Source organism: Vigna unguiculata, chromosome 10 (assembly GCF_037176805.1).
Source record: "Vigna unguiculata cultivar grain cowpea cultivar isolate G323 ecotype 2 chromosome 10, ASM3717680v1, whole genome shotgun sequence".
Taxonomy (NCBI): domain Eukaryota; kingdom Viridiplantae; phylum Streptophyta; class Magnoliopsida; order Fabales; family Fabaceae; genus Vigna; species Vigna unguiculata.
In genome coordinates, this window is record NC_140801.1 from 35,230,183 (window position 1) to 35,374,361 (window position 144,179).

At 33.3% G+C, this 144,179-nt stretch overlaps 9 protein-coding genes, 1 long non-coding RNA gene and 4 pseudogenes across 17 annotated transcripts; 6 read left to right on the plus strand and 8 right to left on the minus strand.

Moving 5' to 3' along the window:
* Positions 1–39,895: 39,895 nt before the first annotated feature.
* On the plus strand, positions 39,896–41,384 carry LOC146882437 (MAG2-interacting protein 2 pseudogene; annotated as a pseudogene). The gene is made up of 3 exons (XR_014984939.1): positions 39,896–39,925; positions 40,269–40,832; positions 40,908–41,384. The product of XR_014984939.1 is annotated as an MAG2-interacting protein 2 pseudogene (transcript).
* A 6,485-nt stretch (positions 41,385–47,869) lies between these two features.
* On the minus strand, positions 47,870–48,641 carry LOC146882438 (uncharacterized). The gene has a single exon (XM_085668005.1). It carries the CDS (start codon positions 48,504–48,506, stop codon positions 48,036–48,038), a length of 471 nt encoding a protein of 156 aa, XP_085524131.1. The 5' UTR covers positions 48,507–48,641; the 3' UTR covers positions 47,870–48,035.
* Positions 48,642–49,978: 1,337 nt separating this feature from the next.
* LOC146882439 (uncharacterized) lies at positions 49,979–55,818 on the minus strand. The gene is made up of 2 exons (XR_014985028.1): positions 55,627–55,818; positions 49,979–50,020 (listed from the first exon to the last, which is right to left on the minus strand). It is a non-coding gene; the product is annotated as an uncharacterized LOC146882439 (long non-coding RNA).
* On the minus strand, positions 50,930–55,591 carry LOC146882440 (uncharacterized). Its single transcript, XM_085667798.1, has 2 exons — positions 54,700–55,591; positions 50,930–53,306 (listed from the first exon to the last, which is right to left on the minus strand). The coding sequence occupies exon 2, from the start codon at positions 52,412–52,414 to the stop codon at positions 51,122–51,124; it is 1,293 nt and encodes a 430-aa protein (XP_085523924.1). The 5' UTR covers positions 52,415–53,306; positions 54,700–55,591; the 3' UTR covers positions 50,930–51,121.
* Positions 55,819–56,113: 295 nt separating the features above from the next.
* On the plus strand, positions 56,114–57,911 carry LOC146882441 (uncharacterized). The gene is made up of 4 exons (XM_085667639.1): positions 56,114–56,312; positions 56,698–56,773; positions 57,305–57,431; positions 57,607–57,911. Exons 1-4 carry the CDS (start codon positions 56,193–56,195, stop codon positions 57,788–57,790), a joined length of 507 nt encoding a protein of 168 aa, XP_085523765.1. The 5' UTR covers positions 56,114–56,192; the 3' UTR covers positions 57,791–57,911.
* An 897-nt stretch (positions 57,912–58,808) lies between these two features.
* Positions 58,809–76,283, minus strand: LOC146882442 (uncharacterized; annotated as a pseudogene).
* Positions 76,284–78,133: 1,850 nt separating this feature from the next.
* Positions 78,134–80,943, plus strand: LOC146882443 (uncharacterized; annotated as a pseudogene). The gene is made up of 2 exons (XR_014985017.1): positions 78,134–78,285; positions 79,262–80,943. The product of XR_014985017.1 is annotated as an uncharacterized LOC146882443 (transcript).
* Positions 80,944–95,532: 14,589 nt separating this feature from the next.
* LOC146882444 (uncharacterized) lies at positions 95,533–99,904 on the plus strand (annotated as a pseudogene). The gene is made up of 3 exons (XR_014985042.1): positions 95,533–95,907; positions 96,570–96,758; positions 96,946–99,904. The product of XR_014985042.1 is annotated as an uncharacterized LOC146882444 (transcript).
* Positions 99,905–100,841: 937 nt separating this feature from the next.
* Positions 100,842–103,158, minus strand: LOC146882445 (uncharacterized). Of its 2 annotated transcripts, none has more exons than XM_085667878.1 (5): positions 103,008–103,158; positions 102,499–102,901; positions 102,038–102,113; positions 101,380–101,506; positions 100,842–101,204 (listed from the first exon to the last, which is right to left on the minus strand). In XM_085667878.1, the coding sequence occupies exons 2-5, from the start codon at positions 102,616–102,618 to the stop codon at positions 101,021–101,023; spliced, it is 507 nt and encodes a 168-aa protein (XP_085524004.1). In that variant the 5' UTR covers positions 102,619–102,901; positions 103,008–103,158; the 3' UTR covers positions 100,842–101,020. The 2 variants fall into 2 exon arrangements, with proteins under 2 accessions (XP_085524004.1, XP_085524003.1); XM_085667877.1 differs by having other exon boundaries at positions 103,004–103,158.
* Positions 103,159–110,247: 7,089 nt separating this feature from the next.
* On the plus strand, positions 110,248–112,004 carry LOC146882446 (uncharacterized). Its single transcript, XM_085668310.1, has 4 exons — positions 110,248–110,405; positions 110,791–110,866; positions 111,398–111,524; positions 111,700–112,004. The coding sequence occupies exons 1-4, from the start codon at positions 110,286–110,288 to the stop codon at positions 111,881–111,883; spliced, it is 507 nt and encodes a 168-aa protein (XP_085524436.1). The 5' UTR covers positions 110,248–110,285; the 3' UTR covers positions 111,884–112,004.
* A 1,229-nt stretch (positions 112,005–113,233) lies between these two features.
* On the minus strand, positions 113,234–115,003 carry LOC146882447 (uncharacterized). The gene has a single exon (XM_085667407.1). The coding sequence runs from the start codon at positions 114,803–114,805 to the stop codon at positions 113,234–113,236; it is 1,572 nt and encodes a 523-aa protein (XP_085523533.1). The 5' UTR covers positions 114,806–115,003.
* Positions 115,004–116,326: 1,323 nt separating this feature from the next.
* Positions 116,327–118,123, minus strand: LOC146882448 (uncharacterized). The gene is made up of 4 exons (XM_085668309.1): positions 117,926–118,123; positions 117,465–117,540; positions 116,807–116,933; positions 116,327–116,631 (listed from the first exon to the last, which is right to left on the minus strand). Exons 1-4 carry the CDS (start codon positions 118,043–118,045, stop codon positions 116,448–116,450), a joined length of 507 nt encoding a protein of 168 aa, XP_085524435.1. The 5' UTR covers positions 118,046–118,123; the 3' UTR covers positions 116,327–116,447.
* Positions 118,124–123,891: 5,768 nt separating this feature from the next.
* On the minus strand, positions 123,892–126,102 carry LOC146882449 (uncharacterized). The gene has a single exon (XM_085668110.1). It carries the CDS (start codon positions 126,100–126,102, stop codon positions 123,892–123,894), a length of 2,211 nt encoding a protein of 736 aa, XP_085524236.1.
* A 2,016-nt stretch (positions 126,103–128,118) lies between these two features.
* Positions 128,119–135,603, plus strand: LOC114165423 (G-type lectin S-receptor-like serine/threonine-protein kinase SD1-1). Of its 4 annotated transcripts, none has more exons than XM_085668306.1 (8): positions 128,119–128,188; positions 131,157–132,368; positions 132,504–132,611; positions 133,631–133,770; positions 133,873–134,083; positions 134,415–134,652; positions 134,740–134,890; positions 134,971–135,600. In XM_085668306.1, exons 2-8 carry the CDS (start codon positions 131,576–131,578, stop codon positions 135,274–135,276), a joined length of 1,947 nt encoding a protein of 648 aa, XP_085524432.1. In that variant the 5' UTR covers positions 128,119–128,188; positions 131,157–131,575; the 3' UTR covers positions 135,277–135,600. The 4 variants fall into 4 exon arrangements, with proteins under 4 accessions (XP_085524432.1, XP_085524434.1, XP_085524433.1 ...); XM_085668308.1 differs by having other exon boundaries at positions 128,120–128,188; positions 131,169–132,368; XM_085668307.1 differs by having other exon boundaries at positions 128,136–128,188; positions 131,172–132,368.
* The last annotated feature ends 8,576 nt before the right edge of the window (positions 135,604–144,179 follow it).

A 144,179-nucleotide genomic window follows, 5' to 3' on the forward strand; every position in this document is an offset into this window, starting at 1 on the left:
TTAAAATAATTCAATTTGTATTTAGTTTTTGGCAATTGTCACGTGTTTTTATTGAAATAAAAAAACTTAAATAATGATTTGGTCGTAGTATTCTTTCAGTTTTTTCGATTTAGTCATTTTTTTTCTGTTCAATTTAGTTCTAATATTCGTCAATTTTATTTAATTTGGTCATTTTCGCTAACACCGTTAGAATAGTTAACGAATTGTGGATAGTAACTGCTACGTGTCATTTTGTGATTTTTTTAATTTTTTTAAATTTTTAATTCTTTTAAAAAAAATTAAATTTTTATTTAAGAAAAATGTCAATGTGTCAAGCTTATAACATGGTCATTTTGTGATTTTTTTTCTAATTTTTTTATTACTTAATTTTTTTTTTAAAATTTAAAATTTTTTTATTTAAAAAAATGTCCACGTGTCAAGCCAATATCATGTCACGTGTCAGGGTCAATTTTTTTATATTTAACTAATATACTAACCCGTGCGTACGCACGATGCGTATTTGTTTTATTTTGTATATTAAAATAATAAAATAGTTAAAATATTATGTAATGAAATATTATGAAAATTAAGTTATATTGTTGTAAATGTTGTTATTAAAGTAATAAAATAGTAAATCCAAGTGATGCAATAATAATTTCAATTTTAAATATAATAAATAGAATTTATATCACAATATAATAAAGTTAATTGATTTTACGAAATGATTATAATAGCCTATGATCCGTGCGAACATTTTTTTTTGTTTTTTTTTTTTATTTTAAATTTTTTTAGAATAATAATATAATTATTATTATATTTATTTAACAATTAAAAATACTAATAATAATATTAATATAAATTATAAATTATACAAATTTTAAAAGATTAAAACTCTATTTAGAAAAATTATTTAGTATAACAACGTTTTCTATAATTAAAAAAAAAAAAGCACACTTATAATAATAACACCACTATGAATAGTAATAATAATAATAATAAAAATAATAATGATACATGTAACACCCCATTTAATTAATAGTGTAATTAAAGAAGTGTCACACTAGGATAATATCGTAGCGCAGTCCTGGAGTTTAAACCCATTCCTTACAACGTAAGGCATACCACGGTGCCACAAGAAAAACCAGATATAAAGTTAAAAGGAATCTAAGAGATCACAAGTCAAACAGAATACATGGGTCGTGGCCCTAAGAAAAGCCCAACAAAAAAAGAAATAAAACATCAGTTCCAGCCCAAATGGACTATGCAGCGGAGTCACCGGTGGTGCTGGTGAGGAGCCTGAACTAGAGGGCGTGTTGCTGCCCTAGCAAGGATGGGACAATCCTTCTCAAAGTGGCCTTCCTTGCCATAATTGTTGCATCTGCGGTAGCCCTCCATGCGTGGGCAAGCGCTCCTCAGGTGAGGACCTCCACATATATAGCACTGGACTCGACCCTGCTGGGGAGGAAGAACCCTAGACCCTTGAGATTGGTGGTGAGGTCTGTCATACGGTCTCCTCCACTCCTCATGTCTGGGTTTGGACCCAGATGGTCCTCCAATCCTCAGAGACTGTTGAGGCCTCTGACTCTGCACTTCGTTCTTCATCTTCTCCATTACCCTGGCCTTCTCCACCAGAGCGGCAAAATCCTTGATGGACAAGGGTGCTACCATCAAGCGAATGTCGCCGTAGAGTCCATTTTCAAACTTGCGACATCTCCACTCCTCGTCGAGTGGCAAGGTGTAGAAACGACTGAGATGCTTGAACTTCTCAGCATATTCAGCTACTGACTTCCCTCCCTGTGTGAGCTGGAGGAATTCCACCTCCTTGGCGTATCTGACGTTGTCGGGGAAATACTCTGAGAGGAACTTTCCCTGGAAGGCCTCCCAAGTCGCAGGCTCTCCTCTCTCCTCCATGATGGACTTCATGCTCATCCACCAATGTTCAACTTCCCCCGTCAGCATGTAGACGGAAAAGGCCAACCTGTTATATGCTGGGCACATCTTCGCATCGAAGATTCTCTCCAGATCCTTCAGCCACTAATCGGCTGCATATGGACTAGTTTTCCCGTTGAACTTCATAGGATGGTGTTTTAGGAAGTCTTCCAGACTCCACAACCTGACTAGCAGTCGTGGCTCTAGGCAAAACATAGGGGCAGTCGCCCTGTTCTCCTCCAACTGGTAGAGTGCCTCCATGTGCTGCCGATGGGCATCCTCAGCAGCTGCCCTAGCAGCCTCCATCTTCTGCATCACAAGTTGTTGCTGCTCAAGCGACGCTGCCTGTCGCTGCATGGATGCTTCGTGCTGTTGCATCATCACAGTGCTTTGTTGCGTCATGGCAGCCACCATCGCCTCTATTGCCCTGGCGATATTGGCCACGTCACCCTGAGATGATTGCGAAGTCCTACGAGGAGGTGCCATAGTTCACTGGCACACAGAAAATCACTTGGTTAGGCTCGAATAAGGCAAGAATTTAACTAAGAACACTCAGAAGACACAGAGATAGCTAAGCGGACATCCAAGTCCACAGACTTAAGGAATGACCGCTCTGATACCATAAAAGTAACACCCCATTTAATTAATAGCGTAATTAAAGAAGCATCACACTGGGATAATATCATAGTGCAGTCCTGGAGTTTAAACCCACTCCTTACAACGTAAGGCACACCACGGTGCCATAACAAAAACCAGATATAAAGTTAAAAGGAATCTAAGAGATCACAAGTCTAACAAAATACATGCACCGTGGCCCTAAGAAAAGCCCAACAAAAAAAGAAATAAAACATCAGCTCCAGCCCAGATGGACTATGCAGCGGAGTCACTGTTCCCCTGTTGACCGCGAGAACCTCTCGCTTCTGCCTACATCAATAATTTGATGATCATCGCAAAAGAGAAGAACCACACACAAATCAATCAAACAAGCAAAGGGTAAGCTAGAGCCAAAATCGTTTCATCAATGAAATCAGATACATATTCACAGTCCATTATACATACATCACACAAGCATGTTACGACCTCCCAAGCAATACACTACGACTCGACTCGACTCATCCGGATACATATAACCTGGTCGGATTCAGCGGATGCTTCCACTTGTGGTGGATACCTCTGTTCACCCCCGAGCTGCTCACCCCCGAGCTATGTGTTACAAGTGTTATAATGAATCAATTTTCCCTCACCACAAGGTTAGTCCCTAATGAATTTCGGGCCTCCTGCTACTCTCACCATAGGAGTTAGTCCGCTCTAGGGGAGACTAACTGACTCCTTAGAGTGTCAGGATGCAACCTTACCTTGAATCCTTATCTAGTTATACAGATGAGGCACCACCATGGACACCCACTAACAAGGGCCATGGGATTACGTCCCGACCACTGAAGCACGACCCTGGGAATCCCACCTAGAGATCCCAAGGACCTACGCACTGACACAGACCAAACTTTCTTAATCAATCAAACAGATTCGGCATACATACACATAATATATGTACATATACGTCTCATACAATTTCTCATAATTCACCTCTTTCGTACTCCCAACCAAACCATGCCAACTCATTATTCTCTAACCCAGAATATGGAACTTTGTCTCATATCATTACCATGCCATATCGATACCAACTTCTTTCATGTTTCATGTCGAACTCATGTCAAACTCATCATCTCAATTTCATGAACCATCTCATACATATATCATACTCACATCATATTAAAACGTATAAATCATAACTCTCACACCATCCCATTCATAAAAGTCATTCAGTTCATATTCTTAAAGGTAATAACCATCCAAGCACATAATCGACACTTTAAATCAAGGAAAACTTCAAGGCCAGCCACCTTCTTGCCCATCTTCTCGCTCAGGCAGCAGGATCTCGCCCAGGCGAGGAGGACCCTCGCTCAGGCGAGCTTCCCTCTCCTAGGCGAGAGCTTGACTTTCTGTACAGGGACTTTGCGCGCGTTCTCGCTCAGGCGAGACTCTCCTCGCCTAAGCGAGACGTCGCTTGCTCAAAAACTACACTGGGTCACCTGGGCGACCATTCGAGGAAAAGACTTAGGCGAGCCTCTGTTAATCTCGCCTAGGCGAGACTAGCTTGCTCGAGCGAGTTTATCAGTGGCCGCCACTGTTTTCACCTGTTACAGACTCGAATGCACATCCAAACAACAATCCCATCATATCACACATTCATAGCAACAGGCAAACGCGAACAATCACCAACCGCATAAAATGACAGACTCGCACCAAACAAATAGAAGGGTTCTAGCTTCCCTTACCTGGAAAACAAGCTAGCAACTGGATCCTTGGGTACCAACAGTGGACGTAACAGCTCCTAAAATGGATTAGCGAGCTGGAAAACAATGGAAGCAGATTAAAACGAGCTCCCTGACTGACTCTAGTTGTAACCACGAAGAAGGAACTAAAGTACAGGTTAGAACAGACTTACGTAAAGCGGAAGTCTCGTTGGAGTTCACTTGGAGGGGTTGACAGCTAACCCTAGCAGACTCTGCAATGGAAAGGTGGCAGTGTTTAGGTTTAGCTGGCAAAATGAGGCTGAAAGAGAACCCTAACAGCTTTAGGGCTTTTGCACCCTATGGGCCAGCCCTTAGGCCCAAAAGATTAAGACCAACCCTTACACATTATGGTAGAAAAGAGAAACTGATTTTAATGGGCCTTACAATACCAATAATAATAATAATATTTATGCTATAAATATTAATATTAATGCTAACATTAAGCCAAATGTCAAATATAATAATCTATAATTATATATAAAGATATACATTAACAACAAAACAAATAAAAATGACAAGTAATTGAAATACGATCCCGTAGTAATTTAATTTAAGATGTGTGTCTAACTATAGTAATAATAATAATAACAATAATACCATTATAATAATATCTCGTAGTGATAAAAAATAATAATAATACAATAACTACATATATGAAGAGATATACATTTGTTGTGTCCTCTTTTGTTTATACAATTTTATTCTCTTAATTTTTAGTTGTTAAATTAAAATAAATAATAAAAAATATTTTTCCATTTTATCATTTTAATAATTTTAGTAACTATTTTTTTTAATTCAAATAATTACACATATTTAAAAATAAAATGAACAACAAAATAAATAAAAAATACAAGTAATTGAGATATAATCATGTAGTAAATAAATATAAAATGTGTGCTTAACTATAATAATAATAATAATAATAATAATAATAATAATAATAATAATAATAATAATAATAACAACAACAACAACAACAATAATAATAGATAATAATAATAACATGATAATAATATCGCGTAGTGATAATAATAAAAATAATAATAATACAACAACTACAAATATAAAGAGATAAACATCTTTGGTGTCCTTTTTTGTTTTTTCAATTTTATCCTCTTAATTGTTATATTTTAAACTTAAATAATTATTTAAAATAAAAAATTATTTTTCAGTTTTATTATTTTACTAATTTTAGTAACTATTTTTTTGAATTGAAATAAGGATTAAATATGTTTTTGGTCCCTTAACTTTTAGTGAATTTTGAAATTAGTCTATTTCGAAACTTTGGACCAATTTAGTCCTTCATCTTTCGAAATACGTGGGTTTAGTCCTTTTAATCAAATTTTTGTAGGTTTATTTGATGTTTCGTACACATTTAAGGATTGTATTTGAATTGTTTATACTATTTGACACATTTTTCCTTTAATGTTAGGTTAAATACTATTATGAAACGTGTTTGAAATGTCAAATAAACTTAATTAAATTTGATTAAAAGGACTAAATTCATGTATTTCGAGAGATGAAGGACTAAATTGGCCAAAAGTTTCGAAATAGTGTAACACCCCGTTTAATTAAGTACGTGAAATTATAGGAATGTCACAGTAAAGATAACATAAAAACGCAGTCTGGGATCAACTCCATACAACCCATGGCATACCACGATGCCTAAAAGAAACTAGAGGAAAAGTTAACCAGAGTGCATAAACTAAGGACGAACAGATACATAGGTCGCAACCCTAAAAGAACTCATACAGGAATAACAACCAGTCCACACACGGACTATGTAGCAGAATCTCCACTTCCTTGCTGACTCCTGGAACCTCGCCCATCTGCTCCCATCAATTAAATTGATGATCATCGCAAGAAAGAAATACCACATAAAGGACAACCATACAACAAACAGGGTAAGCTAGAGCCAACACATTTTCATCATACAGTCAAATACAGTATCATCATCCCATATCCATATAACAACCAAGCATGTCATGACTCTTCATTCAATACACTACGACTCAACTCGACTCATCCGGATACGTATAACTTGGTCGGATTCAGCGGATGCTTGTACTTGTGATGGATACCCCTGCTTGACCCTGAGCTGCTCATCTCCGAGCTATGTGTTACAAGTGTTACGATGAATCAGATCTCCCTCACCACAAGGTTAGCCCTTAATGAATTTCAGGCCTCCTGCTACTCTCACCACAGGAGTCAGTCCACTCTAAGTGAGACTAACTGGCCCCTTAGAGTGTCAGGATGCAGTCCTTACCTTAAATCCTTACCTAGTTATACAGATGGGGCACCACCATGGACACCCACTAACAGGGGCCATGGAATTACGTCCCGACCACTGAAGCGCGACCCAGAGGTCTCACCTAGAGACCCCAAGGAATTTATACGCTGACACGGACCAACATTCATCGCTCAGCAATAAAAGAACATAAAATCATATTTACATTTCCATACCAATCCCTGAGATTAATTCCTCATACGCATCATATTTCGAATCCATACCTCTGATCATCACCACCCCATGAATCTAGGGCCTCATCTCATATCAACCACGTGTTCCTTTAGTTCCAAACCACTCATTCATTTCACATGCCAATATCATACCCAACCCGTCATACGCAATTCATGAATCATGCCAAACATACCTCATGCTCCATTATATACATATCACTCATCATACAATCATACTCAACCAAAACAGATCATTCAGGAACAATTAGACATCCAATCACAGCACTGTCTCGCCCAGCACCTCGCTCAGGCTGAGGGGTCTCGCTCGAAAGAGACAGTCTCGCTCAGGCGAGCCCCCCCTCTACTTAGGCGAGGACACAAGAACAGGAGCATGAGCAATGCGGGATCTCGCTTAGGCGAGATCCCTCTCGCCTGGGCGAGTTGCCTGCTCGCTCAAAAGCCACAATGGGTTGCCTGGGCGACCATTCGTGGAGAAAAAGGCTTAGGCCAGCCTCTGTTAATCTCGCCTAGGCGAGACTAGCTCGCTTGGGCGAGTTTATCAGTGCCCGCCACTGTTTTCACCTGCAACAGACGCAAATACGTACCACAAGCAACAATCCCACCGTATCATACATCCATATTAACAGGCAAACACAAGGAGATCACCAACCACATAAAATAGCAGACTCGTACCAAACAAACTGAAGGGTCCTAGCTTCCCTTACCGGGAAATGGGTTTGCACGGGACCTCTACACTGAAACAAGGAGCGCAGCAGCTCTAGAACCCGACTCGCAAACTGGAACAGCAAGTTAAACGAGTCATTATAGAGTTTCCCACTGTGACTACAAAACTACACTAGACAGAGGCGATAAGTGAAAGAGTACTTACGTGAGCAGAATAATGGCCAAGATGGAACGTGAATCGGAAGAACGTCGGAACCCTAGCAGAGGTAGAAGACGGCTGCGGCTCTAATGCAAGGATAACGATTTTTCTGAAATGCCAAGAAGTGAAGGGTTTAGGGCAGACCCTAAGACTTTATCTGTTGGGCCGGCCTTAGGCCCACTTACAAAGGCAGCCCACTAACTTTTAGGGCAGAAAAAAATAAAAAGGGGGCTTTACATTCTCCCCAACAAGAAAATTTTCGACCTCGAAAATAAAGACTCACCAGGTAAATAGATGTGGATGTGATTTTCTCATGTCCTCCTCTAACTCCTAAGTCGAGTCACCCGTCCTCCGTTCCCAGATGACTTTAACAAGACTGACGGTCTTTCCACGACGTTCCTCAACCTTGCTATCCTCAAGAGCGATGGGTGGTACTTCCACTGTGAGATCCTCCCTGATATGTATATCCTCAGCTTCCAACACGTGGGCCGGATCGAATACATACTTCCTCAGCTGCGACACATGAAACACTGGATGAAGGTTTGCCAACTACGGGGGCAAAGCTATCTCATAGGTCACTGACCCAATTCTCCTCGTGATCTGATATGGGCCAAGAAACTTGGGCGAAAGCTTCCTTGAGCGGAGAGCCCTTCCCACGCCCGTGGTTCTGGTCACCCTCAAGAATACATGATCTCCTGCTGCAAACTCCAAAGGTCTCCTCCTACGATCTGCATAGGCCTTCTGCCTACTCTGAGAAGCCAGCATCCTATCTCTCACCATCCTCACCTTCTCGGTGGTCTGCTCTAACAACTCTGGTCCAACCAATACTGCCTCTCCATCCTGATACTAGCAAAGAGGAGTCCTACACCTCCTGCCATAAAGAGCCTCGTATGGCGCCATGCCAATGCTCGCGTGAAAGCTATTGTTGTAGGTAAACTCGATCAAGGGTAATACCTCATCCCACGCTCCCAGGTGGTCCAGTATGCATGTCCTTAACAAATCCTCTAATGACTGGATCGTCCTCTCAGACTGACCATCGGTCTGAGGGTGATAAGCTGAACTCATGGTAAGCTTGCTACCCATAGCACCCTGCAACGTCTGCCAAAACCGGGATGTGAACCGTGGGTCTCTGTCGAAAACTATGCTTGAGGGCACCCCATGAAGTCTTACTATCTCCCTAATGTAAAACTGGGCCAACTTGGCCATAGACATTCTCAAGTTCATCGCCAAGAAGTGTGCGCTCTTGGTTAGTCGATCTACTTTCACCCAAATGGTGTCATGTCCCCTAAAAGTCCGTGGAAGATGAGTCACAAAGTCCATGGAGATGCTGTCCCATTTCCACACTGGTATCTCTAAAGGCTGCAGAATTCTCCCGGGTCTCTGGTGCTGCACCTTCGCCTTCTGACAAGTCAGACAGGCGAATACAAACTGTGCCACATCCTTCTTCATCCCCTGTCATCAGAAAGTTTCCTTGAGGTCCTGCTACATCTTAGTCATGCCAGGATGCAAGCTAAGATGACTCTTGTGTCCTTCCTCAAGGATTAACTTTCTCACCTCCGCATCATCAGGTACGCATACCCTACCCTGAAACCGCAGTATACCATCATCACCCAGAGAAAAATCTCTAGCCTCATCTGACCCAACCTGTTCTCTAACTCTGTTCAGACCAGCATCCAACAACTGCCTCTCTTTAATCGAGTCCAAGAAGTCACTAGATATAATGAGGGTACTACTCCTAATGGACTCGGACCCCAACTCCACCTGTAGTCTCATGTCTCTGAACTTCTCTAGTAGTTCCACCTCTTTAATCATGAGATGTGCCGTGTGTACCGTCTTCCTACTCAGAGCATCTGCCACCACATTTGCCTTCCCCGGATGATATAGGAGCTCAAAGTCATAGTCCTTTAGGAATTCCATCCATCTCCTCTGCCTCATGTTCAGCTCCTTCTGATCAAACAAGTACTTTAAACTCTTGTGGTCGTTGAACACCCGAAACTGAGCACCATAAAGATAGTGTCTCCAGATCTTCAAGGCAAAAACTATAGCCGCCAACTCCAGGTCATGAGTGGGATAGTTACGCTCATGTATCTTAAGCTGCCTCGAAGCATATGCCACAATCTTCTTCTCCTACATCAAAACAAATCCAAGTCCAAGATGAGAGGCGTCACAAAAGATCTCAAAAGGCTTCGCCACGTTTGGGATCACTAGTATCGGGGCACTGGTCAGTCTCCCCTTTAGTTCCTGGAAACTCTCCTCACACTTATCCGTCCAGGTGAAGGGTTGGTCCTTCCGAGTAAGCAAGGTCAAAGGTGCCACTATCTTGGAGAATCCCTCTATGAACCTCCTGTAGTATCCTGCTAATCCCACAAAGCTCCTGATCTCTGTGGCTGATTTAGGACTTTCCCATTTTACCACTGCCTCGACCTTCGTTGGATCCACTGCAATCCCCTGGACTGATATCACATGCCCTAAGAATTGTACTTCATCCATCCAGAACTCACACTTGGACAACTTGGCATACAGCTGCTTCTCTCTCAAAACACCAAGCACCAACCTCAGGTGTTCTGCATGTTCCTCCTGAGTCCTGGAGTAGATAAGGATGTCGTCTATGAAGACCACGACAAACTTATCTAGGAAAGCCCGGAAGATCCTGTTCATATAGTCCATGAACACCGCTGGCGCGTTGGTCACGCCAAACGGCATAACCACGTACTCATAGTGGCCATACCTCGACCTGAAGGCTGTCTTCTGTACATCATCAGCCTTTACCAAAATCTGATGATAACCCGATCGCAGATCTATCTTCGAGAACACTGATGACCCATGCAACTGATCCATCAAGTCATCAATTCTCGGCAGCGGATACTTATTCTTGATCGTCATCTTGTTCAGTTGCCTGTAGTCCACACATAGACGCGAACTCCCGTCCTTCTTCTTCACCAACAACACTGGTGCTCCCCAAGGCGAAGTGCTGGGTCGGATGAACTATTTCTCCATCAGATCTTCTATCTGTTTCTTAAGCTCTACCAATTCTACCGGAGCCATGCGATATGGGGCCATCGAGATCGGGCCTGTTCCTGGGACTAGATCAATCGAGAACTCCACCTCTCTACTAGGAGGCAACCCTGGTACCTCCTCCGGAAACACATCCACAAAATCTTGGACGATTGGTATCACATACGTCGTCTCTCCTCTCTCCACCTCCATATGTGTGAAGATCATGTAGCACTGCGCACCGTCCTGTAGTTCCCTCATAACACCCTGGGAAGACATCAACTCAGGCTCCGCTGAGTCGGGAAACAACAATTTCTTCTCCCGACAATCTATCAGAATGCGATTGGCAAAGAGCCAATCCATTCTTAGGATCACCTCCAACTCCTGTAGAGGTAGGCAGATTAAGTTCACTCTATACCTGCGCCCCTCTACCTATACTGGAAGCCTAGCACACAAGGACGACGTCCTGACCAAACCCGACGCCGGAGTAGACATCGCAAGCTCACACTGCAGCTCGCGCACCGGCAGACCCAACCGTTCCACACATGCATTTGACACAAAAGAGTGTGTCGCTTCAGAATCATATAGCACACAACATCTCATCCCATAAATTACACAATAACCCATAACAAGGTTACCTGAACCTGCAGCCTCAGCTCCGGTCATGGCATAGACTCTGCCCGTCGCCTGAGGCCTGTTGCCTCTATCTCTCCCCTGATGCTGATGGGGTGTCTAAACTGGAGGGCGTGTCGCCGCCCTGGCAAGGTTGGGACAATCCCTCCCAAAGTGGCCTTCCTTGCCACAGTTGTTGCACCTACGGTAACCCTCCCTACGTGGACACGCATACCTCGGGTGGGGTCCTCCACATGTGTAACACCGAACTCGGCCCTGCTGAGGAGAAAAGCTCCTAGACTCTTGAGGCTGATGGTATGGTCTATCATACGGTCTCCTCCGCTTCTCATGTCTGGACCTGGACCCAGATGGTCCACCGACCCTCTGTGGCAGCTATGGCTGCTGTGGGCGCTGGCCTTCCACCTCGTGCTTCATCTTCTCCATCACCCTGGCCTTCTCTACCAGAGCGGCAAAATCCTTGATGGACAAGGGAGCCACCATCAAGCGGATATCACCGCGAAGACCGTTCTCAAACTTACGGCATCGCCACTCCTCATCGAGTGGCAGGGTGTAGAAACAGTTGAGGTGTTTGAACCTCTCAGCATACTCCGTCACTGTCTTCCTCCCTGGGTCAACTGGAGGAACTCCACCTCCTTGGCGTACCGGATGCTGTCAGGAAAGTACTCGGATAGGAATCTCTCCCTGAAAGTCTCCCATGACATTGGCTCATCCCTCTCCTCCAGGATGGATCTAGTGTTGCTCCACCAATGCTCCGCCTCTCCCGTGAGCATATAAACCGAGAACGCCAACCTGTTCTCTGCAGGGCACATCTTGGCGTCGTAGATGCGCTCTAGGTCCTTCAGCCACTGGTCTGCGGCATCAGGACTGGTCTTCCCATCAAACTTCTCCGGGTGGTGTTTCAGAAAGTCCTCCAGGCTCCACTCCCTGACCGTAGGTCGTGGTTCCGGCCAAACACAAGGGCAGCCGCCCTGTTCTCCTCCAGCTAGCGGAGGGCCTCCATATGTTGCCGATGAGCATCCTCAGCAGCTACCCTTGCAGCCTCCATCTGCTGCATCACTGCCTGCTGCTGCTCCAGCGACGCCGCCTGTCGCTGCATGGATGCCTCATGCTGCTGCATCATCGCAGCACTCTGCTGCGCCATAGCTGCTACCATCGCCTCTATGGCCCTGGCGATATCGGGTGCGTCCCCCTGGGATGATTGTGAAGTCCTACGAGGAGGTGCCATAGTCCACTGGCACACAGAAAATCACTTGGTTAGGCTCGATAAAGACAAGAATTTTAACTGAACACTCAGAGACACACAGAGAAAGCTAAGCGGACAACCCAATTCCACAGACCTAAGGAATGACCGCTCTGATACCATAAATGTAACACCCCGTTTAATTAAGTACGTGAAATTAAAGGAATGTCACAGTAAAGATAACATAAAAACGCGGTTTGGGATCAACTCCATACAACCCATGGCATACCACGATGCCTAAAAGAAACTAGAGGAAAAGTTAACCAGAGTGCATAAACTAAGGACGAACAGATACATGGGTCGCAACCCTAAAAGAACTCATACAGGAATAACAACCAGTCCACACATGGACTATGCAGCAAAATCTCCACTTCCTTGCTGACTCCTGGAACCTCGCCCATCTGCTCCCATCAATTAAATTGATGATCATCGCAAGAAAGAAGTACCACATACAAGACAATCATACAACAAACAGGGTAAGCTAGAGCCAACACATTTTCATCATACAGTCAAATACAGTATCATCATCCCATATCCATATAACAACCAAGCATGTCATGACTCTTCATTCAATACACTACAACTCGACTCGACTCATCCGGATACGTATAACTTGGTCAGATTCAGCGGATGCTTGTACTTGTGGTGGATACCCCTGCTCGACCCTGAGCTGCTCATCTCCGAGCGATGTGTTACAAGTGTTACGATGAATCAGATCTCCCTCACCACAAGGTTAGCCCTTAATGAATTTCAGGCCTCCTGCTACTCTCACCACAGGAGTCAGTCCACTCTAAGTGAGACTAACTGGCCCCTTAGAGTGTCAGGATGCAGTCCTTACCTTGACTCCTTACCTAGTTATACAGATGGGGCACCACCATGGACACCCACTAACAGGGTCCATGGAATTATGTCCCGACCACTGAAGCGCGACCCCAGATGTCTCACCTAGAGACCCCAAGGAATTTATACGCTGACACGGACCAACATTCATCGCTCAACAATAAAAGAACATAAAATCATATTTACATTTCCATACCAACCCCTGAGATTAATTCCTCATACGCATCATATTTCGAATCCATACCTCTGATCATCACCACCCCATGAATCTAGGGCCTCATCTCATATCAACCACGTGTTCCTTTAGTTCCAAACCACTCATTCATTTCACATGCCAATATCATACCCAATCCGTCATACGCAATTCATGAATTATGCCAAACATACCTCATGCTCCATTATATACATATCACTCATCATACAATCATACTCAACCAAAACAGATCATTTAGGAACAAACAGACATCCAATCACAGCACTGTCACGCCCAGCACCTCGCTCAGGCTGAGGGGTCTCGCTCGAGCGAGACAGTCTCGCTCGAGCGAGACAGTCTCGCTCGAGCGAGACAGTCTCGCTCAGGCGAGCCCCCCCTCTGCTTAGGCGAGGACACAAGAACAGGAGCATGAGCAACGCGGGATCTCGCTTAGGCGAGATCCCTCTCGCCTGGGCGAGTTGCCTGCTCGCTCAAAAGCCACAGTGGGTCCCCTGGGCGACCATTCATGGAGAAAAAGGCTTAGGCGAGCCTCTATTAATCTCGCCTAGGCGAGACTAGCTCGCTTGGGCGAGTTTATCAGTGCCCGCCACTGTTTTCACCTGCAACAGACACAAATACGTACCACAAGCAACAATCCCACCGTATCATACATCCATATTAACAGGCAAACACAAGGAGATCACCAACCACATAAAATAGCAGACTCGTACCAAACAAACTGAAGGGTCCTAGCTTCCCTTACCGGGAAATGGGTTTGCACGGGACCTCTACATTGAAACAAGGAGCGCAGCAGCTCTAGAACCCGACTCGCAAACTGGAACAACAAGTTAAACGAGTCATTATAGAGTTTCCCACTGTGACTACGAAACTACACTAGACAGAGGCGATAAGTGAAAGAGTACTTACGTGAGCAGAATAATGGCCAAGATGGAACGTGAATCGGAAGAACGTCGGAACCCTAGCAGAGGTAGAAGACGGTTGCGGCTCTAATGCAAGGATAACGATTTTTCTGAAATGCCAAGAAGTGAAGGGTTTAAGGCAAACCCTAAGACTTTATCTGTTGGGCCGGCCTTAGGCCCACTTACAAGGGCAACCCACTAACTTTTAGGGCAGAAAAAAATAAAAAGGGGGCCTTACAAATAGACTAATTCCAAAAGTCACTAGAAGTTAAGGGACCAAAAACATATTTAACCCTTGATATAATTATTCAAATGTAAAGATAAATAAACAACAAAACAAATAAAAGGATCAAGTAATTGAAACATGATTCATAGATAGTAAGTAAAAGTAAAATGTGTATGTAACCATAATAATAAAAAAAAACAACAACAATAATGATAACTATTATAATAATTATAGTTCTAATTAATAATAATAGTAGTAATAATAATAATAATTATTATAATAATAATAGTAATATAATAATAGAAATAAATATAGTTAATAATGAAAATAATAATACTTATAGTTGGTAGTAATACTCATCATAATAATTATAGTTGATAACAACAATTATAGTTAATAATAAAAATTAAAATTAGAGCTGATAATAATAATAATAATAATAATAATAATAATAATAATAATTAGAGTTATAATTGATAATAATACAATAATATAAAAATTGTTATGAATTAATGATTGTCCATTGATTTGATACATTTACTCATATGATTCATTACTCTTTATGTAAATATTTGTATTAACTAAGTTGATTTGTTTCCTTTATGGATTACATGTTGTATTTATATACAGATGATGTGCTCCTTTATTCTCTATTCTCTATTGTTTCTTCTCTTCTCTATTATTTATTATTCTCTATGTTATTCGCTTTATTTCATAACACGTTATCAGCACGATGCTCCAACCAATTGAGGACTAGTGGAAGTTGTTTCTCTCTAACGATAGTGCTCTGCGTGTCTCAATCCAGGATCTTTCTAATCCTTTCTCAATTTATAATTTTACCTTATATTCTTCCTCTTGTGATAAGAATTGTTTGACTTTATCAATTTCCATCTCCGTCTTATTATTTATTTTTATTATGACGGTGATTATTATTAATATTATTATTATTATTATTATTAATATTATTATTAATATTATTATTTTATGTGTTAGTTCTAAACACGCAAAATGTTGCAAAATTTGGATTTGTGACCTTTGATATTGCAAGGAAGAATTCCTTATATTGGATTTTAAATGTTGAAATACATTTAGATGCAATGGATATTGGGATACCATTAAATAAAGAAATAAAGCATCTAAGCAACTAATTTGCTCATGCGACAAAAATATTGTGAAAAAGGATTCACAAATATTATGAATTTATTTCATGCCTATGTATGGCTGGCTGGACAAAGCAATAAAGCTGTTGATGAAAAATCATGAGATCCGCCTAATCTGCTCCATTCCCAGAAGTGAATGCAGCAATCAATATTATGAATTTATTTCATGCCTTTGTATGGCTGAACAAAGCAATGAGCTTTTGATAGAAAATCATAAAATCTGTCCAAATTGGTTTTGCTCCATTCCTAGAAGTGAATGCAGCAACATTTGATTTATATTTTCATGATCGTGATCATGATCTTGATTTTAGACATGGTTATAAAGAAAATTTTAAAGTCACATTTTGTCACCAGAAGTGGCACAATAATGTGAAAAAAGGAAAAGGAAAATGTGAAAATATTGACAAAAAGATGAAAGTATATATTATCATTACGGTGGTAAAGGCCATTTGAGTTGTATTTATTGTACACCAAAGCATCTTACAAATAATGAGAAGAACATGGAAACACATTTTGCTTGTGAAGATGGTGATTCTGATTATGGCCATATGGATGCTACTCATCTTGATATTGTTATTTTCTTTGCTAAAGCAAATGGAAGCATTGATCACCTCATTGATTATGAGAGTGTTAAAAAAATCTCATATTGATATTTATGTTTATATGAAAAACGAATGTTTGCACTAGTACCAAAAGATATGTGTCTTATTGATAGTGCAACAACTTATACAATTCTCAAGAGTAATAAATTTTTCTCTTGTTTGATAATGTGAGACATCAATGTCAATATTATTTATAGCACTACAAATATATTTGAAGACTCTAAAATAGCTATTATACTTCTACCAAGAAGTTGAATAGAAACTTATTAAGTTTCAATGATATTTGTCTAAATGGATATTATATTGAGACAAACAATGAAAAAAATATGAGATATCTTTATATCTCTATGATTGAGTTGAAAAAGAAAGTGTATTGAAGAAATTATCAACATTCTCTTATAGTTTGTACAACAAGTTTATTAGTACAATTGAAATGCATGTCATGGTAAACTAGAAATATACAAATAAAAATGATTTCCTTGTTTGACATGATCAATTATTATGATGCGAAAAAAAAAGGTTGAAAAACTCATGTGGACACGTTTGAAGCGTCGTAGACCTATTGGTTCCAAAGATAAAAACTCTTGAATGAGAAAGGGAGCTAATATGAAAAATGACCTAATCGAAAAGGTTGAAATCCCAAAAAAGATTCATTTGACATAATTAATGGTTCGGTTCCAGAAGAACCTCAGGTACCTTAAATGGTTGAAAATAATGAGATCTCAATAAATTATGTCATGAATCATATAATATGGAACCAAAATTAAGTCAACATTGATGAAACTTATACATATAATATAACGATGAATGTTATGAATGACAATGAGCATCAATAACCAATGATCATTGAAGATTGTCGACAAAGACATGATTGGCCAAAATGAAAATATGCAAAGAAGCATAATTGCTTGCTAAATGAAAATTTTTTGGACCTATAGTTCGCACACCTGAAGGTGTGAAACCCGTTGGGTACATATGGATTTTTGCGCAAAAATCAAATAAAGAATGATGAGATACAAAGTACAATTGGTTGCTCAAGGTTGTTCACAAAACCTTGTATTGATTTGTGAAAAAACATATTCACTATTATTGGATGCAACAACATTGCAATATTCGATTATCCTAATTGCATAACAAGGTTTGCATTTACATCTAATGGATTATGTTACAGCCTATTCGTACGGTTCTTTTGAGAATCATATTTATATGAAAATCCCTGAAGGATTTTATTTGCCTAACAATGCAAATTTTAAAGAGGATTATTCAGTAAAATTGAATAAGTCCCTTTATGGATTGAAACAATCAAGACGTATGTGGTATAATCGTGTTAGTGAGTACTTGTTAAAGGAAGGGTATAAAAATGACCCTATTTCTCCTTGTATTTATATGAAAAAATTCGAGAATGAATTTTCCATAATTATTGTTTATGTAAATGACATATACATCGTTGAAACTCTTAATGAGCTTACAAAGGCAATTGATTGCTTAAAGAAAGGATTTGAGATGAAAGATCTTGAAAAAATAATTTTTTTTTTAGATTACAAATTGAGTATTTAAACAAAGATGTTTTTATACATCAAGAGGCTTATATAATTAAGGTGTGTAAAATGTTCTAAATGGACAAGTCACATTCATTATGCACTCTAATAGTTGTGAGGTCGTTAGATGTTGATAAATGCTCTTCTTAGACCTCAAGAAAATGATGAAGATCTTCTTGGTCCAGAAGCACCATATCTTAATGTCATAGAAACACTAATGTATCTTGCTAATTATACTCAATATGATATTGCATTTGCTGTAAATTTGTTAAGCAAGATATATTTCTTCAACTACAAGAAGAAAATAATTTGGAGTAAAACAATGGTTGATCACAACAAGATGTTTGTTCACATGTGGTAGTATTATGATGGTATCATGATGGTATATGAAACAAACCATAATAGCAACATCGTCTAATCATACAAAATTACGAGAAAAAATGTGAATATGTTTGGTTAAGGTCTATAATTCAACATGTGCAAGAAACTTGTGACTATCCCCAACAAAGATGGAATCAACAACCATATATGAAGACAATAATGTATTGTTCAATTGGTTCAATTGAAAGGATGATATAGATATCCAAAAATTCATTCATATGAAAATATGACAGGTCTATTTGTAAAGTTTTTGCCAAGAAGAACTTTTGAGCAAATGACTCACAAGTTTGAACTCTGTCACCTTGATGATGTAAGTTTATATGAGGGGGAGAAATAGAATATGTGATGAACAATATTGTATTAAAGAATACAGAATGTTGTACTCTTTTTCCTTCACTAGGTTTTTTTTTTATCCCAAAGGGTTTTTCCTAGTAAGGTTTTAATGAGGCACATTCTTTTATATCAATGGACACTCAAGGGGGAGTGTTATGAATTAATGATTGTCCATTGATTTGATACATTTACTCATATGATTGATACTCATATGATTCATTACTCTTTATGTAAATATTTGTATTAACTAAGTTGATTTGTTTCATTTATGGATTACATGTTGTATTTATATACAGATGATGTGCTCCCTTAGTCTCTATTCTCTATTGTTTCTTCTCTTCTCTATTATTTATTATTCTCTATGTTATTCGCTTTATTTCATAACAAAAATAAAATAATAAATATCATGAAAATTAGGTTATATTGTTGTAAATGTTATTATTAATGAAATTAAGTTGTAAAATCAGTTTGAAATATAATAAATAAAATTAATATCACAATATGGTGCAATTAATTGAATTTACAAATAATTATAATAGTATATGACACGTGTGTGCACGCACGTTTTTTTATTTATTTCAAATATATTTAGAATAATAATATAATTGTTATTATATTTATTTAACCATTAAAAATAATAATAATATTAATAATATAAATTATAAATTATAAAATTTTTAAAAGATTAAAAATATATTTAGCAAAAGTATTTTGTGTAATAACGTTTTTTATAATTAAAAACAACACTTATACTAATAACATCACTGTGAATAGTAATAATAATAACAATAATAATAATAATAATAATAATAATAATAATAATAATAATAATAATAATGATACTAATAATAACAAGCAAATGATAATAATAATAATGTTTATGCTATAAATATTAATGTCAATGCAAATATCAAGGCTAATGTTGACATACTAATAATCTATAATTATATATATGTTATGAAATAAAGTGAATAACAAAAAAAATAATAGATAATAGAGAAGAGAAGAAACAATAGAGAATACAGAATAAGAGAATAGGGAGCAACTCATCTGTATATTATTATTGATAGGAAGAGTCCTATTTATAGATACAACATGTAATCCATAAAGGAAACAAATCAACTTAGTTAATACAAATATTTACATAAAGAGTAATGTATCATATGAGTATCAATCATATGAGTAAATGTATCAAATCAATGGACAATCATTAATTCATAACACTCCACCGAGTGTCCATTGATGAAAAGAATGTGCCTCGTTAAAACCTTACTAGGAAAAACCATTTAGGATAAAAAACCTAGTGAAGGAAAAATAGTACAACATTATGTATTCTTTAATACAATATTGTTCATCACATATTCTATTTCTCCCCCTCATGTAAACGTACATAATTAAGGTGACGGAGTCCGAACTTGTGAATCATTTGTTCAAAAGTTCTTCTTGGCAAAAACTTCATAAATAGGCTTGCCATATTTTCACATGAATGAATTTTTGGATATTTATATCATCATTTCAATTGAACAATACACTATTGTTTTCATATATGGTTGTTGATTCCATCTTTGTCGGGGATAGTCACAAGTTTCTTGCAGATGTTGAATTATAGACCTTGGCCAAACATATCCACAACTTTCCTCGTAATTTTGTATGATCAGACGATATTGCTACTATGGTTTGTTTCATATAACTTCATGAAACCGTTATGCTACCACATGTAAATAAACATCTTGTTTGTGATCAACCATTGTGACATTGTGAGAATATGTAAAATAACATGCATATACATAACCCATTGGTTTGAATCTGAATCATTTGGTTGGAATAAGCTCATATTCGTAGCACAAAAGTAACGAAGTATATGTTTTACTCCAAACCATTTTCTTCTTGTAGTTGAAGAACTATATCTTGCTTAACAAATTTACAACAAATGCAATATTAGATCGAGTATAATTAGCAAGATACATTAGTGTTTCTGTGACACTAATATATGGTGCTTCTGGACCAAGAAGATCTTCATCATTTTCTTGAGGTCTAAGAAGAGTCTTTATCAACATCTAACGACCTCACAACTATTAGAGTTCATAATGGACATGACTTGTCCATTTAGAACATTTTAAGCACCTTAATTATATAAGCCTCTTGACTTATGAAAACACCTTTATTTAAATACTCAATTTCTAATTTCAAATAAGACTTTGCCCTTCAAAGATCATTCATCTCAAATTATTTCTTTGAGTAATCAATTGTCGTTGTGAGCTCATTAGGAGTTCCAACGATGTTTATGTCATCTACATAAAAAATAATTATGGAAAATTCATTTTTGGATCCTTTCATATAAATACAAAAACAAATAGGATAATTTCTATATCCTTCTTTTAATAAGTATTCAGTAAGACCATTATGCCACACACGTCCTAATTGCTTTAATCAATAAAAGAGCATGTTCAATTTTATTGAATAGCCTTCTTTAGAATTTGTCTTGTTGGGCAAATAAAAACCTTCAAGGATTTTCATATAAATATGATTCTCAAAAGAACCGTACGAATAGGTTGTAACATCATTCATTAGATGTAAATGCAAACCTTGTTGTACAACTAGGATAATCGAATATTGCAATGTTGTTGCATCCAATACTAGTGAATATGTTTTTTCACAAATCAATACAAGGTTTTGTGAACAACCTTGAGCAACCAATTGTGCTTTGTATCTAACAATTTCATCAGTCTTGTTTTGATTTTTGTGCAAAAATCCATATGTACCCAAAGTGTTTCACAACTTCAGGTGTGCATGTTAGAATTAATTGACGAATTAATTCTATTAGTGACTCATTTGAAATATTATGATGGGCCTAATTATGATTTAATAAAATATAAAGACTTATTGGTTATTATTATGGGAAGTGATAATAAAAAAAATAAAGATAAGATAAAATAAAAACCAACTTGATGAACGTTGGTTTATAAAAAAAAGGAATTGGGATTCTGTCTCTGGCCATAAGGTTCTTTTCACAGTAACTCATCAAGAACGTGTGAGAAGAGAAAGAAAGGCAAAGAGATAGATTGGGAAATGATGATTGAAGAGCACACAGGATTATATATTGAAGAACACATATTCACAGGATCTCTCATGGATAAAGGTTAGTGCTCTATTATGTTTTATCATGTGAGAATCATAAATCTTAAAGATCCTTAATTAGTTTTACATGTGGTATCAGAGCAAGATTGTAGGATTTATGATTCTCCTTTTTATGAACCCTAATTAAAATTTTAAGGGTTATTTAAGTTTTTTGCAACTTTAAAAGTTGAATGCGAATGCCATGGTTGAAAATGAGAATTGTTTCCTGGTTGCTGAAACTGAATCCCATTGTGCTGCCATTAATCGGAATTGTTTGCCTATTTTTACTGTAACGTGTCTTATTTTTTTGGCATTGAATAAAAGAAAAAGAAAAAAACCCGTTACGTGTGAAGTTACATGTGAACGTGCACCATGTGAAGTTACATTCCGCTACTGTTACTTCTTTATTTTAATTCAAGATTTTAGATGACGTGAAGTGAATAATGATGCATCATGTTTGATTGGTTAATAAATGTAATCAGAAGGTTTTCACATTGTCTACATCATATTTGCACCGTGCGATTATTTCGTTTGGTTTACAATTGAAATCGAATTAGTGGGTTTTGTTAAATTATGTTAATTTATTTATTAAGATTAATGTGTAATATTTTTATTAGTTTATGTCACTAATAGAATTAATATTAATTATTTTATTTATATAAATACTTAATAATTTTATTTTAATTTGCAATAATATTTATGTTTGTTATTGTTATTAATAATGATGCTATATAAAGTTTATAGCAATTAAATGTGTATTTATTTATTTAAAATTAAGTATGATAAATTTTGTTAGTGACCAACGTGGCCAAAATTTTAAAGTTTATGTGATTTCAAATTAATAATGTTTTTTATTTCAATTACACATAGTATGGATGCTAATTTATGAATAATTAAATTTATGGGTTAATTGAAATTCATTAATTATAAGGCATTTCAGGATCGTCCAAAGGTTGATTAATTGTTCTTAAAATTAATGAGCATGATTGTAGATAATTTTGTATGCGTCACTAGTTTTATTTATATACCCAAAGGTAGTAGGTGATTTTAGTTGATGCATATTTTAATTATCAATAATGTTATAATATGATTAGCATCATTATGCTTATGTTTGTTTATTATTGGATCTCCCAAAGGAGAACATTAGTATGCATAGAATGATTGTTTATATCTGAATCTGTTTTTATGTTTAGTTTTATGAGTCAAAGCATTAATGTTAGGCATGTGTTAATTGCAGTCTCTGTTCCGGTATCTTTACACTCGCATGCTTCGTCTGTTCCAGTCTTTAATGGGTTGAATTTCCCTGACTGGAGTGAGCAAGTCCAATTTCACTTAGGTGTGTTGGATCTTGATCTAGCTTTTCAAGTTGAAAAGCTGGCTGCTATCACGGATGCTAGTAGCAATGAAGAGAAAGCCCATTACAAAGCTTGGGCAAGATCAAACAGACTTAGCTTAATGTTTATGAGAAAGAATGCAAAGATTAGTAAAGAATGAAATCCTTCCGGATTTAGATTTTACTGATCTGAATGTGTGTGTGGATTCTATTAAAGGCAAACAAACTAAATACACAAAGAAAGGAGCCACGAGAAGCACTCAGCTTTTTGAAATCATACACACCGATACATGTGGTCCGTTTGATGTAAATTCTTTCAATAAAGAGAAGTACTTCATCACATTTATTGATGATTTTTCGTGTTATAGACATGTCTATCTACTGCATGAGAAATCTCAATCAGTAAATGTCTTGGAAGTTTATATAAATTAAGTGGAAAGGCAATTAGACAGAAAGGTGAAAATCGTAAGGTCTGATAGAGGTGGTGAGTATTATGGAAGATATGATGAAAGTGAACAACACCCTGGTCCGTTCGCTAAGTTCCTTGAGAAACGTGGTATTTGTGCTTAATACACAATGTCAGGCACACCACAACAAAATGGTGTATCAGAAAGGCGTAATCAAACCTTAATGGATATGGTTAGGAGTATGTTAAGTAATTCATGTTTACCTGTATCATTGTGGATGTATGCTTTAAAGACTGCAATGTATTTGTTGAACAGGGTTCCTAGTAAAGTTGTTCAAAAGACTCCTTTTGAGTTATGGACGAATAGGAAACCTAGTTTGAGACACCTGTATGTTTGGGGTTGTCAGGCAGAAGTAAGAATATACAATCCGCAAGAAAAGAAACTGGATGAAAGAACAATCAGTGGATTTTTCATTGGTTATCTGGAAAAATCAAAAGGGTATATGTTTTACTGTCCTACCCATAGTACAAGAATCGTTGAAACTGGAAATGCTCAATTCATTGAGAATGGTGAAACCAGTGGGAGTGAAGCTTCACGAAATGTGGAGATTAAGGAAGTTAGAGTACAAGTTCCTATAACTAGTACTTCTTTATCAAGAGTTGTTGTTCCACATGTTGTAGAAACTCACAACAATCAAGAAGAACAACAAATTAATGATCCCGGGGTTAATAATGAACCGATAGTAGAACAACCACAAGAAATAGTATTAAGAAGATCTCACAGAGATAGAAAGTCTGCTATTTCGAATGACTATGTGGTTTATCTACAAGAGTTACAAAATGACTTAAGTATTGATAATGATCCAATTTCTTTTTCAAAAGCCATTAATGGTGATAATTATGATAAGTGGTTAGATGCCATGAAAGATGAGCTTAAATTAATGGCACATAATGACGTTTGGGACCTTGTGGAATTGCCAGAAGGATGTAAGAGAGTTGGGTGTAAATGGGTCTTTAAGACTAAGCGTGACTCTCAAGGCAATATTGAACGTTACAAGGCCCGTCTTGTTGCCAAAGGTTTTACTCAGAAAGATGGCATTGACTATAAGGAAACATTTTCGCCTGTTTGTAAGAGATTCTTTTAGAATTATCATGGCATTAGTAGCTCATTATGATCTTGAGTTGCATCAAATGGATGTTAAAACTGCTTTTCTGAACGGGGATTTAGAAGAGGATGTCTATATGGACCAACTGGTGGGGTTCACTAAAGAAGGAAAGGAGCACATGGTGTGTAAACTTAAGAGATCGATATATGGACTTAAGCAAGCTTCTCGGCAATGGTATCTTAAGTTCAATGATACTATTGTGTCCTTTGGATTTAAAGAAAACACTGTTGATCGGTGTATATATCTGAAGGTCAGTGGGAGTAAGTTTATATTTCTGATTCTATATGTTGATGATATCTTGCTTGCGACCAATGATCTTGGTCTATTAAGTGAGACTAAGAGGTTTCTCTCTAATAACTTTGAAATGAAAGATATGGGTGAGGCATACTATGTGATAGGAATCAAAATATTTCGTGACAGATCATAAGGACTGTTAGGTTTGTCTCAGAAGGCATATATTAATAAAGTTTTAGAGAGATTCAGAATGGATAAATGTTCAGCATCTCTTGTTCCAATACTGAAAGGAGACAAGTTTAGTCTCATGCAATGTCCAAAGAATGATTTGGAACGGAAACAGATGAAAAATATCCCTTATGCATCTGTTGTTGGGAGTTTGATGTATGGTCAAACATGTACGAGGCCAGATATTAGCTTTGCAGTTGGTATGCTTGGTAGATACCAAAGTAATCCAGGTCTGGAGCATTGGAAAGCTGCAAAGAAAGTTTTAAGATACCTACAAGGAACAAAGAATCACATGCTTACTTATAGAAAATCTGATCACCTTGAGGTGATAGGTTATACAGATTCAGACTTTGTCGGCTGTGTGGATACAAGAAAGTCTACATTTGGTTTTGTGTATCTTTTAGCCGGAGGAGCGATTTCATGGAAAAGTGCAAAGCAGTCTGTCATTGCTGCATCCACCATGGAAGCTAAATTTGTGGCATGCTTTGAGGCCACAGTTCAGGCTAATTGGTTGCGGAACTTTATTTCAGGACTTGGAGTAGTCGACAGTATTTCCAAGCCGCTAAAAATTTATTGTGATAATTCTGCAGCAGCCTTCTTTCTAAAAACGACAAGTATTCTAAAGGTGTTAAGCATACGGAGTTGAAATACTTTGTCGTTAAAGAAGAAGTTCAGAAATGTAAAGTGTCAATAGAACATATTAGCACAGATCTTATGATTGCTGACCTTTAACAAAAGGGTTACCGCGCAAATTGTATGCTGGTCATGTAAAGAATATGGGCATTATGTCTACTAGTGAATGTTAAATGTTGAATGTTAATGTTTTTAATGTTTATGTGACACTCTGAGCTCCCTAATGTATAAATTTCTGAAATCTGTGTTTTCTTCTTTATGTTTATGCATGCAAATTATTATGAAGAAAACAAATTATGTTATGTTATTGCTTTGTAAAATGACATTATGTTTGAACCCATTATGGACTTCTCGTTTTTAAGGTCATATTAAGGAGAAATGGATGATATAGTAGTACATGGAAGGGATCATGTCGATCAAATGATGTATGACCGTCATGACTCTTATTATTTCTGTATCTTTAATTATGAATAATGATGAAACCAATTTATAAGGTCTTTTAATGCGCATTATGTTTATGTATTAAATCACATAATGTTATGACATCATATGAGTCAAGTGGGAGAATGTTAGAATTAATTGACAAATTAATTCTATTAGTGACTCATTTGAAATATTATGATAGGCCTAATTGTGATTTAATAAAATATAAAGACTTATTGATTATTATTATGGGAAGTGATAATAAAATAAAATAAAGATAAGATAAAATAAAAACCAACTTGATGGACGTTGGTTTATAAAAAAAAGTAATTGGGGTTCTGTCTCTGGCCATAAGGTTCTTTTCACAGTAACCCATCAAGAACGTGTGAGAAGAGAAAGAAAGGCAAAGAGATAGATTGGGAAACGATGATTGAAGAGCACACAGGATTATATATTGAAGAATGCATATTCACAAGATCTCTCATGGATCAAGGTTAGTACTCTATTATGTTTTATCGTGTGAGAATCATAAATCTTAAGGATCCTTAATTAGTTTTACAGTGCAAACTATACGTCCAAAAACCTTTCGTTTAGCAAGCAAATATAATTATGCTTCTTTGCATATTTTCATTTTGGCCAATCTTTTCTTTGCCGACAATCTTCAATGATCATTGTGTATTGATCATCATTATCATTCATAGCATTAGTCGCTATATTATAAGTAAAAGTTTCGTCAATGTTAACTTCATTTTGGTTCCATATTATATGATTCATGACATAATTTATTGAGATCTCATCATTTCCAATAATTTCAGGTACTTGAGGTTCTTCTGAAACTGAACCATTAATTATATCAAATGAATCTTTTAGGATTTCAACCTTTTCAATTAGGTCATTTTGAACTTTAGCTCCATTTCTCATTCAAGAGCTTTTATCTTTGGAACCAATAGGCCTACCACGCTTCAAACGTGTTTTTGGAACTAATATACGTGTAGTATAAACCATAAGGGAATGTTGATAATTTCTCCAATATACATTTTTTTTCAACTCAATCGTAGAGATATAAAGATATTTCATATCTTTTTCATTATTTGTCTCAATATAATATCCATTTAGACAAATATTCTTGAAACTTAATGAGTTTTTATTCCACTTCTTGGTAGAAGTATAATAGCTCTTATAGAGTCTTCAAATATATTTGTATTACTATAAATAATATTAACATTGATGTCTTGCATTATCAAACAAGAGAAAAATTTATTACTCTTGAGAATTGTATAAGTTGTTGCACTATCAATAAGACACATATCCTTTGGTACTAGTGCAAACATTCGTTTTTCATATAAATGTAAATTTCAATATGAGATTTTTTTTTGTAACACTTTCAAAATCAATGTGGTGATCAACGTTTCCATTTGCTTTAGCAAAGAAAATAATAATATCAAGATGTGTAATGTCCATATGGCCATAATCAAAATCACCATCTTCATAAGCAAAGTGTGTTTCTATGTTCTTCTCGTTATTTATAAGATGCTTTGGTGTACAATAAGTACAACTCAAATGGCTTTTACCACCATAATGATAATATATACTTTATCTTTTTGTCAATAGTTTCACATTTTCCTTTTTCCTTTTTCACATTATTGTGCCACTTCAGGTGACAAAATGTCTCTTTGAAATTTTCTTTATAACCATGTCCATAATCAATATTATGATCACGATCATGAAAATATAAATCAAATGTTGCTGCATTCACCTCTAGGAATGGAGCAGAACCAATTTGGACAGGTTTCATGATTTTCTATCAAAAGCTCATTGCTTTGTTCAGCCATACAAAGGCATGAAATAAATTCATAATATTTATTGCTGCATTCACTTCTGGGAATGGAGTAGATTAGGCAGATCTCATGATTTTTCATCAAAAACTTTATTGCTTTGTCCAGCTAGCCATACATAGACATGAAATAAATTCATAATATTTGTGAAATCTCTTTTCACAATATCTTTGTCGCATGAGCAAATTAGTTGCTTAGATGCTTTATTTCTTTATTTAATGGTATCCCAATATCCATTGCATCTAAATGTATTTCAACATTTAAAATCCAATATAAGGAATTCTTCCTTGTAATATCAAGGGTCACAAATCTAAATTTTGCAACATATCACGTGTTTAGAACTAGCACATAAAATAATAATATTAATAATAATAATCAACATCAAAATAATAATAATAGTCACTGTCATAATAAAAATAATAAGACGAAGATGGAAATTGATAAAGTCAAACAATTCTTATCACAAGAGGAAGAATATAAGGTAAAATTATAAATTGAGAAAGGATTAGAAAGAGCCTGGATTGAGACACGCAGAGCACTATCATTGAGTAAATGTATCAAATCAATGGACAATCATTAATTCATAACAATATAAAGATATATACATCAGCAACAAAACAATTAAGAAGGATAACTAATTGAAATATGATCTCATAGTAAATAAAATTAAGATGTGTGTCTAACTATAATAATAATACTACCATTATAATAATATCTCGTAGTGATAATAATAATAATACTATTATAATAATATCGCGTAGTGATAATAATAGTAATAATAATAATAATACATTAACCAAATATATAAAGAGATACTCATTTTTTATGTCTTTCTTTTGTTTTTACAATTTTATTCTCTTAATTATTATTTATTAAATTTAAATAATTATTTATAATAAAAAATTATTTGTCAGTTTTACCATTCTACTAATTTTAATAACTTTTTTTTTCAATTCAAAAAATATTAAGATATAGAGATAAAATGAATAACAAAACAAATACAAAGAGCAAGTAATTGAAATATGATGTCGTAGGAAATAAAAGTAAAATTTGTGTCTAACTATAATAATAATAATAATAATAATAATAATAATAATAATAATAATAATAATAATAATAATACCACTATAATAATATCGCGTGGTGATAAAAAAAAACTAATATTACTACTAATAATAATATTAATATTAATACAACTACATATATAAAGAGATAAACATCTTTGGTGTCCTTTTTATTTTATCAATTTTATCCTCTTAATTATTATATTTTAAATTTAAATAATTATTTATAATAAAAAAGTTATTTTTCAGTTTTATTATTTTACTAATTTTAGTAACTATTTTTTAAAATTGAAATAATTGTTCAAATGGAAAGATAAATGAACAACAAAACAAATAAAAATGACAAGTAATTGAAACATGATTCCTACATAGTATGTAAAAGTAAAATGTGTATCTAACAATAATAATAAAACAATAACAATAATAATTATTATTATAATAATTATAGTTCTTAAAATAATAATAATAATAGTAATATAATAATAGAAATAATTATAATTAATAATAATGATAATAATATTTATAATTGATAGTAATAATGATTATTAATTATAGTTGATAATAATAACCCGAGACGGATCTTGACCAATAATTTTGGAGGAGCCAAAATAATTTATAGTAAAAAATTTTGAACTCATCAATAATTTATTCGGAATTCATCTTTCATCTTATTCCGAATTTAATTTTGAAAATCTTCGTTGTAGAAAATGAAACATTAAAAGTTAAATAAAATGAATTAGAAAATCAATGAAGTAAAATATCTTTAATTTGTTTGGTTTTGTCAAAGATTGACATAATTCAATAATGGTCAACAAATCTTTCAAATTTGAATGGGTATGAACATCAACAATGAAATGTTGGAGTAAAATTTTAAACTAATCATATATTTATCAATATACCTATTCTTTTTTAAGTTTAAGACAAAAAAATAATTTATCATAATCTAATAAAAATTGAGACGAAATTACTACTAAAAATATACAATATTAATAATATTATATATTACAAATAAGAGTAATAACTTTACTACTAATAATGTTAATAATACTAATAGTAATAATATATAATAGTAACATATAATAATAATAATAAAAATTATTATTATTATTATAATACTACTAATATTTGTCATAATTTTACTACTATCACTATAAATAATATTTATAATAATAATATTATTAATGATTAGAAATACTAATACTTATAAAAATACTACAAATAATAATATTATTTATAATTAATATTATAGTTGAAATCATAAATAAATGAAAAAATAAAAATAAATTAACTTTTGTAGGATTTGAATCCGGGTCCTTTTGTATTAGAGTTTTAAAATGACGAAAAAACTAATTGTTATGACACATGTCAATAAAAGAAAATGGATAATGTAGTAATTTTGGTAATATCTTCTTTTCTTAATATGTAATAGATTTGGTCTCATTATTTTTTTTTTTCAATTTGGTCCTAATTTTTTTTTTTTAAAATTGAGCAATTTTGTTCCTTTTCAAATTGAGACAAAATTAATTTTTATATTAATGTTAGATTGATATTCTTATTAAAATTCATATTTTTATTAAATATTTTTAATTTAGAGTTAGAGTTGGTATAAAATTAAAATGAAATATTTAAAAGTTGGGAATAACACCACTAATTTAAAATTTTAAGAGGTTAAAAATACTTAATATATGGAATACCATCATTACTTTTAAATTTTAAGAGGTTCAAAATAATATAAAGTATTAAAATTAAAAATAATATTAAGTATTTTTAAATTCTTAAAATTTTTAATTAATGGTGTTATTGCCTACTTTAAATTTTTCGTTTTAATTTTAAACCAACTCTAACTCTAAATTTAAACTATGCATTTTAATAAGAATATCAGTATAACACCTACATAAAAATTAAATTTTGTCTCAGTTTAGACCAAATTGAATATAAAAATCTGACCTTGACACGTGACATGATATTGGCTTGACATATGGATATTTTAAATAAAAAAATTAAATGTTTTAAAAGAATTAAAAAAATATATCACAAAATGACACGTGACATGATATGAACTTGAACATTTTTTTCTAAAATAAAAAAATTAAATTTAAAAAAAAGTTAAAATAATTAAAATAATTACAAAATGACACGTGACAGTTATTATTCATAATCTATTAACTATTTTAACGGTCTTAGCAAAAATGACCGAATTAAATAAATTGACGAATATTAAAACCAAATTAAAAAAAAAGGAACAAATTAAAATTACTGCACAAATACTACAACCAAATCCTTATTTAAGCCAAATAAAAAGTATGGCTAATATGTAACTAATTGTGAAAGAACTTTTACTTTTTGTTTGGTAAATTTATCAAAGGCATGTGTGATTATTACTAAAAGCAAAATAAGTATTTAATTATTTTAATTATTATAATTATTATAATTATTAGTGGAATTTAAATAAAATTAATAAAATTAAAGTTTTTATATTGAAACATTAATTTTTTTTTCATATTGTATTTAAAATATTTTAATACTTGTTAAAATAAAACTGAATATTCATTCTTATTTAAATATTAAACAATTGATATTATTTGATATATTGTACATAATTTTTGTGTCTCTTATTACGATCATCTTTCTTTCCAAAAGAATAAAATAGGAAAAATTATCTAATATTTAGAGATTACAATGCGATGAGGGCAGATTTTATTATTTCATTTTCGAAATAAAAATTCCTCTTCATAGTTAATAAATATGAAATTTTTTATCATATGTTTTTTTATTGAGTATCGAATATACTTGTATCTTGCACTTGAAATTTCTTTCTTTATTGTTTCAAATATTAATTAATCTTTTAAATCAGAAAGCACAATAAATTAAAGATCGTATTACAAGAGATTTGATGTAAAAAGATACAAATATTTTATAATTCAATATCAAATATTAAGAAAAAAGTTATAATTTTGTAAATATTAAATAAGGTATCAAATAACAATTAAATAAATTAAATAAATGTTAAATAATTATAGAAAAAACATAAAAATGATTAAAGGTGTTTGATAATAACATGGAGGGTTGCATTTCTTATGAATATAAGAATATAAAAATAATTATCTTGTTATTTATATTTGATTTTATTTAATCTGTAGATAGTATATATAAAGAATTGATGAAAATTAAATTATGTATTTTTTTATTTATTTTATATAAAGAATAACATTTAATATTAATAAATAATAAAACATAAAATTAAATATAATAAAAAATAAAAATATTCAGGTTTGATTTCTATTTTGGTCTCTGTTTTTATCCGACAATTGACACTAGAATTATGTTAATTACACCAACAAAACAAACCATCTATATTAAGAGTTTTAATTCGAATGAAGAAATCATTGATCTATATTCGTAAAAGACCAAATTGCATCAGTTTTAAAAAAATCGGGACCTATTGAGACTAAAAAAATATAGGAGACCAATTTAACATTTTTAAATGAAAGCATGAATTAAAAAAATTAATTAAACAATATATTCACTAACATAATTTTTATTTTCCTTTTCATTGCCTTTTTAGTTTTTCACACATTGTAATCATTTCTCACTCTCATATGTTTTCTATTTGTTTTTAAAGAAAAAAAAAGGTTAAATATGTTTTTGGTCCCTTAACTTTGAGTGAAAATTGAAATTAGTCCATCTTCGAAACATTGGCCTAATTTAGTCCTCCAACTTTAGAAATGTTTGGATTGAGTCCTTTTAACCAGTTTTTTTAAGTTTATTTAATGTTTTAAATGCGTTTCATGAGAATATTTGATTTGTTTACCCCGCTTGACACATTTTCATTTCAAGGTTAGTTAAGAAATTGTTTTGAAACACGTTAGAAACATCAAATAAACTTAACAAAATTTTGTTAAAATGACTAAATCCAAACTTTCGTAGAGTTGGAGAACTAAATTGGGTCAAGGTTTTAGAGAGAGACTAATTACAATTTTCACTAAAAGTTAAGGGACCAAAAACGTATTTAACCTGAAAAAAAAAAGTTAGATACAAACTCATTATTTTTGCTTTCATTTCTCATTTATCTATTCCTTTCTTGTCTCTTGTCTCACTTGATAATGAAAACATTATTTTTTTTTATCTTATGAGCTTTTTGTATTTTCATTTTTTATGAATATAAAAAAATAATATATTATGTTTTTTTTATAACCAATTTTTAATTGTGACTTGACTATAATATATTTTTCTTTTAATAATTACGTGTCTCAATTTTTGATTAGAGTATGATAAATTATTTTTTATATTATTTACAAAAAAAGTATATTGATAAAGAATAAAAGAAGAAATTCATTGTTTAAAAGTGATGAAAAGGGAATGATTGATGAAAACAAGATAGATTCTACTTCTTTCGTATATTTTGAAGTATTATACTAATAATCAAAATATTCAGTTAGAAAAACCATTTTTTGAAACATTATACTAATGATCTCAAAATTATATTACTTTGACCTCTCATACACTTTTGATCAAGGTTGACTAGAACGACTTGAGTTTAACCTTTCAGATTTTGAAATGACTAAATATTTTTAAACTTTTAAAATAAAAAAACATATGTTACAAATAATTTAATTAAAGGAGTGTTGGTTGTTGTGAAAATGGGGGGATTGGTAGTAAATCTTGATCTTTGTGCTCAATTTTTTCTACAAATTAACATAAGTAACATATGAAAAAAATAAAATAAAGTAGGAGATTCACAAATTAAAAATTATTTTAAAAAATTATAGAAAAACAAATATAATAAAATTTATAAATATTTTAAATATCATCTCACATTTTCTTTTCTCTGTAAATCTGACGAGATGTTTTTTTATTATAATAATAAATAATATAATATATTAGTTGAACAAAATTGCAGAGAAAAATCAAAATAATAATAATTCAAATTTAAAAATAAATTTTGTATTTCTTAAACTTCAATATATCATGTTAGATACATGCTGATGAAGAAGATTAATTATAATAAATTATTATATTATAATAAGTAAAATGTATTTATACAGTAACAAATTTTCACTTATGAGAATGGTTAGGAAATAATATATAAAAGTCATTATGTAATGTCATGTTTGGCGGGGAACATCTCGGTGCTTCAGCCTTGCCGTGATCGACAAAAAGAAATATTTTAAGCGCAGTATGAATAACTTCAAATAATAGATTGTCTTAATTCTAACATCAGATATATCTGATGCCTTTTTGTATTTGGAAATGCATGGTAATTTTTGTTTTTAACATAGCATACCCTGTAGAAAAAAAAGAAATAAATATAATTTTCATTTTATAATTTAACATCTCTTTTTCGGTGTTATAATTTTTTTCATTAATTTTAATCTCTAATAGTTTTGAACAATTTACTTTTTACTCTTGTGACGCTAGAGTAACATAAAAAATGACAATGTCATAGACGTAAGGAGAAAGAGATGGTCGTTTTTAGGTCCTTCCAACAACAAACGCATTATTTAATTTTTTAAATATGCACATAAAAATATTACTCTCTAATATGGAGTTTTAAACCATTACTTGCACATATAACAAAGATAGTGTCATAAACGATATTTTGGTAATAGTCTTTTGTTGAAAACTAATACGGCTTTAATATAAAATTTTACAAATAAATTGTAATGTTTACCTTTCCTTGAAAAATTGAAAAAATGGTAAACTTCGCTCATTGTTTTTTTTTTTTATCTTTAACCTATAAAGTTTTATTTTATTATTTTACTTATTTTTTCCTATATATTTTCTCTCATCTCATTTCTTGTTTATCTCTCATTTTTTTAACTTCTTATATTACACTAAAAAAAGTGATGAGATATGCAATAAGTGGTTTTTCAAACAACATTCGAGATATGTGACAACATACAGGCCTGAAAGTTTTAAATCTGCAATGGTTGATGAATCAAAAGAAACTTCTGCCTCCCAACAAGAGAATGAGCTGGAGGACAGTGATGATGGACTACCTCCATTGGAAGCCAATACAAACAGACTCAGACCTTTCGAGTTGTAAGCCGATGAAGATTCAGAGTCTTATTCAGATACAGATGATTGAATCATATAGTTAGACTCCCATGGCATATGAATTATTACACTCAAGCTAAAACGACAATGTATGTGAAAGAATGTTCTTGTCCTATTTTTATGTGCTGATTCTATTGAAGATTTGCTTTTCAGATTTCTCAACCAAAAGAAAAGAATTGAATCTGCACCAGCTAGTCAAACTATAATAAAACTGACAAGAAACAATGTGTGAAATATAGTTTTCTCCATATGAAAATAATGGCAAGCATCAATGATTTTGAAATCCGACTAATGAAGACATTAATTTAAGATTTAAGTATTGAGCTGGGACCAAGACTTATTGTTGAACAGGAATATGAAAAAAACTATACCTTTTCCTTTTAAAATCTGATTTTTTATATAAAAGATGTAAAAATATATATAATAAGAGTTTACACAAAACCAATAATCTTTAACCCAAGATCTCAAAATAGCAAAGTTGTAAGACTATATTTATACATTATTCATTTAATCGTTGGTATAAAAGGTGATTTCAAATGTAGCGGTACTCTAAACATCCTGCTAGAAGAGCTTAAAATACAGATACTAAACTTTTTATACACCAAAATCATTACATTACGATTATTATAAACAGAGTACATGTTACAGACATTGTATACAAAAATTGAATAATGGAGATAAATTGCTTCTGATACAAAAAAAAAAGTCAGGAAGAAAAAGAAAATCACTTCAAGTCTTCATGTGAATGCCTTATTACATCTCAAATTCTGACAGAACTCCTCCATTCCTGATCCTTCCAGCTTCAACAAACATTTTAATTCTCTTTAATGATTTTCTCAACCGTGAGCACCTTATTCAACATAAGTCAGAACCTCTTATTACTTGGCTTGGTGAAAAATATCCCATCAGTAGATGAAGTGATGAACTTTTTTGTGGTGGCCTTGCCCGCATTTCTGATGCCAATGTCCTAGGAGAGATAGCTGATGGTGCATTATTGAACAGATGGTGCATTTCAAGTAGAGGACCTTGAGAGAAGACTTAAAACTGCTGAAGGTCACATTGAAGCAGGGAGGCTTTTGGCATTTTACTAGGTTGGTATTTTGACCTCTATACCCAACCAAATTTGTGTAACCAATGTGTGTGTCACTATTGCTTGAATTGCACATTTTCTGTTTCCACTATTTTGTAGAATGATTCTACAATTCATGTTATTGTTTTGTAGCTATGTTGTATTTACTTTGTTGTTTTATGGATCTATACAGGTCCCAAAGCCATTAAACTTTTTCCTAAGTGCTCAGTTGGATGAAAAGGGTGTAAAACAGATTATACGTCTTATTCTTTCTAAATTTATTCGCCGTCAGCCAAGCCAGTCCGATAGTGAATGGGCCAGCATGTGGCGTGATATGCAATACTTGCTAGGAAGTTTTCTCTTGCAAGAAATTACTTGAAGGGTACAAGTTCAGTTGCTTTGGCTTCTGAGAAGGCTGAAAACCTTGTCATTCAAGCAGCTAGGGAGTACTTTGTGAGAAAAGAAGTCCCACATCGATGGGAACTTACTTTGGGGCTTACTTTTAATGTTATAAAAGAAGTCCAGTGTTTCCTTAGGAAATCATCCCAAAAGTCTCTCCCTTTCTATTCCTTTTACTTTACTTGCTTGAGAGAAGAATTAAGAGAGAATATTAGTTTCTCCTCTAAGAGAGAAGGTTAGTTTCTCCTTTAAGGTTCTCCTTGTATTAGTTTTTCTTATTTCCAAGAGAGAGGTTATCATTGTTTTCTCCTTGGGATTAGAGAGAATGATATGTATTTTTTTCTTTTTCTTGAATAAATTATATTCGTTGCCTATTATCTATTTTTGTTCCTTTATTTTCATCTTGTATATTAGTTGTGAGTACTTGTGCTGGTACTCTGATACCCAACAGTGGTATCAGAGCTGTTGGTTCGTGTGATTATATTCCGCTGCTATTATCATTAGAATAGTGCTGTGATAGTGGATAAAGTGTGGTAGTGTGAAAGTGCATGTCTAGGAAAGTTCTGGCTAGGAAAGACTTGGTACTTAAGCGTGTCCATTAGTGACCCACCTCTCTTTCCTGGGAATTACCTGGTGCACTGATTCACGATCTACTTGCATTGTTCCAGTAGACAGTACTATTCATAGTGAGAAGTGCATAAGTCGGTTTTAAAGCCATGACAACAAGATACGAGATAGAGAAGTTCAATGGGAAAAATTTCTCATTATGGAAATTGAAGATGAAGGCAATTTTGAGAAAGGACAATTGTCTAGCGGCAATTGAAGAAAAACCTGTGGGCATTACAGATCAAAAGTGGAAGGAAATAGATAACAATGCTATAGCAAATTTGCACTTAGCATTGGCAGATACGGTTTTATCTAGCATTGCGGAGAAGACTACAGCAAAGGAGATTTGGGATACTCTCACAAGCCTGTACGAGGTTAAGTCACTCCACACAAGGATATTCTTGAAGAGAAAGCTCTATACTCTTCGAATGAGTGAGTCTACATCGGTGACAGACCACATCAACAATCTGAATACATTGTTTGCTCAACTTTCAGCGGCAGATTTCAACATAATTGAAAATGAACGTGCGGAGCTTCTACTTCAGAGTTTACCTGATTCGTATGATCAACTTGTCATCAACATTACAAATTACAACGTTGTTGACCTCCTACACTTTGAGGATGTTGCCGGAGCTGTTCTTGAAGAAGAATCCAGGCGAAAGAACAAAGAGGATATGGTGGAAAATGCAAAGCAAGCAGAGGCTTTGACGATGACAAGAGGAAGATCAACAGAACGTGGATCTAGTGGGAGTCAGATTCATGGTAGATCAAAGTCTCGAAGTAAGAAGCATCTCAAATGCTACCATTATGGCAAGAGAGGGCATGTGAAGAAAGATTGTTGGCATTTGAAGAATGGAGGAAAGAACTCTGAGGCATCAACCTCACAAGGTTGTATGGCAAATACCTCGGAGGACGAAGATATTCTGTGAAGAAGAGGAGAGATCTGGTAGGTCATGAAAGCTCAGAAGATCATGGCAGATGTGTATGTGCTTTTGGGAGATACGTTGCAGGAAGCTAATGCAATGGTTGCATCGACAAGTCAAGAAGAAGCGATTTTGATGTGACATCGTAAACTTGGGTATAAGTCAGAGCGAAGTTTGCAAATCCATACAGAACGTAATCTCTTACTCGGGCTCAAGAAGGTTGTTTTACCTCTGCACGAGCACTGTGTGGTAAGCCAACAATCATAGTCATAGATCGCAGATTGCTAGTTTGACTACCAGGAAAAAGGAAAACACAAGAAGACTTAGTTTATTCTGATGTAAGGGAATCACCAGAGTTATCCCTAGGAGAATCAAAGTTTACTCCAGGAGATTGTGGGTGTACTACATCAAGAGGAAGTCAAATGAGTTGTTACCGGTTCAAGGAATCCAAAGCACGAGTAGAGCTTGAAACTGGGGAAAATTAAGTGCTTGGGCTATGCTAACAATGTGAAGGGGTACCACTTGTGGGTCCCACTACCCACAAGGTTATTGTTAAGCAGAAATGAAATGATGCTCCAACCAGAAGGCGTTAAAGAACAAGAAAACTTGGTTTGCATGGTTGAACAAATCTCAGTACGGTTTAAAGAGAGCTCAGGTGTTCGTACCAGAGATTTGATTCCTTCAAAAGCCTCGGTTACAACAGACTGGGTGTTTAGACCATTGATGTTGTATGTGGATGACATGTTGGAGGTAGGCCCCAACAAAGTTCAAATCCAAGAATTGAAGGCACAATTGGCTAGGAAGTATGAAAAGGACTTGGAACCAGCAAACAAGGATTTCAGGGATGCAAATTCACCGAGACAAAAAAGATAGGAAAGTTTGGCTTTCTTAGAAGAAATACTTACTGATAATCTTGCGACGCTTCAACATGCAAGATTGCAAGCCAATTTCTACCCCATTTTCTATCAATTGTTCCTCACGTATGAGTCCTAGCAGTGAAGCGAAGAGGATGGAGAAGTCTCGAGTACCGAGTGCATCGGTGGTGGACAGCCTTATGAATGCTATGATGTGTACAAGACCAGACATTGCACAAGCAATGGGAGTGGTTAGTAGGTTCATGGCGGGTTTGGTGGAGAGCAGTGAAGTATTGACAAGAGGTCCTTAGAAGGAACCTCGGGTGTTGCATTGCGTTTCGGAGGATCAGAATTATGTGTCGATAAAGTCTACGTGGATTCGATCCTACTGAAGTTTATCAGAAGAACAAGCAACATGAAGGCAGAGAATAAAGCATGGTGTGAAGATTTGATTAATTTCATCAAAATCTTCAAGTGGGAGATTGTGAGAAAAGAAGTACCACATCGATGGGAACTTACTTTGGGGCTTACTTTTAATGTTATAAAAGAAGTCCAGTGTTTCCTTAGGAAATCATCCCAAAAGTCTCTCCCTTTCTATTCCTTTTACTTTACTTGCTTGAGAGAAGAATTAAGAGAGAATATTAGTTTCTCCTCTAAGAGAGAAGGTTAGTTTCTCCTTTAAGGTTCTCCTTGTATTAGTTTTTCTTATTTCCAAGAGAGAGGTTATCATTGTTTTCTCCTTGGGATTAGAGAGAATGATATGTAATTGTTTTTTCTTGAATAAATTATATTCGTTGCCTATTATCTATTTTTGTTCCTTTATTTTCATCTTGTATATTAGTTGTGAGTACTTGTGCTGGTACTCTGATACCCAACATACTTCTTCTCAGCTTCAAGCCTTTCTTGCTCTGAAGTAAGATTACCTTTAACAGCTTATTATCTGTAACATCTAATGCTTAAAATCTTTGTTAGCCTTTCTCACGATAATCCATCATGTTATCACAACCATGCTCAGATGTAAGAACTATTGAGCAAAATATTCTGTTTTACTTTTTGTAGATTTTTCAGTTTTTACCTACTTTGCAATAGTGATTGAAATCACAGTTTAATATACATTATGCTTTTGTTGACTGTCTACTAAATCACTTCAAAACACCATTTTTTCTTCTTGATAGTCTTCTATAAGCAGCTATGTTTATGCTAGCCCATCCTCAACTACATGAATTGATTAATTATGTTGCTACAATTTATTCCAGATCTGGAAGGCCAGAGAATGTCTTAATCTATATCCAAGTAGTGGAAATGTAAAGGCAGAGGCAGATATTATTGATGCACTTACTGCTAAACTTCCAAACCTTGGAGTGAATATTCTGCCCATGCAATTCAGGCAAATAAAAGATCCTATGGAAATTATAAAAATGGCAATCACAAATCAAAGTGGAGCATATTTTCATGTTGATGAACTTATTGAGGTTGCCAGACTTCTTGGCTTGAGGTCCGCTGATGACATATCAACTGTTGAGGAAGCTATTGCTCGAGAAGCTGCAGTTTCTGGTGATTTACAGCTGGCATTTGATCTTCGTCTTGGTTTGGCCAGAAAAGGACATGGTACCATATGGGATTTATGTGCTGCAATTGCAAGAGGCCCTGCCCTTGATAATATGGATGTGGATTCTCGAAAGCAGCTATTCGGGTTTGCTTTAAGCCACTATGATGAGGAATCTATTGGTGAGCTTCTCCACGCATGGAAGGATCTAGATATGCAGGGCCAGTGTGAAATATTGATGACATCAACAGAGACAAATCCTTCCAAATTTTCAGTAAAAGGCTCATCTTTAAACTCCCTTCCAAATCAAAGTTTTCAAAATTTACTAGATGTTAATGGTTGTTTTCAGGAGTTTGATGGTATTGGTGCTGACAATCAAGATGTTCATCTTCAGAAAGCTAGAGACGTGCTTTCCATCGTTGCGAAAACCTTGGCTATTAGCGATCGAGTTGATTGGGCATCAATCTTGACTGAAAATGGGAAAGTTCTGTCTTTCGCTGCTTCACAGCTCCCTTGGTTGATTGAATTAAGTAAGAAAGGAGAGCATCAGAGGAAACTCAGTACTGGAAAACAATATCTAAATATCAGAACACAAGCTGTGGTAACCATTTTGTGCTGGTTGGCAAGAAATGGATTTGCCCCAAGAGACAATCTGATTGCCTCTCTAGCAGAATCAATTATGGAGCCACCAGTCACCGAAGAGGAAGATATAATGGGTTGCTCCTATCTTTTGAATCTTGTGGATGCCTTCAATGGGGTAGAAATTATAGAAGAACAACTCAAAATAAGAAAAGACTATACTCAAAATTATAGACGTTGCCATTGAGTGAACCTTGTCTGGATGAACAACTAAGACAAAGGATGAGTAATGATTCTCACTGTTGGGTCCTATTCGATCAAGTAGTTGACGACAACGAATGGTGAATGATTGTCCTGAAGGGGTTTATACTCACACGCACTCTGCTTCTGCAGTTCCCTCCGCTTCTCTTTTTATTTTCGTGTGCTTTAGTTGGGCTAGATTAGTGTGTTGACAAACCCATTTGCTTATTTTTGGGCCTTTTAAATACATTGCTTTACAGGCCCAAACGAAGCCCATTAGGATTAATGTTATGATATATTTGAGGAGTCACGTCCGATTTCTTTTTAGTGTTGGAAGTTGTCGAAACCCTTCCCAAACCCTATGTATCTCTACTCGCTTTCTCCAGAATTTCAAATTGGTAGGTTTGTTTGTACGGCGTAACGTGAGCTTATGATTATGTTGTGTAGGTGAGTAATCGGTGTTTGTTAATACAATGGTTGCTTCCCGTATTAACAAAAGCCTGAATCTTGCGTTGTTTTAATTAATATTTTTATGCATTGTAATTTATGTACTAGAAAGTAATATGACTTACATGAAGTGCGTTTGACTAGATAGAATCAATTAAAGATGATGTTGTTGACATATCACTATGCTTACGCCTTAGGAGATTGGAAGTGTCATTCTTGGAGCAATATTCAGAGAACTTGTACAATTTTTCTTTAATCTTCTTTAACTTTGCTTCCCACGTTAGAAGATCTATCTTCTCATAGTAATAGCCCAATGTTTCCAACTTCATCCTTGGGTCTAAAATTGCCCTAAATGCAAGGATAGTACTATATTCATCCCAGTATTTATCAAACTTTACCAAACTTTACCAACATCCTTTCGGCCATATCTCTGATAACTTCATCTTCATCTTTTAAGCTTTCTAGTAAACGGGTTTGGATGTTCCACACTTGTAAAAAGTACAAGTTTGATGTAGGGTAGCTTGTGGCAAAAATCATATTTGTAATCTCATAAAAGGGCAATAAGAAAACACAAATTTTTTTCACTCTTTTCCATTTCTCATCACACAGACAATACTTATAATTCTCATCAATCAAGTGCAAACTTCCAAACACACGTTTATGCTCTCCCTAATATGATCTAATGAATCACCAAGAGCTTTTAGTTCTTCTTGCACAATCAAGTTAAGAATGTGTGCACAACAACGAATATGCAAAAACTCACCAATACATACTAAAGAATTTTGCAAAAGAAACTCACTTTTTAAAGTTCTTATCAAAACATAATTAGTAGATGCATTATCCAAAGTCAAAGAAAATATTCTTTTCTCAATTTCGCAATCATGCAAAAATCCATTTATTTTCTTTGACAGCTCAAAGCCAATGTGAGGTGGAGGGTAGTGGCAAAAGTTCAAAATTTTAGCGCACAATTTCCAATTTTTGTTAACATAATGTGCTATCAAAGCAATAGATCCCTCACCAATTATAGAAGTCCACAAATCGGATGTCAAACAAATCCTAATTCTGATTTTCCTGAACTCTTCCTTTAGCATGTTTTTTTCTTTCATATGTATTTACATAACATCACTCTTTATCGTATTTCTAGAAACTAAACATGCATCAGGATTCAGATAACTTATCCAAGTTCTAAGAGCTTCATACTGAACAAAGTTGAAAGTTAAACCATGTTGAATAATTAAATTGGCACACAGCTCACGGGAAACCATTAGATCTATTCTTCAAGCTTTTAACTTTCCTTGCCCATTCACTATCATTTGCCTAACATCTTCAAATTTAAGTTTACCACATCTCTCCATGTGACGCTTCAAATGAGATGTCCCATACTTTTTACTACCAATAACATATTTTTTGTTGCACCCATTACACTTTGGGTCTCTTTTCCATCATCACCAACCCCAATCATAGTAAAATATTTCCATACATCAAAAGTTCTTGACTTCTTAGTTTTCTTACTACAAGAGGATTCCCAGTTTCATAATCTTTACTTGGAGGAGTACTAGTATTAGACTCATGCTCATCCATTATATTATATCTGGTTCACTAAATCCTAGCACAAACAAAACAAATAGAATAACAAAACTCAATAAAAAAAAACACAAACAAGAACCCAAGCAACAAAGCAACCCATATAACAATACAAATTTTTACTACAATAGCTACATTTTCAGCACAAAATGGTGTGCTAAAATAGCAACACTTTTAGCACAAAACATCAACATTAGGAACTGAAAACAGCAACACAGTTAAAATGAACTATTAACGGCAGCAGCTACAAATTGAAATTGGGGGAAATTTTAAGCAACACCAGCAACTACGATTCACAGAATGGGTCCAATCCAAAGAAGGGTAAATTGCAACAACAACAACCAGACATAGACTATAACCTCCAATTATGGGAACCGAATTTTAAGATTAGGAAAATCAGAAAATCAGAAGTTTAGGTTACAAATTGAAAAAAAGGAACTTGATCGCAAATTACGAACAAACCTGTCTTTGGAGTGGTCGTGGCGGTCGGATTCGTCCACGAATCGCAGTCCGACTGTGGCTCTGCGTTCTCCGTGCACTGCGTTCTCTCGCTGCTGCACTGCCTTCGTGTTCCTGGCCAGCGACGTGGTGGATGTCACGGTGGAGGAGAAACGCGACGTGATGAATGGGTTGCACGGCCTTCGTGTTCCTAGCCAGCGACGTGGGTGGAGGAGAAATTTGCGTTCATGGAAAAAAAGTAGTGGTTCATGGAAAAAAGGTCCTAGACATCATAGAAAGTACAATAAAATGCGCATGAAAAAAACAATCGACAATAGTCCAAATTAAAAAAGAACAGTCCAAGAAACATCTTCTTCATGGTGATAGTCTATTGTTCTTCATCTCCCATGAGTCATGACCACCAAAATGGAACACCAAACCAATTCAGGAAACATGAATTCAGCCACCATTTCAAGAAATTGATTACCAAAATGTTAGCAAGCTGCCATTACACCATACCTTAATTCACCGGTGCGATGGAGACAGCAGCGTCTCAAACGGCTGTGGTGGTGGTGCGATGTGAGACGCGCGAGACGCGAGAAGCGAAACAGGTGGGGGTTGGTCACGCGGGACGCGTCGCTCCGGTGCAGTGGATCAGCGGCGTGCAGGCGGTGGAACAGCGGCGTGCGTCGTGGTGAACCAGTACAGATAAGTGATGTTGCAGCGGACAGAAGAGAAGACAACTGAATCAGTGCGTCGAGGGTGGTAGGTTTTTTTTCTAGGTTACTAAGTTAGATATGCGGGTCGCGGGCCAGTCTGCGGATTGGGGATCACTGCGGGCCGGGTTAATGCGGGATTGCTGATTTATTTTCTTAACCCATCCCGCAACTTTTTTTCGGGCCACCAGGCCGTCCCGACGGACCAGGCCATGATGCCATCCTTATGCAGAAGCAACTAACAAAAACAGCAAAAATGAGTGTTTTGTCACTATTTTGAGTGCACAGACAGAATCCGAGGAGACGAAACTTGTGAATGTTATTGTTAGATGAATAACTGTGTGAGTAGGGATGTCAAAAAAATCCGTACCCGCGGGTATCCGCGGATAAAACCCGTAACGGGTAGGAAATGGATATTAAAAATGGATACCCGCTACCCGCGGGTATGGGTATTTTTGATACCCGCATGTTAACGGGGCGGGTACGGGTATCATAGTATCCGTACCCGTGGATACCCGTACCCGCTAAACTTTACCTTATATATATATATATATATATATATATATATATATATATATATATATATATATATATATATATATATTAGTAAACAACATTATGAGTCTTCATCCAGTAATGGTGGTCAGATTCTTATCCCACAAATGAGTAAATTACTTTCATATACTGTGGAGGTATTGATGTGTCTCTAAGACTGGTTATGGACCAACATGGAAGGTAATGAAATTAACACTTTTACTTAGATATTTTAATTAAGTGATTGTTAGAAATTTTTACTAAACTTCTTATGTTTTAAGGCTCTTCTAGATTAAAATTGGAAAACATGAAACTTTATACAATGTTGCAAGAGGTGGACATTGATGAAGTTAGTAATTTTTTTAATATTTTATTCAAAAATAAACTACAATATAAATCGGTAGTGATTTTTTATTTGTTTGTTTTTCAAGAATCAATCGGAGAAAGGGGACTTGTTGATCTAAGCACTAATTATGGTTAAATATTTATTTTTTAAAATATTTTTGTAAATACCCGCGGATACCCGTGGATACCCGCGGATATGAAAAAAATAGACGGGTACCCGCATAACGGATACCCGACGGATATGGGTATGGGTACGGGGCAAATATTTATCCAGTGGGTAGGATACGGGGGAGCTACTACCCGTACCCTACCCGCCCCGTTGACATCCCTATGTGTGAGTTTATGATTACTGTGAAGTTGTCGAAAATGGAGAGGTTGCCCGTGGAAATATGTATGAAACTAGTATTTTTAGCCGTGCAACGCACGGGATATCGAATTTTAAAATTAAAAATTACAGTGTATTTATTAAATTAATTTGAAATTATAAAAATATAATTATATTTAATATAAATTTTATTTTATAAAATTCAATAATAATATTTTAATTGATTTTATAATAAAAATGTATTTAAGTTATTTATATATATTTTTAACAAAATGTATTATATATAATTATTTTAAATAATATATTAAGATTTAGATAATTAAAATTAAGAAATCAAATTTAATTTTAAATGAAATATTGAGTAAAAAATGTAGAAAAATATAATAGTTGTTTCTTTAATAATAAAAATGATAGACAATATAGAAATTGTTGAGTAGACTTAATAAAGATACAATAAACCAATTTTTCTTTTTTATTTATGCTGAGGAAAATGAGAAAATAAATCTGGTAAAACTGACAAATTTTGATGGAGAAATAAATCAAGAAATATTATTTGAATATTTGCATCTGTGAGAATGAGAGGTAAAGTACATATTACAAAGGAAAATAAGTTGCAGTTCTTTCTACCCTGATAGTAAACAAAACAATTGGTACTTTTGGGAAAACAAATAGTTTCTAATAGTGTTGCAGGGATTGCGTGGATACTTTTATGATTTCTCTTAAAATCAGTTTGTTCAATGTCAGCACCCCTTTATAATGTGTGTACTACTTATGTGTGTATAGGTTCTCATTTATATTTCGATTTTGACGTGTGAAGGTCAAGGATGCATTTGGCAACAAATCACTAGCTCTGTTCCCTGCTAAATTTCGGAAAAACGTGTGGATTAAACTAGGTCTGTCCTATTTCAAAAGCAATTCAGCAGTATGCCATGTTAATTTGTGTTATTAGTTTTTAAAAACAAAATCAATTGATTTACTGATAATAATAATAATAATCAAATGGTTGTGCTATAATTGCTGATTTTCTATCTGGACATTAGTGATAGTTTATTAACCGACCTCATGGAATGGATAGTTATAATTTGTCTCCTTTTCAAGTGTACTTAATAAGCTGTTTTTTTCTTAAACTTTTATTGCTTCATTGTTCGGGAATTCATAGAATTTTTAGCTAACAATGAATTTGTCTATATGAAGCGTAGAACTATTTATTTAGAAGCCATGTCAACTTCACCAATCTGTTTTGTTAAACAATACATCGTTATCAAACTCGAACATATTTGCAGTGTGTACTGCTAGTAACATTGTTTGAGTAAATTGCATGTTTTTGGTGTTGGCTAATGCGCCATGTGTTCTTTAAGATTTTATGTTACTCCAACCCATCTGCCAAAGAGTTTAACATTTAACCCTTCTTTCTCATGTTGCAGGGAGTTTTGTTGTTGTTGATGTAACCGGAAAGGAAAAGGCTCTTGAATCGGGTAGCAAGGTTGCATGCCTTGTTTCTCAAGTTCTTTTCTACGAACAAGTTCGAGAACTACAGAAAACTCCTGAATGGTGTGTTATTGTTTCCTGCTTTGATTTTTGTATATTCAATTGCTTTGGTTGTTCCCTTGTTGAATAGTCATATATTTACTTTTTATATCAACTTTTGGATTTTGTATGGTAGAATCTATCGGTTCTCATGCCCAAAGTATTATACTCACTCTTTCAATCATTTGTCAACACTACAAAAAAAATTGAAATTACCGACAGAATTTTACCGACGGATATACTTTTGTTGGTAAATTTAAATTATCGACGGATTTTACCAACGGATTCTTAAATTTTAACTACCGACGGAAAAATCCGTCGGTAAAAAAAATTTCATTTACCGACAGTAAATGTTTTTCATAATCAGCAAGAAAAATAATTAAGAAATATAGGTTACACAATTAAATTTTAGATTAAGATATCAAAATTTCTGATTGCGGCTTCAATAACGTAACAGTGGTCGTAATAACCAGTGTGGGGAGTAGCAGGGAAACTCAAAGAAACAGTTTTAAACCAAAACCTAATAGCTCTTCGGCCACTATAAGTTTTAAGACATGCTGTCACAGATGGATGAAATGAATGGAAAGGCAGCATAATCATATTGAGAACCCTAAACAATAAAAATACAGTGATATTATCCATGTGTACACGGTAATGTAACACAAAAACCGCCAACTAATCAAGATACAATTGGTGATTATTCTCTTGATAGCTTTATTTATTTGAACTGCAGAAAGTAAAATCACAGTGACAGGGTTTTGTCGTTGAGTTCCTTGAGAGCTTGAAAGATTCTAGAGCTTGCATAAAATATGTGAGCCCTACGGTTATAATCCATAGGGTCCTTTCCCACATCTTCACCCATAATAGCTTCCTTCTCCAAACACTCCAACATGTCCACCACCCCTTTCCCTTCTCCACATTTGTGCTTATACCTTCCCATTATTACACTCTCTCCACCTTCCTCTCTCTTCATCTCAGCTTCCAACTCTTTCTCCAACTCTCTCACCAAACTCCAACATCCACATCCCACCACAAACCTCCCACTACCCTTTTGGTGTGGCCGAAAACTAGTGCTCACACTCAATCCTGATTTCCTCTCCTTCAAAGTGAAAGGATTTTGACATGAAACCATGTGGTTGTTCTTGATGTTGCTCAAACCAAGAGAGGGGTGGTAGAGGTTGTGTCCAATGCCATGGCAACAAGAAACCTTCATTTTTTTGGCTATGGCTTTGGAGGAGAAAGAGGAGCTTCGTTTTTTATTTGTATTCAAGGTTGTGTCTGGAGAAATCGTGAAGGATTAGTTAACTAAAAATCAATAGTCCATGTTTCTGACAAAAACTGAATACACACCAACGTAGACGTTATGGGTTGATAATGTTTCAAAATCATTATATAACATTAAAAGATAAACATGAAAGCTACAAAGTGTTGTATATTTATTTCTTGAATTGCATAAAAAAATAAATTATTTTGAAAAGAAAACTAAACCGAACTATTATTTTGATTATTTTTTTTTAAATTAAATTACCAAGAACCACTAACACTAAAATAAACCATATAGTTTAACATATTTAAAAATATACTTAAAATAATACGTTTATCATTAATAGTTTAAAGAATTTAAATAGTTCGATTGATTTAAAATAGTCTAAAATACTTAGAAACTATAATGTATTTTATTTGAATAATTATACAGTTGATGAAAGTATTTTTAAAATATAAGATGGTTCTACAATAATCAAGTCAATGTTTAAAATTGTCGTCTGAATTCCAATTTCCAAGTGTGTGTGTGTGTTGTGTCTTCATCTGCCAAAATCGTCTAAACGTGTTTTGTAACCACGACTTTAATGAAAGATGATAGTGTTTGCTCCTTGCAAGCCAAAACCATTGAAATTACGCCAACAATTTCCAAAATCTCTCTATCATACAGAGAAGGTTTTTTCCTTTTACTTTCTTTTGTTAACAAATTTATCTATAACTTTCTTTTTCTTGGAATGAATGAAGATTTTATTTTCTACGATAACACTTATTATGAGTAATTTAACAACCACATATTATTATGAATAGTTTATATATAAGCATGTTAAAATTTATAGATTAGGATCGTTGATAATTTAGACTATAGTTAAATAGAGGTTTAATTCTCTTGCCAAATTAACTTCAACAATTCATTTTCCTACACTTCTTTAGCACACATCCAACTAGAAAATTCAAAAAAAAAATAATGATAAATATTGTTACAAGAAAAGAACATGGATTATCAAGATGGCGTGAAGAGATCGGATCGAATAAAACCGAGAAAAATTTATCTGCAAAATCTCAAAATGAGTAAATATATGAGAATACAAGTGAGTACTATTTATGAGAATGCGTATTTATAGGAACGTGTAGAAGGTAATTAATTAATAGTATAATTAATTGTGATTATGATTTAATAACTCGATTGATTGGAAGATTATATTTTATTTAATTTATTGTTTATATATATATATATATATATATATATATATATATATATATTATGTAATATTTGGTGACATACAATATATATATATATATTATAATTATATTTATTAGAAAGATAATATGTATATATTACATTATATTACTTTAATATTATTTTTCAGCTTAGATGAGAGGAAGCGCAACGAAGTTACAAAAACGATAACCACTGGACAGTAACACTGAAACAATAACAGGTGCTCAAACCACAAAGATATTTCAAACCTAAAATTACCACAATATATGAAAGGGAGGAAGAGACAACATGATGGACGTCCTTGGTGTAGGAGAGGAAGGAGATCCATGGAAGACACCAAAAAGAAGATGAAATGCAGCGGAAATGAAGATAAGAGCAAGAAGAGCTCTAGGCAATGGAGGTTTTTGGTGAAGATGAAGAGTAGAAGTGAAGCTATGGTATGGAAGGTGGCTAGAGGAGATGAAGGAGAAGGTTAGCCATGTGTGCTCTCAAATTAATAGAAGTGTGGAGTGATCTCAAACACTAGCATCTATTAGCAATTCAAGAGTTAAAATGTACAAATGGTCTACTTTTGGCTTTTATATGTGAGCCTAAAAGCTAGACTAATTCTTGGCCCTTAGATCAAGCTTGGAAGAGAAGCTTTAATCATCACCCTTGGATGGTGCCTTGGAGAATGAGGCATCTTCCTAGCCTTTGGATGAAGACTTGGAAAAGAAGACACTCTCTTAGCCCTTGGATGAAGGAGGCACATGGGTGGAGTGTGGACTTGGCTCCATGGGATGTGTAACATCCCTGGCTACCCCTCCTCGGGCCCCAGAGGCTGTCAGGTTACTACAGCCCGATGCACCCCAACCCCTCACCCTTCTCCGTCCATTCACACTGGGTGGGTTGTTGCCAGTGGGAATCGAACCCCCAACCTGACCTTTAACACCTCTGGCTCACCAGCAGATGCTACCAGTTGCAGTACAACTGGTAGCATCTGCTGGTGTGCCAGAGGTGTTAAAGGTCAGGTTGGGGGTTCGATTCCCACTGGCAACAACCCACCCAGTGTGAATGGACGGAGAAGGGTGAGGGGTTGGGGTGCATCGGGCTGTAGTAACCTGACATGCTCTGGGCGTAGTGCGCCAGGGGTGTTACAGGATGCATGATCCATGAGGTGTAGGAAGGAATGTTGACTTCCACTTAGTCCACCTTTCACCTTTGGTAGCTCATGGCCAAATCTCCTATTGGGCTTAGTCAAGCCCAATTTTATCAATTTAACTACACATTATTTGACTTATTATTCTAGAAAAACAAGGCCTAAACAATGACCCAATTTAAATCTAAACTATGGTCTTCCATGCATTAACTCATATTTTGTAGATTTCTTTGGCCCATGTGAATAAAGTGAAAAGCCCATGATTGACTTGATCATCTTGTGAGAGGCCCATGTGGATCTTCTTCATCATGCTTCTAGTGATTGGGCCTCGAGGTGGGCTTGCGCTTGTTGATGCATTTGAGCTTAGGCTTATTGGGATCACATCATCCCCTCCCCCTTGAAGAGGATTTGCCCTCAAATCTTGGTGTTCATCATCCATGGATCCTGCAAAAGGAATTAAATGAGATATATTGAAAGTGGAATGAACACCATACTGATAAGTAGGAGGATATCTAAAGTAGAGGACAAAAGAAGGTCTTGTTGTATTGTTGAAAGTTACTTGAAGATGAACAAGATCTACTTCACAAAAATAATTTTGTGTACTTTGAGTTGTCTCAAACCTAGTAGGCAACATTAACTCAAAGTTTGATTTTGCAAAATCTTTTGAGGTGTTTAAAACAATGGGAAGGGAAATTGGCTTGAAAAACTTAGCAAAAGTAAATATTGGTTTGAAGAAATGAGAATGATTGATGAAATGAGAAGAGTTAAAAGATTTGAGCACTCCCTTTAAAATTCCTGATTCAATGAGAATTGTGGGGTTTGGAGGTGCCTTTAGTAGCACTCCTTTGTTGAGTAGGATTTCTTCTTCCTCTTTCTCTTTCTTTTCAAGCTCTATTTTTGCTCTCTTTTCTCTCAATGCCTTGTCAGATTCTTTCCTTTCCTCTTCCTCTCTATCTCTTCTTTCCTTCTCCTCTTGCTCTTTTTGCACATGGTCTCTTTGCTTTTTAATTTCTCTTTGCTTTTCAATTTCTCTTTTCTTACTCAAGAGCAAGTCAAGTTTATCTTTAAAATCTCTTTCTTGACGAGAAAACTTCTTTAGATTTTGAATGAATGCATCTCCTCTATCAATGAAGTTTTCTAGTCGAGACTGTTGCTCTCGAGTGATCCTATATGAAGAGGGAACAAAATGTTTCCACATGCATGCTTTTAGTTCATAAAAGGTATTAATGCACGATGCTCTTCCCTTTTCCACTTGAAATTGCCTTTGATGCCACCACTCACATGCACGTCCTACAAATCTAGAAATAACATGCCTAAGAATATCATACTGACTATATCTATTAAAGAATGGTTGCACCAACTTCTCTATATCCCACATCCAATCTATGAATGATAGTGGACCTATATCCTCCCCAAAGAATGGAATGTCACTATGAAATGTATGATGCAACTCATGACTATCATGCTTAGTCAACCTAGGACTATATGTAGAATATGTACTCATGATGATTGAATGAACTTATGCACTTGGATAAAAGGGTGAAAGAAGAGGACTAGCACAAGTGTACCTCCAGGTAAGCGAGGTGAGTCTCACGGACTTCTTAAGTACCAAGGCCAATCCTTGCCAAGGTTACACTTGAAAAAGTACTCAAAGTTCACACAAATGTTCAAGTAATAAGTAGATAGAATCACATGAGGCAAAACACACAACAAGCACAAACAAGACTCAAAGAAAAGAAAAGACTAACACTAAAAACGGACCCCTAAATGGCAAAAATTTTAGAGACTTTGGTCTCACAAATTAAAACCACTAAGCGTCTAATCTATGCGGCCTAAAAACAAGGTGAGAAAGCACTTAGAACTTTCAACACACTCACTTACTAAAACGTTGCACTATAATATGAAAAAGGTTCTACTTAAGAGATGGGATTGAACACCTTTGGTTCCCCAAGACACCTAAGTAGGCCATGGATACAATTGAGAACTGGAAAGCAAATTTGGTTCACTAATTTGGTACTCAAAATGAAGCAACCTCAAGCCACTTAATATCTCAAATTTTGATGCTCAAAAGATGCAATTTCACAATCAAGGAGGCTTCAAATTGGTACCAAATAAGATGTGCCAAAAAGAAGTACAAAGTACAATGAAATAAAGCCAAAAAAATAAGAAACAATGCAACTCCAAATGTGCTGCCAAAGTGCTGCCAATTTGCACAAAATCAAGAGCCATGAGCTTGGCTTGTAGCCTCCTTTTGATTTGAACAAAGACCACCACCAAGTAAGGCACTTGTAAGCACTTTAAGCCACCAAAATGAAGTGCAAAACAACAACTATAGCCTTGGTTTTAAGGCCAAAACAGCCACCAAACCTGCACCAAAAAACAAAACAGCAAGAAAACTATACCAAGCAATGGAGTTAGCACACACACTCTCAAATGAATAGGTCCAAAACTCTCAATAGGTGAGGAAAAGGATAAGCACACAAGCTAAAATTCTACTTCAATATCCACCACCTAAGATGCTACCAAATCATAGAAACCATTCTAAACTTCATAGCATCATCAATCACAACCAATAACCAAGAGTCAAGTATATGAACCCAAACAAAGGAGAAAGCAAGAAAAGCTAATTAGAAATGTTAAACCAAAAGAGAATTGAAATGAAACATGACTAGAAGGAGATTCAAGAAGTGACAAGCAAGAAACTAAAGGCTGGAAAGAAAGGCAAGCACTACAAAAAGGAACCTAGAAATGCACTAGAATAGATGAAAAAGAAAACTGAAAATAGTGAAGAAAAAGTGCTCAAAAACAGCCACTGTACTCATTGCAATTTTGTGCCAAATTGAGGGAATAAATTCCACTTCTATTGAAGGCAAACTCAAGCCAATATAGAGTACACAATCAAGTAATCAATTAGAATAACAAAGAGCACTTAAAAGCACCACAAATCGCACAAAACATAAGTAAAACATAAAATTCCCGAGACCACTGCGCCAGAAAACGTGAAAATTTTCCTCAACTTCGCCGATTTTTCATTTTTTTTGTACTCAACATTTTTGAATGATTCTTTTTTTGTATGTTTCGTCTGGATGTTAGCTAAATGAGGAAAAATTCAGATTAAAATTTGGACCAGGCAGTGAGTCATGACAAATCTCAAACAGTAGGTGTGCGTGCAGTGAAATCTGGAAAAACAGACTGGAGCAGAATTGCTCACGGAAATTGTAAGATGTTCTATGAAAATTCAAGATGAATGAACTTGATTATGATCTAAAATCAAGTATGAATCATAGAAGAACATCTTAAACACTCAAAAGCACAATCCAATCGGTGAAATGGACGAAAAACAGTGAGACCATTGCCTTACACATCCACAAGCATCACTTGAAGTTCATAGCTCATTTTGTGTGATGTAGGACTTGGTTCTCATAAAGCAAGTGCAGAATTCAGCCATATGAACGAAAATTAAGATGAATTAAAGTGCTAAAACATGACTTAAGACAAAACACAATAAAAGGAACTGAAAATTGAAAGATGCACCGATTAAAATGAAGAAAAACAGCAAGGAAGAAAAGAACAAGTGCTGGAAAACGAAAATGGAACCTAAAAACAGATTTGCACCAATGAAGCAAGGAGTACTACAAGATGAATCAATGGAGATTCATGTAGCCTCAATGTCAAACGGTGGAAAGCATAAAAAACATGAAAAAAACAGCAGCAAAAGTGAAGAAAACAGTGGAGAAGAGAGACAAAACGGAATTGAAAGAGGAGACAAGTATGGACCAAGAACCTTACCCAAACCAAGAGGATGGATGCACCAAAGGCTTGGATGGCTCTAGATACCAATTGATGGACGTCCTTGGTGTAGGAGAGGAAGGAGATCCATGGAAGACACCAAAAAGAAGATGAAATGCAGCGGAAATGAAGATAAGAGCAAGAAGAGCTCTAGGCAATGGAGGTTTTTGGGGAAGATGAAGAGTAGAAGTGAAGCTATGGTATGGAAGGTGGCTAGAGGAGATGAAGGAGAAGGTTAGCCATGTGTGCTCTCAAATTAATAGAAGTGTGGAGTGATCTCAAACACTAGCATCTATTAGCAATTCAAGAGTTAAAATGTACAAATGGTCTACTTTTGGCTTTTATATGTGAGCCTAAAAGCTAGACTAATTCTTGGCCCTTAGATCAAGCTTGGAAGAGAAGCTTTAATCATCACCCTTGGATGGTGCCTTGGAGAAGGAGGCATCTTCCTAGCCTTTGGATGAAGACTTGGAAAAGAAGACACTCTCTTAGCCCTTGGATGAAGGAGGCACATGGGTGGAGTGTGGACTTGGCTCCATGGGATGCATGATCCATGAGGTGTAGGAAGGAATGTTGACTTCCACTTAGTCCACCTTTGACCTTTGGTAGCTCATGGCCAAATCTCCTATTGGGCTTAGTCAAGCCCAATTTTATCAATTTAACTACACATTATTTGACTTATTATTCTAGAAAAACAAGGCCTAAACAATGGCCCAATTTAAATCTAAACTATGGTCTTTCATGCATTAACTCATATTTTGTAGATTTCTTTGGCCCATGTGAATAAAGTGAAAAGCCCATGATTGACTTGATCATCTTGTGAGAGGCCCATGTGGATCTTCTTCATCATGCTTCTAGTGATTGGGCCTCGAGGTGGGCTTGCGCTTGTTGATGCATTTGGGTTTGAAACCACAAAGTATTTCAAACCTAAAATTACCACAATATATGAAAGGGAGGAAGAGACAACATCCTCCCCTGTTTTCAACCACTAAACCCTAAATCAAAATAACACTAATTCCTCCAGCTTCCACCATCGGAAGCACTACCCCCACCACCTCCTCTCGAGTAGCGAGACCCACCATCCTCATATCCGTGGTCCCTACTACCACCTCCATAACCACCACCTCCGTATCCGCCGCCGCCACCACCATAACCTCCACCACCACCATTACGGTTATAACCCCCTTCACGGCGGCCGCCTCCACCATAACCACCTCCTCCACCACCTCGTCCATATCCCCCTCCACCGCCACCCCCATCGTAACCTCCACCACCGCCGCTTCCATAACCCCCACCACTAAACGAGTTAAACATTTTAGGTTAAAAATAATTCCAACCCATAAAAAAAAAACCCTAGAGCTGTAAACCCCATCCCTCACGGAGACACTCGTCGAGAGGTCAGCGTGAGGGCCGCTACCGCCAGGTACGTTGGTACTGCTGGAATCGCCGCTGATAGAGGAGCCGCCGAGAGAGGCGCCGCCGTTTTGACTACCATGGCCATGAGAGGAGGAAGGAAGAATTTGAAGAGGGCTATAGAGGAAAAACATGTTACGCTTCAAGACGGGCAAAGCATCATGCAGGTGGTGTCTTTACGAGGCTCTAATATCATTGAGGTACTGCTTTACCAGTCTTAAATCTTCCAATTTTTCTTTTTTATTTATGCTGAGGAAAATGAGAAAATAAATCTGGTAAAACTGACAAATTTTGATGGAGAAATAAATCAAGGAATATTATTTGAATATTTGCATCTGTGAGAATGAGAGGTAAAGTACATATTACAAAGGAAAATAAGTTGCAGTTCTTTCTACCCTGATAGTAAACAAAACAATTGGTACTTCTGTGAAAACAAATAGTTTCTAATAGTGTTGCAGGGATTGCGTGGATACTTTTATGATTTCTCTTAAAATCAGTTTGTTCAATGTCAGCACCCCTTTATAATGTGTGTACTACTTATGTGTGTATAGGTTCTCATTTATATTTCGATTTTGACGTGTGAAGGTCAAGGATGCATTTGGCAACAAATCACTAGCTCTGTTCCCTGCTAAATTTCGAAAAAGCGTGTGGATTAAACTAGGTCTGTCCTATTTAAAAAGCAATTCAGCAGTATGCCATGTTAATTTGTGTTATTAGTTTTTAAAAACAAAATCAATTGATTTACTGATAATAATAAAAATAATCAAATGGTTGTGCTATAATTGCTGATTTTCTATCTGGACATTAGTGATAGTTTATTAACCGACCTCATGGAATGGATAGTTATAATTTGTCTCCTTTTCAAGTGTACTTAATAAGCTGTTTTTTTCTTAAACTTTTATTGCTTCATTGTTCGGGAATTCATAGAATTTTTAGCTAACAATGAATTTGTCTATATGAAGCGTAGAACTATTTATTTAGAAGCCATGTCAACTTCACCAATCTGTTTTGTTAAACAATACATCGTTATCAAACTCGAACATATTTGTAGTGTGTACTGCTAGTAACATTGTTTGAGTAAATTGCATGTTTTTGGTGTTGGCTAATGCGCCATGTGTTCTTTAAGATTTTATGTTACTCCAACCCATCTGCCAAAGAGTTTAACATTTAACCCTTCTTTCTCATGTTGCAGGGAGTTTTGTTGTTGTTGATGTAACCGGAAAGGAAAAGGCTCTTGAATCGGGTAGCAAGGTTGCATGCCTTGTTTCTCAAGTTCTTTTCTACGAACAAGTTCAAGAACTACAGAAAACTCCTGAATGGTGTGTTATTGTTTCCTGCTTTGATTTTTGTATATTCAATTGCTTTGGTTGTTCCCTTGTTGAATAGCCATATATTTACTTTTTATATCAACTTTTGGATTTTGTATGGTAGAATCTATCGGTTCTCATGCCCAAAGTATTATACTCACTCTTTCAATCATTTGTCAACATACAGGCCTGAAAGTTTTAAATCTGCAATGGTTGATGAATCAAAAGAAACTTCTGCCTCCCAACAAGAGAATGAGCTGGAGGATAGTGATGATGGACTACCTCCATTGGAAGCCAATACAAACAGACTCAGACCTTTCGAGTTGCAAGCCGATGAAGATTCAGAGTCTTGTTCAGATACAGATGATTGAATCATATAGTTAGACTCCCATGGCATATGAATTATTACACTCAAGCTAAAACGGCAATGTATGTGAAAGAATGTTCTTGTCCTATTTTTATGTGCTGATTCTATTGAAGATTTGCTTTTCAGATTTCTCAACCAAAAGAAAAGAATTGAATCTGCACCAGCTAGTCAAACTATAATAAAACTGACCAGAAACAATGTGTGAAATATAGTTTTCTCCATATGAAAATAATGGCAACCATCAATGATTTTGAAATCCGACTAATGAAGACATTAATTTAAGATTTAAATATTGAGTTGGGACCAAGACTTATTGTTGAACAGGAATTAAATTGGTATTAATAAATCATTTTAGTAATTAAAAAATAAAATAAATAGTTTAAAAATATATCTAACTTGTGATTTTATGAATTTAGATTCTAAAGTAAAGCATACATTTATAATTTCTAACATTTAAAATGTATATAAAAGTTTAAATAAAATATATTCTTTAGGTAAATTGAACTTTTAATATGTAGTATAAAAAAGAATATGAATAATAGTTTAGGTTGGTTTTCATTTTTTTTCCTAGGAAATGGATTAGAAGTCAACCTTATATCCCAATTATACTTCAAGAAGAGAAAATAAACTGCCTATATGTACAAGTTTGGAAACTAATAGAAGAAAATAAAATATTGCAGAAGGAGAAGGGATAGGATGACAATTTTGTGCCAATTTGAAAATTATTTAAGCAATTTAACCATTTCAAAAGTGAGATGGACATACTTTAAAAGATAAATTACATTTATAGCTGTTGATTAAATTAAAAAAAAAAAACTATACCTTTTCCTTTTAAAATCTGATTTTTTATATAAAAGATGTAAAAATATATATAATAAGAGTTTACACAAAACCAATAATCTTTAACCCAAGATCTCAAAATAGCAAAGTTGTAAGACTATATTTATACATTATTCATTTAATCGTTGGTATAAAAGGTGATTTCAAATGTAGCGGTACTCTAAACATCCTGCTAGAAGAGCTTAAAATACAGATACTAAACTTTTTATACACCAAAATCATTACATTACGATTATTATAAACAGAGTACATGTTACAGACATTGTATACAAAAATTGAATAATGGAGATAAATTGCTTCTGATACAAAAAAAAAAAAAAAAGTCAGGAAGAAAAAGAAAATCACTTCAAGTCTTCATGTGAATGCCTTATTACATCTCAAATTCTGACAGAACTCCTCCATTCCTGATCCTTCCAGCTTCAACAAACATTTTAATTCTCTTTAATGATTTTCTCAACCGTGAGCACCTTATTCAACATAAGTCAGAACCTCTTATTACTTGGCTTGGTGAAAAATATCCCATCAGTAGATGAAGTGATGAACTTTTTTGTGGTGGCCTTGCCCGCATTTCTGATGCCAATTTCCTAGGAGAGATAGCTGATTCATCTGTCTCCACCAAACTCTTCCTTGCACTAGAATATCTTGGAGCAACGTTCTCCTTCTCAGTTGAAGGCTCAAATATACCATGCAAGTGATGAGAATGTGCCAAAGAAACAGGCTCTCCTTCGGAGGAGTAGCTTTTAGAGATAGAAAGACCATAATCATCATAATATGAAATGGCCTCTGCAGGTGAATAACGGTAATAGTTTGCATGAGATGCTGAAGGAAGACTGCTGCTACTAATCAACTGGCTTGGGTCGTTTAGGTCGCTTGATGGAGGGCCATTAGCATTATTTGATGAAAATAAATCTATATGGCTTCCATGAAGTGAAAACTTTAGCACCTCTGAACATTCACCACATTTCAGCTCATGACATGCCCTTTTGAAAAGGAGAAAATCTGCAGGTATCTGCAACAAGTTTAAGCATTTATGACAAGTGACAAAAGGAGCTCCACCTGCCACTGGCCTGTGATGTCTCTTAGCTACCAAGTTCCTTTTCTCCCTTACATATCTACTTAACTCAGGAACCCTACGCCTCTGATCATCAGATTTTGTTTCACGTCCGTACATTGGTGCTAGTTTAGAAGCTGTGAACCATTGTGGACTTGAAGGATAGGAGTGATGAGAAAAAGAGCAACAATCTCGGCCTCCACAGGACCTCTGTAGCCTTTCATGCTAGAAAAGACCATGTGGTGAGATATCTGCTGAAAAGTGCCTCTCTTGGGAACGACAATGGCAGCAAGAATGATCAACATTGAGTGCACTGCTTGTTGCCTCAGCTGAATAAGGTATCCGTGAGGATTTATTATGCCTTTGGTGCTAGTTGACTCCATGACTACATCTTCCATTACACAAAGGGTAATCCAAGCCATGAGAAAACCTTCTCCCCTCATCAAAGTCATGGGTATGGTATGCAGATATACGATTTCCCTTGTAAGCGACACCCTTGGAAAGTCTTCCATTTGCTTCTCCACTCGTGTAGCGAGTCCTGTTCAGTTGATCCTGCAACTTATGAATCATGCTCAACAATAGTTTTGTTTTCTCTTGGTCAGTTTCCTCAAAGGATTCATGTGAAAGAAAGCTCGAGCTGCGGTGGATCTCATCATGCATATGGTTTGATGAGTTTCCGCTTTCATAGTAAGAACGAGAACCACTTCGGTGAAAGGGAATTTTGGGAGGAAACTCGTCTCTCTTTGTGCTCTTCCAGCGTCGATGACCATTTCTTGTAGTCTCCTCAACCACTTTGTTTTGGTTCCCTCAGCCATCTCTCTTGGCATGGTGCTTCGCATTGGACAAATGTGATTGACGTTGAGTTCCGAAGTCTCCATAGAGCAAGTTTTTAGCAAGACCTTTACCCTTTCTGTTCCTTCCCTCAGAAACATCATTAGCAATGGTGTGAGTGTTGTCAAACGAACCTGAATGTTGGATATGTGACCTCTCATCCATTGCTTCATAAGAAGAGAGGCTGTCATCATAAGCATGAGAGCTTCTAGCAGTTGGGGACTTGGACAATTTTCCAACATGAATATCACTAAGCTCTGAACTGTGATCAATTAATTCTGTGGTATCTGTTGTGTTCACAGACCTTACACGGTCAAAGCCACGCTGAACATCTTTTTGAGCTTGCGTCTTCTGTTTCTGAGTGGATACTATATTAGTAGGTGGACCTTCAAGTTTATCAGGCGTAACGTATAGACTGTTTTCCTCCTCTGTACTTGACCTTATAGTAGTAGAAGCACTTTCTGTGGTGCCCACTTCAGGTTTTGCACCGTCTATAACTGATGGATTGTTATTGGAATCTTCTTCATCCCGTGCATGTTCTGCTTCCTCAAACAATTTTCCATCATTTAACTCTTCTGCTCTAGTGCTTTCAGTGATTTTCAGTTCAAGGTTTTCACCAACTGGAGCTGATTTGTAATTAGTGGTATCTTCTTCCAATGCAGAACTAAACTCCTCTTCTGCTACCTTTGATGACAAGTTTCCACCATTCAACTCTTCATCTCCTTCTGAATCAACACTTTCAGAAATTTCCACTTCAGGGATGGCACCTACTACAACTGATTTGACTTTGTTGGCATTTTCTCCATCTGACTCAGAAACGAGCTCTTTTACCAAGTCAACTTGAGTATTTTTCTTTTCAGCTGTTACCCCTTTCAGAGTTGAAGCTGATCTATCATTATACTGAACTTCGTACGTAATGTTTCTTAGAAAAAATTTTCGTCAAAGTTGATCATGTTTATCTATGAAATTTTCGTAGAAAATTTACGTTTTTTTTACCTACGAACTTGTATTTTATCTATAATCAATTTTCGTAGATAAAATAAAATAATCTATGAAAAAATGTCGTAGATAATCTCTAATTTTCTTGTAGTGGGTGAGAGTAGAAGTGGTGGTCGACAAGTGAAGAAGATTACGATTTAAAACTAAATCTTTGTAATTTAGTAAAGATTTTAAAAACCTATACTACATTTTAAAGGTTTAACACTAAACCTTTGTAATTTAAGGGAGGTTTTAAAAACCTATACTAATTTTTAGAGATTTAAAATTAAACCTTTGTAATTTAACGGAGGTTTTGAAAACCTACACTATTTTATAGAGGTTTAACACTAAACCTTTGAAATTTAACGGAGATTTTAAAAACATCAGTTAAGTTAATCCATTGCTAAGGTTATATTAACCTTCGCTAAATAACCCCGTAAAATATAATTTTTTTTTGTAGTGTGTTAACCATTACACTAATTACAATAATTGACAATATTAAAAAAATAACATTGGATGCACAAATAAAAGGATCTCGTTTCTTAAAGGCCGATAATATCACTTATCTTAAATGTCCCTAGATGGATAACTAAAACCATGTAAAAACTAGATAACAATAATTTCGTAAAACATATTTTAGTTTAAAATTTGATATGTTTAAAATAATCCTTAATACAAAATGGTGTGATTAGATTAGGGAACGGATAAGATTTGGAGGTGGAATCAAGAGAAAAGAAAAATAAAAGATAAAATTGGTCGTGCGAAGGGAAAGCGTAGGGGAATAGATGAGGTTGAAGGTCGCTGCTTTTCTTTCTTTTTCTTCATTTAGTTTTAAACATGTCACAAATAGAGATATCGCTCGTTGAATTGGGTTGGGTTTCTATGTTTTTTATGTGAAATTCAATCCAGCTCAATTGAGCAAATTATATTTAATTGGATCAATAAGATAAATTTTTTGAATAACTTTATTTGTTAAAAAATGTATTTAAGAATATCAATTTAAAAAACTAATCGAATTATTAAATTCATCACTCAACCCATATAAAATAAAAGTGAATTATTTCATGTTTAATCAAGTTTAACTGAAATATAAATAAAAATTCAACTTAATTTAATTGATTTGAATTAGATTGAATAATGTAATAATTCAACATAAATAACACCTATGTAATCAATCATACTATGGACTTCATAGCAACCCATTTTAGTACACATTTTGTTATCGACTAAAACTAGAATAAAATATATCACTGTGAAATATAAATTTCAAAGTTGTTAAAATATTAATTATCAATTTTACAATTAATAACTTTTATTATATTTTATCTTTCCTACATCAATTGAATATACTTTTTAACACGACAAATAGTTAAGTAGGTTTTCAATCGTCGTACATAATTAGTGTAAAATAAGAAATTTATTGATCACTGATATATTTCTCAGAGGAATTCACTAATTATCTTATCACTAAATTGTTAATCCAGTAACACGAAAAAATTATTATTTACTTTATTTTTGACTCACTTACCGTTTTTTTTTTAAATACAAGTCAATTGTTTCCGTAACAAGTTTACGTGTAGAATTACATTTTTTTCTCCTTAAAAATACAGTAATACATTACTATCATTTTTATTAATTTTTCTTTGTTTTTCTTCGGTTATCATATGAAAACAAAAACTAAAATAAATCAAGACTAAACAAATATATAAATTGAACTAAATTATTATAAAACTGAGTTAAATTTTAAAAGTAATTTGATAAAACTAAAGTGAATTATATAATAATTGAATTATATCAGGATTTGAACGAAATAAATTAAATTATTTTTTTACTTGTTTAAATTATATGAATTATTATCAGAAGTACATATATTTTTTCATTAACCAACATTTTATAACTTTTAGAAGCAAAATCAGTATAACCCGGTCAATTTAATTTTTTAAAAGTAATCTACCTTTTTTATACAATTTAATTCAATTTAATAATAATTTATTTTACTTTAAATATTTGTAATAACCATACTAATCAACTTTCTTAAACAGTATATTTGGGAAGGTACATTGATCCTACAAAGAAAAATAGAAAAGGATACAAGCAGTAGCGAATCTTCAACCAATATTTTTTAGATGTCAAAACTTTGGTCAAACTACTTTTTTTTTGTTTATTTTTTTGTTTAAAACTATCAAATTGGTTCTCTAGTTTTTGTCCAGGCTCAATTTAGTCCCGATTTTTAAAATTTGATGTAATTTGATAATTTTTGTTAAATTTCTTGAAATGGAACAATGATTTTTCATCAAAATTCATATTAGGATTATGTCAAATACACTAATAAAGTAAATCATCCTTATTCACCACTTTCATTTTGATGAAAAAACCTTGATTTGATCCAAGAAATTTAACGAAAAAAGACCAAATTGTATCATTTTTAAAAAAATTGGGACTAAAAAACACTGGAAAACTAACTTGATATTTTTGAACGAAAATAAGAACTAAAAGAGTAATTCCAAATTTTTTATATAAAATAGTAAAAATATTGTATTTAATTTTTTATGATAATAAAAAAAGTAAAAGTAAAATTATTGTTATTATTATAATTATAAAATTAAATATAAATCATTTTTATAGTTTTATGATAATTAATTTTCATTTATAATAATTAATTCTAAAAAAATAGTGAAATAAAAAATGGTTAAATTAAGAAAATATCACTTAAAAGATAATATTAATAAAATAATTATTTTTATTTTAAAAAAATAAAATATAAAATTGAAAAATAAATATGGACAACAAAAAGAAAATTCTTTATATATAGATATAGATGTATAATGTTTTTTTTAGAATATCAAATATTTAAAAATTTTAATTTTTAAAAAATATATTTAAAATAATATAAATATATAAGAAATTTGGGGGGTCATGGCTCCCTTAGTCACTACTATGGTTCGTCGTTGGATACAAGATACAAAGTAGGGGGCAAAACGGGTCAGTTCTGTCTGTTTTGAGACTCGTCCGTGGTCTGTTCAAAATGGGTTGGATTAGATTGGACTGTCAAATAAAAACGGCTAATATTCATAATTTATCCTGTACAAAATGGGTTAACGGATTGTGCAGGCTTATTTGTTAGATTTTTTTAAATTTTTCTAATTTGTTTTCAAATTTTTTATTTTTAAAATTTGTTTATATATACGTATAAATTAATATTAAAAACATATTTAATCAAATCAAATATCTTTTAAATTTTAATTGATTAGTTATTAGTTGATGTTTTTAATTTGATAAATTAAAATAATTATTATATTTACATGTTAAATTATTTGATTATAACTAATAATTAAAACTTACATTATAAATGTTAATGATTTAAATTAAAATAATATTATATATTTATACATTTAGAAAATATAATATAAAATAAATCTTTTTAATCAATTTTATTTTATTTTTAAAAATGGACAATAAACCAAGATGAACTGATCCATATTTTGACCTATTAAATTGAAGGATTGGATAATAAAAATTAGAATAGGTTCACCAAGTTAAAATCTTTAACCCAACATATTTTTTTTAATACGGATCGACAGATTAACCATTAGACCCAGTTCATTTTAAGAAGCAGCACGTTACGAAACAAAAACACCAAATGACCTTTTGTTTGAAAAAACAAAGTTCCGTCAAATTCAGTAGACAACTTTATTTAATTTTTTTTTTGAAATGGATAAATAAAGAACATTAATTTTTCAATGACAACCAAAGGTGGCCCATGTATATGGGAAATTTATTTCTCTTACATAAAGAAACTTTAGGATGGAATGGATTTTGTTGTCTGTCGATTTTTAAGCAGAAAGTAGATGCTCTAAAAGTAGTTCATGATGGCAATAGTTATAAAATCTACTTGTGTATATGGTGATTAGAAATTAAGATAATCTAATCTTTTTTAGCTGCGCATGAATGAAACGGGTGAATTAAAAAAAGGTGAACATTAATATATATATATATATATATATATATATATATATATATATATATATATATATATATATATATATTATGGTCAGTTGGTAGGGTAACTATAGTTGTTGGAAGATGAAATTTCAAAAGACAGAGTAAAAAGTTAATATAGTAAAATCAATGTCAATATGATCATTCAAAATAAGGCTTATACTCTCACACATATACTATTTTAGTTGTGTCACATTATCATAGCAATATAATTTTCCGTTGATATTGATAGAAATTTAACAGATCAATATTAAAGAGCTGTCATTAAATATAAGGTGGTTTAATTCAAATTCTTTATTCTAAAATATTAATTGGTATGTGATGAAATGCCTTATAATTAATGATTTTGAAACAAAACTTAAAAACACTTATGCCTTGTTCAGTTGAGAGATAGGATTGGAGAGAGAGGATTTGAAAATGAATTATGTGTTGTTTTTTTAAGAGATTTAGAAGTGATTATATGCAGATTTGGAAGTAAATTTTATGAAAGTTTGTGAGAGACTTGATTGATGTGATAGATTAAAAAATATGTTTTAATAGAAGTATTTGTTAGATTACCATTTTTCCATTTATGTAGTAAGTAATATAATTTGATATTTGTATGAGTAAATTTATTTTGTTAATTTTTTTAACTACTAAAATTGAAAAAAAAAGTACCAAGTGATGTGGGATCCATTCTAAGTGATTGGATCCAAGTGATATGAGATCAGATCCCTTGTTATCTTCTATTTCCATACCTCAATCATGTACACACACAAATATTATACAACAAATATTATACAAAGGGTGAATATGTATTTGCTTAATTAATCATCTCAAATCACCTCTCATTAGATGAGATGCTAAAAGTGATACATCTCACTAATTAATACATTCACTCTCTCTTAATTAACTACAAACGAACATAAAATTTACTTCGTAATCTATCATACAAACGAATACAACCTTAATGATTTTGAAATATTTTATTAAAAGCAATCAAAGTTATTCAATTTATTGACTTATGCTACAAAATATTAAACAACACTTAAAAATGAACTAATTGAGTAAAATTTTGATATATGTTAAATTATATTTTTTTCTTCTTCTTCTTATATGCTCCCGCTCTTTTTAACCAGTGACATTTTTTCCTTTTATATCAGGTTTTATTGTTTTATAAATTTTTTTTTCATTATACCATGTTTCCTTTAATTATTTATGCACTATACTTGAAAAATTCATGGGTTCATGAATTTTCCATACATAAAAAAGAATTAATGTGAATCAATTAATGCTTCTTATATAAAACTATTTTATATTTGGAATAATAATTCAATGTTTTACTTTTATTTACGTTTGATTCAATCCAGATCATTATCCTCTAACGATATTAAGAATGATCTTACGAAAAAGACTAATTGAGTTTTTTTTAATATAATAAATAAATATTAGATGTCTTAACATAATGAAGTTAATTAAATATCATTAATAACACAAAATTGGGATGAGCAAGGGGCATATTATTTATTCTAATAATAAATTAATAATACATCAAAACTAAATTTAGTGTTTCTAAAATATATATTTAACTACTCTCTCAACATTTGGACACCAATTTCATGAATTAACTGTGGATGTCAACGTTGATTGCAGAATTTTCTCCTGAAAATTAACTTTTATTTTATAAAAAATTACGTACATGTTGCTTTCGGTCCGCGCTAGCCAATCCAACATGTATTTATTGGTTATCGTGTTTCCTTCGAAGTATTGTAAACGTTTGGTGCTAAGATCATTAAGAAGAAGATTAGATAGTTTAATCTAAATTAATTTTGATACTTTCATTGCTTTGTTGAGATCAAAAAGATAAAAAGGAAATTGCATTAACTTTTCTCTAGTTGACTATCCATTCAAATAATAAAGTATAAGATTTTAAAATCTATTTTAATACAATAATAGCAATAATCGTTAAATCAAATTATATTAAAATAAAGAATATTTTCTCTTTTATATAAAATAATTTTTATTTCTATATTTTTCATTCATTTCTATTTATTTATTTTATTCACTCAAAGAAATAGTTTAGTCTATCAAATATATCAAATTTTGGCAATTCTAAAATTATACGTCACATCTCAAAATGAATGTTACATATATTTTGCTAATTGTGACATAATGAGCTGTGGTTTTCAATTTTTAATCTTTTTTACTTGTTTTGAGTATTGAATATTGGTCTGGGAATTGTTTCCTGTGCATAGTTAAAGGAATTGTTTTTGAAAGAATTGAGGAATTGTTTCCTGCACTATTCTTTCTCTGTCCCAAGATGTTAAAATCTTATTTAATTCAATAAGAGAATGGATGGAGATTGACGATAAAGTTTGATAATATGTCAAAATGGAAAGTGTGATGAAGGCGATAGAAGAATATATATATATATATATATATATATATATATATATATATATATATATATATATATATATATATATATGTATGTATATGTATATGTACATGTATACACTTCATGAGTTGAGTGGAGAAGGGTTCTTTTGAAGTTGGAGGTGGATAAATTGGGTTGAAATGGAGGGTGTGGAGAGAAGGAGAGGATGAAGGTAATTGAATTGCGTGAGTGGAAGGTTGTGGTTCTGAGAATTGGGGAAGAAGTCGGGTTTGAGAAAGGAAGAAAAGATGAAGTGGAATTTTATTTTTAAATTAAATAATTTGTCACGTGCTGTTAGTTTTTAAGGACTAATTTCATAAATTTTAAAATGATAGAAATTTAACTATACTAAACTTTGAAAGAAAGACTAAAACCTGTTGTAAAAATCTGTTTATTACAAAATATGCAATGACAATTTGACTATTATAACTAGAGTAGTTTTGTTTTGATCATTATTAATACAACAATTTTGATTTAGACATTACAACAAATATGACCGTTGTTGAGCTGTTACAAGATATTCATCATGAGTCATGAGATTTTAACCCATCACCATTCCTCGTTCACACCTATAAAAAAAAAGGTGGTCTCTGGTGCTCTCCAAAAGGATAGATAATTCAACTCTCATCTCTTACTCTATAGTGTTTCTTTTGCTCTCTTCTCCCTTTATATCTTTCTTCTATTATCCTGAGTTATTCATACTCTTTTCAAGAGTTTATCTTGCTAGTTTTTGTTGTCCTCGGATATATCCGAGATGATCATGTTGTACCATGGACGATTTGTGCATACACTACCCATAAATCCTTAAGGACAGTGTTTCAACACGTCTCAAGAATTTATGTATTCGTATTCTCATCATATTTATACTATAAAATCAAAATCGCTTAATAGTTTAGAGAGAAAAACATAGTTAACCAATATTATTTAAATAGTTTATATACCTTACAAGACTACATGGGAGGATATACATTATGCTTCAATTTACTTATTTTTCTCCTAAAAAAATTAGAATATATGATATCATTTAAATAATTATTAAAATGGACAAAAAATAATAAGCTCAACTAAAAGATGTAGGTTTCTTCAACTATATAGAAAAAGTTCCCACATTTTTTTATCCAAAACTCATTGATAAAATGTTTAATAATTCCCAAATGTGTATCTACTCACAAGGTCGGGATGATAAATACATTTGTTTTCATGTGTTTTTATGAGTACTAATACATCGTTAATTTATAAAATAACATCAAACACTTATTCTTGTTGTTTGTTTTTGTTTTATCGGAGAACATCTTCTCTACACAATTTTTCATTCATTCTTCCAGTTTTTTTAATTCATTTGATATCTATCAAATTCAAATAAATTTCCGAGATACGTTTTTCTCTCGTTTCGTCGTAATCTCATTTACACATTTTCTTCCTATACAACTTTCTTTAAATTTGTTATTAGACTTTAGGAAATATAAATCTTAATTCTAACAAATTAAACTATTTTTAGAACATACATTTGATTTTTTTTTCTTTTTAATATTTTTATTTATTTTTTATTACATAAAATTTTTTGATTACCAATTTTGAGTATTCAAATATTTAGACTTTTAGTTTAAGTAATCTATAAAACTTATCTTCTTTACTTTTCATTTCATGTAAATAATTTTTCGTACACAATTTTTCATTATTTCTTTCGGGGTCATTTAGTACATGAAAAATTCGTAAATACTTTTTTCTTTTATCATTTATAAAATTAGTAAATATTATAATTACAATAATATACTAAAAATTATGATTATTATTTAATATTTTAATTTTTTAAAAAATTATTTAATTAATATTTGAGAGAATAATTATTATGAATAAATGCATACACAAATTGTAAAACTTTAAAAAAATGGTATTTTATAAGTTATTGTAGTTAATATTAAAAGTTTTATTTATAAATATTTTTGTTATAAATGAGTTTTATTATTTTAAAACACATTATTTCTTTAGAAATCAGTTCTCTGACTTCTCTCTAAGAGTTCTCATTCTTTGTTTGACTGATTGAAGATCTGAAATCGAAAGAGTGATTCTCACAACGAGCTTTTCAATTTGGACCAATCAGTTTCTTCAATCGTGTAAGTCGAGTTTTCTGTCTTTCTCTGCTGCCCAATTTGTTTTGTCTTGCATGTGAGCTTTTTTGTTCTGGTTCACCCAATAAGTCTCACATCGCTTAGGAGTCGAGGTTAAGTGTAATTTAAATACTCCTCCCTCCCTCCACCCTCTAAGATGCCTTTTAAAGACAAAACCGTGGCGGACCACGTTCAAAAGTGGACAATACCTCGGGAACGCGATCCTTATTCCTAAGGATGATGTGAGACGAACTTGAGTTAGGTCAGAACACTTTTCATGTTTGCATGCGCAATTTAAATTATGAGTATGAGTCTTTATTGATAAGTGATTATAACGATAACAGGTAAGGGAAACTAGCTTAAATCTTGTGTTTTATGAGTGTTTGTGATTTTTAGTAATTCACTTGTATTGATGGATCTGATGTGGTGTGAATGTGAAGCCTACTTCTGTTTTTAAAATTTTTAGGCTTAACTTGATTAAAAAGGCCCAAGGCCAACCCATTTGTTCTTTTTTCAGAAAAACCCTTTCAGTTTTTCCCATTCAACCTTTACTCAACTTCTCTCATTCACCAAAAATAGCTCACTCACTCTTGCTTTCCTTGAAACATAATTTGGGCTAGGGCCTTTGCGAAATCCTCCTCCGAGCTAACTGAACGTCCTTTCCTCCATGTAAGTCGAACTCCAAACTTCTATTTTTCTCCTTTTGCAGTTCTACTGTGTTGGTTCAGTTTTGGGATCTCCCTTAGAGCCTCATTTTTTGTCCACCTGTATTCATGCTTTTCAGCTTCTTAGTATGTTTTGGAGTTACGGTGTTCCTCTCCACCTAGGACTCTCTCCTTATCAAGAGTAGTAGCAGTTTCAAGGTAAGGGAAACTAGGTTTTAAAGCTTTTAAGTGTTGTGCATGTTTCTATTTTTGGTTCTGAATCTTGCTTAAAATTTGTGTTGATGCCTATGATTATGTGAAAATAAATGGTATGTTGTTTCTAGATGAATTCCTGGTGTGCATATGCAAGCAGGTGAAAATCTGTTATTCTTGCCCAAGCGTAGAGCCTCTAGCCTAAGTGAGAATAACAGAAAACTCCCCTTTGTTGGTGTGCGAGTTGTCGCTCAAGCGAAAATTCTCACCTAAGCGAGAAAGTCTAGCTTAAGTGAGAACTCGTAGATGTGCACTACACCCTCTGTTTGAGTTCTCGCTCAGGCGAAAAGATTCTAGCTTAAGCGAGGAGAATCTGTTGCTTGAGTGAGACCTCCTAGCTTAAGCGAGAATGTGATATATTGGTTTTAATCCTCTGAGTTCATTTGTGGTTGGTTGAGTTTCTTTTAAAAGCATGAAATATGTGACTATGCATGTATAATGGGATGTTGTGGATTGTGTTTGATGTGTTTAGCATGAGATGATAATGTTTTGAGATAATATGTGAATTACGTGTGGAAATTTCATGGAGAAATCCCTAGGGTGATAAATTTTTGTGTGTGTGTGTGTGTGTGTGTGTGTGTGTGATGACTTAAGGATTCAAGTAAGGTTGCATCCTGACACTCTAATGAATCAGTCAGACTCACTTAAAGTAGACTGGTTCAAGGGGTGAAAGTAGCAGGAGGTCCCAGTCTTTTGCAGGATAATGACCTTAGATGATCATGGACTAACCTTGTGTGTTGTAGGGTGAAACCCATTGACAATAGCTCTACAGAGCAATAGAGGCCACCACAAGTACAAGCAACCAGTGAATTCGATTTCATTACATGTATCCAAATAATTGAGTTAGAGGGTTTGTCATGGTTTGTTATCACATGTTGTTTGTGTTTAATAATTTGCTTGCTTACTCATATGTTAAAAATTATTATTTTTTCTCTAGCTTACCCTTTTCCTGTTTGTGTTATGTTTTCTTGTGATGTTTTCCTTTTTGCAATGATCACCAATGTTGGTGTGAGTAAATGTGGAGACTCCTGGTGATCGTACAAATGGTGGAGATGCATCTATTTAGACTAGGCTTATTTTTTATCACTCTTTTGAGCACCTTTTTGAACTACTTTTATTTGTAATTCCTTACTTTGTGAGCAATCTTTTGCAAAACTATTTTACATTTTAAGACAAGTTTATGACATTCATTTGTGCCCTTGATATTTCTTCTTCAGTATATTTTTGGATAACTGTAATGGTTGATTCTTATATACTTTATGTCATTGCTCTATTTTATATTATAATTATGTGATGTTTTATTTATTAGAGTTATTATATTAAATGGGATGTCATAGTTAATATGACTAGATGTATGTGACTCTAAATGAGCTAAAGAAATTCTCTGTAAGGCTTGAATTTGAGTAATCTGACATTTGTTGAGCCTAAAATCATGAAATATATCATCATAAAGATTTTTTGAACTAAGGATTGGCTCAAGGAATATCAAATCTCACAAATCAAGCTCAAGGAGGAGTTTCTATGATTTTTCATGGCGTTGGGTTGCACGGATGGGGCAAGGGGTGAGCAGAAAAGCTCAACCCGTCCGAAACCATCTAATCCGATTGAAGTATTATGTTTGCGGGTCGGGTTTAATGAATACGGGTCAGTTAGATAAAAACTAACGGGTTAATGTGGGTTTAAACGGTTGGGTACGGATTTTAATTTAAAAACCCATGGATATTTGACCCGATCCGCAAAGGAACATAAAATCCAAAGTTTAGGTTTTTGCTGTTACCCTTTTGTCTTCTATCAGACTAGAAAACCCTAGATTCTCTCTCTCTAGCGACTTCCTCTGCAATTGCTTCCTCTCCGACTACTTCATTTCCAGCTGCCATCTCTCTGCACCACCATGGGCAAACTCTATAACTGCTGTGACGGTCACCAGGACGCATAACGAACCATAACCATCGCGTCAGCTACGGGTGTTCACCGGAGCTCCACCGTACAACCCAAACAACAAGCGTGACTTCACTAGAGCAGATCCACCATGAACATCAACGTAAACACAAAACGACATTCACCACAAGCCACCGCGAGTGCAGATCTAAGAAACAGTCTTCACTAGAAATTGTGAGCCACCGTGAGCCACCACAACTTCATGCACCCACCAAAAGCAATCACCTTTATTATCTTATTGGTGTCATTTTTTTCTCAAATGTAGCGTAACTATGGTGTTCTTTGGTTTTTTCTTTTTTTTTTTGTGATTAATATGAATGTCTGATCATTAAAAGTTCTCAACTTTATTATTGAGAATCAATTTTAGTCTTCTAAAAGTGCTTTCTATTTTGGAGGAGATGTAGATTTGTTGTTCTTGCTGTCTGATTTTGTTGGAAGTTTCAAGTTTCATTTTGTTTTTTTTTTCTAGAAGTTTCATGGTTTCTTGTAATTTTTTTTTTGAAAATTATTATTTTGTTTTTGCTAGATAAATTTCATCTATTTTATTTTAACCCGAATGAACCCGTATTCATACTTAACTAACATTTTAATCGGTCAGAATGGATTTTAAAATATGAAAAATGGATTATGTCGAATTAGACAGGTTGGACCCGAATCCGATTCAACCCGTCCGTTGCTCACCCCTAGATGGGGCAATGGGCGCCAATTTTGGAAACCCAAAACAAAAGCCATTGTCGAACTATCAAACTATCGAGCACTACCCTTTCACCTCCAGTTGCCCGTTTACAGTCAAACTGGCGTTTGGCACTACCCAGTTTTTATGCATTGCATTCTCTTGGTAAAATGAAGATTCCTGCTTCGTTAATGTCAGATTGAGCTGAAATTTTAACAACGAATCCTTGACAAATAGTTTTTCACTTTGACGGTAATTAGAGGTCTATAATGAGAGAAGTAATTCTTATAAGGTTCACATAGATTAGGTTGTTGATAGCTTTGACATTTGTTGCTTATGTTGAATAATGAATGATTGATGCACAATGTTATCGTATGTTTTGGTATGATGAGTTTAGTTGTATAGAATAATTAATGAAAATGTGTATGATAAAGCATGTTGATGTATGATAATGGGTATAAGGATCTTGTAAAAACATTTTGATACGATAATTTTAATTGGTTGAGATTGAAGAAATTTATGATAATCTAAGAAGGGAATCTCATTAAATGCTTAAATATTTAGGGTGTGCATTGAGGATAAAATTATTACATCTTTGGAAGTTATCCTGAACTCTATCAGTCATTCATACTCATATAGAGAAGGATGATTAGGTAGTGAGAGTGGTAGGAGGTCCTATCATGAGAACGACCATAGGGTTCTATGACAATAAAAAGGATTTACCTTGAATGTGGTAGCTCGGGTAGGCGAGTTGTCCCACCACCACAAGTGCATAGCATTTCTAGTTTTACTCAAGTTGCACTTATCTAGATAAATTGAGTTTTAGATAGTTTAATAAAGTACATGTGTGTAATCTTGATCGCTTGTGATAATTGTAATAAAATTTGTTATTTATGAGGTATGTTTGTTCTTTTATAGCTAGATTACCCTCTCTTGTTTGTTATTTGTATGTTTTGTATTCTTCTTTTGCAATGATCATCTTGTTGGTGTGAGTAAATGGAGATGTAGGTGAAGAGGTACCTCTTGATGTTGAGGAGTCAGTTGTTTGGGTGGTTGAACAATGTTAAATCATGTTAGGTATAATTTTATAATAGAACTATAGTATAGTAGCTTGAGAATGTGTATGTGTGATATTATTATAGTTTTATCTTGTAAAACTGTACTAATATATGATAACATTGGATTATCTATCTTCTGAATATTCATCATGAAATATTTTATTTTAGTAGTATTATGCTATTAAAATGGGATGTTATAGTAATATGATCATGCATTTAGCCATAGTTGATTATACCTCATAAAAAAATAATGTCAAATTATAGATAAAACAAACTAATTAAAACAATTTAACTTACAATATTTTTACAAACCAAAGTTTAAATTTGACATTATCATTTTAAAGTTGGTTTAATAAACCAATTATTTTGCAAATTGAAGGTCTGTACTTAAACATAAATTTGAAGAATGTAATTTAATTATTGTGATTTAAAATTAACTCTATTTCATAATTACATGCAAGTTAACACTACAAGAAATTCGTTAGTTATCTAATAATAATTACATACGGATTTATAAATACGGATTTGTGCAGTAGAAAATACCAATTTTTCTTGTATTATAACTACATTTAATAACTATGTAAGTTAATATAGAAGAAAGTACATAATCCATCTTTGGACATAATTGATAATATCTATTTAATGATATAATTGTAGTTAAACATATAATCCATTATGCACCTCTACCATAACAATGCCAATTAGTACAATTATGGAAAACTAAAGATTTTTCATATAAAGTGTTTCATGTGAAATAAATGAAATTAAAAGGTAAAAAATTTGTGTTTTATAAATGTAATTTAAGAAATAAATTATTTAAAATAAAAAATAATAATTTGTATATGTTATTTATAATTAAATTTTTTAACAAGTTCTATTCTTGATTTGACAAAGTTTTAAAAAAATTAGTTTGTATTTACTTTAAGTTTAAACCAAAAAATATATATCATAAATTTCATATGAAAATTAAATATAATAAAAATTATGATACATAAAAAATGTGTTAGAACAAAACTTGTAATAGTATATATATATATATATATATATATATATATATATATATATATATATATATATATATATATATATATATATATATATATACTTTTTCCTGGTAAAATAAATATTAAAAAAATAAATTCAAATTTTATATAAGTATAGAATTATATTAATAAAAATAATTATTCTTTATATCTTGATAATTTTATAAAAATATACTAATGCAAAATATTTAATTATTGTTTTTTATTTTATAAATCAATTACTTTATATTGAATCATTTTTTTCTAAATTAAAGTATATTCTTTCTTTTTAAATTTTAAAAAATGTTTATAAAATACATAATTTAATTTCTTTTTATCAAGGACATTTATCATAAATATTTTACTTATTTTCACTAACATTCCTTATTTAAACAATTTTACTTTTTAATCATTTACTTCATCTTATATTAATTGTACTACATCAAAATTAAATCCAAATTCTGAGGACGTAATAATATTGAAAATTAAAATAACGGTAGTAATTGGGCAATAAGGTACAGTGTAATAAGACTATTTTGTCGTTTATTTCATCGGTCATATTAAAATCCCATCAGCTCTGGAAAATGTAATTGACATTGGAGGCCGAAAAAGAAAGACAATTTACAAACGGGCCCACTGGGCCTCTCCGATAAGTACCCTCGACATTTTCGAAGTTCTATTTGTTTTATTTCCCGCCACAAATCTCATCCTTTCCCGGCCATCAAACAATGTGGGTCGGCAATGGCCCACATTTTAAGGACCAATTTTCTTGACGATGGTTTTAAGAACGGTGTCATTAATTAATAATTAACCCTTTAATTGAATATTTAAACACTGTCCCGTTTTGCAAATAGAAAGAAAGATAGAAATGAAATACAATTATATTATTCGCTTATTAAAAATATAGCATTCTAATATTTTATTATAAAATAAGAGTAATTTCGTTTCGTACCTTGTGAATTATGAAGGCAGAACAAATATTGGCTTATAGATGGATAGAATTGGATAGATTGTGCTTTCAACATTTTTCTTAAAAAAAAGTATTTATATATTTCCGTTAGGGTATTTTTAAATAACATTTTAAAAAATTTAGAGAACGTTAAAATAACTTTATCTTTTATTATTTGTTTTTTTAAGTGAACTGATAGACAATTTAACGAATTAAAACTACAATATATTTGAATAGATTTATATTTTAAAATTGAAAATTTTTTCTGGCAATTTTTTGTCTTTATTAATATGTGATATATATATATATATATATATATATATATATATATATATATATATATATATATATATATATATAATAAAGGAAAAATAATAATAAAAGCCTCTTTGTACAACTTTTTAAGGGAAAGATCTGTTTGATTGTTAATTTAGAAGATACTGATTTGTTAGGTATATAACAAAGGCGAAAGAAAATTAATTTTTTGGGGCGATATATTTTAATAAAACAAAATTATGTGAATTAATTATGTATCTACTTTAGCTTATAAGTGTAAACTCAATATTTTAAGTTTATATACATTTTGTAAGAAATTATGAGTTTGAATTTAACTTATATATTAAAATATGTATTGACATGGTAACAGAAACTCATTATGGAAAAAAATAATAATAAAGATATGTGTTAAATTTATATAGAGATATCTTTTTTTTGATTTTAATCTTTCTAAAAGTATTACTTTTGAATTTAGGACATTCTTTTAATATTTTTTTAACGAGTTTATAATTATTTTAGCATACAAAGTAGAGAAATATTAACTAAAATGATAAGTAATATTTTAAATTAAAATAGCTACGTGGTTTTCAGACATGTAATTAACATATTATTTTTATGAAAATAATATAATTATGTATAATTTGTTTAGTACATTATGAACAAAATCACCAACGATTTTTATTGTTTTTAATCTTATTTTTTATTCCATTCAATAAATTACTATTCACAATGTATTAAAAAATAAAAGTAAAGTATTAAAGCAAAGTATGTTCAATTATCTCACTTACTCGAATTAAGTATACTGCTCCCAAAGTACATACTTAAAAATAATTTAATTACATTAACTCAAATATATCTGCTTATAGTAATAAATAAAGGTAATGCATGTCAAGTTACGAGAAGTTAAAGCAGATACAAACACTTAAAAATATATATATTTAAGTCAGTATTAGGAATAATGAAATTTAAATTTAACTTGTGCATCTCAATTTAATAGGGTTAATTTTTTCCCTTTGTTCAGCGTTCTAAAAAATAGTTTTTGTTTCATTAATTTGGATTATCTAGTCTTTAATAAACATACTCATGTGGTATTATGCAATGAGATAAAGATAGAAAGAGATTTGAAAATATTTAAACATAAAAAAAAAAAATGGGTTAGTTGAATGTGATGAGGTTGAATATCTAGGTCAACGTCAGTGTTGTTTGTTACCTACAGTGTTCGATTTTGAAAATAGATGGAATTGAAATTTGAGAAGGCGGGATAGATACCAGAAATTGAGGGGCCGTGTCTCTCTGTCACTCACTCACTCTCTCATCCCTTTTTCATTTCGGTCTCTTCTTCTCTGTCTTATAACCCAAAATTCATTCGCTTTTCTTATTTCTTCTCATACTTTTCTCTCTCCAATCTTCTCTCTTTCTCCGATCTCTCCGCCACTCGCTACGGTACGCTTCACTCAACTCCATACACATCTTCCTCCTGCCGATTGCTTTTTATATTATTCTGCTTTTACAAATTCTTTCTCATTCTCAATTATTTCCGATTCATCCTAACTAACTCCTCATTACTTACTTCATATTGTTTAACCGTCTTTTTTCAATTGATGTTTTTTTAAATCATGCTTAATTTTATGCCGTTTGCGTTTTCATTCGTGTGTGAGAGCCTTGTTAGTGTAAGTTAACTCTAGTTTGTTCCTGTTGTGGAGTTTGAGTCTGGATAACGTAGATCGTGGTTGATATTTGTAAATAAACTTTGACATACATTAATTATTTGTAAGGTAACATGTTCAGCAAGTTGTTTCTTGTGATTTTGTGACGCAAGGCTTAAAATTCAGATTGATTGTTGTGTGTGTTCTATGCATTATTTTGTACAATTATAATAATAATAATAATACATAGGTACGAGTAGCAAATTAGAAAACGTTCAGAACTGGACTAATAATAGTTAGGGTGTAATTCTGTGATTTCCGCAAGCAGTAATCATTTGTGAGATAAGTAATGGAATTGACCGCGGAAGGAAGAGAATTGGAAATTTGTATGCTCACATATTCCATTAAACACGGTTTTATGGAACATAGTATACCTCCTGTCAGTTTTGCTCTTGGAGGGTTCAGATTCAATCAAAGTATATCATCTATCTTGATTGAAGAAGAGTTTTGAAATTTCAGTGAATAATTGGATTTTTGCCGTAGTTTAATTTTTAAGATATTGTTTTATATCTAATTCATATCTATGGAAAAGAAAGAAAGAAAAAACGGTGATAGCTGATTATTGGGTGTTTTTGCAGTCCAGATTTATTATTCATGATGTATCGATTTCTTCTCAAAATTTCTGTAGTCTGACAGATTTCTTCCTTGTCGTTTGTTGATTGCTGACGATTGGAATGATAATTCATATATATTTCGTTTTTCTTCGAGTGCAGTATTGATTTTAACCCCAGATGGAGAACCCTGAAAATTCTAGTGTAGGTTTCGATGATCAAGAGAATGTATCGGGGACACCATACTATACTCCCTATCCGAAACACTTGTTGCTGAAATCTGGCCTTCAACCAGTCAATATAGAGTTTTCTTCCCCTAGCTCTGGTGGTGATAGTTCTGTGGCTTCTATGAAAGAGGGCTCTAGATCACCTTCCTCTTCGTCCTCATTATCTTCAGATTCAGAGCAACAAATTCAAATAGTTGGGGAGGAAAAAGCCGATGAGATATCCTGGGAGACTGAGAGTAGAACTTATGATGAATTGCTTAAAGCATTCCTAAAAAATGAGGAAGAGCTGAAAATTTCCAACTTTAAACTTAAGCTCTCAGAAGAAGAGATTGACAAGTTGAAAATTCAAATTGAAAAAAGTGAGGGTCAGCTTAATAATGCATTGGTAGAATCACAAGTAAAAGATGAAAATCTTAAGTATGAAAAAGGACGGGTGCTGGAGTTGCAGAAAAAGACCGTTGATTTGGAAACACATGTTTCAGATTGCAGCCTCAAAATTGAGAAGTTGGTCGCACAGCTAAAGCTTGCTGAAGAACACCTTAAGATATCATATGATGAAATTGCTAGATTAAAAGAGGAACTTAATATCAGCACATCTGGTACTCGGGAGCTGCAAGGTCAGCTTGAAGTAACACAGCAAAATGTGGTGACATTAGAATGCCAACTTGATTCAGAGAGAAAGCAGATGCGGGACTTAGAAGACAGGCTTACATGGTACAAAGATAATGAAACCAATAATGAACTTGAGGTGCAGAAATTGAAGGCTCAAATGCTTGAAGCCGAAGCACACTTCTCATCGGTGAAAAATCAGTTGCATTCTGATGTTGCACGTTTATCAGAGGAGAACATACAGCTGGGCTCTAGACTTGAGGAATATGAATCTAGAAGCCACATGTTAGAAAACAAATCAAGGCAAATTGAAGCTGAAAGATTGAAAATAGAAGAGCAGTTTGTTTCCCAACAAACGGTTCTGCAAGGTGAAATCAGTTGTTTGAAGGAAGAACTTAATCAGAGAAGACACGATCATGAAGCTGTGAATAGGGAATTTGACCAGCACAAGCAGAAGTATGATATGGTCATGACTGAAAAAGATGAGGCCAACGCAAAGATTCATAACCTTATGGCTGAGACAAGACATCGCGACAATCATATTGCTAACCTGGAAAGAGAGTTAATCCAGCTACGCGAACAAAAGGCTGAGCTGATGAGAGGATCTGCTGCTACACTGAATGTGGTAAATGAGTTGAAACTAAAAGTTGATGAGCTTGAGAAAGAGGTGACTCGGCAGAATTCTGTGATCTCTGACAGGGCTGAGGAGAAGAGGGAGGCCATCCGGCAACTATGCTTTTCAATTGAGCACTACAGGAGTGGATATAAAGAACTGCATTTGCTGGGCAAAAGCGTCATGCCGTTACAGCTTCCTAAATTTACGTTCACCCATGTCTCCTCATTTTAGTTTTTTTTGCTGTAGATCTTTGCGTACTATAAATTTTGTTTGCAGTTCTCTTATTCTTGTTGAGCATTATTACAGAATATTGTTTTCCTATCGAATTAGGTCAAACACTTACATTGGTAGTTGATGTTGATGAAATCACTATGTTCATTTCTTTTCTTGTAGTCTTGGATTCTGCTGTTGGTTTGGTAGATGACATGATTTCTCTATTTTCATTTCTAGTTATCTTTTGGGTGTGAAAAGAAATTATATACAGGGTAGGATAATGTTCTGGGGTGTGAAAAAGAGAAGAGAGACAAAAAGGAGATATAGCGTGTTTTTGGTTTTGGTTGTGTTTTCACGACGTGCACGCATTGGGAGAAAGACGAGGGAAGGAGCCGCAGTCGCAGTCATGGAATGAATAGAAAATGCTGATTTTGCGTATTTAGTTGAGGTGCTGCTAGACCATTTAGCAGAGATATCTTTACGGTTTTTATTCTACATTACCTGTAGATGATCATATCTTTGGGTGCATTATTAACTATTTTCATACAATATTATTTCATTTAAATTTGGATAATATTTTATATTTAATTATTTTAAAGATTACTTAATTATTTATGGGACACTGTCCACTGAAGTCGAGTAGGATATTTATAAATTGTAAAACTTTCCTCTAAGGTATATAATATAGTTATATATTTAAAATTTGATTTTAAGATCATTAATTAAATTAAAACAATTTTGGGTCAAATTCTTTGACGCACTCGTTTAGCAGTAGAAGGCAATTAGACTTTATTGAGTAAATTCTCTTTTAAGTTTATTTTTAGTCTGTTTTCTAAATTAATTCAAAATGTTTGAAACCAAGTTTAAAAAATTAAATAAAGTGATAGATATTTTAAAAAATCAAAGTAAGAGCACTAATGGTCTATGTATACTGTACAAATACATATTTATTCCTTTACCTATTTGTGATAGTTTTTTTTTGTACATATATTTTTTTACTGGGAATTAAACATAACTGTCGTTATTTTAAAAATATTTATTGTGTTGAAATTTAATATATACAAAAAATATTGAATGGTACAATTATTGAATAGTCAAAATTCAATTTATTTATTTATTTATTATTATTATAAAATGCAATAATTTCACTAAGAATTCCCACTCAAAATGTACGTGTGGGAGTGTAAATTTTTTTTTGGATAAGTTAATATAATACATAAGTATGACAATTTATTTAAAAAATTTCAAGTGTGTAAAATAGTGTGTAGTGCATCGATACAGTTAAATTTATAATATAACATGTACCTATTATACATTGTTTGTTTATGTGAAGAACAAATAAGAGAAGTCAGACACAAACATCACCTTACCTCAATCCACAATCTCTCTAGTTGATTTCTCCTCGGCTCGCGCATGCCATCTGCTGGTATCACGACTTGGACTGACTTGGACCCAAGAGGGGTTACTTGCAGAGAAGACTAAGACGCTCAAGTCAGCCAAACGATTCTCAGAAAGTCAAATCTTGTGATTAAGGGATTAATGAATGCGTACCTTTAATTACTAGGGTCTATGTGTATTTATAGTTTATTAATTATGTTTGGTCACGTCATTGGCTGGGCCTTTGGTTGGGTCGTAAGTGGGCCGTAGGTGGGCCTAGGCCTAGCCTAGGCCCCTTAGTTCGATCATTGTTGGCCTTAGGGGCCTTGCTTCTAATGCTTTAAGTTTGTAAGGGTCGACAGGTCTCATTTCGTCTTCTAAAGTATGCGGCTTGAGCCGCTTACGCTTGTCCGCTTGATTCATTTGATAAATGCTTGCATGCTTGTAGGGCTTTATGTAGGCGGGTTTTACCGTATAGTTGTGTTAGGCCGCCTAGGTGCAGTACACCAATCATCCAGCCTTTGTCGGTGGAGACATAGCGACAAAGGACGAAAAGTGTGAATGATTTTGACCGCCTAGGTGCAGTACACCAGTCCTCCAGCCTTTGTCGATGGAGACATAGCGACAAAGGATGAAAAGTGTGAATGATTTTGACCGCCTAGGTGCAGTACATACATGTTTTTGGTTAAATTTATGAGATTAGTATAATTGTTTTCTGACGTAAACGGTGAATCAAATTTAGTAATATATTAGTGATTTAATTACTAATTTGTTATTTATATTTAGGTTTATGATTATTTTGGTCTTTATATTAAACTGTTTCTTTCAGTAAGTTGATGTTAACGTACAATTTGGATCATAAATTTCTTTGATTTTTCTTCATTTTTTTTTTCTTCTTCTAAATCTGGATTAGGTTTTTTCCTCATTCATTGTCTATCAATGTTTCTTCTTTTTATTTCCTCTCATCAGTTGTAAGTTAAGGTTTTCTCCGCAGTCTTACATACGTAGAACTCGCCATTTATCTCGGATCTCTTCCTGCAAATACTCGCAAAAGGGGAAGGCTTGAACTCGGTTTCAACTGCAATGGTGGATTTAAGAAATCCAAGCAAGGTTTGGTTTGGAGCATTTTTTTTTTAGGTTTTGACATTTTCCTTTTGCTTTAGTTTATTATTGTTTGCCTTTGTTTTCTTCCTTTATGTTTTGTGAGATTCCCTTTTATGGGAGAAATTTTTCTCTCGGGCTTATGAGCATAGCTTTGAGATGGAGGGAGAAAAAAATGATAAAAAAATAAAAGAATTTTTAAGACAAAAGATGACTCAAATTTTCATAAGTGACCCTTTAGAATATATTGTTAGTGTCAAAATACCAAATTGACTATTTTTAAAAGATAATAGTAATCAATTGAGTTATAAATAATATAGGTAACAAAGTAAATTATAGATCTAAATATAGGAAATTGAATTACTAATTAAGTCTACATTATTTAAAAGGATAATAATACTCTAAATCTATAAAAGTTATCCACTTTTAACCCTCTTACGTTTCGGTGAAGTTGGAATTTTGAAAAGTAATTTTGAATTATTTTTTGAATTGCTTACGACAACTACTTTATCGTGCCGCTCCGCGCACCACCATGTGCACTCCTCACGTTTGCCTTTCGCCACCAGACTGTTGTTGAACCGAATCTTTGATCTCGTCCTGGAAACTATTCTAACATCAGAGCTCACGTCCTCTCGTCGTTGTGTCGACGAGGATCATTTCCCATGTTGATGCTATCACCTATGAGGTCCTGCTTCTCCCTCTCTGGTTCATTTTTTATTGGTGTGGTGAGGGTTCTCATAATATTCACGGGCTCGTCTTTCTTGGGTGCATAACGTGTGCCACTTCTACTCCAATCTGCAAGGAGTGATTCATTTTATCATTCTTCGGCTGAGCCTAATGTACCATTTGTAAATAAATATAAATGTTGTTGGTTCCTGATGCTTTTAATGTGTTTTACATTCTGTTGATTGGTAAAATGATCTTGGTGGATTGGATTTCCAGAAGAGAATGGTAAGGCAAATGCTTTCAAGGGAAAGTAGTGAGCAGAAATCATACGGGTGAGGAGAGATCTAGCTCACCGTACAAGAGAGTGAAGATCCATGGTCAGTCCATTTAAGTACCCAATAACATTTATATTTATTTACAAATTGTACATTAGACCTAGCCGGAGAATGTTAAAATGAACCACTCCTTGCATATTGGAATAGGAGTTGGTGGCAGATCTTGACCAAAAGTTTTGGAGGGACCAAAATAATATATTTTTTTATCATTAGATTAGATTATTAGTATAATGTTTCAAAAAATAATTTCTTAAACTAAACAATTAGATCATTAGTATAATGTTTCAAATTATATGAAGTAGAATGTATCTGTTCTCATCTTCACGAATAGCTTCCCTTTTGTCATTTTAAAAAAAATGAATCTATTATTTTATTTTCCATCTGTATAAATATTTGTTTCGAATATAATATTAGAATACAATTTTTTTTCTTATATATTCATAAAAAATGAATTTGCAAAAGGCTTGTGAGATAAAAAATCATTTTAATAACTCTTAAACTAATATTTTATTATAATGTAAGATGATAGAGAGTTACCTTTTTTTCTTCAAGAAAGAAAGAAAACAAATGAGAAATTAGAAAAAAAAGAGTTTGTGTCTAATTTTTTTTCTTCAAAAACAAAAAGAAAACATATGAGAATGAGTGATGAATACAATTTGTGAAAAATTAGAAAGACAATGAGAAAGAAATAAAAATTATCTTAATAAATATTTAGTTTAATTATTATTTTATGTTTCTTTATTTGTCCAAAAATGTCTAGTTGGTTGTCTAATATTTTTTTAGTCTCAATTTGTTGAAAATTGAAACGGTTAATAAAGATATTTTGCTTTGTTGGTGCAATTAACATAATCCTTGTGTTAATTTTAATGAAAAATATTTTGGTCCGCTTCAACAAATTTAATGCAAATGATCAAATTGCATCAACTTTTTCAAAAATCGGAACCAAATTGAGACTAAAAAAAACTAGATGACCAACTTTGTTAAAATTAAATGTTGTGTTTTATAAAGGAAATAAAAAGTCACAATATTTAATTTCCATTAATTTCTAAAATATACTACATATAATTATTTTAAAAATTAAAAATTTAAAAGATATATATAATTTAAAATAATTTCAAAAATATAAATATAATTTAAAAACAAATAAAAAATATACATATAACTTAAAAAACATTCAAAAATATTGGGTGGCTGTAGCCCCTCCCTGCCCTTTAAATGATCCGCCCCTGGTAGGAGTGGCACAAGCTATGCACCCTAGAAAGACGAGCCCATGAATATTATGAGAACCCTCACCACACCAATAAAAAATGAAACATAAAGGGAGAAGTAGGACCTTATAAGTGATAACAACAACAAAGGAAATGATCCTCGTCGACACAACGACGAGAGGACGTGAGCTCCGATGTTGGAGTAGTTTCCTTGATGAGATTGAAGACCTAGTCCGACGATAATTTGGCGGCGGAAGGCAAGCGCGAGGAGTGCACATGGTGCACGGAGCGACGCAGTAAAGTAATTGTTGTGATGTTTCTGAAAGACGATGGAGGTTCTGAACGCAAGTAATGAAAGAGAAGAATGGATGAAAGTGCTTGTGGTGTGTTTTGTAACATCTCAACCGGATATTATTAATTTAAATAAATAAAATGTAATTAATATCAAACTCGCATTTATTAGCAATACTCTTTTCCAAAGCGTGGGAAAATAAATAAACTTTATTAGCGCTCGCTAAAACCAAAATCCATAATTTAACTCAATATTTACATATTAAAAAACTGATAGTAAATCGTGTTTACAAAAATTGTAAATATAAACCATAAAATAAAACTCTCAGGTTGCCCCTCTCCGACTTTATGCCTCACTAGCTTCACCTGCAACATCATATGTTTCCTTGTAACGAATTACAAGTAATTGTCGTGATGTTTCTAAAAGACGATGGAGGTTCTGAACGCAAGTAATGAAAGAGAAAAATGGATGAAAGTGCTTGTGGTGTGTTTTGTAACATCTCAACCGGATATTATTAATTTAAATAAATAAAATATAATTAATATCAAACTTGCATTTATTAGCAATACTCTTTTCCAAAGCGTGGGAAAATAAATAAACTTTATTAGCGCTCGCTAAAACCAAAATCCATAATTTAACTCAATATTTACATATTAAAAAACTGATAGTAAATCGTGTTTACAAAAATTTTAAATATAAACCATAAAATAAAACTCTCATGTTGCCCCTCTCCGACTTTATGTCTCACTAGCTTCACCTGCAACATCATATGTTTCCTTGTAACGAATTACACGATCACACTCATTGAAGAACCTCTATTCTTCGATTCTAGAAAACATGGTCACTGCCATGTTACGAACCACCACCACTGGCCAAACCCGTGATTGCCTAATTAAGTTGAAACCATCCGTACGAGTAACAACTCACACACTCACACCGGTTACCAACATCACCAGGCCACAAGCCCGGATCGCCACGTGTTTACCCTCCTTTCAAAGGAAAGCCAAGTACTCTTAACCACTTGAACTACCTTTGCTCCTTGTTATAAATCCCTGCATAATTATTATTAAGATTCCTTTAATTGTATTTATATTAAATAAATATTTATTTATTTATTTAACTTTTTCTGGGTCTTACATGTTTCGTTGAGGAAGAAGGACGAAATGTCCCACATAAGCAATTCAAAATTACTTTTCAAATTTCCAGCTTGATTGACACATAGACGGCTTAAAACTAGGTAACTTTTACCAGGTTAAAGTATCATTATCCTATTTAAAATGATACATGAGGTGTATAGTAAATAGATTAAGGAATTGGTTCAATTCAAGGGATGACAAGTGGCGCGGCAGAAACAAATTTCATTATCTCATACCCATCCTTAAAAGTAAAATTCATTCTCATATTCATATTCATATTCATACTTAACGAATATAACATTTTTTATTACATCCTCATCCCCACCAGGCAACGCGCAACGGGTAAGGATATACATTCACATCTATATTTGTACTCATTTTCTTACTATTTCAATATCAATTAATTATTTTTTGTAAAAAAAGTTATGGTAAAAGAAACAAATATGATCAAATATTCAATATTAAATGAATTTATGTCTTTTTAATGTCAAATTTTTTTTAAAAAAAATTATAATTGTATACATTTCAAATTAGAGTGTCAAATAAAAGTTTTTTAGAACCATAATATTTGTTAGGTTAAAATACCTTTTTGGTCTCAATTTTCGTCAAATTTTTTTAAATAAGTCCTAATTTTGGTTTTGTGTTCAAATAGGTCCCAATTTTCGTCAATTTTGTTCAATTGGGTCTTTTTTTGCTAACACCGTTTAAATCATTAACGGCCATGAACAGTGACAGCCACGTGTCACTTCGTGATTTTTTTTAATTTTTTAATTTATTTTATTTATTTATTTTTATTTTTTTTAAAATTTGTAAATTTTTTAAATGTACACGAAGTGACACGTGGCACGCTCCTGGGTTGACACGTGTACATTTAAAAAAATATTAAAAAAATTTTAAAAAAGATTTAAAAAAAAATTAAAAAAAAATAAATAAAAAAAGTTCAAGAAAACCACGAAGTGACACGTGGCAGTCACTGTTCATGGCCGTTAATGATTTAAACAGTGTTAGCAAAAAAGGACCCAATTGAACAAAATTGACGAAAATTGAGACCTATTTGAACATAAAACCAAAATTAGAACTTATTTGAAAAAACTTGACGAAAATTGGGACTAAAAAGGTATTTTAACCTATTTGTTAAATTTGCAAATGTTAATGAAAAAAGTTGATAAAATTAAAAAATATTTTAAAAACATTATAAAAAAAAACAAGGATCCAAGTTTAAAAATATTACAAATGTCTCTTTACTTAATTTCTTTAAATTGTAATTAATATTTTTGTATGCAGTAATCAACAAAGGATAAAAATTAAATTAATAATAATTGAAATTTAGCATATGTCTTTCATATTTTGAATCTCAATCTATGTTGGATGGTGATACCCAAGATCGACATTAAGTTTTTATATCAGAAAATAAAATGTCTTTATACAATTGTGGTGATAAAATTACACTTATGAAATGAGTTAGAAAATAAAATAATTATATAAAAAAATCATAAAAACAATAATTTACATCATAAAAATAAAGAACAAAAAAAATATTAAAAGAGATTACAAATGATTAAATATGTGTCTTAAAAATAATTTGACATATTATTTAGTGAGATCATACAAAAGAAAATAAATGTATAATTAAAAGCGTGATCAGATGAAAAGTACTTTGAAAATCTAAGAAAAAAAAATTCAGATATGAAGTAGTCGAACTTGTTAATAGATAATGATAAAAGAAAATTAAAAAAAAAAACAAGTTTTCTATATTACCTACTAAATGAAAGGTTTATGCGATTGAACAATTGAAATTGAGAATTAAATATTTTTAGGTGAAAAAAAAAAATAAAAATATTAAAAATGAGTAAAAATATTCAAATGTGAGACATAAAAATATTTCAATAACTACAATTAATAATACACTATTCTAACATATATGTACAAATGTTATGGTAAGAGATACCAGGGAAATTACCTTGGAAGGGTGAGTGGATTTCATCAACATAAAATAAGTCAAACCATTATAAGAGAGAGGAAAAAGTGTATAACGGAAGAAAAAGAAGAGTTGTAAAACTAAAAAGTAAGATAAAATATATATATATATATATATATATATATATATATATATATATATATATATAATCCAATAGTCTTATATCGCTTAGAAGTTAAGGTTAATCGCAGTTTAAATACTCCATCTTCCAAGGAAGAGTTTAAATACTTTTTCATCCTTTCACCCTTCAAAATGTTTTTTAAGGATAAAACCATGGAACTCCACGTTCTAAAGTGGAAAATACCTTGGAACACATTGGTTGATCCTAACAATACCTTGGGAACACATGGTTGGAACATTGGTGTCATATGTGGGGATGCATAAGCCTAGTACCTACATCCTTCTATTTTAATAAATAATCAAAATATATCTTTTTGGAAGACATGAGTACTCGAGTAATCATCCACTTAGTTTAGTAATTAATGCCTTTTGTTTTGTTCAAAATATTTTCAAAATTTAATATATTATCACTCATTCCTTTAAACCCTAACCTTACGGGGAAGTGTGTTAAAATTGTTGAGCGTAAAATATCATGATCCTTTGATTTAGTCTGAATACACATATTTTTGTTTTAAAGTTGGATCTTTATGTTTTATTAAAAGATTAAAGATAAAATATATATTTTAAAAATATTAAAATAAAATATATATTTTTAACATGGAAGTTATATTAGTAAAATTAATTTTATTTTTTATATAATAATTTTGTATATAAACTATAATACATGTAGCATAATATTTTTTATTTTTTAAAATATAATTTTTATTTCATAAAATAATCATTGAATGGATATATAGGTGAATTGAATTTAAACACGTTTAAATTGTGAATGAAAAATGAAAATGATTCATTAATAAAACCTATTTTTAAAGCTACCTCATAAAACTTGTTGTGAATAAGTTTGATTTAGTAACTACGTTTATGACGTGTTTCTTTTTGGTATTAAAACTTTTGTGGTATGCTGAAGTGGTCATAAAAAAAACATACACATTTATGGAAAGAGAATAAACTCAGAAGTCTCCATGACTTAAATGGGATTGGACTTTGTCATGGTGTATTCATCGTCAACTCCAGTTCATCAATCTTCTGTAGCCATTATCAGGTCCTTTCACTTCTGACCACTAATAAAAAAATTAAATGTCAATAACATTACCCTGGTTCCCAAAAAAAAACATTATCTTCGTGAAATGTTCACATCACTTTTATCAGTTATAAATATAAATATTAATGTAATTTATCTAAAAATCAAATAAGTAATATTTCATTGAAACACGGGATATTGATTAATTTGATTTTTTTAAAAGATTAAAATTGCAAGCAGCTTAATATATATGGATAAGAGTAAAAATGCAACTTATAATGTTAGTTTATCCGTATTATATATTCATTATTTTTTTCATTTTAATTTTAAATTTATATATACGACAACAAACGTAAATTTATATATACTATCATCTTAAAATTATTCTTTTCTCTCTCTTACTTTTCTTTAAGATTTTATCTACTCGGTTATTTGAAGATCGGATATGTCATAGGACTTTTGGCATTGAAGATTACAATCAGTGGTAGATCTTCAACCAATATTTTTGGATGCCAAAATATTGGTTGAATTACTTTTTTAGTTCATTTTTGTGTTTAAAAATATCAAGTTGGTCATCTATTTTTTTAGCTCAATCTGATTCCGATTTTTTAAAAATTGATGTATTTTGGTCATTTCGTTAAATTTCTTAAAGAGGTACAAGGATTTTTCATCAAAATTGACATTAGGATTATGTCGATTACACCAACAAAAAATCGTCTTTAATTTTGATAAAAAAAACCTTGACCCGATTGAAAAAATTTAATGAAAAAAAATCAAATTGCATCTTTTTTTCAAAATTTGTAGCCAAATTCAGATTAAAAAAAAAACTGGAGGACAAACTTGGTATTTTTGAACAAAAATATGAACCAAAAGAGTAATTCCAAAATTTTTATATAAACTAGTAAAAACATTGTATTTACTTTTTTTATGATAATAAAAAATACTAAAATTATAATTATTGTTATTATTATAATTATAAAATTAAATACAAATATTTTATAATTTTACTATAATTAATTTTCATTAACAATGATTAAGTTTAAGAAAACAGTCAAATCCAAAAAATGGTTAAATTGAACAAATGATCACTTAAAAGATAATATTAATAAAATATATTTTTATTTTAAAAAATATTTAAAAGATAAAATTGAAAAATAAATGTGTACAACAAAAAAAAAGGATTTCCTTTAGATATAGATATAGATGTATAAAAAAATTTTAAAATATCAAATTATATAAAATATATTAAATTTTTAAAAAATAAAAAAAAATTGTTGGGGGTGGGGGGTGGTGGCAGCGTCATAGACCCCCTTTGTCATATAAAAGGTTCGCCAATGACTATAATCTTATCCTATCGCTTTCTTGAAGAAAGAAAGTTTATCTTTTGTCATTTTTTTTTTGGGTCTTAAAAAATCTATTGCATGTGGAATGTTATAGGCTTGTGTGTAGCGTTAAGGGTTTAAGATGTATCCTGTTGTAGGTAGAGCAACCTATGTGAGGTAGAGTTAGTGGAGCTTGTGAGAGTTCAACTTGTGTGGAACACCGTTTGAGTTTAGGAGCGTCTATCCAGATAAGAGAAGTTAGTGTTATTGTACGTATGTTCATGATTTGATTGAATAAAATGAATTGTAGATTAGTGATGTATTAGGATGATTGAATTGTCTCTAATCATAGTTTAAAATTGACTAGAATTATGTTATGTATCCTCAATTATATGTGTATTGGTGAGATTGAAGTGATTATGTGTTGGTTGGTTGGTGAAGTATTAAATTAATACATGAGTTTATTGTATGATGCATGAATATACTTCTTGATGTATCAAACTGGATAATTGAAGCTTCTTGAGCAGGTAGAACAACTTGTGTGAGGTAGAGTTTGTGGAACTTGTGAGAGTTGAACTTGTGTGGAACACCCTTTGAGTTTAGGAGCGTCTATCATGGTAAGAGAAGCTAGTTTTGTTGTACGTATGTTTGTGCTTTGATTGAATAAATTGAATTGCAAAGTAATGATGTGCTGGGATGAATAAATTATCTCTAAGATTAGTTGAAAATTGACTGGAACTATGTTATGTATCCTCAATTATATGTGTATTGGTTAGATTGAAGTAGTTTTGTCTTGGTTGGTTGGTGAAATATTGAATTAATGCATGAGTTTTATGATGCATGAATCTACTTTTTCATGTATCAAACTAGATAATTGAAGTTTCATGAGCATAACTAGAGTCAAACTATACCTATTTGATGTAAGAAAAGATTTCATTGGCACAGAAAGATTCATTTGGCTAATTTGATTCATATTGGTAGCGTTTTGAAATCTGCAATGGTGTTGGGTTGTATCTTAGAACCACTAGGCACCACTTGGTAAATCAATTCTAGTTAGAACTAGAGGCGTTAGAAGTTGGGCGACACCCTAGAATCGCTAGACACCACTTGGAAAATTTATTCCATTGAGCACTAATGGCTAGAGCATTGGGTATTAGATGCCTGACATTGAGCCTTAGTTCATTGCGCTAAGTGTTATTTTGGAAATCTAAAGCTTTGGTTTTTATGAAAAGGTGTTTCATATGCCATTTCTTTAATGGATGAGAGTGGAAGCAATGAAATGATGGTGATTTTGTGGTAACTGTGAATGTTAGGTCGAATAATGATTGGACTTTTATGATATAAAAATATTGGTTTGAATTGTTGTATCTTAGTTATAGATGAATATATTTTATGAATGAGAAATGGAAACATGGGATTCCAATGAAAAATGGTGATGTGAGGTGGAATAAGGCTTGGACTTAAATTTCAAAAGTTTATTGGTAAAATATGTGATGATATTAGTATCATTTTGTTAATTGTATAAATGTGGTTAATTCTAAGGAGAATTACCACATTTTCAAATGTTAGGGTATGTATTGAGTGAGAGTCTAGATTGTGAAGTCATCCTAACTCTACTAAACTCATGGACTTATATAAAGAATGAAGTTTAAGTGGTCAAAGTTGAAGGAGATTCACGATCTATGAGATCAATATGAAATAGTTTTATGATAGAAGGAATTAACCTTGTCATGGGGATCAGGCTGGGAGAGGCCAAGGCCTTTAATAACAAATAGGTCAGGAGGGGCTAGGTCTTTAATTTCATTTCAATTTTGCGGTATTCCATGAGAGATGCAAAAGTTTAAGCATATTCAACTCAATGCATGTTATTCTGGAAATTAGGTTTAGAATACGTGTGTGTGTGTTTAAATTTTTAGAATGATAAATTTATTTTAAAAGTGACATAAAAAATTAGTAAATTTTTATTATATGAACAAGTGATGGTAACATCTATAAAATCTATAACATAATTCAACGTATTATTTTAGCCTATATCATAAAGTTTAAAACAAGTATTTATCGTCTTTCATGTGCTACTTTTTCATTTGTTCCTATTAGAGATGACAAATGTATCTACACTCGTGGGTTTTTGCAAATAAAATCTGTTATGCATAGTAAGTGGATACTTTAAACGGGTACCCATGGATAATGAATAGAGGGTAATTTAATACCCGCTTATAGATAGGTCGAGAGCGGGTATCATATTATCATACTTGTGTGAATCCATTATTAGTAAAAAATTAAAATTTAATTTAATTTTCTTTATATCTTTTTTTGGCAATTTTATTTAGATTTCTTTTTCTTAAAAAATCTATAAATAATTTTTGTTTAATATTTGTGAAAGACCCGTGAGTATTTATGAAATGGGTATTCGATGGATAATGAGACAGGTAACGAGTCAGAGTTTCTGTTACGGGACGGGTAATGAGTCAGATTTTTTGTTGTGGACCGAGTAACAAGTAGGCACTATTTGTGTCCGATCTGACCTATTATTATCCCAAATTCGTATATGTACTCATGTATACAATATAATCATAGCAAGTCATTACAAAAACAACATATATAAGGACAAATTATTGAAAATAAATTTCTAATATAAGAAAATGATATATCAAAGGAACAACTTTATTAACAATTCAGTTTAATCAAACACAAAGATACAACAACTACATGGATCACACATGGATCTATACATAAAAGGATATTTAAAAAGTGAAATATCAACCAACACCTTCTAAAAAATTTGTATTAAAGTATGTTCCATAAGAAACTAATATTGGATCCAAACTAGTACTTAAATTTAGAAGTGAATATAATAAATGGATGAGGGTAAGTTCATTACAACCTAAGTATGTACATCAACACATGTCATTGTGTGTAAGAACTTCCATTTCACCTTCTCACTACATGATATCTTAGTAATTTAGATTATCAATGAAGTATGGAGATGTTTGTTGTAACATAAGTGTCAATACCTACTACGCAACTCAAACAATAGTTAACACACATCCTAGATGTATAATCCCAAATTCATACAATTTTCATCAATCTTACTAAGCATTTGTCATATGATATAACTAATTTAAACAAAATTACAAATAAATCAAATATGAGAATAAATATTCATTTTGGATTAATAAAACAAACATAGCCAATCAGTTTATATATATATATATATATATATATATATATATATATATATATATATATATATATATATATATATATATATATTCTGAAATTAGAAGAGGGCGAATAATATAGTGTAAATATTTTGAAAAAATATATGATGTAAAGGTTGAATGATAAATTCAACAAAATTAAATTCTTAAAAAAGGTCTTATGAATACATTAATGCTCATTTAAATATTGACCAATTCCTTGATTGCTGTATGATAATTAGATTGAGCTAGAGCTCATACTAAAAGGAAGAAAAGGGGATTGCAGTGAATTGAAATGTTCCACTTGAATAATTCAACCTTTTTTTCTACAAAAAGAAGAAAGAAAAAATGGGGTAATTGTATAATAAGTGAAGCTTTGATTACGATGAAAAACACCTAAGAGGATGACTTCATATATGCATCCTTATGCAAGTTGACTAATTCCAAAACTCAATTTTCTTATCTACCCTCTCTCCTAATTTACTACTTTATAATACTAATTATTACAATTTAAGATTCATCATTACTTTTATTAACAAAAAATAAAATGATTTATTATTAATTCACAAGACTGTGTTGGTAGGAACCATCGTCCTCCCAAAGTCAAGTCACATGACCAGAAAACGGCCATGATGTATGTTATATTCCAAAACATACATTTTTATTAATAAAAAAACACTTTTTACAATGAACTAAAATATAATATTCAGGTAAATGCATAAACTTAAAATATATTTAACTATAAAAATTATTATCCAATCTAACCTAAAGTTATTATCCACCCATGGCGAAAAAGATGATACACTAAATAAAAAGACAATACAATGAATGTGAAAAATGAAACATTAAAGAATGTTGGTAGTGTTCCACAAGGTGGGACCCATACATGGTGGCGCGTAATCCGACGTGTTAACGAGGTTGTCGGATTCATTACCACACAAAACACGGCCATAATCAAACACAAGAAAACACCAAAATTCAAACCCAACAAATACGAAAAAAAAAGAGTAAAGAGTTTGTGGGATTTGGTCAGAGTTGACTACAAAGCCTTCTAGACCCGAAATCAAAGACTCTTTGCTGCATTTCCACACACCAAAGACAACAACATAACAATGACTCACTGCCCCTTCTCTTTCAAATCCTTCTTTTCGTTTTAACTTTGCGCCAAAGAAATCGCTGCAATTCTTCACAACTTTCCCCACAACTTCCTCTGCTCTTTCCTTTCATTTTTCTCTCTGCAACAATCTTCGTTACCCTCTATAACCCTTTGGCCCTTTCTTCTTTTTCAACTTTCTCATGTCCATTTCCTTGCTTCAATTTTCTATTTTTTCACCTGCAGCCACCTTTCCCGTCTAACCTGCAAACCATGGCTGCCACAACTAACTAGGTACCTTCATCTCTCATCGATTTTTTCATCACATTGTTTTTCACGTGCACACGTTACGAATGTTTTTTTCATTTCAGAGGACTTTGTTTCTCTGAATGTAAAATTTTCAATTATGTGGTATTTTTATACTTTTTCATTGCCTGCAATGTTGGTTGCTCTTATTTATTTATTAAACTCAGAATATGTTTTGAGGTTGTTTAGAGATTAAAACATTTGATTGGATGTGTGTTGCTGTTTGTCTGTGAAGATTGAACTTCGTTTTATGTGTATGTTTGTCGTTTGTCCATCTCTAGCAGCATACTTGTTTGTTGCTTATTCGCAAAGGTTTTAAAATAGGAGAAAAATGAGAATTATGGATTTAACCCGTGAAGCACGTTCCACCTGTTTTGCCATGATTTTCTGATTCTAGAAAATGTTCCTTTTAAAGGGCATTTTCTTCTTTTGGAAAATCTGTGTTGGTCTGTGTTATAGTGTGTATAAGTGTCAAATTCAATTAGCCGTGAAGACCACGTTTGTCCCAAATTTGGAATGTGGAGGACAAGTTTTTATCATAAAGTTATATCGTTTCCTGCATCTTGCAATTTCTCCTTTTCCATAACTAACTGAGAAATTGTATTGCAATGATCCAACCTAAACTTTATTTATTTGTTATTTGTGTGCAGACAGTGTTGGAAATTTGATCTTTGACGGCCGAACGTTTGAACTGTAATCAATTACATATCTGAGCCAAATGTCTGGTGGGTTAGTTCCTGCAGTTCGGGTGGTTAGATGCCCTAAATGTCGGTTACTTCTTCAAGAGCCTGCAGGATGTGATTTGTACAAGTGTGGTGAATGTGGCACTACTCTTCAAGGTGAAATTTTATTCTTTGTATTCCAATCTTGATTGATTGATGTACTTGGTCTTATTTATGTTTAACTCTATGACCCGAATCATGCTGCTTTAAATTCAATTTTTTAAATGGGGTGCTAATTCTATTCTATCCACTCTACATCTTATAGATCTGAATTGCTTAAATCCTTTTATTTCTCTCCATACAGCTAAGAAACGATCAAGTGCGAATGTGAGCTTACGATCCAGTACACAAGAAACCATTGCAGCTCCTAGAAAGCTTCTGGTTCCTTCTCGGGAATGTAGTTTGAAGGAAAAAGCAACTTCTTCTGCAGATTGTCATGTGGGTGGAAATAGTGGAAGGGGTCAACTTGTTCCGTTTATTTTATCAGATGAAGAACAAGAAACTGAGTCGGATATCTATAATTTGTCACACAGAAGGCATAGAATGACCAGCAAAGGTTGTTCAACTTCAAATAAGACCAATCACTCTGAGATTGAGGAGGTGAATGAAGGAAAGTTGGTAGAAGAATTGAAAGAGGAGTTTGTTTGTGCACTGGATGAAGATGGCTATAATGATAGATCAACTTCAACTCTGAAAGGGGTAACAGCTGAAAAGAAAAATACTCAAGTTGACTTGGTAAAAGAGCTCGTTTCTGGGTCAGATGGAGAAAATGCCAACAAAGTCAAATCAGTTGTAGTAGGTGCCATCCCTGAAGTGGAAATTTCTGAAAGTGTTGATTCAGAAGGAGATGAAGAGTTGAATGGTGGAAACTTGTCATCAGAGGTAGCAGAAGAGGAGTTTAGTTCTGCATTGGAAGAAGATACCACTAATTACAAATCAGCTCCAGTTGGTGAAAACCTTGAACTGAAAATCACTGAAAGCAATAGAGCAGAAGAGTTAAATGATGGAAAATTTTTTGAGGAAGCAGAACATGCACGGGATGAAGAAGATTCCAATAACAATCCATCAGTTATAGACGGTGCAAAACCTGAAGTGGGCACCACAGAAAGTGCTTCTACTACTATAAGGTCAAGTACAGAGGAGGAAAACAGTCTATACGTTACGCCTGATAAACTTGAAGGTCCACCTGCTAATATAGTATCCACTCAGAAACAGAAGACGCAAGCTCAAAAAGATGTTCAGCGTGGCTTTGACCGTGTAAGGTCTGTGAACACAACAGATACCACAGAATTAATTGATCACAGTTCAGAGCTTAGTGATATTCATGTTGGAAAATTGTCCAAGTCCCCAACTGCTAGAAGCTCTCATGCTTATGATGGCAGCCTCTCTTCTTATGAAGCAATGGATGAGAGGTCACATATCCAACATTCAGGTTCGTTTGACAACACTCACACCATTGCTAATGATGTTTCTGAGGGAAGGAACGGAAAGGGTAAAGGTCTTGCTAAAAACTTGCTCTATGGAGACTTCGGAACTCAACGTCAATCACATTTGTCCAATGCGAAGCACCATGCCAAGAGAGATGGCTGGGGGAACCAAAACAAAGTGGTTGAGGAGACTACAAGAAATGGTCATCGACGCTGGAAGAGCACAAAGAGAGACGAGTTTCCTCCCAAAATTCCCTTTCACCGAAGTGGTTCTCGTTCTTACTATGAAAGCGGAAACTCATCAAACCATATGCATGATGAGATCCACCGCAGCTCGAGCTTTCTTTCACATGAATCCTTTGAGGAAACTGACCAAGAGAAAATGAAACTGTTGAGCATGATTCATAAGTTGCAGGATAAACTGAACAGGACTCGCTACACGAGTGGAGAAGATAATGGAAGACTGTCCAAGGGTGTTTTTTACAAGGGAAATCGTATTTCTGCATACCATACCCATGACTTTGATGAGGGGAGAAGGTTTTCTCATGGCTTGGATTACCCTTTGTGTAATGGAAGATGTAGTCATGGAGTCAACTGGCACCAAAGGCATAATAAATCCTCACGGATACCTTATTCAGCTGAGGCAACAAGCAGTGCACTCAATGTTGATCATTCTTGCTGCCATTGTCTTCCCAAGAGAGGCACTTTTCAGCAGATATCTCACCACATGGTCTTTTCCAGCATGAAAGGCTACAGAGGTCCTGTGGAGGCCGAGATTGTTGCTCTTTTTCTCATCACTCCTATCCTTCAAGTCCACAATGGTTCACAGCTTCTAAACTAGCACCAATGTACGGACGTGAAACAAAATCTGATGATCAGAGGCGTAGGGTTCCTGAGTTAAGTAGATATGTAAGGGAGAAAAGGAACTTGGTAGCTAAGAGACATCACAGGCCAGTGGCAGGTGGAGCTCCTTTTGTCACTTGTCATAAATGCTTAAACCTGTTGCAGATACCTGCAGATTTTCTCCTTTTCAAAAGGGCATGTCATGAGCTGAAATGTGGTGAATGTTCAGAGGTGCTAAAGTTTTCACTTCATGGAAGCCACATAGATTTATTTTCATCAAATAATGCTAATGGCCCTCCATCAAGCGACCTAAACGACCCAAGCCAGTTGATTAGTAGCAGCAGTCTTCCTTCAGCATCTCATGCAAACTATTACCGTTATTCACCTGCAGAGGCCATTTCATATTATGATGATTATGGTCTTTCTATCTCTAAAAGCTACTCCTCCGAAGGAGAGCCTGTTTCTTTGGCACATTCTCATCACTTGCATGGTATATTTGAGCCTTCAACTGAGAAGGAGAACGTTGCTCCAAGATATTCTAGTGCAAGGAAGAGTTTGGTGGAGACAGATGAATCAGCTATCTCTCCTAGGAAATTGGCATCAGAAATGCGGGCAAGGCCACCACAAAAAAGTTCATCACTTCATCTACTGATGGGATATTTTTCACCAAGCCAAGTAATAAGAGGTTCTGACTTATGTTGAATAAGGTGCTCACGGTTGAGAAAATCATTAAAGAGAATTAAAATGTTTGTTGAAGCTGGAAGGATCAGGAATGGAGGAGTTCTGTCAGAATTTGAGATGTAATAAGGCATTCACATGAAGACTTGAAGTGATTTTCTTTTTCTTCCTGACTTTTTTTTTTTTTTTTTGTATCAGAAGCAATTTATCTCCATTATTCAATATTTGTATACAATGTCTGTAACATGTACTCTGTTTATAATAATCGTAATGTAATGATTTTGGTGTATAAAAAGTTTAGTATCTGTATTTTAAGCTCTTCTAGCAGGATGTTTAGAGTATCGCTACATTTGAAATCACCTTTTATACCAACGATTAAATGAATAATGTATAAATATAGTCTTACAACTTTGCTATTTTGAGATCTTGGGTTAAAGATTATTGGTTTTGTGTAAACTCTCATTATATATATTTTTACATCTTGTATATAAAAAATCAGTTTTTAAAAGGAAAAGGTATAGATTTTTTTCTTTTTTAATTTAATCAACAACTATAAATGTAATTTATCTTTTAAAGTATGTCCATCTCACTTTTAAAATGGTTAAATTGCTTAAATAATTTTCAAATTGGCACAAAATTGTCATCCTATCCCTTCTCCTTCTGCAGTATTTTATTTTCTTCTGTTAGTTTCCAAACTTGTATATATAAGCAGTTTATTTTCTCTTCTTGAAGTATAATTGGGATATAAGGTTAACTTCTAATCCATTTCCGGAAAAAAAAAAGTGAAAACCAACCTAAACTATTATTCGTATTCTTTTTTATACTACATATAAATTTTATTATTATAAATAAATATTGATGCATGTTATTAAAATTTCAATTTGCCTAAAGAATATATTTTATTTAAACTTTTATATACATTTTAAATGTTAGAAATTATAAATGTATGCTTTACTTTAGAATCTAAATTCATAAAATCACAAGTTAGATATATTTTTAAACTTTTTATTTTATTTTTTAATTACTAAAATGATTTATTAATACCAATTTAATTCCTGTTCAACAATAAGTCTTGGTCCCAACTCAATACTTAAATCTTAAATTAATGTCTTTATTAGTCGGATTTCAAAATCATTGATGCTTGCCATTATTTTCATATGGAGAAAACTATATTTCACACATTGTTTCTGGTCAGTTTTATTATAGTTTGACTAGCTGGTGCAGATTCAATTCTTTTCTTTTGGTTGAGAAATCTGAAAAGCAAATCTTCAATAGAATCAGCACATAAAAATAGGACAAGAACATTCTTTCACATACATTGCCGTTTTAGCTTGAGTGTAATAATTCATATGCCATAGGAGTCTAACTATATGATTCAAGTTTTAGCTTGAGTGTAATAATTCATATGCCATGGGAGTCTAACTATATGATTCAATCATCTGTATCTGAACAAGACTCTGAATCTTCATTGGCTTGCAACTCGAAAGGTCTGAGTCTGTTTGTATTGGCTTCCAATGGAGGTAGTCCATCATCACTGTCCTCCAGCTCATTCTCTTGTTGGGAGGCAGAAGTTTCTTTTGATTCATCAACCATTGCAGATTTAAAACTTTCAGGCCTGTATGTTGGCAAATGATTGAAAGAGTGAGTATAATACTTTGGGCATGAGAACCGATAGATTCTACCATACAAAATCCAAAAGTTGATATAAAAAGTAAATATATGGCTATTCAACAAGGGAACAACCAAAGCAATTGAATATACAAAAATCAAAGCAGGAAACAATAACACACCATTCAGGAGTTTTCTGTAGTTCTCGAACTTGTTCGTAGAAAAGAACTTGAGAAACAAGGCATGCAACCTTGCTACCCGATTCAAGAGCCTTTTCCTTTCCGGTTACATCAACAACAACAAAACTCCCTGCAACATGAGAAAGAAGGGTTAAATGTTAAACTCTTTGGCAGATGGGTTGGAGTAACATAAAATCTTAAAGAACACATGGCGCATTAGCCAACACCAAAAACATGCAATTTACTCAAACAATGTTACTAGCAGTACACACTGCAAATATGTTCGAGTTTGATAACGATGTATTGTTTAACAAAACAGATTGGTGAAGTTGACATGGCTTCTAAATAAATAGTTCTACGCTTCATATAGACAAATTCATTGTTAGCTAAAAATTCTCTGAATTCCCGAACAATGAAGCAATAAAAGTTTAAGAAAAAAACAGCTTATTAAGTACACTTGAAAAGGAGACAAATTATAACTATCCATTCCATGAGGTCGGTTAATAAACTATCACTAATGTCCAGATAGAAAATCAGCAATTATAGCACAACCATTTGATTATTATTATTATTATCAGTAAATCAATTGATTTTGTTTTTAAAAACTAATAACACAAATTAACATGGCATACTGCTGAATTGCTTTTTAAATAGGACAGACCTAGTTTAATCCACACGCTTTTCCGAAATTTAGCAGGGAACAGAGCTAGTGATTTGTTGCCAAATGCATCCTTGACCTTCACAAGTCAAAATCGAAATATAAATGAGAACCTATACACACATAAGTAGTACACACATTATAAAGGGGTGCTGACATTGAACAAACTGATTTTAAGAGAAATCATAAAAGTATCCATGCAATCCCTGCAACACTATTAGAAACTATTTGTTTTCACAGAAGTACCAATTGTTTTGTTTACTGTCACGGTAGAAAGAACTGCAACTTATTTTCCTTTGTAATATGTACTTTACCTCTCATTCTCACAGATGCAAATATTCAAATAATATTCCTTGATTTATTTCTCCATCAAAATTTGTCAGTTTTACCAGAGTTATTTTCTCATTTTCCTCAGCATAAATAAAAAAGAAAAATTGGAAGATTTAAGACTGGTAAAGCAGTACCTCAATGATATTAGAGCCTCGTAAAGACACCACCTGCATGATGCTTTGCCTGTCTTGAAGCGTAACACGTTTTTCCTCTGTAGCCCTCTTCAAATTCTTCCTTCCTCCTCTCATGGCCATGGTAGTCAAAACGGCGGCGCCTCTCTCGGCGGCTCCTCTATCAGCGGCGATTCCAGCAGTATCAACGTACCTGGCGGTAGCGGCCTTCACGCTGGCCTCTCTACGAGTGTCTCCGTGAGGGATGGGGTTTACAGCTCTAGAGTTTTTTTTTTATGGGTTGGAATTATTTTTTAACCTAAAATGTTTAACTCATTTAGTTTAAAACTCAATTAAAATAAAATTCTTGGCGGCGTCATACAATTCCACCAGTTCCTTCTCAATCAAACCCAACGCCTCTCACCTCCTGATTCTCCAATCAGATCAAAACCCAAATAAAATGAAACAATTGAATAAAAAAGAAGAAAATTTGAGGAAGGAAACATTAGAGAAGAGAGTGAGAACTCACCCACCAGAAAGGTGCCTGACGCTGTTGTGGTTGTTGTCTCCTGCGGCGGCCGTGTTGCCAGTGAAAGGAAGAAAGAAATCTGAGGTAACGAGAGAGTGTGAAATATAAACGGAGGGATCATCACGGATCAAACAGATCCTACGGTTGGTATTGCGTCTTGTGTCTTAGGCAATGGAACATTCTGGATCCGGTAATTCAGATAATGTTAATTTCATTGAAAAAACAAGCAAATATATAATTTTAATTATTTCTGTTTCCTTTAAATATTATAACGAATCTTTCATCTTTTTTAGTGTCATCCGTTTTTTTTAATGTGTAAAGTCGTTTTAGTTAATAAATAGTGTATATAGTTATTCAGATTAAATTTTAATTGGTTGATACTATAAAAAGAAGTATATACCCTAGTATGAAAATTAAACTCTTTTAATACGTGGACAAATAGTGTTAGAGTTTAATAATCACTTGTTGTGTTGAGATATATGTACATAATTCATGTTTTTACATATAATTAATTTCAAAGAAAAATAATTATTTAACACTTTTTTTAGAAAAAATATCCTTTAACTGAAAATTATGAATATTAAATATACATCATTAAGAATATTTTAAACAATATTGAATTTGAAAAAATTTTACTTTGAAACTTTATTTTTTGGAGAGAAAGGAATTTGAAGAGCGTTCAAGAAGGAGTCTGAATTGAAGCAATCTTCTTTTTTTTTTTTTAATTTTCAAGTATTTTGGTTTGATTTTTCTCTGTTATTTTGTAAATCTTTTTTGGTGGGAAGAACCTGAAAGATACTTGACGTCTGTAGAGAGTTAGTTTAAAGCAGAACCTATAAACATGATCAGATCACCTAACACTAACACTCACACGTGCAAAGAATTACCCAAATTGGAAAAAATAAGCATCTTGAATTTGAAGGACTATTTGATCAAACTCATTATGTGAAGCTTTTATTTGATTATTTTTTTCATTTTTATAAATAATATAGAAGTATTAAAAGTAATGTGTCAGTCATTATTGAAAGTTATAGTTGACAAAAAAATATATAATATTAAAAGTGAAACTGTTTAGATTATTTTTACATGAATAGAAATTAGTACAAAGTTAAACATGTTTTTTTTATTATTATTATTTTAATTTTTTTATTATAATAAAAAATCTAAATATTATATTAAAATTAAGGTTGAATTATTCTTTTGGTCTCTCTATTTGTGATGAAGTTTCAGTTTGATCCTCAAATTTTTTCGTTGTTTCAATTTAGTTCTCAATTTCTTAAAAATGACTCAATTTGGTCCTCACCGTTAACTTTGACCAGACGGTGTTAACGTCAACGCCACGTGTCAATTTTTTTTTATTTTTTTTATTTTTTTTAATATTTTTTTGATTTTTTTTTTGATTTTTTTTTTGAATTTTTTTAAAATTTTTTTAAATGTTTTATTTTTTACACGTGTCACTTCACAGTAGTACCACGTGTCACACTTTGACACGTGGCACAACTATGAAGTGACACGTGTAAAAAAATTAAAAATTTAAAAAATTTAAAAAAATCAAAAATTGACACGTGGTGTTGACTTTAACACCGTCTGATCAAACTAATGGTGAGGACCATATTGAATCATTTTTTAGAAAATGAGGACCAAATTAAGACAACGAAAAACTTGAGGACCAAACTAAAATTTCATGACAAATAGAGGGATCAAAAGAATAATTTAACCTATAATTAATGAGATAACTAGCATTTACTACATTATTTTTTTTATATAATTACTTATATATATATATATATATATATATATATATATATATTATGTATTTTCTCTTTGCTCTTTTTTAACTTTTATCACTTAAAAACAAACAAAATCTTAACGAACATGATCAAGTAATAAATATTTATTAAGAACATGTTTCCTCATATATGAAAGTAAAAATTCCTAGGAACTCCAAACGTAGAAAATAATTCAAGAAAAGATTAAAAATGCTTTTGTTCATTACAATATCATGGTTGTGTTTTTTAGTTCCTATAAAAAAAGAAAAACATCATCTAAATTTAGTCCTACAAGCGTATATATTATAATTCCCATAACTAATAACTTTGACAGATAATTTAGTCCTACAAGTGTGTAATAGCGTGCTTTGTACAATTAACTTTCACATATTTGTAAATGTCACATATGTACAATTTACTTTCTTTGTCTCTATTTCACCTTATGTGTAATTATTTTAAAATGACAACATTATATTTATTATTCTAACATAACAAAGAATATAATTTGAATTAAATAGTAATTATTTCATTAGAAGGAAACATGTAAGGCTCATTAAAATCATTTTATTCTTTTTTGCCCTAAAGTAAATGGCTGCCCCTCGTAATTGGGCCTAAGGCTGGCCCAAGTGATAAAACTAAACCCTAATCTGCCCTAACACACTCACTCTCACTCTTCACAGAATCAGCCGTCACTCCTTCTGCTCCGAGAGAGAGAGCTCTAGTAGGGTTCAACCGCCTTTTCGCATCCAGTGAGCTCGAACCAATTTTTCCGCTTCTCGTAAGTCCATTCCAACTCGTGCTCGTACTTCCTTCGGTGTTTCTTCATGTTTGTTTTCAGCTAGGATTTTGTAGTGAGCTTATCTTGTGATCTGCTCCATTGTTTTCCAGTTCATAAGCATACCCCTAGAGTCGTGGTGTCCGTGGTTGCGGTTGAGTTCATGTACTAGCATATTCCAGGTAAGGGAAGCTAGAACCCCCTTGCCTGGTGTGATTGTGATGTGTGCCCTTTTAGTTTAATGATTTTCGAGTTTGATATACTGCCATGGATGTTTGGATTGGCTGTTTTTTCCTGTTTGGGATATGTTTATGTGTGTTGCAGGTGTGAACAGTGGCAAAAACTGATAATCTCACCCAAGCGAGCTTGCCTCGCCTATGTGAGATAAGCAGAGGCTCACCTAGGGCTTTCTGCGCCAATTGTCACTCAGGCGACCAAAACTCGTTTTGAGCGAGCAGATGTCTCGCCTAGGCGAAGGGGATCTCGCCTAAGCGAGATTGCGCAAGGGCTACTGTCCTCCTTGTCGAGCTCTCGCCTAGGCGGAGGGGAGCTCGCCTGAGCGAGAGTCATTCTCGCTTGAGCGAGACCCTCCAGTCTGAGCGAGGAGCTGGGCGAGGATGCGTCCCGGGTTGTTGTTCTCTCTGTGCTTGGATGTTTAAAGTATGCTTATATGGGTTATTGTATGATGACTTAATGGGAATGAGTATGCATGATTGGGAGGGGATTATTTGTGGGAGATTGTGAGCTTGGCATGATTTCTATATGAGTTGTACATGAGAAGTTGGATACATATATATGTGCGTGTGGTCACAAATTTGGCATGAGCAACAATTGACCTTGATGGTTGGTAAACCAGTGCCATGGTATTGGTATGAGAGGAAGCATTTTACTCATCATTGGTAATGATGAGTTGGTGTTGATTTAACCGTGAGAAATGAGGATTGGTTATGGATGTTGGTATGAAATTTTATGTGTAATGTATGTGTAAATCCTTGGCTGTTTATATATGTTGGTCCGTGTCAGTGCGTAATCCCTTGGAGTCTCTAGGTGAGACTTTCAGGGTTGCGCTTCAGTGGTCGGGATGTAATTTCATGGCCCCTGTAAGTGGGTGTCCATGGTGGTGCCCCATCTATATGGTCTAGTAAGGATTCAAGGTAAGGTTGCATCCTGACACTCTAAGGAGTCAGTTAGTCTCACTTAGAGCGGACTGACTCCTGTGGTAAGAGTAGCAGGAGGCCTGAAATTCATTAAGGGCTAACCTTGTGTGTAAGGAAAATTGATTCATTGTAACACTTAGCTCGGAGGTGAGCAGCTCGGGGGTGAGTAGAGGTATCCACCACAAGTGCAAGCATTCGCTGAATCCGACCAAGCTATATGTATCCGGATGAGTCGGGTCTTAGTGTATTGATTGAAGGGTCATAACATGCTTGGGTGATAGATGTATATTGTATATGTGTATACTGAACTATGAAGGTACATTTGATTGCATGATAAAAATGTTGTTGGCTCTAGCTTACCCTTCTCTTATTGGTTGCTTTGTATGTTATTCTTCTATCTTCGCGATGATCATCAATTTTATTGATGGGAGCAGATGCGAGAGGTAACCATGGTCAACAAAGGAGATACGAATCCGCTGCTTAGCCTTCTTGGGCTGGACCTTCTGTCCTTCTTGGGCTATCTTTAGGGCTACGACCCATGTACTTGTCCACCTTTATATCTCTCTAGGATTCCAGTAAACTGTTTAACATGTTTCCTTTATTTTGGTGGCATTGCGGTGTGTCTTGGTTTGTAAGGCGTTATGTTTAAACTCTAGGACTGCATGGTTATATTATAATTGTGTGACGTTTCTTTAATTACGCGCATTAATTAAATGGGACGTTACAAAACAAGCCTTCATTAAAACATGATAAAATATATTCATGTTTCAGTCAAATTTCTAAAATATTAAGTATATTTGTAAACATTGCTTTTGTCTTTTCTTTTCCAAAATTTGAATATATTTTATAGTTTTGTTAATAATGATGGACAATTTCATTTTCAATACTCATAAACCTCAAAGGTCAAAGGTACGAAACATTAATATAAAACCAATATCGTGTTTTTCCTTGGTGTGACTCAAAGCATGTGTTTGCAATCACTATCCACATATGAAAAAAAATCCTTTTCAAAGATTGAATATAACTTTGAACTTTCTTTTGTCAAAGCAGGGTGGAGTAGACTCAGAGCTTTTCTATTTTAATTTATCTTACAAGCAATATAACAAAAATTTAATTTTTTTAAAATGGTAGGGTTTATCAATGGTCATGAATGTTTTTAATTTTTAAAAAAATTAGGCGATTGTAATTGTTTTAATATTATAGTTAATGGTTTTAAGTAAAACCTACAACCTCTACAACTTCAAAATTTATATTATGACGGACCGAAAACATAATTGTAGTTAGTTTGATTGTAAGAAATCGAATTCAGAGAGAGAAGGTGAGATGTATGGGTATGGAAAGATTCATACATATAACTGTGTAATTTAAATATCGGACAAATTCTAATATGTATAATATTTTTTAGAGTATAAAGATGTTTCCATCAACTCATTTTTTTAAATTGTTCTGTAAGGGACAACAAAGAAAAATCTGAGAATGAGAGGATTGTAACTAGGAGATTATGCATGTGTCGCATGTGTGTTATGCATGTTGAAAGAAGAAACTATATCACACCTTTTTCTAACATGCAAAATTGCAAAGAAAGTTTGGAACATGTGTAATGCATGGATAGGTATATGTTTTGAACACCATACTCAATTAAATATGTATTTCTAACAATACTATTTAAAGAGTGGTAATAATAAAGGAAATAAATTATGGAAGAGAATGTGGATATCAATCATACGAACATATGGAATCAAAAGAAAATGATTGTATTTAAATTAGAAAAAGTGAATGCAAAAAAAAAAAAATACTTTGACACAATTAAATGTTTGGTTCTGGATGAAATCTAAAATCTCATATGTTAATTTCTCTTACTCTAACTGGAATCTATGTTCAATTGAGTGCATTAAATCAACTACTTAGGACATTAATAATTATGAAATGTTCATTAACTCGGGCCACCTAGTTCATTTTTTCTCTTCTGGTTTGGGTTGAAAATATTGCAATGCAATATCAGATGATGATGATGATGATGACAGAAGCTTAGACAAGTTGCAATAGTTTTATGCCTATAAAATTGGTACACTGATTACCATTGGTTGAAGCTCTTTGGTGACAATATCACACAAATTGAATCTTTCTACATGCTCAACATTTCATAAGCATGCTTTGTCATTGGAGTTGGTGATGATTGTTTCTTAACAACCATTTACCAGCAAGTGCACTGGTGCATAGTAGTATCAACAATTGTCGTATCCATAAGAATTTAGCAAGTATATTGATAGTTAGTGTTTAGGTTTTTGGATTGTGATAAAGTATATGTAAATATAGATAGTAATAATTATATAGATTGAGTGAATTAGGGGCTATGAATTGATTTCATCTCATATTATTCTACTACACCACAATCATCTTGTTTACTTACTATGCAAATCATTCAATGTCTTGGGAGTACTCTTTCTATGTAGATCAAGGTTCATTCTTGAATCACTAGAACCTAAGGATTTCAAACTTAGTGTGATTTCTCAACTCCTGGTTGAGTGAATCCTTGATTTAATTTGCAAGACTCGTTAAATGAATCCTTACTTTCATGTGCAAGATTTTTTCATCCAGCATCCCCTCTAGGTACAATGAAAGCACTAGTACACGTATGATGATTTGATTGGACCACAATTTGAGACCAGTTTCCCAACTCAATCCAAACTAGTTAAATAAATGAGTGATAAAGTTATCATTAAGCATAAATTAAACCACAAACAATTGAATGAAGGCAAAGATAAATACCCAAGAAGTAAAAGTGTATAAAATCAACCGCTTCAACCGCTTCGTGCTGCTGCGGTGCCCGTCGTTGGTGTTCGAGGGGAGCGACGCGAGTGAGAGGCACTACGTGAGGGGGAGGATTGAGGTGCGGAAGGGGAGAGAGAGGGAGGGTTTGGTGGAGGAGCTGAGGTATCAGAGAGTGTGTGTGAGTGGTGCTGATGGAGGTGTGGTTTCGTTGGATTGGCCTGATAACTTGGACTTGGAAGAGGAGCGTGGATTGGACTCCACTCTCTTGCTTGTTCCCGGTACGCCGCAGGGTAGTATGGACGCCGACGTTAGGTTGTTTGTGGTGGAAGCTCTGAAGAGGGGCTACTTCCCTGTTGTCATGAATCCCAGAGGATGCGCCGCTTCTCCTTTCACCACTCCCTGGTAACATTAACAACACTCTTTTCTTAAATAAGTATTGTTAGGTTAGGCTGCTCAGAAATTATTCATTCTAGGGCCTCTCTACGAGTGTCTCCGTGAGGGATGGGGTTTACAGCTCTAGGGTTTTTTTTTTATGGGTTGGAATTATTTTTTAACCTAAAATGTTTAACTCATTTAGTTTAAAACCCAATTAAAATAATTGGGTTTTAAACTAAATGAGTTAAACATTTTAGGTTAAAAAATAATTCCAACCCATAAAAAAAAAAAACCCTAGAGCTGTAAACCCCATCCCTCACGGAGACACTCGTAGAGAGGCCAGCGTGAAGGCCGCTACCGCCAGGTACGTTGATACTGCTGGAATCGCCGTTGATAGAGGAGCCGCCGAGAGAGGCACCGCTGTTTTGACTACCATGGCCATGAGAGGAGGAAGGAAGAATTTGAAGAGGGCTACAGAGGAAAAACGTGTTATGCTTCAAGACGGGCAAAGCATCATGCAGGTGGTGTCTTTACGAGGCTCTAATATCATTGAGGTACTGCTTTACCAGTCTTAAATCTTCCAATTTTTCTTTTTTATTTATGCTGAGGAAAATGAGAAAATAACTCTGGTAAAACTGACAAATTTTGATGGAGAAATAAATCAAGGAATATTATTTGAATATTTGCATCTGTGAGAATGAGAGGTAAAGTACATATTACAAAGGAAAATAAGTTGCAGTTCTTTCTACCCTGATAGTAAACAAAACAATTGGTACTTCTGTGAAAACAAATAGTTTCTAATAGTGTTGCAGGGATTGCGTGGATACTTTTATGATTTCTCTTAAAATCAGTTTGTTCAATGTCAGCACCCCTTTATAATGTGTGTACTACTTATGTGTGTATAGGTTCTCATTTATATTTCGATTTTGACGTGTGAAGGTCAAGGATGCATTTGGCAACAAATCACTAGCTCTGTTCCCTGCTAAATTTCGGAAAAGCGTGTGGATTAAACTAGGTCTGTCCTATTTAAAAAGCAATTCAGCAGTATGCCATGTTAATTTGTGTTATTAGTTTTTAAAAACAAAATCAATTGATTTACTGATAATAATAATAATAATCAAATGGTTGTGCTATAATTGCTGATTTTCTATCTGGACATTAGTGATAGTTTATTAACCGACCTCATGGAATGGATAGTTATAATTTGTCTCCTTTTCAAGTGTACTTAATAAGCTGTTTTTTTCTTAAACTTTTATTGCTTCATTGTTCGGGAATTCAGAGAATTTTTAGCTAACAATGAATTTGTCTATATGAAGCGTAGAACTATTTATTTAGAAGCCATGTCAACTTCACCAATCTGTTTTGTTAAACAATACATCGTTATCAAACTCGAACATATTTGCAGTGTGTACTGCTAGTAACATTGTTTGAGTAAATTGCATGTTTTTGGTGTTGGCTAATGCGCCATGTGTTCTTTAAGATTTTATGTTACTCCAACCCATCTGCCAAAGAGTTTAACATTTAACCCTTCTTTCTCATGTTGCAGGGAGTTTTGTTGTTGTTGATGTAACCGGAAAGGAAAAGGCTCTTGAATCGGGTAGCAAGGTTGCATGCCTTGTTTCTCAAGTTCTTTTCTACGAACAAGTTCGAGAACTACAGAAAACTCCTGAATGGTGTGTTATTGTTTCCTGCTTTGATTTTTGTATATTCAATTGCTTTGGTTGTTCCCTTGTTGAATAGCCATATATTTACTTTTTATATCAACTTTTGGATTTTGTATGGTAGAATCTATCGGTTCTCATGCCCAAAGTATTATACTCACTCTTTCAATCATTTGCCAACATACAGGCCTGAAAGTTTTAAATCTGCAATGGTTGATGAATCAAAAGAAACTTCTGCCTCCCAACAAGAGAATGAGCTGGAGGACAGTGATGATGGACTACTTCCATTGGAAGCCAATACAAACAGACTCAGACCTTTCGAGTTGCAAGCCGATGAAGATTCAGAGTCTTGTTCAGATACAGATGATTGAATCATATAGTTAGACTCCCATGGCATATGAATTATTACACTCAAGCTAAAACGGCAATGTATGTGAAAGAATGTTCTTGTCCTATTTTTATGTGCTGATTCTATTGAAGATTTGCTTTTCAGATTTCTCAACCAAAAGAAAAGAATTGAATCTGCACCAGCTAGTCAAACTATAATAAAACTGACCAGAAACAATGTGTGAAATATAGTTTTCTCCATATGAAAATAATGGCAAGCATCAATGATTTTGAAATCCGACTAATGAAGACATTAATTTAAGATTTAAGTATTGAGCTGGGACCAAGACTTATTGTTGAACAGGAATTAAATTGGTATTAATAAATCATTTTAGTAATTAAAAAATAAAATAAAAAGTTTAAAAATATATCTAACTTGTGATTTTATGAATTTAGATTCTAAAGTAAAGCATACATTTATAATTTCTAACATTTAAAATGTATATAAAAGTTTAAATAAAATATATTCTTTAGGCAAATTGAAATTTTAATAACATGCATCAATATTTATTTATAATAATAAAATTTATATGTAGTATAAAAAAGAATACGAATAATAGTTTAGGTTGGTTTTCACTTTTTTTTTTTTTCAGGAAATGGATTAGAAGTTAACCTTATATCCCAATTATACTTCAAGAAGAGAAAATAAACTGCCTATATATACAAGTTTGGAAACTAACAGAAGAAAATAAAATACTGCAGAAGGAGAAGGGATAGGATGACAATTTTGTGCCAATTTGAAAATTATTTAAGCAATTTAACCATTTCAAAAGTGAGATGGACATACTTTAAAAGATAAATTACATTTATAGCTGTTGATTAAATTAAAAAAGAAAAAAATCTATACCTTTTCCTTTTAAAAACTGATTTTTTATATACAAGATGTAAAATATATATAATGAGAGTTTACACAAAACCAATAATCTTTAACCCAAGATCTCAAAATAGCAAAGTTGTAAGACTATATTTATACATTATTCATTTAATCGTTGGTATAAAAGGTGATTTCAAATGTAGCGGTACTCTAAACATCCTGCTAGAAGAGCTTAAAATACAGATACTAAACTTTTTATACACCAAAATCATTACATTACGATTATTATAAACAGAGTACATGTTACAAACATTGTATACAAAAATTGAATAATGGAGATAAATTGCTTCTGATACAAAAAAAAAAAAAAGTCAGGAAGAAAAAGAAAATCACTTCAAGTCTTCATGTGAATGCCTTATTACATCTCAAATTCTGACAGAACTCCTCCATTCCCGATCCTTCCAGCTTCAACAAACATTTTAATTCTCTTTAATGATTTTCTCAACCGTGAGCACCTTATTCAACATAAGTCAGAACCTCTTATTACTTGGCTTGGTGAAAAATATCCCATCAGTAGATGAAGTGATGAACTTTTTTGTGGTGGCCTTGCCCGCATTTCTGATGCCAATTTCCTAGGAGAGATAGCTGATTCATCTGTCTCCACCAAACTCTTCCTTGCACTAGAATATCTTGGAGCAACGTTCTCCTTCTCAGTTGAAGGCTCAAATATACCATGCAAGTGATGAGAATGTGCCAAAGAAACAGGCTCTCCTCCGGAGGAGTAGCTTTTAGAGATAGAAATACCATAATCATCATAATATGAAATGGCCTCTGCAGGTGAATAACGATAATAGTTTGCATGAGATGCTGAAGGAAGACTGCTGCTACTAATCAACTGGCTTGGGTCGTTTAGGTCGTTTGATGGAGGGCCATTAACATTATTTGATGAAAATAAATCTATGTGGCTTCTATGAAGTGAAAACTTTAGCACCTCTGAACATTCACCACATTTCAGCTCATGACATGCCCTTTTGAAAAGGAGAAAATCTGCAGGTATCTGCAACAAGTTTAAGCATTTATGACAAGTGACAAAAGGAGCTCCACCTGCCACTGGCCTGTGATGTCTCTTAGCTACCAAGTTCCTTTTCTCCCTTACATATCTACTTAACTCAGGAACCCTACGCCTCTGATCATCAGATTTTGTTTCACGTCCGTACATTGGTGCTAGTTTAGAAGCTGTGAACCATTGTGGACTTGAAGGATAGGAGTGATGAGAAAAAGAGCAACAATCTCGGCCTCCACAGGACCTCTGTAGCCTTTCATGCTGGAAAAGACCATGTGGTGAGATATCTGCTGAAAAGTGCCTCTCTTGGGAACGACAATGGCAGCAAGAATGATCAACATTGAGTGCACTGCTTGTTGCCTCAGCTGAATAAGGTATCCGTGAGGATTTATTATGCCTTTGGTGCCAGTTGACTCCATGACTACATCTTCCATTACACAAAGGGTAATCCAAGCCATGAGAAAACCTTCTCCCCTCATCAAAGTCATGGGTATGGTATGCAGAAATACGATTTCCCTTGTAAAAAACACCCTTGGACAGTCTTCCATTATCTTCTCCACTCGTGTAGCGAGTCCTGTTCAGTTTATCCTGCAACTTATGAATCATGCTCAACAGTTTCATTTTCTCTTGGTCAGTTTCCTCAAAGGATTCATGTGAAAGAAAGCTCGAGCTGCGGTGGATCTCATCATGCATATGGTTTGATGAGTTTCTGCTTTCATAGTAAGAACGAGAACCACTTCGGTGAAAGGGAATTTTGGGAGGAAACTCGTCTCTCTTTGTGCTCTTCCAGCGTCGATGACCATTTCTTGTAGTCTCCTCAACCACTTTGTTTTGGTTCCCCCAGCCATCTCTCTTGGCATGGTGCTTCGCATTGGACAAATGTGATTGACGTTGAGTTTCGAAGTCTCCATAGAGCAAGTATTTAGCAAGACCTTTACCCTTTCTGTTCCTTCCCTCAGAAACATCATTAGCAATGGTGTGAGTGTTGTCAAACGAACCTGAATGTTGGATATGTGACCTCTCATCCATTGCTTCATAAGAAGAGAGGCTGCCATCATAAGCATGAGAGCTTCTAGCAGTTGGGGACTTGGACAATTTTCCAACATGAATATCACTAAGCTCTGAACTGTGATCAATTAATTCTGTGGTATCTGTTGTGTTCACAGACCTTACACGGTCAAAGCCACGCTGAACATCTTTTTGAGCTTGCGTCTTCTGTTTCTGAGTGGATACTATATTAGCTATCTCTCCTAGGACATTGGCATCAGAAATGCGGGCAAGGCCACCACAAAAAAGTTCATCACTTCATCTACTGATGGGATATTTTTCACCAAGCCAAGTAATAAGAGGTTCTGACTTATGTTGAATAAGGTGCTCACGGTTGAGAAAATCATTAAAGAGAATTAAAATGTTTGTTGAAGCTGGAAGGATCAGGAATGGAGGAGTTCTGTCAGAATTTGAGATGTAATAAGGCATTCACATGAAGACTTGAAGTGATTTTCTTTTTCTTCCTGACTTTTTTTTTTTTGTATCAGAAGCAATTTATCTCCATTATTCAATTTTTGTATACAATGTCTGTAACATGTACTCTGTTTATAATAATCGTAATGTAATGATTTTGGTGTATAAAAAGTTTAGTATCTGTATTTTAAGCTCCTCTAGCAGGATGTTTAGAGTACCGCTACATTTGAAATCACCTTTTATACCAACGATTAAATGAATAATGTATAAATATAGTCTTACAACTTTGCTATTTTGAGATCTTGGGTTAAAGATTATTGGTTTTGTGTAAACTCTTATTATATATATTTTTACATCTTTTATATAAAAAATCAGATTTTAAAAGGAAAAGGTATAGTTTTTTTTTTTTAATTTAATCAACAGCTATAAATGTAATTTATCTTTTAAAGTATGTCCATCTCACTTTTGAAATGGTTAAATTGCATAAATAATTTTCAAATTGGCACAAAATTGTCATCCTATCCCTTCTCCTTCTGCAGTATTTTATTTTCTTCTGTTAGTTTCCAAACTTGTACATATAGGCAGTTTATTTTCTCTTCTTGAAGTATAATTGGGATATAAGGTTGACTTCTAATCCATTTCCTAGGAAAAAAAAATGAAAACCAACCTAAACTATTATTCATATTCTTTTTTATACTACATATTAAAAGTTCAATTTACCTAAAGAATATATTTTATTTAAACTTTTATATACATTTTAAATGTTAGAAATTATAAATGTATGCTTTACTTTAGAATCTAAATTCATAAAATCACAAGTTAGATATATTTTTAAACTATTTATTTTATTTTTTAATTACTAAAATGATTTATTAATACCAATTTAATTCCTGTTCAACAATAAGTCTTGGTCCCAGCTCAATACTTAAATCTTAAATTAATGTCTTCATTAGTCGGATTTCAAAATCATTGATGCTTGCCATTATTTTCATATGGAGAAAACTATATTTCACACATTGTTTCTGGTCAGTTTTATTATAGTTTGACTAGCTGGTGCAGATTCAATTCTTTTCTTTTGGTTGAGAAATCTGAAAAGCAAATCTTCAATAGAATCAGCACATAAAAATAGGACAAGAACATTCTTTCACATACATTGCCGTTTTAGCTTGAGTGTAATAATTCATATGCCATGGGAGTCTAACTATATGATTCAATCATCTGTATCTGAACAAGACTCTGAATCTTCATCGGCTTGCAACTCGAAAGGTCTGAGTCTGTTTGTATTGGCTTCCAATGGAGGTAGTCCATCATCACTGTCCTCCAGCTCATTCTCTTGTTGGGAGGCAGAAGTTTCTTTTGATTCATCAACCATTGCAGATTTAAAACTTTCAGGCCTGTATGTTGGCAAATGATTGAAAGAGTGAGTATAATACTTTGGGCATGAGAACCGATAGATTCTACCATACAAAATCCAAAAGTTGATATAAAAAGTAAATATATGGCTATTCAACAAGGGAACAACCAAAGCAATTGAATATACAAAAATCAAAGCAGGAAACAATAACACACCATTCAGGAGTTTTCTGTAGTTCTCGAACTTGTTCGTAGAAAAGAACTTGAGAAACAAGGCATGCAACCTTGCTACCCGATTCAAGAGCCTTTTCCTTTCCGGTTACATCAACAACAACAAAACTCCCTGCAACATGAGAAAGAAGGGTTAAATGTTAAACTCTTTGGCAGATGGGTTGGAGTAACATAAAATCTTAAAGAACACATGGCGCATTAGCCAACACCAAAAACATGCAATTTACTCAAACAATGTTACTAGCAGTACACACTGCAAATATGTTCGAGTTTGATAACGATGTATTGTTTAACAAAACAGATTGGTGAAGTTGACATGGCTTCTAAATAAATAGTTCTACGCTTCATATAGACAAATTCATTGTTAGCTAAAAATTCTCTGAATTCCCGAACAATGAAGCAATAAAAGTTTAAGAAAAAAACAGCTTATTAAGTACACTTGAAAAGGAGACAAATTATAACTATCCATTCCATGAGGTCGGTTAATAAACTATCACTAATGTCCAGATAGAAAATCAGCAATTATAGCACAACCATTTGATTATTATTATTATTATCAGTAAATCAATTGATTTTGTTTTTAAAAACTAATAACACAAATTAACATGGCATACTGCTGAATTGCTTTTTAAATAGGACAGACCTAGTTTAATCCACACGCTTTTCCGAAATTTAGCAGGGAACAGAGCTAGTGATTTGTTGCCAAATGCATCCTTGACCTTCACACGTCAAAATCGAAATATAAATGAGAACCTATACACACATAAGTAGTACACACATTATAAAGGGGTGCTGACATTGAACAAACTGATTTTAAGAGAAATCATAAAAGTATCCACGCAATCCCTGCAACACTATTAGAAACTATTTGTTTTCACAGAAGTACCAATTGTTTTGTTTACTATCAGGGTAGAAAGAACTGCAACTTATTTTCCTTTGTAATATGTACTTTACCTCTCATTCTCACAGATGCAAATATTCAAATAATATTCCTTGATTTATTTCTCCATCAAAATTTGTCAGTTTTACCAGAGTTATTTTCTCATTTTCCTCAGCATAAATAAAAAAGAAAAATTGGAAGATTTAAGACTGGTAAAGCAGTACCTCAATGATATTAGAGCCTCGTAAAGACACCACCTGCATGATGCTTTGCCCGTCTTGAAGCATAACACGTTTTTCCTCTGTAGCCCTCTTCAAATTCTTCCTTCCTCCTCTCATGGCCATGATAGTCAAAACGGCGGCGCCTCTCTCGGCGGCTCCTCTATCAGCGGCGATTCCAGCAGTATCAACGTACCTGGCGGTAGCGGCAAAGTTCTCCAACGTGTTGCGGAGCCTTCGGCCGTGAGAGGGTCTGTCTTTTGGCTTCCTCAGGGCCGTGTGAAGCTTAGCTTGCTTTAGCAGCCACGTGATGATTCAAGATTCGTGGTAGGCGTAGGTTTTGCACGTGAATCAGAAAAGGAAGAATACGATCTTGTCGCAATTGAATCCGTAACTGTAGCTATTGAGTCTGCTGTGGGAGTACAGCGCCTTCCTCCCTGACTTTACTTTCCTAGCTATCAAACCCCTCTTCAAACCCTTGTCAGAAGAACGTGTATTGATTCCATTTCTTCTCGTCCATCGAATTGGGGATCCTATCTCCTAGTCTTGATCTACCCGGTCCCCTCGGAATAAGATGGAGATGGAAACAGGAGCGGAGAACCCCAGCTGGAAGGTCTTTGGTGGCCTCTCTACGAGTGTCTCCGTGAGGGATGGGGTTTACAGCTCTAGGGCCTCTCTACGAGTGTCTCCGTGAGGGATGGGGTTTACAGCTCTAGGGTTTTTTTTTTTATGGGTTGGAATTATTTTTTAACCTAAAATGTTTAACTCATTTAGTTTAAAACCCAATTAAACGGCATAAAATTAAGCATGATTTAAAAAAACATCAATTGAAAAAAGACGGTTAAACAATATGAAGTAAGTAATGAGGAGTTAGTTAGGATGAATCGGAAATAATTGAGAATGAGAAAGAATTTGTAAAAGCAGAAGAATATAAAAAGCAATCGGCAAGAGGAAGATGTGTATGGAGTTGAGTGAAGCGTACCGTAGCGAGTGGCGGAGAGATCGGAGAAAGAGAGAAGATTGGAGAGAGAAAAGTATGAGAAGAAATAAGAAAAGCGAATGAATTTTACTCTCTCAGAAGAAGGAGAAGAAAAGAAGGAGAAGAAGAAAAAGAAGAGAGGAAGAAGGAGAAGAAGAAGAGAAAGAAGGAGAAGATGAAGGAGAAGAAGGAGAAGAAGAAGAAGAAAGAGGAAGAAGAAGACAACGGCGGCGGCGGCAACGGTGGCGGCGACGATGGTGGCAGTGGCGACGGCGATGGCGACGACGACGACGACGGCGACATTGACGGCGACGGGGACGACGACCACGAAAAAAAAAACGAAAAAAAAAATTGAAAGAGGGAGGAGGAAGAAGATGACTAGTGTAACAAATTTACCGACGGATTTTTGGTAAATATCGACGGATATTCCGATTGGTAATTAAGGACGGATTTTTCCGTCGATAATTACCGACGGATTTTTCCGTCGGTAATTACCGACAGATTTACCGACGGATTTTTTTGTCGATAATCACCGACAAATTTATCGACAGATTTATCCGTCGGTAATTACCGACGGAACATGATTTCCGTCGGTCAAATTTTACAGACAAGCATTTTACTGACGAATTTTTGACCGTCGATGATCCGTCGGTAATGTTGATTTAGCGACGGATTTTGGCCATTACCGACGGATTTTGATCGTCGGTAATAATGATTTTTTTGGTAGTGAAAAAAGGCGCTATCATTTACACCATAACTGAAATAGGTTGTGTAAAGTTTGAGTACGGTTCATCCCTAATTAAGAAGCTTGTTCTTCTTGTATATATACATGAAGGTATTTTGGTAAATTAGAAAATAATGGGAATGAATATTCACGGATACAGATACTATCATAATCATATCTACCACGTTAACACGCGGCTATAAAAAATATCCATATCATTACATGTGAATATCCATTTATAATATTAATTTCTTACACGTTAGGAATTTTATTCGCAGATACCTACGAGTATGAATATTTTTGACATCCCTATCTCTTACTATTCCACCTGATATAATCACCACCACCCCGAAGACGAGGAAGAGAGGTAAAACTTTATAGAGAAGGAAGACAAAGAGAATGTATTGCTGAAAAATATTCATTCCAGAAAACTCTTTGTGGAAAGTTCTTCTTGAAAAACTCAATTTGAAAAACATGTACCTATTTGGCCCAACACATATACTCAAGTATAATATATGGCCAATTATCGGTAATTTGATTCCATCATAAATATAATTTTATGCAATATATCAACAAAATTTATGGTTATTCTGTCAAATAATATTACTATTATTATCATGTTGATTTATTAAAAAACATTCTTATCGAGTTTAGATTTTGTATTTGCAATACATGGCAAAATCTTGGGAGTCTCTTTGTAAGGTAAGTTAGTCTAAACACGGGAAGATCCACTAGCAAAAGACTCTCTCATGCTTAAGTAAGTGAGAAACTTAAGGATCTGTTAGAATAAAAGTGAAAGTATGAGAATGTTTTCAATGAGTTATATTTCCTGGTTGAGCCCTCTATTCAGAATTAGGGAGATATGGTTATTGTGCCCAAACATCTGAGTAGTAATGGCAAATAACCATCTCATGAATGAGAGGCCACACCAACTATTTGACTTGAATATTCATTATGGGTAAAAATTATCGAGCCTTAATGGTGCATATGTTAAGCACATATTTTGTCACATTTTTAATAACTAAAAGAGTTAATTGAGTTAAATAGCTCATTTTAGGTTAGATTCTTCTATTGTAGTGATTTGACCTCTTTTATAGAATTCTTGTTAATATGTTATTTTAAGCATCCTGTTAGGATTGATTAATTAGTTTCTAGTCTTAGCATTCCTAGCATTTAAAACTTTAGGTTGGTGATTTAGTCTTGATAGTTTAGTTTCATTAGGAGAACTAGTCTAGTTAAATAGTTTGGTTTATGCATTCATCATAGAATTAAGGTGAGTAACTTGTGTGATCTCTTTTGAAGCAAGAAAAGCAAATAAAGGCTAACCATAGAAGGTTGAGTAAGGTCTGATTAGCAACATACCTGGCCATTAGAGAACCGTGGCTCCACTAGGCGAAAAGGACTTAATCAAGTGATACAAAAGTTGACTTCATAGTTGACATCTTTAAAATAATACTTTTGGTGCTGCTATTTGTTGGAACCTTCAAGGACAACTAATTAATGAACTTGCTCAAGGTTGAAGAAAGGAAAAGTAAAGGGAAAATGCAGCAAAAATGCAAGCTAGTGCATAGAAGAACAATAAAAAAGGAATGGTTGATAAGGGAGTTGACATTTTGAAGTAAAGCTCAAATGTAAACTCTAGCTTTTGGAGATCACAAAGAACAACTATTGGCATTATCGAGATGCATACACCACCAATATCAGCTCTTCAGCTCTTGCATCAAAACACATCATACAGTTTGATACGATGCATCAACATACACTTCAAACGAGTTAGTCATATCAAGAATAGGTAGAAGTGGAGCACTCACCAATCTTTTCTTCATCTCCTTGAAACAAGCTTCACATTTATCCGTCTACTAGAAAGGTTGATCCTTTTGATATAGTTGCATTAAAGACCCCACCATCTTAGAAAATCATTCCACAAACCTGCAGCAATAACCTGACAGCCCCAAAACACTTCTCACATTTGTTATAGTCTTAAGACACTCCCAATTTAACACAACTTCAACTTTTTCCAGATCCACAAAATTACCTTGTGCTTAAATCACATACCCAAGGACCTACACTTTGTGTAACTAGAACTCACATTTGGACAACTTCCCATACAACTCATCTTCTCTTTCTCTTATCTTGAGAAATACTCTCAAGTGGCAACATACATCACTGATCTTGAGTATGGTGAGCCTTGTGCCCCCTCAAGGGGCGTGCCATCACCATTGAGCCCCCTCCCCTCTTCTTGTCTTCCATCTTTTATCATCTTCTTTCACTTTTTGTTATTTTCGTGCTTAGTTCAATTCACATGTTATGTATTTATGTTCTTATTTTAGTTTTCTTGTTAAGTGAACTTCTCTTCCTTCTCTAGAGTTCCTTGAATTGAACCCTCACATCTAGATAACATATTATTATCTTAATGACTAGTGGGAATATTCATGGAGCTTTCTAAATCACCACAACACAATATTTGCTAACTCTTAAAATGGGTCTTTATCACATGTGAAAAAGAATCTCAATTGACATATGTTACAAGACTGTCTCCACTTGATGAATTAAAAATTTGGTGCCAAGTTGCTAAAATAAACAAAGGCAAGGTATATGGACTTTGATGTAAGTCAATGAAATTGGGAAACACCTGTATCAAGAGTCTTCATCATCGGTCCATGCTATAAGAGAAGAATTGAATAATTAAAAAATCAATTAAAGGTAGTTCAAACTAAGAGAAATGGTATTCGCTGTAGAATTCTAAATAATGATAGAAATTCAACAAAATAACAAAATGTTTCAAATGTTGATGGAAAAGATGGATGTTCAACCTTCAATATGAACTACAACTCATTTTGTAGCCAACTTTATTAAGTTTCTTGATGACTTTAAATCTTTGTAAAACATGTAACATTATCTTTGCATGATGGTTTTAGCTTAGATACATTAAAAATATATTCTAGTGTAATATTATTAAACTTTACTTTGTAAAATTAAAAAATATTTCATGTTGCAAATGTGTTATAAATGATATATTTTAATGTTTGAAATGTGTATAAATACTTGATATATTTTAACTTTTAAAACAAGAATTTACAACTTAAAAAATTAGTATTAGTGATTGAATTTGTAACTAATATATTAGTCATTAAAATGTTCAAACTCACTAAGACAATCGATCACTGAATCGATTACTAAATCGGTCACAAGATCAATAAAAAAATCAATCATAAAATCAGACACTAAATTATTCATTAAATTGATTACTAAATCAGTTACAAAATCAATCATAAAATTAATTAGTGAAGCGGTTACAAACATTAGTGACAAAATAAATAGTGACTAATTTACATCAGCCATTATATTGATTGGTGTCTGATTTTTTCCATTTAGTGACTAATATTTTGATTACTATTTTTTATTTATTTACATGTTTGGTTAATAGATGTGTTGCAAACATTCAAAAGAAAAACAAGATTCCACATCACTTATTGTCATAAGTAAAATGTGTGCTCTATAATAGATGTGTTTCTTGTAAGAAGGGTAAGTCTTAAAAAGATATAGCCACCAAAATCAACACTGCAGTCATCGTCACAAATGTTTCTAAATAGTAGTTCCATTGCGTTGGGGAGCGGTACTCAGCGGAGATCGCATTTCTCCATCGCGTCAAGTCACAAAATAATAGCTCCATCGAATTTCTCCAGCAAATCGTCTTCCTCACGATGTAGTTTGGAGCTCCACTGTTCACTGTCGTCGTTCATCTTGAACATTTCACCAACATGAGCAAGATAAAAGGTAACCCTAGGACCTCAATTTGATTCTTTGTTTATGTAGTATGATCACAAAATTGCATTCTCGTAATACCTTTTTACAAAATTTCTCTAAGCCTTTATGCTTTGCTTCCATTCTTTTTGTCTTATGATCTCTCAGCATTTTACTTTTCCTTTCTTTAATTTTTTGTTATTGGTTGTTGGAAAAAACTCACACACACTAGAAGAATATGCAATGTAACTTATTGTGGTGTTTTTCATTGATGGAGAATGCGCTATTATATAGCCAATTACAAACCAAATAATAACAAACCAAACTAAATCTTTATCTAATCTAATCTTATATTATCAAACTAAATCTTATATATTCTAACTAACTAAAATAACAACTAACTTAAATCTAATTAACCAAATATAAAATACCCTATCACTTTGCTAAATAAAAACAACTCTATAATCTAAAATATAATCTAAATATCATCTAACAAAATTAAAGATTATCTAACAAGATTAAAGATTATCCAACAAAACTCCCCCATAATCTTAAATCTTTTTTTTCTCTCGTCCTGAACAATCTTCTATCTCCATAGCCGACTTGCTTGATCTTCTCTTTATCCGACTTGATCTTCTCTTTATCCGACTTGATCTTCTCTTTGACCGACTTCATCTTAACCTTGGCTGACTTACCCTTTGTTGGGTTCTTTGTGATCTTTGTGGCTGACTTGCCATTAACCGGGATCCTCTGAATAGGCCCAGCTCTCTTTAAGAGATCGGAAAATTTCCATGCCTTCACACCAAACTTATCATCCATTCCAAGTCGCCAATTCTCATCTTGCACCTCCAGTACAACTCTCAGATCCTTCTCGACACGCAACTGCTCTTGCAAACTTAACACTTCTTGTTCATCTTCTTCAAGATCCGAGTTGTCCACACTCCGCGACCTATCCGAGCTATCTGCATGTCTTGACCACCTCTCCATGCTACTGGACTGATTTATGACATTCAACCTTCTTGCCGACTTCTCCACTTGTTTGTGCTCATCCCTCGAGCTACATCCCATCATCAACAACACTGCTTCTTCTTTAACTTCTTCGGCAAGATTGGTTGTCTCTTCTATTTCTGATCGCACTGCTTTAATTTTCTTACTTGTATCTTTCTCCACCATGTCGTTTTGAACAGATCTCATGTTGCCTTCACTGTCCACATGTTTCAAACACCTTTTCTGCAAGATGCTCAACTCCAATTTGTACATCCTATTTTTCTCCTTTTCTACCCGGGCTGCTAGCCGACCGTGCTTGTCCTTCAAGTACAGTACCTGGTTCTTTATTATAATCGAGTTTCCTTTCTCCACTATCTGACCTATGCTCAAAATATTACTCTTCAGCTCAGGAACATAGTAGACATCCCTGATTTCTCCAATCCGTCCATCCTTCTGCATGTGCCTGATTGTTCCACGCCCTTTTATCACCATCTTGGAATCATCTCCACATGACACTAATCCGGCCTCCACCTTGGTGAGTTCGCTGAAGAAACTCTCATCTCCACACATGTGATTACTCGCTCCAGTGTCCAGATACCAAACCGAGTTTAAACAACCCGGACTAAGCTCGTCACCTAATCTCCTTTCCTTCACATGGCTTGAACTCCACTCAGCTTCCGATTTACCGTTCTTGAATTCGGCATCTGAGTTTTGCATCATCATTAAAATCCCTATCTCTTCCTCGTCGTCTTCCTCTGTGAGAAGATTTTTCTCCTTTTTTTTCGATTGACAATATTTTGCTATATGACCGATCTTGCCACAGTTGTAGCAACATGCCGATCTGCATTCTCTTGCGTAATGGCCGTACTTGCCACACCTAAAGCATTCCACTTCTGACTTAGACCAATCTCCTTGGCCCCTTTCTTGACCACGACCATGCCAATTCTGCTGCCTAGTCTGATCTGTGCTCTCTTCAACATTATCTCGGTCACATCCACCTCGACCTTGTCTACCTCGACCTTGGCCACCTCGTCCTCTTCCACCTCGTCCTCTGCCTCCAAGACCTCGGCTCTGAGTATTTCGAGTTTCATCCAAATCAAGTTGCGCTTTTAGTGCTTGATCACGCGGTTCGTGCTTCTTCCCTCTCCTTTGTTCATGGGCCTCCAATGACCCGGCAAGTTCTTCCACAGAGAGAACTGACAGGTTCTTCGACTCCTCGATGGCGCATACAATGTTCTCGAAATCATCTGTCAGTGATCTCAAGATTTTCTCCACAACCCGACTTGCCGACATTGGCTCTCCATTCCTACCGAGTTGGTTGGCCACCTTCTCTACCCGAGTTATGTACTCGGCTACCTGCTCTTTATCTTCCATCTTCAGCCCTTCAAACTCTCCTCTAAGAGCTTGAAGCCGGACTTGTCTGACCCGATCGTTCCCTCTGTATGCAACCTCCAGAATATCCCATGCTTCCTTTGAAGATGCAACATTTGCAATCTTCTCAAAGCCTGACTCGTCCACAGCGTTGTACAAAAAATACAAAGCCGACTTGTCTTTCACTCGCGTCTTCTTCAACGCAGCAATCTGGGCCACCGTCTGATTTGCATCCTCTGCGGGTTCTTCGTATCCGCTCTCCACTATATCCCAAATGTCTTGGGATCCCAGAAGGGTCTTCATCTGCAGACACCAATTATCATAATTGGTTTTCTTCGTCAATTGCGGCACCGTCATACCGTTCACAACTTTTGCCATCTCTCCTCTTTTTTTTTTTTTTTCCCCAAAGCACTCAAGCGCACACTTTTTTTTTTCACTCACTCTCTCTCTCTCTCTCTCTCTCTCTTTTCACTCGGTACTCAGAGCATAAAGCTCTGATACCACTTTGTTGGAAAAAACTCACACACACTAGAAGAATATGCAATGTAACTTATTGTGGTGTTTTTCATTGATGGAGAATGCGCTATTATATAGCCAATTACAAACCAAATAATAACAAACCAAACTAAATCTTTATCTAATCTAATCTTATATTATCAAACTAAATCTTATATATTCTAACTAACTAAAATAACAACTAACTTAAATCTAATTAACCAAATATAAAATACCCTATCACTTTGCTAAATAAAAACAACTCTATAATCTAAAATATAATCTAAATATCATCTAACAAAATTAAAGATTATCTAACAAGATTAAAGATTATCCAACATTGGTTTGGTAGGTGAATCCACGTTACTTTCCTTGGTTCTAAGTGTATAACTGTTAAATATTGTAGTGCTTATATTGTTTTTACTGCTGCAGCGTTAGGCTATCACATTAGGTTTCAATTTGATGTCAGTGCTTGTTTTGATTAGTTAATTTGAGAGTTGAATCTTGTTTCAGCTCATGCATGGAATTTCTGATTTTGGGTTTAACAATTTGAGCTTATCTCTAATCATGCACCAGCATTCTAAGTCATTCTCCATAGTCATTGCATCTACATTGCATTTATACTTCAAATTCTTTGCTGATATAATAAGCATATCCACTGTAGTTGGGGGTTGTAGACGTTCTCTGCTATGTTTTGATCTTATTGCATGACTCTGCATCATGATTCAGTTTATGCATGATTTCTAGTTCTGAATAAAGTACATATCCATTGCATTGATTCATATTTAACAGCTTGGATTAATTGCAATTTGCATGGTTTGAGCATAAACTTTGTTTTGCATTTTGGGTTAGGCTATTTTATACATCCATTCAGTGGCTGCCATTCTTCTTCCCTTCTATAATCTACCTTCACAGTTGCATCTCATGCATTCATCTTCATTTGAGAATAATTTAAATGCATCTTTGCATTGCATCTAGAGTTAAATTGAATTGGATAGGTTGCTAAGTTGAAGCTCCTGATATGAATATGACTTGAATAAGTTATTACTATTGTCAAAGTTTTAAAATTTCTGCTGCCATATGATTTGATGTTGTCATAGACCAGGATTCTGTTGTGAACTTTGCATTGCACTCACGTGTTTGTTCCATAAGGCTGCATATTACTTTAAATTGCTAGTTTTCATGCATACTTAGCTAGTGCATATGCATATAAGTAGTTCATACCACATTTGCATTGCATCAGGAACCTGATTATGAATTGATTAAGTTGTTGTTGGAATCCTTAATCTAACTTGCCACTCAGGTTTCACGTGAATTTTGCATTTGCTGCATCTGTTGTATGTTGTCCATTTGGTTTCAAGTATGCTTTTGGTTGCATACTTACAACCCCATCATGGAAGTAAATTAGCATGTGACTCATGTTTCTCACTCTCCCCTTAAATTTTCTTTTACAACTTTTCTTTTGAAATTACAGTAAATTTAATAGTTATACTACACAAATTTAGGCTTTATTACCGTCTCTGAACTATTACAGAAAAAAACTAAGTCGTGTCATAAAATTTCAGGAAGAAGCCTATCCTCCAAGAATGACTTGAACAAAACAAATGATCTTTCAGGTTGTGAGAAAGGGGCCGCATGAGAGGCACCTCTGTAGGGGACTATTGTATTCAGTCCTAGTTGTCTAGCCAGCTTTTGAACTAAGTTGCAGCTTCCAGTTAGTGGAATTACTGAATCTTGATCTCCACTATAATGAAACATAATATGCTTCAATTAATTTGTACATTTGAAACATAATTTGCTTCTATTTCTCAACTCAATGTAGCTTCCCATCAGCATGTTCTTTTGGATTCATTGATTGATTGACGTCACATTTTATTTGCACATTTTATTTGCAGTTTTATTGGAAACCTTGGTCTCTGTGGCTATTGGCTGGATTCATCTTGTCAAAGGTCTCATCCTACTGAGCGAGGTTAGCTGAACTTTCTAGTAGGAATACCATGTTGCTTATTCACATTTCTGTTTTATGGTTTTATAGTAATTAAAAAATCTCTTAGTTTCTCCCCCCTAAAGATCTTCCCATCAATGTTTTGTTTGTATGATTTTCCCTGAACACCAATCACACACATTTTGTGGGACCTATTTATCTTAGTTGGATATGAATTATCTCTCTAACAAGCTATCTTTAACTAAATAAAACCATTATTGCAATTTCTCACCCAAAACTATTGTACGCTTCCAATCACATTCGCACATTCATTCAAGTTATAGGAAAACAATTTTAAAGTGTTTTAAATAATTGTAAAATATATGTTTTGTTACAATTTTATTACTATAAAACAGTTTACTTATTATTAATTATTATACAAAAGTTCAGTAAATTTATATTTAATTACTATAAGAAAGTCGTGTTTTCATGTTAATCTAAAAATGTACCATTCTTATTTTTAATAAAGTAATATTTTAAAAAAATTATCCTCAATTGTTTTTTCTTTTTAACCAATTTTTCCTTTAATCTCGATGGTGTTTTTTTTTTCAAGAAACCTCATTTCATTTGATCAAATTCAAATAATTTAACCTTGTCATTCCATGTTGCTACCTTAAGATTTAAATTTGGGGGATAAATAAAAAATCACATCGCTCATCTTTTCATTACTTTAGATTTTTTTTTTTTTTTACTTCTTTCGTGACTCCAATATAATTTAAACTTGTCATTCCATATATTATTTGTCAGCATTTCAGTCAAACTAGAGAAAGTTCACAGTAGGCTAAGAACCTTGCAACCTTGGTTCACCCCCCTGTAATTTTATTCTGTTATAAAGCATGTGATAACTCCATAGTTTTGTCTTCTCTGTTTCTAGTACTTCCTTTCTCTGTCATCTATTTCTCTGTTAACAATTTACATAAGTATATTATAATACATATGTGAATTTGAATAAGTTATAAGTTTTTTTTTTTTATTCTAGGTTATAAGTTTTTTTTTATTCCAGGTATTTGATGTTGGAAGTGGTACTCTATCACCTATTGGTATAAGAAGATCAAGCGGGCATAAAAGACAAGTTAGGAACATAGATATAGAAACATAGCTATAGAAATTTAGCAAAATGTATTATAATAATATTTTAGATTTTTTTTTGGCTTTTGTTTTCAGTGTGAAAACTTTTGGATGGTGTTTCATAATATCAACTTTTTAAATATAAAATATAAATTATGAATGAAAGTATTAACGATCAAGATGTTGTGTGATTTTTTAATTTTATGGAAAACAGGTTCAATAATAATAGAAAGCAGGTTACATAAAAATAATATAAAAAAAATCATATTCAAATTATGACAGTTGAAACATCGTATAACACATTTGTACAGTGCAAATAATGGCATTTCTAGATGTTGTATTTTGCATGACAATTTTTTAAAAATAAACAAATTAAGACGGTTTCCACTGTCATTATTTGCGAACAAAATACGACGGTTCGAACTGTCATTATTTGCGTAATGCATTTAATGGCAGGTGTTGCGGCGTTTCGTCCAAGACCGCCATATTATTCGTTGTGACGGCAGGATATATGGCGGTACCCGTACCCGCTATACGCGCAAAATATGGCAGTCAAAATCACCATTTTATACCTTAAATAACCGTCGTATTTAAAATTTTTTTTTGTAGTGGAAAGAGAAGTTTAGCGCATTGGTTACTCAACAGAAAATGAGCTTTAAGAAGTGTGGAAAGATCTTCCCATTTGCATGCCCACGGCAAAACCTTAAAGAATTAGAAGACTATTGGCAAGACTTAATTACAACCATTCATTGGAAGAAATAATGCATGTTCCTTAGCTTAGTTTCACTGAAACTTCTCCTCTAGGCATTACCCATCACCACAAGCTGTCATTTATTGTGGTCTATTCCTAACAATTCCTCAATAGACATGACTACTTGATTAGTTTTATGGAATGCTATAGGAAAGAAAGTGATTTTGATATTTTTAGCAAAGAAATTGATTTCATGGAAAATTTCATACAGGGCTATAGGGTTTTTGACAGATCTATATTAATAAATCACTGAGTTATTCATGTAAATGAGTACACTTGATCTTTAAAAAGGTATTAAGTTAACTTTGTTTTTTCCATTTTTTTTGTTTCCAACTTAGTCACAGTACATTCATTGAAGAAATAATGTATATGCTCCTTAGCTTAGTTTCATTAAAACTTTTCCTCAGGCATTATTCATCAGTAACAAGCTATAATTTATTGTGGTCTATTCCTGACAATTCCTCAATTGACATAACTACTTGACTAGTTTTGTAGACTATAGGAAAGAAAGTGATTTTAATATTTTTTAGCAACGAAAACGATTTCATGGAAAATTTCATACTACAGGGTTTTGGACAGATCTATATTAATAAATTAATGAGTTATTCATGTATATGACTAAACTCGATCTTTTAGAAGGTATTAAGTTAACATTTTTTTTTCCATTTTTTTTGTTTTCAACTTGTGGAACTTTACATTCACAATGACATTAAAAGAAAAATAAAACTCTTAAAAGGGGAAAATGATAATGAAATTAAAGACCAAGTCACAACATTAAATTGCGAACGACAAGATGGAAAACATTAAGGACAAAGGCATTTGTCCTCGAAACTTTACCGTTTCTTCCTATGATGAATGCCAACATCGGGCTTTTTTTTCTAACACAAAAATACAAAACAATAGTATATAGTCTCTTTGCATCATCATTAATGAAATTTTGCCATTATCAGCATTGATGATGCCATCTTATTGGTTTTCATAGAGTTAGAGAATACTCCCAAAATTATTATAAATTTTATGAACCCCTCTAAAAATATTCATTGGTTTCAGTTTTCTTAGTCCTCCGCAACATGAAGTTTATTCTTTTTCTAATGAGTTGCATATTTCATAAACTGTTTTTACCTTCTGAAACAGTTTTCATTGCAGCAGAGACTTCATCCCTTACACAATCCCAGTCCCTCAGTTACAAACAGACCTTAGTTTCCCCCGGTGGAATCTTTGAACTTGGTTTCTTCAACCTAGGAAATCCCAACAAAACCTACCTCGGGATCAGGTACAAGAACATCAGTGTACAAAACATAGTATGGGTTGCAAACAGTGCCATCTCAATCAACGACTCTTCAGCCATCTTGAAACTAGACAGTTCTGGCAATTTGGTCCTCACACAAAACAACACGGTTGTCTGGTGCACAAGTTCTGAAGAAAAGGCACAGAATCCAGTAGTAGAGCTCCTGGACTCTGGAAATCTTGTGATAAGAGATAGAAATGAAGCAGAGGCAGATGCATATCTGTGGCAAAGCTTTGATCATCCATCTAATACATTGGTGCCAGGAATGAAGCTTGGATGGGACCTCAAAAGAAATTTTAGTGTTTTTCTGAAAGCTTGGAAAAGTGATGATGATCCGACACCAGGAGACTTATACTGGGGCGTTGTTCTGCATCCTTATCCTGAGATGTATATGATGAAGGGACCAAAAAAGCACTGGAGACTTGGGCCATGGAATGGTTTGCGTTTCAGTGGAAGGGAACTTAAAACCACTCATAACCGTTATGAGTTTGTCTCCAAAAAGGAAGAGGTTTATTTCAGATGGAACCTAAATAAAACTAGTAAAGTAAAAAAATTTGAACTGAACCAAACTGCTCAACAGCTTCAACATTTTGTATGGTCAGAGACATCATGGACTTTGTCTTCACCAATTCCAGTAGAGTACTGTGATAAATATGGAGTTTGTGGAGCCAATACTTATTGCACCTCTGCAACATCATCGTGTGATTGCTTGAAAGGGTTCAAGCCCAAGTCTCCTCAGAAATGGAACACAAAGGCCCAAGGTTGTGTCCTCAAACATCCATTTAACTGCAAAAACAAGTTGGGTGATGTTTTTTTTTTCATGGATGACTTGAAAGTGCCGGATACTGAATATACGTTTGTGGATGAGACTCTGAATTTAAAACAATGCAGAGCCAAGTGCTTGAATAATTGTTCCTGCATGGCATATACCAATTCAAATATAAGTGGAGCAGGCAGTGGCTGTGTCATGTGGTTTGGTGATTTATTTGACATCAAACTGTGTTCAAATCCAGAAATGGGACAGCGCCTATATATAAGGTTCAATCCTACAGAATTAGGTAAATACTTTTTCAGTTTGATCCTTTTATTATTTCTCTCTTCCTAGTTTCAATCTTGTCTGAGATAGTTTAAGCTTGGTCCTTCAATATGAAACTGAACCTATGTTGTTTTATTCATTCAATTCAACTATGAAGAGTCTATCAGTCACAAGAAGAACTCTACAATAATATATGTAACCTCCATTGCTGCAACTTTCGGAGTGATTCTTGCTATTTATTTTGTCTACAGAAGGAAGACTTCAGGTAAATTAATCTTCTCTTTCTCATATTTCTCCGCAATTATAAGAGAATAGTTCTACTAATTATATTATAAATGGAAATTCTGCTATTTGTCCATTTGCTTGACAAGTGCTTTATTGGTTTTATTAATGATCCTTTGGAATCTCGGTTAACTTACATTATAGCAGGGTTCTGTTCCGTGTCTCTTTGACATAATGTCGTATAGTAAGGTTTAACGATATTGAACGTAAAAACAATCACAAAATTCTGATGTTTTGTTTTCTCATAGCAGCCAAAAATAGAAAATAACTACGAAAGTTATGTTGATGATCTAGATCTCTCATTACTTGAAAGTTATGTGTTTGATCAAAATCAACAATACATAGAACCACAATATCTCAAATGACAATAACTAAACTCATAAAAAATATATAAATCCAACTGTGATATTAAAGCCGACGGTTCTAAGTGACTGACCGCATAATCATAATAAAAAAGGATCACCCAAGTAATTGACTTTATAACTATAACCAAAAAGGAGTCACCATACACCTGAAGGAAAATATATCATATAAAAAAAAAAGAAAAGAAAAAGGGACTCACCTTTGAAGGAAAATTGTTGAGAATAGTCCAAGTGTGAGTCAAAAGTTTCACATTGGATAGAATAAACAAAGTTAAACACTACATAGATAAAAGGCTTATAACCCTATTGTCTTAAAAGTTTTAGGATAAAGATAGTGTTAAATGTCTTATATGTGTAAACCATAACCCATATGATAAAATATAAACCCAACAAAGTAAAGCTAATAGCTATTAGAGTTGGTGCAATTAGTGGGGACTTTTCATTTTTCTTTTATATATATATATATATATATATATATATATATATATTTTGGAAATCTCAATGTGTTGAATATAAATGAGAGGTAAGGAAAAAGTTCCCTAATCCATTAAGTTAAGGTTTTTGGCAGAAAGTGGTTCCAATATCCCTCTATCTTTAATAATGTTATTGAATGGTTTGTCCCTTTATTCCTTTTGTGCAGATAAGTTTAAGGAAAATATTGAGAGACAGCTACGTGTTCTGGATGTGACTTTGTTTGATCTTTCATCAATCAAAACCGCTACTAACAATTTCTCATTGAGTAATAAGATTGGACAAGGTGGTTTTGGACCTGTATATAAGGTAATTCAATATTTAAGCACTTAACAAAAAACAAAAAGGAAGAGTCCAGAAATGTATTGTTATGAAAACATCTTCTGAAATTAAATGAATGCACTTATGCAGGGAAAACTAGTGGATGATCGAGAAATTGCTGTGAAAAGACTTTCACAAAGCTCTGGACAAGGAATGACTGAGTTCATGACAGAAGTGAATGTGATTGCAAAGCTACAACACCGAAATCTTGTAAAGCTCCTTGGTTGTTGCTTTCAAGGAAAAGAAAAGTTACTAGTATATGAATACATGGTTAATGGCAGCCTAGACACCTTCCTTTTCGGTATGTAATTTGAGGAATGCATAGACTAGAAGTCTGTCAAGATAAATTTCAGAAGAGCACTTTTTGGAGAGAAAACAAATATTCTACAAAAGTTAAAAAATTATCTTATGTAGAAACTAATTTATATAATTTCTCTCATTTAATTTATCAAAGATTATACTCTAACTTGTATGTTAGTTTTAATTACATTTTCTGTTTTTATTTTCTTCCTCTAGAGGTGGTTACAAATAAATTTACTGAACAGCCCTAGATCAGTCATATTTTGCAGCTTATTCCTCTTGTATACCTGATGTTAAACAACATATATATGTTTGTGAAAAAAATAAAACAGATAAAACAAAAGGTGAATTGCTGGAATGGCCCCAACGCTTGCACATAATATTTGGGATTGCCAGAGGGCTTTTGTATCTACATCAAGATTCCCAGTTGAGGATTATTCACAGAGATCTGAAAGCAAGTAATGTTTTACTTGACCAAAAGTTAAATCCAAAAATATCAGATTTTGGAATGGCCAAGGCTTTTGGAGGAGACCAAATAGAAGGAAACACAAATAGAGTTGTTGGAACCTAGTGAGTGTTGTTTCTCTAACTATACTACACCACACTTGTTTAGTTTTGAGTGTAATGATATTTTTTTAATCTAAATGTTTGGTGCAGTGGATACATGGCCCCAGAATATGCTGTTGATGGACAATATTCAATCAAATCGGACGTTTTCAGCTTTGGTATTTTGTTGTTGGAGATTATATGTGGCAACAAAAATAGGGCTCTCTGTCATGGGAACCAAACTCTGAACCTCGTTGGTCATGTAAGCACTCAACAAACTTATTATTATCTATGGTAGAGTTTGAACATGAATAACTAACCATGTTCTCTTTCATGTTTCAGGCGTGGACACTTTGGAAAGAGCAAAATGGTTTAGAGTTGATTGACTCAAGCATAAAAGATTCATGTGTTGTCTCAGAAGTACTGCGATGCATCCATGTTAGTCTGTTGTGCGTGCAACAACACCCTGATGATAGGCCAACCATGACATCGGTTATTCAAATGTTAGGGAGTGAGATGGAACCGGTTAAGCCGAAAGAGCCTGCTTTCTTTCCAACAAGGATTTCGGACCAAGAAGAATCATGCTCAAATGTAAACCAAAAGACTTCAAACGCTGAATTATCCATTACCTCAGTAAAGGGCCGGTGAAAGTTATCTAGTCAGCTGAACATATTGCATGGACACACAATTTTCCTTGGAAGTACTTGCATTCCCTAAGGATTATCGTTTCAAAACCAGTTTAGTTGTGCTGATGCATTTGCATAATTACGTATAAAATTCCCCATAGGTTTCAAAATGATGTTACTTTCTTCTTTGGGAAAAAAATAAAAACTGATATTGATAGCACAGATGATATACATGTTGTAGGAAAGGCTTCATTCCATGAAGTAACCCTAGCCACAAATTGCTTGTCCTTTTTATCGGCAAAAACTTAATATATATTTACAGTAGAACACTCGGATCGGATTGCTCTAACCCGTTTACATTTATACACTATGACATTTTTATGACGGTTTTATAGGCATCAAAGATGTGGGCGATATAAAAATATTACACTGTTAATTAAAAAGGCCAATGTATTAAGTCCAATTTATAATGACAGTAGACTTGTCATAGAAAGTGTAGCTCACTATGATTGGTATTCAAATAGAGGCACTTTACAAATATGGTGCAATTCACTTTGGTAATTCCAAAAAATGGTGCAAAATTTTTAAAAAATTCTATAAAAAGAAAATTGTGCCAAAATAGCAAGACTTATCATACGACTTAATTAAAAACTTAAGCAAAGGCGTGCCACATTGACTTTGTAATTTTATTAAAGAAGTCGTTTGAAAACAACACGACTTCGATATATATATATATATATATATATATATATATATATATATATATATATATATATATATATATATATATATATATATATATATATATATATATATATATATATATATATATATATATATATATATATATATATATATATATATATTTGAAATTTTTTTTACGTTCTTACTTTTAAAATTTTAGTATAATTACTGTTTTAGTCTATAATTTTTTTGTTTGGTTAATTTTGTCCTCTTATTATTTTTTAGTTTAATTTAGTCATCTAATTATTTAAAAAGGTTTAATTTTTTTTAAATTTTTTAAATATATAAATTGTGATGTGTCAAGTTACCGTCGTGCATGTGGTAGTGATAGTGACTATTTTCAATTTAGTCCTCTATTTAAATTTTTATCGAAGTATTGTCATAAAAGAAGTAACTATCCAAATACACTGAATTTTCATCATTTTGTGTAACTCCTACTGGTGCATTGCATCAATTTTGTTTACTCTAATTTTAATATATGTCATCCACCAATTATTAAGATGTTTCATTTCATGTACTTTTTATACAAAAGTATTCTTTTTTTTTTTCATGTGCATATTTACTTTATTCTCCTATTAATTACTCAACTAATTTTAATTTTTAAAAAATTTATTAGTAACAATTCTAAACGTGAAAAAAATTTAAAAAACAAAAAAATTTACTAAAGTTGTATCATCTTCAAACGATTTCTTTAGAAGACTGAAGTGAAGTCATGTTAATATGGCTCGACTCTACTTAAACCGTTGATTAGTGGATAGGTATCCATAGACGTGACAAAAAGTATCACGGCTATAATAACCGTGATTGGTATCCATAGACATGACAAAAAGTATACCTTTATGATAGGTTTTATGATATGTATGGTTATCACGGCTACAATAACCGATTATTTTTTATTTTGCTTGCTAGTTTTCCTACATTGACAATGGTATCATTCATTTTCATATAACAATTTACAATATCCAGACAAATAATTTCATTGATAAATAAATGTTATTATACAACAAACACTATAAAAAGACTTTAACTGTATCAAATTGTACATAAAAAAAAAAAGAATTACATAAAAGAAACTTCAATTGTACATAAAAGAGACTGAAGTCCACTGCGCTTTAATTTCTTCTACATCGTTATCCTTCAATGAGGATGAAACAAATCAATATAAAACGAAATTCGTGTTATGAATTAATGATTGTCCATTGGTTTGATACATTTACTCATATGATTCATTACTCTTTATGGTAAATATTTGTATTAACTAAGTTGATTTGTTTCCTTTATGGATTACATATTGTATCTATAAATAGGACTCTTCCTATGAATAATAATAGACAGATGAGTTGCTCCCTATTCTCTCATTCTCTATTCTCTCTTGTTTTTTCTCTTCTCTATTATCTGTCGTCATTCTCTATGCTATTCACTTTATTTCATAACACGTTATCAGCACGATGCTCCAACCAATTGAGGACTAGTGAAAGCTTTTTCTCTATAACGACAGTGTTATGCGTGTCTCAATCCAGGCTCTTTCTAATCCTTTCTCAAATTATAATTTTACCTTATATTCTTCCTGTTGTGATAAAAATTATTTAACTTTATCAATTTTCATCTTCGTCTTATTATTTTTATTTTTATTATGATGGTGATTATTATTATTATTTTGATTATTATTATTATTATTAATATTATTATTTTATGTGTTAATTCTAAACACGCGAAACGTTACAAAATTTGGATTTGTGACCCTTGATATTACAAGGAAGAATTCCTACTATTGGATTTTAAATGTTGAAATATATTTAGATGCAATGGATATTGGGATACCATTAAATAAAGAAATAAAGCATCTAAGCAACTAATTTGGTCATGACAAAAATATTGTGAAAAGAGATTTCACAAATATTGTGAATTTATTTCATGCCTATGTATGGCTGGCTGGATAAAGCAATAAAGCTTTTGATGAAAAATCATGAGATCCGCCTAATATGCTTCATTCCCAGAAGTGAATGCAGCAATAAATATTATGAATTTATTTCATTATTTCATGCCTTTGTATGGCTGAACAAAGCAATGAGCTTTTGATAGAAAATCAAGAAACCTGTCCAAATTGGTTCTGCTCCATTCCTAGAAGTGAATGCCGCAACATTTGATTTATATTTTCATGATCGTGATCGTGATCTTGATTATGGACATGGTTATAAAGAAAATTTCAAAGACACATTTTGTCATCAGAAGTGACACAATAATGTGAAAAAGGGTAAAGGAAAATGTGAAAATGCTGACAAAAAGATGAAAGTATATATTATCATTATGGTGGTAAAGGCCATTTGAGTTGTACTTATTGTACACCAGAGCATCTTACAAATAATGAGAAGAACATAGAAACACATTTTGCTTATGAAGATGGTGATTCTGATTATGGCCATATGGATGCTACTCATCTTAATATTGTTATTTTCTTTGCTAAAGCAAATGAAAGCATTGATCACCTAATTGATTATGAGAGTGTTGAAAAAAAAAATCTCATATTGATATTTACGTTTATATGAAAAACGAATGTTTTGCACTAGTACCAAAAGATATGCGTCTTATTGATAGTACAACAACTTATACAATTCTCAAGAGTAATAAATTTTTCTCTTGTTTGATAATGTGAGACATCGATGTTAGTATTATTTATAGTACTACAAATATATTTGAAGACTCTAAAAGAGCTACTATACTTCTACCAAGAAGTTGAATAGAAACTTATTAAGTTTCAATGATATTTGTCTGAATGGATATTATATTGAGACAAACAATGAAAAAGATATGAAATATCTTTATATCTCTATGATTGAGTTGAAAAAGAAAGTGTATTGGAGAAATTATCAACATTCTCTTATAGTTCGTACTACAAGTTTATTAGTACAATTTAAATGCATGTCATGGTAAACCAGAAGTTTACAAATCAAAATGATTGCCTTGTTTGACATGATCATTTATTATGATGCGAAAAAAAAAGGGTTGAAAAACTCATGTGAACACGTTTGAAGCATGGTAGACCTATTGGTTCCAAAGATAAAAACTCTTGAATGAGAAAGGGGGCTAATATGCAAAATAACCTAATCGAAAAGGTTGAAATCCCAAAAGATTCATTTGACATAATTAATGGTTCGGTTCAAGAAGAACCTCAGGTACCTGAAATGGTTGAAAATGATGAGATCTCAATAAATTATGTCATGAATCATATAATATGGAACCAAAATAAAGTTAACATTGACGAAACTTTTACTTATAACATAGCGATGAATGCTATGAATGACAATGAGGATCAATAAGCAATGATCATTGAAGATTGTCGGCAAAGAAAAGATTGGCCAAAATGAAAATATGCAAAGAAGCATAATTATATTTGTTTGCTAAACGAAAGGTTTTTGAACATATAGTTCGCACACCTGAAGTTATGAAACCCGTTGGGTACATATGAATTTTTGCGCAAAAATCAAATTAAGAATGATGAAATTGTTAGATACAAAGCACAATTGGTTGCTCAAGGTTGTTCACAAAACCTTGTATTGATTTGTGAAAAAACATATTCACTAGTATTGGATGCAACAACATTGCAATATTCGATTATCCTAGTTGCACAACAAGGTTTGCATTTACATCTAATGGATGATGTTACAACCTATTCGTACGATTCTTTTGAGAATCATATTTATATGAAAATCCCTGAAGGATTTTATTTGCCCAACAAGACAAATTCTTAAGAGGGTTATTCAATAAAATTGAACATGCTCTTTTATTGATTAAAGAAATCAAGACGTGTGTGGCATAACCGTCTTATTGAGTACTTATTAAAAGAAGGATATAAAAAATGATCCTATTTGGTCTTGTATTTATATGAAAAGATCCAAATAATGAATTTGCCATAATTATTGTTTATGTAGATGACATAAACGTCGTTGAAACTACTAATAAGCTCACAAGGCAATTGAAAGAATTTGAGATGAATGATCTTTGAAGGGCAAAATCTTGTTTGAAATTAGAAATTGAGTATTTAAATAAAAGTATTTTTATACGTCAAGAGGCTTATATGATTAAGGTGCTTAAAATGTTCTAAATGGATAAGTCATGTTCATTATGCACTCCAATAGTTGTGAGGTCGTTAGATGTTGATAAAGACTCTTCTTAAACCTCAAGAAAATGATGAAAATCTTTTTGGTCTAGAAGCACCATATCTTAGTGTCATAGAAACACTAATGTATCTTGCGAATTATACTCGATCTAATATTGCATTTGCTATAAATTTGTTAAGCAAGATATAGTTCTTCAACTACAAGAAGAAAATGGTTTGGAGTAAAACATATACTTCGTTACTTTAAGGGTACTACGAATATATTCCATCCAAATGATTCAAATTCAGACCAATGGGTTATGGATATGCATGTTATTTTACATATTCTTACAATGTCACAATGGTTGATCACAAACAAGATGTTTGTTCAAATGTGGTAGCACAATGGTTTCATTAAGGTATATGAAACAAACCATAGTAGCAACATCGTCTAATCATACAAAATTACGAGGAAAGTTGTGAATATGTTTGGTTAAGGTTTATAATTTAACATGTGCAAGAAACTTGTGACTATCCCCGAGAAAGATGGAATCAACAACCATATATGAAGACAATAGTATATTGTTCAATTGAAAGGATGATATAGATATCCAAAAATTCGTTCATCTGAAAATATGACAAGTCTATTTGTAAAGTTTTTGCCAAGAAAAATTTTTGAGCAAATGACTCACAAATTCGGACTCTGTCACCTTAATGATGTAAGTTTACATGAGGGGGAGAAATAGAATATGTGATAATTAATATTGTATTAAAGAATACAGAATGTTGTACTCTTTTTCCTTCACTAGGTTTTTTTTATCCCAAAGGATTTTTCCTACGTAAGGTTTTAACGAGGCACATTCTTTATCAATGGACACTCAAGGGGGAGTGTTATGAATTAATGATTGTCCATTGATTTGATACATTTACTCATATGATTCATTACTCTTTATGGTAAATATTTGTATTAACTAAGTTGATTTGTTTCCTTTATGGATAACATATTGTATCTATAAATAGGACTCTTCCTATGAATAATAATAGACAGATGAGTTGCTCCCTATTCTCTCATTCTCTATTCTCTCTTGTTTTTTCTCTTCTCTATTATCTATCGTCATTCTCTATGCTATTCACTTTATTTCATAACAATTCGCAGTTAAATAAGAAAGGTGTTTAAGTGGATCTTTTATTACCTCTTTCTACAATATACCTCGACTCGCCTAGGATGATACTAAACACTTATAAAAATCTCTTATTTTTAAAACACAACAACTTTTAATTCAAAGACATTCAGACTATAAATGATTAAGTTGTAAATGCAATAAACAAAATTTTCTGAGGGTTCAATGTAACATCCCATTTAATAGATAAATCTAATTAAATAAAACATCGCATAATTTATAATATCTAAAGAGCACGAGATTTAAAGTATAAATGATTTTATAGTCATCCAAATATACCAACAAGGAAACAGAGGCACTACACAATGCTAGAACAAAAATATAAGTTCATTTGTTGCCTAAAAGCTTGCTCATAGAGCAAGAGGTTACAAAACAACAAAAACTCTTCAAATGTGAGACTCAAGAGTGAGCCCAACTCCAACCCATAACCAACTACGCTGTAGCATTCCCATCGTCACTGTGATCACTAGGGGTTCCCATATCTGCTCACACCAAGGAATTGGTGATCATTGCAAAAAGGAAAACCGCACAAAAAGACATACACAAGCATGAAGGGTAAGCTAGAGTAGAAAAATCTTTATCATACAATTAAGCATGCAATTTAAAAGTCAGGAACACATCAATCAACCAAGCATGTGATAGCAAACAACAAGACTCTAAGACTCAATTTATCCGGATACATATAATATGTCGGATTCATCAAATGGTTACACTTGTGATGGCCTCTACTACTCTACAGAGCCATTGCCAATGAGTTTCACCCTACCACGCACAAGGTTAGCCTTCAAACATCTAAGGTCATTATCCTGCCAAAGAGTAGGACCTCCTGTTACTCTCACAACTTGAGTCAGTCCGCTCTACGTAAGACTAACTGACTCTTTAGAGTTTCAGGATACACTCCTTACTTGAATCCTTACCTAATTATATACACTATGGCACCACCATGAAATCTCACCAAGAGATTCATGGAATTACGTCCATCACATCCAACACCCCCATGAAATCTCACCAAGAGTTTCATGAAATTACGTCAAACTCATTCCACCGCCATGTCTCCTCAACCAACCACAATTTATCAAGCATAACAATCTCATGCAAATATTAAATCAACCAACCAACCAACCAACCATGAATCAAGAATTTATTCACACCAAACTCATCAACTCCGGTCCATACAATTAAATAATACATCCATATTCACATACTTCATGCTTTAAATAGGGCATTCCAATCAATCATGCAACCAACAACCCAAAACATGGAAAAGAACAATGTTAGAGCATGTTCATGCACCAGTCTCGCTCAAGCTACGGGCCCTTGGGGTCTTTCGCTCAAGCTACTAGCTCTCGCGAGTTCTCGCTTGGGCGAGATCTCCTCGCCTGAGCGAGACTACTCTTCACCCAAAAGTGAGATCACTTGCCTAAGCTACAACTGAAGTGAAGCACACCAGGCTCCCACGAATCCTCGCTTGGGCGAGACCTTCTCGCCTGAGCGAGATCACTCGTCGCTCAAATAGAAGCTAGTCGCCTAAGCGACAACTGCAGTAAAAACTTGAGGCAAACTTTTGTTATTCTCGCCTAGGCGAGACTTGCTCGCTTGAGCGAAAACAACAAGGTTTTTCCCTGCTCGCGCTTGCAAACCAGCCAACACATTCCAAAGCAAGCATCAATCATCCCCACAACACACAACATAGATCCAATACATTTCACACTCAATATAAAACGAAAACCAAACAAACAGTTTAAAAATATTTGAGTTCTAGCTTCCCTTACCTGGTAAACGCTAGCAAATCTGCATAAACACTCGAAGAAGAGCGCCATGAAATGTGGCAGCTTACGGATCTGGAAAAGCATGCAAGGAGAACGAAACTGAGATCCTAGCTAAGGTCAAAGCGGAACTAGAGCTTCAAAACAGAAGAGCAAACATGAAAAAGAATAAGGGTCTAGAGTTCTACTTACTCAGAAGTAGAGTTTGATTACCCAACGAAGGAACTGGTTGTGCCATAGCAGAGCTTTGTTGGAGAAAAGAGAGATTGAGAAAAGGAGTTGTTTTGCAAAATGAAAGCAGAATGCAAACAAAGAGGCTAGAAGGGGGTCTTTGGGGGCACCCAATGGGCTGGCCCTTAGGCCCAACATATGAGTCTAGGTCCTTAAATATTAAGGACAGAAAAAGTGGGCCTTACATTCAACGCACTTCGGCTTAGCCAATTTGCATAAATATTACCCATAAATAAATGTTTTCATACACCATGGTTTTACATAAAACATTTAGAGAAAATATTTAGAATAATACAACTTTAGAATATTTGTAAATGGATAGAATCTAAACTACTTTCTTTTTTTACCGAAATTTGTCGTGTGCTCTTTTGGACAGGTGGCAAGATCTAATTGGATTGGAGAATTTAATGTATGTTCTCGATGACTCGATGACTCGAATTGAATCCCTCGTTCTCCGGAGGGAGAAGATCCACATACAAAGACTATATGACGCTTAAGTGAGTAAGAGAGTAAGGATCCTTTTTAGAGATAATAAGTTTAAGTGATCGTTTTCAGAGTCCTTATTTCATGGAGGATACTATGTGTATTTATAGGGTCTCTCTAGGCCTTTAGCCCATATGATAATACGTCATATTAATAGTAGGACAATGATACTTTAACCCACTTTTTTTTGACCCACTTTTAACTCATCACTTCAATCAATATTTGATCATCACATCACATCACATCACTAAAAAGAATCATAATAGATGATCTAATGGTGATTGAAGTAGTGGGTTAAAAGTGAGTCAAAAAAGGTAGGTTAAAATATCATTATCCTTAATAGTATAACAACCTACCTCAAATAAGTATAATAACAATAATGTGATATATTACCTAAAATAAGTATAATAATAAGGCGATATAT

What these genes read in the sequence shown, in the direction of transcription:
- LOC146882438 (XM_085668005.1), bottom strand. Translation starts at nt 48,506, where the DNA reads ATGAAGGTTTCTTGTTGCCATGGCATTGGACACAACCTCTACCACCCC.
- LOC146882440 (XM_085667798.1), bottom strand. Translation starts at nt 52,414, where the DNA reads ATGAGTACATATTCTACATATAGTCCTAGGTTGACTAAGCATGATAGT.
- LOC146882441 (XM_085667639.1), top strand. Translation starts at nt 56,193, where the DNA reads ATGGCCATGAGAGGAGGAAGGAAGAATTTGAAGAGGGCTATAGAGGAA. An exon ending in GAGGCTCTAATATCATTGAG is followed by an intron (nt 56,313 to 56,697) that starts GTACTGCTTTAC and finishes TGACGTGTGAAG; the next exon opens with GTCAAGGATGCATTTGGCAA. An exon ending in CTACAGAAAACTCCTGAATG is followed by an intron (nt 57,432 to 57,606) that starts GTGTGTTATTGT and finishes GTCAACATACAG; the next exon opens with GCCTGAAAGTTTTAAATCTG.
- LOC146882445 (XM_085667878.1), bottom strand. Translation starts at nt 102,618, where the DNA reads ATGGCCATGAGAGGAGGAAGGAAGAATTTGAAGAGGGCTACAGAGGAA. An exon ending in AAGCGTGTGGATTAAACTAG is followed by an intron (nt 101,507 to 102,037) that starts GTCTGTCCTATT and finishes CTCATGTTGCAG; the next exon opens with GGAGTTTTGTTGTTGTTGAT. An exon ending in CTACAGAAAACTCCTGAATG is followed by an intron (nt 101,205 to 101,379) that starts GTGTGTTATTGT and finishes GCCAACATACAG; the next exon opens with GCCTGAAAGTTTTAAATCTG.
- LOC146882446 (XM_085668310.1), top strand. Translation starts at nt 110,286, where the DNA reads ATGGCCATGAGAGGAGGAAGGAAGAATTTGAAGAGGGCTACAGAGGAA. An exon ending in GAGGCTCTAATATCATTGAG is followed by an intron (nt 110,406 to 110,790) that starts GTACTGCTTTAC and finishes TGACGTGTGAAG; the next exon opens with GTCAAGGATGCATTTGGCAA. An exon ending in CTACAGAAAACTCCTGAATG is followed by an intron (nt 111,525 to 111,699) that starts GTGTGTTATTGT and finishes GCCAACATACAG; the next exon opens with GCCTGAAAGTTTTAAATCTG.
- LOC146882447 (XM_085667407.1), bottom strand. Translation starts at nt 114,805, where the DNA reads ATGGATGAGAGGTCACATATCCAACATTCAGGTTCGTTTGACAACACT.
- LOC146882448 (XM_085668309.1), bottom strand. Translation starts at nt 118,045, where the DNA reads ATGGCCATGAGAGGAGGAAGGAAGAATTTGAAGAGGGCTACAGAGGAA. An exon ending in AAGCGTGTGGATTAAACTAG is followed by an intron (nt 116,934 to 117,464) that starts GTCTGTCCTATT and finishes CTCATGTTGCAG; the next exon opens with GGAGTTTTGTTGTTGTTGAT. An exon ending in CTACAGAAAACTCCTGAATG is followed by an intron (nt 116,632 to 116,806) that starts GTGTGTTATTGT and finishes GCCAACATACAG; the next exon opens with GCCTGAAAGTTTTAAATCTG.
- LOC146882449 (XM_085668110.1), bottom strand. Translation starts at nt 126,102, where the DNA reads ATGGCAAAAGTTGTGAACGGTATGACGGTGCCGCAATTGACGAAGAAA.
- LOC114165423 (XM_085668305.1), top strand. Translation starts at nt 131,093, where the DNA reads ATGAAGTTTATTCTTTTTCTAATGAGTTGCATATTTCATAAACTGTTT. An exon ending in CTACAGAAGGAAGACTTCAG is followed by an intron (nt 132,612 to 133,630) that starts GTAAATTAATCT and finishes CCTTTTGTGCAG; the next exon opens with ATAAGTTTAAGGAAAATATT. An exon ending in AATAGAGTTGTTGGAACCTA is followed by an intron (nt 134,653 to 134,739) that starts GTGAGTGTTGTT and finishes TGTTTGGTGCAG; the next exon opens with TGGATACATGGCCCCAGAAT.